The sequence below is a fragment of the Larimichthys crocea genome, chromosome XXII, assembly GCF_000972845.2.
Source record: "Larimichthys crocea isolate SSNF chromosome XXII, L_crocea_2.0, whole genome shotgun sequence".
Classification (NCBI taxonomy): Eukaryota; Metazoa; Chordata; class Actinopteri; family Sciaenidae; genus Larimichthys; species Larimichthys crocea.
In genome coordinates, this window is record NC_040032.1 from 12,469,186 (window position 1) to 12,613,364 (window position 144,179).

General features: G+C 42.1%; 5 protein-coding genes across 5 annotated transcripts; 1 reads left to right on the plus strand and 4 right to left on the minus strand.

Moving 5' to 3' along the window:
• Positions 1-1,842: 1,842 nt before the first annotated feature.
• Positions 1,843-83,132, minus strand: uvrag (UV radiation resistance associated gene). Its single transcript, XM_010746872.3, has 15 exons — positions 82,812-83,132; positions 79,123-79,240; positions 78,630-78,664; positions 77,345-77,506; positions 75,594-75,668; positions 75,379-75,464; positions 69,034-69,139; positions 65,419-65,545; positions 57,834-57,918; positions 54,773-54,860; positions 54,269-54,329; positions 49,361-49,526; positions 36,034-36,109; positions 12,101-12,192; positions 1,843-4,447 (listed from the first exon to the last, which is right to left on the minus strand). The coding sequence occupies exons 1-15, from the start codon at positions 82,914-82,916 to the stop codon at positions 3,607-3,609; spliced, it is 2,223 nt and encodes a 740-aa protein (XP_010745174.2). The 5' UTR covers positions 82,917-83,132; the 3' UTR covers positions 1,843-3,606.
• A 2,826-nt stretch (positions 83,133-85,958) lies between these two features.
• dgat2 (diacylglycerol O-acyltransferase 2) lies at positions 85,959-95,576 on the minus strand. Its single transcript, XM_019255019.2, has 8 exons — positions 95,274-95,576; positions 93,402-93,530; positions 93,030-93,137; positions 92,264-92,334; positions 89,512-89,716; positions 88,807-88,981; positions 87,639-87,841; positions 85,959-87,508 (listed from the first exon to the last, which is right to left on the minus strand). Exons 1-8 carry the CDS (start codon positions 95,311-95,313, stop codon positions 87,354-87,356), a joined length of 1,086 nt encoding a protein of 361 aa, XP_019110564.2. The 5' UTR covers positions 95,314-95,576; the 3' UTR covers positions 85,959-87,353.
• A 2,075-nt stretch (positions 95,577-97,651) lies between these two features.
• On the minus strand, positions 97,652-107,994 carry mogat2 (monoacylglycerol O-acyltransferase 2). The gene is made up of 6 exons (XM_010746875.3): positions 107,660-107,994; positions 105,983-106,161; positions 100,203-100,407; positions 99,917-100,091; positions 99,449-99,648; positions 97,652-99,067 (listed from the first exon to the last, which is right to left on the minus strand). The coding sequence occupies exons 1-6, from the start codon at positions 107,751-107,753 to the stop codon at positions 98,913-98,915; spliced, it is 1,008 nt and encodes a 335-aa protein (XP_010745177.3). The 5' UTR covers positions 107,754-107,994; the 3' UTR covers positions 97,652-98,912.
• On the plus strand, positions 107,800-128,231 carry map6a (microtubule-associated protein 6a). Its single transcript, XM_027273587.1, has 7 exons — positions 107,800-107,818; positions 109,499-109,615; positions 109,708-110,551; positions 122,686-122,899; positions 123,058-123,272; positions 126,455-126,565; positions 127,746-128,231. The coding sequence occupies exons 3-7, from the start codon at positions 109,851-109,853 to the stop codon at positions 127,885-127,887; spliced, it is 1,383 nt and encodes a 460-aa protein (XP_027129388.1). The 5' UTR covers positions 107,800-107,818; positions 109,499-109,615; positions 109,708-109,850; the 3' UTR covers positions 127,888-128,231.
• Positions 128,232-131,772: 3,541 nt separating this feature from the next.
• On the minus strand, positions 131,773-142,698 carry umodl1 (uromodulin-like 1). Its single transcript, XM_019255025.2, has 17 exons — positions 142,503-142,698; positions 142,002-142,241; positions 141,573-141,731; positions 140,566-140,693; positions 140,208-140,391; positions 139,453-139,593; positions 137,915-138,178; positions 137,234-137,491; positions 136,660-136,772; positions 136,349-136,562; positions 135,920-136,057; positions 134,951-135,828; positions 134,705-134,865; positions 134,103-134,339; positions 133,302-133,458; positions 133,133-133,220; positions 131,773-132,638 (listed from the first exon to the last, which is right to left on the minus strand). Exons 1-17 carry the CDS (start codon positions 142,576-142,578, stop codon positions 132,451-132,453), a joined length of 3,624 nt encoding a protein of 1,207 aa, XP_019110570.2. The 5' UTR covers positions 142,579-142,698; the 3' UTR covers positions 131,773-132,450.
• Between the last annotated feature and the right edge of the window lie 1,481 nt (positions 142,699-144,179).

Sequence of the window (144,179 nt, forward strand, 5' to 3'; positions counted from 1 at the left end):
AAAGGTTGGATTTTACTCAGTTAAGTGTATAATGAAGTAAAGGAATGCAGAAGGGCTTATTTCATTACTTCAAGTGCTGTGAAGGCGCTGTAAGGTTAGTCACATGTATGAGCACATGCGTACATGTATGTCAGGAGTGTGGTGCTCAGTGTCGGGGCGAATAAAGAGGAAGATCTTTAAGTGGTTAAAGTCGCCGTAATTAGTTCAAAACGGAATTAAATCAGATTCTCTGCGAGTATTCGTCGAGTCAAAAAACACCACAGATGTTGCCGAGCATATAAATTCACAAAGAGGAGTAAAACAAGGCTTAATATGTTATGTACCGAGCTTTTTAAGTCAGAACGGTATTTCATTTTTATTCCCTCTGTAATAAGAAGCAGGGATGCAAGGTGCAGCGTGTCTCTAAAACCTAAATAAAAAAAAAAAGCCCAGTAAAGAACAAAAGGCTTTCGATCTGATTAAATTAAACTGAGCTGCGAGTAAAATATTTCAGATGGAAAACTTTCCAGACAGATGAAAAACATATAAAACCGTTAAAGATTAATACCTGCCAGATTAATGCGTTTCAGGCAGGTCAAAGATGGGATGCACCTGGAGTCCTACCCATGTCCCGAGATGACTGATGAAATAGTGCCTAATAACCCATAAACACATCAGCTATGGTAAAGACGAACATATCTGCTGTTTATGCGCAATCACAAGTACATGAGTTGTAACCATGCAGGTGTTCTCCTGAGTTTTATCTGTTTGGCTTTTTGTCAAGACCGAACTGTCCAGGAGACATTTTTCACTTGACATGGCAAGAAAAAGCAGTAAAAGGTGTAATTAATGATGCATTCATTAACATTAATAAAGGCTGCTTTCCATTCAGGTGTGAGCCCTTGTTTGGTGGTTACTGTGACACCCAAATGGAACAGAGCCATCTTTAATGTTAAGAGTTAAAACCAGAGAGAAGATAACTCTCCGACTGTGTTGATAATTTGTTAAAAAAGGGGTTAGACGGGTCCAGCGTCTCATTTTTCTGCTTCTCTTTGTCCTGTAAGACATTAAACTGGACGTATATGGGCTACATTACTTTCAGATTTATCTAAAGCAACTTATTAAAAAAAGGGAAACCTTATTGCACTCACCTAGAATTAAAGAGGCAGTCCGGTGTCCACACATGTCCAGTTGTTGGTCGTGCTTGGAGAGAAGAGCTGGGTCTTCAGGTTTTTTGAGGAACTGGTAGGATGTTCCATGAGAAAAGTTTGGATTGCCCTGCAGAGCCAGGTGGTTGTTCATTGGAGGAACGCAATGTATGTGTAATGGCATTTGAGTAGGGTAAGTACTTCTTCTTTGAGAGGAGTTAAATCTGGAGCAACTGGACTTGGACTGAAGATCCATGAAGATGTTTCACCTCGACTTGGTTCATTAGTGCTCCTTGTTGTTCTGACTGGTTATCAATCCCTGGGTTTTCCCACCGGTCAGTCATAACTGAAGAAGTTCTCTTGGATGAGAGGTGAAACGTCTTCACGGATCTTCAACTAAGTCCAGCTGCTCCAGAGTTAACCCTTCTAAAAGAAAGATGACCTGATGATGACGGAGAACCTTCACAGAGACCGAGCAGTTGTTCAAGATGATGGTCCAGGTGGATGAAGTCATCCAGCTGGGCCTCGTCTACCCAAACCCTGTCGTACCTTTGTGCCAATGCACTAAAGTAGGACAGTAAACATGGCAAACACTGTAACTTCTTAGTATCAGCATGTTAGAAACATCATGACATCATACATCATCATGTCACTGCCGCACAGCACAACCACGCAAATACAAACATAGGCAGAAAACTTAAAGGGGGCTACGTACATCCATGCCATTGGACTGCAAGTCTTTAATAACAAAAACAAAACCCTCCATACAAAAAGTATATGTACATGGTCGCTTGCTGCAGTTTATGGAAATGATCTAACATTGGTTCATCTTTAAGTTTTTAAATACGACGACACTTGTCAGCGACCACAGCGTTGGATCCGAAACACGAAGCGCGCCGCTTGGGTGGAGAGTCCATCTTTGTCACGGGCAGGCGATGCAAAGCAGCTGTCCTCGTCAGGACCCAGACACTGGTTATGATATCAGTCGAACATGTGACAATAATAATAATAATAATATTATTAATAATAATGATGAGCGACAACCCATGTGAGAGGGGAAAATAAAACAATTGATATTGATTTCATTGAAAAAAAAAAAAAAAGCACACACATTTGTCGAGACATAAATAAATGCAATAATTGAATACCAGTGCAAGAAAGCGTTCAGAACGTGGCGACACGGGACAAAATCACAGACGATGGGATCGAGACGTTTGCTATTAACAATTCCAGTAGAGCCTGAGTGAGACATTCCAACAAAACACAGACACAGAATTAAATTTTCCGTCTTACTGAATATGAAAATCAGTCGACTTATCATTAACATCGATGTTAATATTTGATGGGATACATTAAAATTGAAAAAAAAAAACTAAAGAGGACATGGAGATGGACAGAAAAACAATTGCACCGTATCCCTGCCATGTGCTGTAAGCTCCAACCTGCCACTCATGTGATCCACAATCTTAAGACCTGAAGGAGAAACTCAGCGACCCTCTCCCCCACCGCGGAGCCTGACGGGCGGGTGGAGCGGGTCGCGCTGGAGGAGACGCCGCGTGTCACAGTTTTAGGGAGTCTGTGATCGGCCTTGCTGGCTCCCACCTCGCTTTATGGTCTGCTATGTTGGAGAGGTCATTGGTGGGATCGCCGGATTGCGGGACTGTGGTTACATGCTAATGTGATGCCCCCGACACACAAACACACACGCACACACACACACACACACACACACACAGACGCACACGCACACGCACACACACTTGTCATGCACCCTGAATGAAGGCTCGGGAAGCGTCTAAACATTTGTTTGTACAGTCAAATGTGGAAGTGCTGGGACAGCGGGCTCTGTGATAGAAGATGATTCAGTCTCTGTGTTCTATTTATATTCATGACTTAATAAATTTATATTAATGATTCTATAATTGATAAATGTCCAAAGCAAACAGAGCATTCTCAGCTCGAGGTGAAACTTGAGGTACAGTGCTTAAAGAAAACAATCTGGAGGTGCTGCGTTGAAACACTTTTTACAGCCTGACACGTCGAGGCTGCACTCTGGGATGTGGATGAATGCAAATTTTTTATGTTTAATACAAGAAATTAAGGGCCTGTTATTGCAGTAAGGGTTTGAAAACAAAGTGTAAGTGTGTCATGTGTTATGGAACAACAGATGGCACACGTTGGTTAAGTTTTGTGAATAAAAATGTCTGAATAATGGTTCATTGTCCCTGTTTGTTGTTAAAAAATATATTAATCCAAAATAAAAGTAAAGCTTACTGTCCCAATACTTGACTTTGAACTGTTTCATTTAAAAGATTACTATGGAAATGTTTACAATAAGTGCAAATTGGTCATTGTTCCAGAAAAGCTCCTATGATTTCTGATGCTGCGAACACCCTTGTTCATGTCCCTGCCTTGTATTCGTCCAAACCCCCTGTGCAAGTTTTTTCATGCCTCCCCCTCTCTCTTTAGTTCCTCCGCCTCACTTATCAGAGCTCTTGCGCGGCCTGCGGAAGCTGGACGTGTTCTCGTTTAGTGCATAGATGCGCCTGGAGAACTCCTCAAAGCCGGCGGCGTCCAGCTCGCCCAGCACCTGTTCGTCACACTCCACAGCTACTGCGTGGTCCACGGGGATGCAGCGGTAGTCGTCCAGCCGGGCCTCGTCTGTTAGCCCTAAACCCAAACCTAACCCCAACCCCAGGCCTAAACTGGTGGCTTCTGTGCCCATAATCTCCTCGGCTTGCTCCACAGAGCAGCGCATCTCTGGGACCAGGCTAACAGGCGCCTGTCCTGGTACCAAAGAGCCATTCATGGCACCTGTGTGCTGACTAGTGCCCACCGTTTCCTCGCCAGTGTCCTGCACTGTAGAAGAGTTTGGTGCAACTGTGCTACCGGCTGGTTGCTCTTCAGTCTCTTCTTTATCTACTTCACTCTCTCTGTCGATACTACTGCTTCTCTCCGCCTCCTCTGCCGTCTCTCCACCCTCCTCCTTGTCTTCCTTCTGCTCGCCCTCCTTGTTGGCGTCCGTCGACTTGGCCAGGTTAAGCGTTGCCATGCCGGCGTCAAGTGAGGAGGACAGATGTTTGGCTGAAGGCGACGGCGGTGCCAGGCTGACTGAGGGCTGCTCTTCACCCATCACTGTGTCGTAGCTGGGTGGAGGAGTTGGCTTGTATTTGGGCTTATCTGCCTCGGAGCTCGCCCTTTTCCTCAGGCCTCTGTCTGGGGAGTTGGCGTGGCAGGTGTAGCCTATATCCGAGGCGGCAGACACAGCGAGCTGAGACTTTGTCGGCACCGGGATGGAGCTGGAGACGTGGTGCCTGTCACTGTGAGGAGCAGAGGAAAGACACTGTAAGCAAAGATATGAATGAAAGCGAACTACGTCAACATGTTCTGGTGTTTTTTTGATAAAGTGAGTTACAGCTTGTAGGTCTACAGCCAACTGAAAAGTCATCCTTGGAGGTCAAAGACACCCAGGTTGTATTTGGCTTTGGTTCTACATTGATCACATTAGCATCCCTCCACCCCAAAGCACCCTCACTCCTTTTCCCCTGATCCAGGAGTGAGAGAGAGAGACAGCTGCAGCACTTTGTAAATCACTCCACCTTACAACATTCAGAAAACATTTATGCAGCCTGTGAGAATACGCTCACGTTCTGCTGACTGGAAGCACACAGCAGGCGTCCACCCAAGTATGTCAGCCATTTTCCTCCATAACAGATAACAGACTCAGGATCTGGGACACCCCACCCAACTCCAGTTCTGCAGCCATAAATTCACTTAAATGGGGGCCTCCACTGCCTCTTCCGATAGCCAAGGCCAAGATCACCGGACTACTTAGCAGCCTACTTAACGTGACCATTCCGCAATCTCAGGAGCCGGCGCTGTGTACTGTCAGGGTCAAAGGTGAAGCACGGGGGCCTCCCGGCGCTCTCTGGAGATTCACCTGTGCTGGTTAAAGGGCCGAGGACAAATCTCTTGCCTGTTGAGTTGGACGTGCAGCCGTAATTGATGTCCTTGTAAATTTTCTCCTGTCGCTTGCTACTTGGCACTAATACCCTCGTCACATCGTTGTCGGGGGGGGGGGGCACCGGTTGATGTATGCATTTATTGTGTCGTGGCTGTCGCCGTCTGATGGACAGTTTCACCATTAAACACATGACAGCTTGTAAAAAAACCCAAAAAAACCCTGACCTCGACCCCATGCCGGCACACTGTCGAGGTGGTCTGTGTCTGTGGACAAGGTTCACAGGCGGGACACTAGTCGAGAGCACTGTCTAGTTTTAAGGGAAACTTGTCAGACTTCAAAGTGGCTGCGATACAGTAAATGAGAACCATCCATCGTCTAAAGGTACAGTGTGCCTTTGGTAACAACTTGTACATGGCTAACATTTAAAGCTAATTGGAGGCATGCAGATGTAAATGTTAAATGGCCCCCGCCAAGGTCAGGGTTAAGAAAATAAAAGCACAGGGTAATGACTTGACCCTGTGAGGGTGTTTCTCTTTACTTGGCGGCACACGTCCATCAAAACACATCATTTAATACAACTAGCTTTCGCTTGTCCCCGTTAACGAGCATGTTTAATTCAGCAGAAAAGTATTTTTAGGGGCGAGATGGAAACAATGCGCTCTTTAACACCTAATTTTCTTGGATGCCTGAAGTTGAATGGTATGCCATCTCAAACACATATCTGTTTTATTTTTTTTTTATAAATGAAACCATCATGTGCTCCTTGGAAGCCAGTCCAAAAAATTTCAGATTCAGTAGAGAGGAATAAAGACAGATGTCATGAGAAGTCAATTATCATTTAAGTAAGTGGAAAATGTGGTTCAGACTCTTTGAAACACAAACGCAGGTTTGAGAACATGAGACGACTGGTACTGAGCGAAAAAGTTTAAAGTTTCCATGCATCATCTATAACGAGCTAGTAAGTGACTACCACGTCTTTTAGCTTGACTGAGCGATGTCCTGAACCATCGCGGCTGATTAGATGACTTTGATTTTAATTATCGTCCATCGGCATTTTCTTCCATTCCTCCCTCCAGCTGGCTCTCTCTCGTCTAATCCATTTGGCTTGAATTTAGCTGTTCATCTATGCCACAAACAAATGTATTATTGACACTGGCATAAAATCACATGGTCACCACACAAGTCTTTTCTTATAATGAGGAATTTCGTATTTGGACCGTGGTATTTTGTTCCACTTGGTTTCTGGGTTAGGTCTTAACATTTGTGTCAAACTGTGCGGCAGTTGTATGAGTAACAGAGCAGACTGGGTGTGTCACAGTGACGACTTCAGCCAAGCAAACCTCGGGGCAGTCATAACATTTTTTTTCTTGCAACATTTTAACTGTTATACTGATGACATGTTTTTTAAATGTGGGCAATTAGGCTACACATGTATGGCCACTGTGAGTGCCGATTAAGGGCGGTGGGAGGACAGGGCTGCTGAAAAACACTTCCTAAAGTTGTTTGAGAAAAAGCTGGAACTCATACAGCGTTCTTCTTACGGAATAAGGCCAAATACTGAGCTAACTTCATGGCAGTGTCTTGTTCACATTCTTTGTACACGGCAGGAGATTTTTCATATTCTTCATAAACATTTATGTCATCGCCGTTACGAATTGTTCTTATCCTTGCATCAATCATTCTAACAAGTAGTTCTTGGAAATAGGTGGAACGAAACTCTTTAGTCAGATACAAGAGCTCTCCGGCTATTGTCGTTATATTTGAGACATATATTCGTGGTCCCCAGAGGATGAACCCTACTAATTTCTAATCACCCTGACTGATTTTTTCTAGCAGGAACAGCATTTACTGTTCTAGGGAACAACAAGTACAATCTGTCTACAGATAAGATTCGTAAAAACATGATGTTCATGGTCCCAGAGGATAAACCCTAAAGACTGGTAATCCCCTGATTTTTTTCTCAAGCGTCATCATGTAGTACACAATTTTTGTGAACTGATCTCAACAACTATTGGATGCATTGCCATGAAATTTTCTAAACATATTCATGCCCCCATCAGGATAAATTGCTACTACTTTGGTGATTCCTCTAGGATCATAACCAGTTTAAAACTTAACTAAAAATGTTGAACGTTATACCTGCTTGGCATCAGCATGGTAACATTTTGTGGCTATTTTACCAGCTGGCATTTAGTACAACAGTGTAGCTGTAGACTCTCTTAGTTTTGTTAGAAACAAAACAAAACATTTAAACATTTGGTTTAAATATTCTTGATTTGTTTGCCAGGCATCTCTGAGTCATGACACATACATTAATTGATGCCTGCCCTGTTAGATGATGTGGTTCTCTAGAAGTTGTTATTGTGCATGTAATGGTGTAATTGGGCACATCGTTGGCATTCCTCATCCTAAGTATATTTACTTTAACTTTCTGCTGAAATGGCTGGAGCTTTGGCAAATGTTGCTGACAATTACTACTGATACTAATAACAGTATTAACAATAATAAATATTCTATTGATCCATGTGAGGAAATTATTCCATTACATACAATATTAATGAGGTTGGGACTTATATAGAGGGCTGAGATCTTGGACTTCCTGTGTAGGCTGGGTTTGCTTCAGGCATTCATGATGAGCAAAGTGAATTCACGATAGCAGCTCGACATACCATACTGATGGGAAAAAGGTCTGTTGCTCATCCCTAATGTATGATACACAGATGTGTAGTGATGGGTTCCCTCCACTGGCAGCTCGAGCTACCTGCCGGTTGCGTGTTTTTAGGTTTCACTGGGCCCCAGTCTCTCTTGCATTATCCTGACAACATCTTCACTGCACACTGTAAATGCTGCTACAGTACGAGGCCTCTGTCTAAATCATCAAGCAGAAAAGTTGACATGCCGAGCCAGAAATAGTCTTCACTCCTCCAAGGCTTTTTTTGGAGGAGTGAAGCTTGCTCTCTTCCTTTCCACTGCTGATGTAAAACCTGGCATATTTCAGGCCGACTCAGGAATTCAGTAAGCCAGACCTTTCCACTGTCTAATCCCCCGACAGGCTTCGCAACATGCCCCTGTTCATATCCAAATCCTGCTAAGGAGCCACGATTTCGGGGCCAAAACAAACAACGGCAGATAAGGTTTGGTCGTTTGATGTGGTTTAGGGAAATCCCTGTGAAACTACAAGAGCAAACATTACTAAAAATTTGATATGTGCTGTGCGGTGGAAGCTAAGTTTTCTTTTTGCTTTAACAGGGTAGGACTTATTGACTGTCTGGCCTTTGAAGCCAGGGACTTCACCACAGCGCAGCATGTGCAACACGATCAACAAGCTGATGATATAAACACTCTCACAGCGCTCAGTGATGCGTTCTCTGACATATTACATCTATTACACGGTTAATACTTTTGTTCCTGCGACAAAAAAATGCTAAAATGATATGTGAATTAAAATCAAATGTTCGTTTGTAACAGCAGTTATTTTGAGCAAAACATGGAGCTGCTGTTCTGTGATAGTTTATTTTAGGATTATAATAATATATCAGCATTCACTTAACATTTTGCCTTGGCTACAAGGTAATCTACTACAGCTTTGACAGTTTTCATTGAAAGAAAACGAATGAATGGCATTTTAGGAAATTCACCCGCTCGCTTCAGTTTGGATGAGAAGATCGATACCACTGTAATGTAATAAACATACAAGATTATACATGATTCAGCTCCTCCTCCATTCAGACACTTTGTCAGCATAAACTGGGTATCAATTACGACAAGTGTAGCAGGAGGGGAACGTATTATCCCACTGCTCCTCGGCCTGTCTGTGCTGTCCGCACTCACCTATCGCCATCTTGCTCGTCTGTCTCTATGTACCTGCATGCAAGTCCTGCCATCGTGCCTGGGTGATTCGTGGATTTTACATCCGTGCTTTTATTTCTTTGAATGAGTGTCTACAAATGCAGCACAATGCTCTTATTTCAATGCTTTTCATGTGTTGTATGTTGTTTTTTTCTTTTATTAAACTAATACGATTATTCTTATCTCATTTTATTATTGCCCTGTAAATGTACAATGTCCCTAAAATAAACCAATAAACAAATACTTTTAGCATAATGATGGGGGAATGGTAATAAAATCCAACTGCTCCTCATGTCATTGGCTCTATGATCGTTGCTGGAGCGCCATGACTGCTCCTCACTGACAGATATCAACTAAAACATATGGATGAACACATGTTTTAGTTTTTAGTCAAGTAGCCTTAACTGAGTTTTCTTATATCCACCATGAATGTGAAAACATGAGCCCTGTGGTGAACAGTAGTAAAAAAGCAGGGGTATTGTTTATTCCTTCAAACTGTCACGATGGGCACCGTAACAAATTACTTTAACGTGGACGGACACATTGATGATGTATGAATGTGTCCTGCCATGAAATTCATTCAGACTACTGCTGCTACTGAACAGATAAAAAAAGTACTGTACTCTGTAAGTTCCTACAATTTTAGATGATTTAAAAGTTACATTTAAAAAAAATAAAAGCTCTTATTTTATAGTAATGTCCTTTCTTAGAATAACGCTTTAAAGAGGGAGAGAAAATGGGATGGGGATGACATTATTATACCCAGAGGTTAAGGAGGAATTGGTATTTGGAGAACCAGTGTACCTCCACAGAATATAACATGAATGGGGAAAAAAAGAAATATTCTTGATTTATCCTTCTAAATTGTTATAAATATAGTAATTCTATGAGACAACTGTCAATGTAGCTTGCAAAATGCTTATTTACGGCATATAAATTTGAGACGATGTGCTTTTATCTTTCACTGACAAGCCTGCAGCTGTCTAAATATCGCGGCCCTCTGCGTGCATCATGTAACACAAGAGGGACCAACGTGATTTTGCTAACTTTTCACTAACTATGGGGGTCTTCAGGGAGGTTCACATCCTCCAGCTGCAGTGTTGAATCTGCCTGGCCAGGCGCTCTGCCACACCTTGCCTTCTCTCTCTCTCCCACCCCCCAGTGTACGTAGCCCCCTGCTTCCAGGCACTGGAGTGGGATTAAGGGCCTGTGAACCTCTGCCAGGCCCTCAGCGGATGTGGAGCGGCAAATGGGAGCATGTTGAATGCGTTTGCTTTGATCTCGGCAGACTGTACAGTTTACAAAGAGTTGGTTTCTGGTACTGTCTCTGTCTGCCTCTTGGTAATAGATTCACCATTTTTCCGCTGTTTCTTATCCTTCAGCAAGATTAAAAAAACCTATACTGCCCATTTTTCACCGGAGCTGGACTGTATATATTATGACATGTTATGATGTGTTTCTGAGACAGTGCTGTTTGGAGACGTATAAAGATATGATCATCGGCACGCCAGACGAGCATCGTATCTGTGCAGAAATGTCATGCCGTGTCATACACTCCTATATTCCTACATGCACTCTGCTTTTCCTCAGTTATCCCATCCAGTCTGTAGAAAAATGTCCAACATGAACCCGCTATGCTCCCATTGTGTTAGTGTTGGCACTTTGGGAAAGGTTCTCCCTGCAGACTGGAAGCACGCTGAATTAGTTCTACATGGAGGGAGGAACTATTTCCAAATCTGTTCTGGAAACGGAGCCCTCAGTCATATCCTTCATCACATCATCCCTGTTTGGATGCGTGGAAGGAAGAAAGAGGTGGCAAGGAAGGATAGAGGAAACAGATTAGGCTTTTACACGCCGGCCTATAAGGGTAATTACCTGCAGCTGCCATTTTTACACGTCCAAATTTCAAAAAGGTGCATCGCAGCGCTGGAAACTGTGTGTGAAAGGAAGACTGGAACTAATATCGGAAAGAAATCAATGCATATCCTCCTTATTAAAAGGGAATTATGAAGCAGTCATCCTCATCGTTGAAAAGATATGCTGAAGGTGCATTATGCACGCTCTTATGATGTGGAGGGCAAGTTTAACCACTGTAACACTGTGATTTTAGCGTACTTTTATATATACTGCACGGTATACGGACAGAGCCCCAAGCAATCTGTTCCCCCTGCTTCCAGTCGTTCTGCTATTTATGTACAGAAATGAGAGCAGTATGCATTTCCCTTAAATGTTGAACTACTCCCTTAAGGTGTTGCTAAATATAGAAGAGCTCTATATCATGTAACTGCACATGAATGATCTCTGTGTATGCTTTTCAAAGCTCAGCGCTCCTCGAGCTGATGAGAAAGGCAGCGTTCTCGATTCTCAGCTGATGATTTCGGAGTCAGCTCAGTTCTGCAGGACAGCTTTTGTTCCCGTCCCTGCGGTCTCGTTGTTGTACAGGAGTGTGGCTGTGGCGAGCCACTGTAGAGCTGCAACGCTCCCACCTCCACTTCTTTAAAAAACTTCCACGCATGTGCACACACACACACACACACACACACACACATAGCTTCAGGGTTAGCAGTCCTATGCTTTCATCTCATCTATCTTTGGGCCCTTCCACTTCCCATTAAGGAGGGGAGGGAGGTAGAGGGCTGATTTGAGAGCTCGGGCTTTTCATGGCTTCTTTCCTTTCAAAACAAAAGATTATTCAATTAATGTGTGTAATACACATTTTCCCCTTTGCTGACCCTGGGAGAGGAGTGGAGATCAAAGACAGCTTTCTCTTTTATAGGGCAGTGGAGCTGCAGTCTGACACAGACCGACTCGTAGGTTTTAGAGAAGGGTTACTTAAAGGCCATAAGACCGTTGAGGAGAGAGAGATCTAAGCATTCCACCTCGCTGGGACTAAGTGGCTTCTGCAAATCTCATCAAACACTATTTTTGTTAAAGCGCAGAGGTGCTGATGATGTTTAGAGGTGATACATCATCACAAAGGGCCTTGTCAGAAGAGTAATTTGTCTGTCAGAAGAAGAAGAGATACAAAAACAGATACACACAACTATGAGAACAATCTGAAAGAGATCTAATATCTACTAGTTGCGGGATACCTCAAAGAACCTGTCGAGGACCTTTGATATATTATTATTTACTCCTTCCTTTTTCTTTTATTTCTTACCATCGGACCAGCAGTCCATGTTCCAGGAAGTTTTTCAAGTTGGGTAGCGTCTGTTGCAGGTCCGGGGTGGTCAAGCCATGTTGATATCTCAGCTGCAAGAAAAAGGAAACACACACTGTATCATTAACCTCAGACAACCTACCACATCTTATATCCTGCAGCCCTGCATATGGTGTGCGGTGGGACAGCGCTACAGCAAATCACTTAGACACGTATGCACATTCTCCATGTTTGGATGTCGTTTAGAGAAGAAAAGAAATACCACCTACAGGAGAGGTCTGAAGTCTACATTCTTTCACCGTGACACATTTCTACTCTCCCCATCGGACTATTACTCATCTGGACACACAATGGGCATCCTTCCCTGATAACAGGCGTGTGTGCTAATATGTAAGGTGTGTGGAAAGACAGGGGATGAGATGCGGGTGGCAGGAAAAAATCAAACTCGCTGTTTAAAACATCTGGACAAACTGGGGCACAGAAAGCACATGAGAGACCCCTTTTTACATTCTCCCATGATCTCTCCCTCTCCTGTCAGTAGACCTACTACTAAATTTGGCCTTGAGTGTTCCCTCCCTTGTACCACAGCGCTTTATTTCATGATGATAGAATAAAATCCAATGAAACCCCAACAAGGCCACCTTGAAACTGCAGCTCTGGTGCCAGAAATGTCTCCTCTAACAGTTGAGGGATGTCACAGCAAGCCAAGTCCAGTCCCGGAGAGTTTATTTAACCTATATTAGTGAACAGCAGAGGAGCATCATGCCGCACGTCCAGCCTATCTCCTCTGAGGCCCCTCTGTCACACACACTAGCTGCACCAGCTGACATCTGTTTTGTTTCCACTCGGGTGCCACGGCAACCACTCAGATTTTTTACACACACACACACACACACACACACACACTTCAGGCTAAGAGATGAAGCGCACATGACTTTGACACGCCACTAACTCAGGATAACGCATTGCTTCTTCATACAAGAGCACATAATGGATGAGTGACATGACAATAAAGGAATTACAGAGAGGGAAAAAAAGTTCAAGCCTCCGAGGGCAAAAGGTCACATTTGCTTTTGAGAGTTTTGTTTAACAATTTATGAGGAGAGAAATAGTTTTCAGGCTATCTGCAACCCTCAAAACACTTGTTTTCTTGTGGTAAATGTTGTAATATTCATTCAAACACCCCGCTGTGGTACATAGTGGCTCTTGTACTGACAGATTAATGGCATACGACAAGTAAAGACAAGCCAAAATGTGCGTGTGTGTGTCAATTTTCTACTCAACATAAAATAGCAGAACACTAGATTAGACTGCTGCCAGAATAATGAGTAAACTGTATGATATGAACAGTACGGTATGTGCGTGACATGCACCAAAGTGCTCACAGGTCTGCATCAATGTTCCAGTTGTGTTTGCGCATGTGTGTGTCCTGGCCTCAGATGGTTTTTGTGTCTGTTAGGGGATCCATTCAAACAACAGTAATGACATTATCAGAGGAGGGCTTTTATCAAAAGAAGCTCAGATTGAGGGAGTTGGACAAGGGAGGCGGGGGGGGGGGGGGGGGGTGTCGCCTCCAAACCCAGCTGGTGATGGAACGGTCCAAAAACCTACGAGAACAACATAGAGATCCATTCATGGCTCAGAGTAAACCTCAGGGTCTGACCGAGTGACGGCGCTACGCTGTCCACAGGGCCGGCTGAACGGAATTGGGTTTGAAACAGTAGGCCAAGATCAATAACACCACCAGTTTAGAAACAGAAAGAGCATAGCAACATCGGGCAGGGGGGGGGGGTGCTTGTTCTGTGGCCAGATACTAAAAAAAAAAAAAAAAAAAAAGGAAAATCGCAATCGCATGTAAATCTCAAGGTTACGGACTACAAAGTATGAATCAGAAATCGTAAATCAGATACAAGCAAAGAATAAATATTATGCCTTCAGCAAAAGTAAACAGTGTTTGTTGGATACACTGCACGCTTTCTTTCTAACAAAATGCTATCGTTATGTCCCATTACTAGGCCTGAGCTCTGAAGTGTGCGTAATAACCACACTGCGTGTCTGAAAGGAGCCCTATGTCAAATTACACGCCTGTATGTCGGAGAGTGTGTGGGAGAGAGTGAGAGCATGAGTGTGCATTAGTGTATGCGCCTCCCATTGTTTTCCTTATGTTAGGAGATTTTACCAAGCGTGCAGCGCGCAGAAACTGGATATGGGTGAAGACAAGAGAGTGATGGGTGACATCACTTGCTTGCTCCAGGCGTGCTTCGCTACTACTGAGCTTGTTGTGCAGGATTAAAAAATAAAAAAATACCGGGAAGCTCATGTGTTGATGATTAATATTCCTGCGTGGAATGTGGTTGGCCCACCGTTATCCATAATATATGCTTCCGAGAAGCCAACACGGGAGAATTCATAGCTCTACCTGCGTTTACTGTATGCTCGCGTGGGCTTTTGCCAAATCTCTGCCAGTGGGCACCAACAACACTTTAGCTTAAGTGTCTGGTTGGCAGCAGCGCAGAGCCACCAGCGCTGAGTGACTGCTGCTTCACGCTGTCCATGTAACGAGATGTGTTAAACACATTCAGACAGTTTAGAAAGCCTGAATACTGCAGCCCTACAGCTGACCCAGCACTCAGCCAGCCAGACTCTATCAATATTCATAAACTGGTCTGGCCCTCCCTGGTGGAAGCTGCATTAGGTTTCTTCTCAGAGTGTACTGTATGTGTGCTGCTCGTGGCCTTCGTCCTGGGAAGGCATATATCCTGGAAGCTGGCTGTCAAATATGCAACCATCAACCCCCCTCCCTTCTTCACTACTCGCTAGAGACAAGCAGAAAAACATTAGTGACCCGGCGGTGTCATCTGGAGGAAAAAGGGGGGAAGAGAGAATGTTGTAAAAGAGGAAGAAATGTGTGAGGCGGGCTTAATGATACGAGGCTGGGTTTCCAATTGTCGGTGCCATGAAAGCTTTCATTGTAGGATGGAAACAAACTGAGCGGGAAAGGTTTAGATTCTGGTCTGTAAATCCAAACCTGTCTTCGGAAATGTGCTGTAAATGATATGAGGCAAATGTGTTGTAATTGACACGCCAAACAGATTTCTCTTTGCACACAACCAGGAATGAAAATTTGTGCCCGATTTAGAGTCCGCAACCCAGGAAAATGAGTATCTTTTAAACAAAAACAATCTCTGAGTGTTTCTATGTCAACAGCTCCAGACCAGATGATACAAATTGCTCAGAATCAGTCCACTTGAGACAGCTTGTCATTTCCAGTTTCCCTTTCATACATCTTTGTGATGAATGTTGCTGGAGTCCTTTGCGTGCTTGCGCGTATGTGTATGGAAGAGCGCTTTCAAGCTGGCCACGGGGTTCTTTGTAATGGGGCTAACCAGATCGTGGTGAGAAATTCCCAGGGCCCATTGAGGACGGCTGAAAGGCGAGAGGAGTCGGATGGGAGGGGAGGAGGGGTGGAGTGGAGTGGGGGCACCCACCGGGGCTCTTTCACATGATGACATACTGAAACAGATCCGGCCAGGTCGCCTCGTCGCTGCTCACACCTTTGTGTCTGGACACTCCCTTTTTTCCCCTGTTTACCTATTCAACAAAAACCCGCTGAGGCCTTTTTTTTTTGGGAGGCTCCACAGCATATGTAATCAGTTGGTATGACTGCAAGGTTTGGTATGAGTGCGTGTGAGAGTTTAGAGGTTGGGCGCAACTGACCCGTCACATTTGAGAATTTGGGGACTCATCCTCATCAATCTCAAAAGATAAAGCTCAACAACAGCCCAAAGAATGTGGCAGTGTATACAGCTCCAGCCTGCCAATCCACTGGAGCCATGACCACACATAAACACTCAAACTGACTAGAGCCGGCGGGAACCAGTCAGTTTACAGTACATGCCACCCATCATTTGGCAAAACCTGCTTGTTTGGCCTGAGCTCTGTACAGCGGCTAAACAAACACAGCCTGGCTTATGCCACGTATTACTGTTTCCCTGAGTTTGTCAGTACTAATCACCGTCAGATCAAACCGCGAATGTGGGCGGGCTGCGGAGAATTTTGAGGTTGATTGCTGATGATGTGGTGTGGGAGGCTGCCCCAGGTAACAAAGCACAAAACACACCTCCTCCCCCTTCATCCGAGCCTTTTATGAGGTCACCGCTGCTTGTCAACGCCGACATCCGAACAGTTCAACTGGTGCACCGTTTGACAAGTGGTCTTCCATCGTCATTGGAGATGGCCAGCGGAGGAAATCTGGGACGCAGGATATTTTCGTCAGGAGAGTTGCGTTTCATGTATCAGGAGGTTAAAAGTCTCCAAAATCAAACTCTGGAGTATCTCGTGCATGTCTGACCTGCATCACAGACAATTACCCTGTGATTTATAATCAGCAGGCTTTTGTCCGTTGGGGTAAAAATAGAAACGGTTATTTTACAGAGTACATCGGTTTTACATACTCCCTTGGGAAGATAATCAGGGAGCTCATTAGGTCCTATGACAGCTTGTTACAGAGGGGCTAACCAGGTGTTCCTCCCTCTGACATGCCTCTGGTCAAACTGTGGACTGGATACTTCAGCAGAGACCCTGAGGTTGATCCAGACATTAGTCTCCATGCGTAGACTTCATGTGTAGAGATCCGGAGCTGTGGGACATAACCTGCCACTGACAATTTCAAGGTCGTGCTTCTTCTCGTTAAGATGACGAACTCGTGAACAGGGAATAAAAAAAATAAGCTGTAAAAACAATGTTATAAAGAGGTGAATGACGCAAAATATCCTGCAATAAATTCGGCACATTAATCCGGACTAATTTATTACGCAAACAGTTCCTGTCACTTCTATCATTGCCTGGACGCTGTGATGTTAATTATTAAGCCAGAGCTAACAGTGTCCGATTGTGCTGCACATGAACAAAGCGTTCAGTCAAGCGGCACAGTCGACTCACCAGTTTTTTTTTTTTAGAAATTGCGTTATTATAATGAGCATAAAAACTGTGATAGGCTTTAATGTGCTGCTCTGATTGTAATGATACGGGTGGTACTGTACACGAGCCATTCAAAAAGATTCCAAGTGACTCATGCAATAAAATGGTCAATAACCCAACAGTGAATTGGCTTTTGAGAGCAGCGTTTGGGCATAGGCAGTGTCCTCTGGAGCCGTTTGGCTGGTGCATGAAAACCACATGTTCCGCATGAAGTTCATGTTTTGTTCACCACCAAGGAGCTATCAACCGCTGCCACAGATTTGCATGCCCACTGCACACATTCCCTCACACTAGACTTGCAAAGCACCAAAGTTTTTTCCCTCATGGCAGCAGGTGAAGTTTTGGTCCTCTCATTATAGTGAGTCATACAATGTGTGTATGCATGTTCTTTCTTTCCAGTAATCCTCTCATTATGGCTCTTTGTTTTCATACCACCCGCTCACACAGTGGCACGTCGATCCAATTACTTTTAGTTTTTGTTTACAGCTCCGAGAGCCTCACATAAGCTCAAGGCCTTTTGATCGACGTATTCTTTTCCCCGTTTGAGACAGATTTGTTGTCGTCTTCGAAAGGCTCCGGCTTTAAGGGAAATAAACAACGTGTTCACCTCACTAGGCTGATACGGTGCAAACGTTAGGACATTGTATTTACATAAACGGAGATTTCCGTCTGATCTACTGTTTTGACATTTCAATAAACAGTTTGACTCGTCCAGCATTGGCGTTATCATTGGTGGCCAAGCTGCAAAGCCAGACCTCATTAGTTTTTGTGTTATGCAGTATATTTATTTTAACCCCAAACCTACAACATAACACAGCTAAGCTTCACTATTACTTTGAACATTGGGAAGAAATTTGTTGACTTGCAGCTGACCTGGAAAGTGAAAACCAGATAGTGACCACAGCAACTGCTGTTTAAACATGAACTTCCCTTTTGCCGCGCCTGTAGCTACGAGCAACCATCCATCCATTTTCTGTAACCGCTTATCCTCATCAGGGTCGCTGGGGTCAGCTGACTTAGGGCGAGACGTGAGGTACAGCCTGGACAAGTCGCCAGTTCACCACCGGATAAACAGAGACAAACAACCGTTCAAACGCATGTCTGGATGTCTTTGGACTGTGGGAGGAAGCCGAAGCCAACTCAAAGGTTCAAACCAGGATCATTCTTGCTATGAGACCACTGCACCGCCGTGCCAGCCAGCTATGAGCAACAGACCAAGAAAATAAGAAATAAAACAAACAAATAATTACAAAAATATGCACACAATTCTTCCACATCTCCTACCTCAAACAGACCACAGGCCAGCTGCCCCAAAATTAACAGCATTGGTCATCACCAAAATCGTTTCTTATCGTTTATTAAAACGTCAAATTATAGTTTTTTTTATTTTATTTTAGTGGTTGAATGTTATGCTTGATTCATTTCTGACTAACTTCTCAGAGAAGCCGGCAGTGAGTCGGCTCAAATTTGGGTATAAAAAGTTTGAATCCAAAAAGATAAAGAGTCAAGAGCTCACTGAAAATGACACATGGTATAATATATTTGTTAAGCTTGGACTGAAAACTAATCAGTGTCATTGAGAAATTCAGTTGTTCTCTCCAAACAGTCTGCTTAACTTGGAATAAAACAGCATGAGAACAAACCGACAGCCATATTTTGAACCATGTCTTCCTCTGGCAACTTTACGAAAATCCCAGGATTGCGGTTGCATTCCTTAAAACGAGGGTTGAAGACGTACACATACATACTGAAACATTTACCAAGGCCAGAACAGTAATGTGTATATATATTGTGTGTGAGATTAAAGTTGCTGTTCTTATCAACATTTTCTTCCGTGTATTTTTTCTTCTCCTTGTTTTGCAGAGCTTCATCTGATTTATAATACACAGGATCGCCCCCCCTCTTCTGCAGAGCTCTTTCTAGCTCACTGGTGGATTCGAAATGGTTGATTATGTTTGCTACAGTGCGGTGCGTCTATGATTCCGCCCATCTGTCTTATCGTGGGCGCACAATGAAACTCACTGAGCAGCCTTCACTCATCCACTAAATAAATTACAGCGAGATGTTGACCCGGGATGCATACAAAATGGCTGCAGATGGACGCTGTGTGATGAAGTGAAGGAGTGATTGCAAAGATGTTTTACGAGAGAATAATTTGATAATTCTTGTTTGTGTTCCTTCCTGTTTACATTTGGTGTTATTTAGAGCCGTTATTGGTTGTTATTGGCTAGTCAGTTTCATGCTGGACAGTGAGAGGTAAAACCCCTCGGGGCTCAAAACCTCAAAACATCATGTGGTACAGCGTGAAATATGAAATCCAACTTGATTAATGACTGGAGCCTTTCATGTGTCTCAATAAATATACAAAGCGGGGCTGAAAAGTTGTTTGAGTCTGGCTAGAGTCATATAATTCATTCACAGCAGAAACTCACTTCCCTTAAACTCTTGAGCAGTTTTCTGGCCTTGTATACGCGCCACAGTCATCATCGTGCAGCCAAACTGGGAATCTGGATTCATAAACACCACACGCGTTTGCTTACAGCAGAAAATATCTTCCCACATATTTAGTGTGAGAAGAATCCCTGCTGTCTTATATGTGACTCGCACAAGGTTTTTCTATAGTTTCCATGATCAATTTTGAGATACGGTTATTAGTAGCGCTTATAATTAAATCATTGGCATACTGAAATGTTGATACTTCAACATTGTGGCTCGGGCAGTGGCCTAATGGTTAGAATAATTATTGTTCATCCAAATGGCGTGGCTTCAAACGCTCCAAAGGGCAAACAGAAAGAGAAAAGACAGATCAACAAAGTATCACATTAGTTTATTTTCATAAAAATGTTCAGAGGAAGCAAACCTCCAACACAAGCAGCTGTATGGGAACTCACAAGCAGCGATGAAGTAATTTCAAATCAAAATTCTCAGACAAACACGAAGCCGCGGAGTCCACCGGTGACGCGGGGTTTCCACTGAACCAGCAGCGATCGGACAGAAGTCGGATCGAGCCTTTCGAAGTCATTATCAGATTTCGTGTCACTGTTCAGTGTTGACCGGTTGATAAACCGCGGCCGTCAACTCCAGAAATGTGTCAACACGAGCGATAAATAAGAATAACTCATGTGAGCCGGGGCGAAAATTAATTACAGTTAGATTTCACTCTAAATAAGACTCTCGATAAAACAAACACCGGCTCCAGATTGTTTATGATGGATTTCAAATTCAAACAGGAATATTTTCAGATACGAGCTTTTAGCGGTCGTAGGAAAACAAGATAAAGAACACTTTCAGGTTGTAGCGATCAAAGCTCATTCTTCTGCCGAGCAGCACTCAGTGTAAACGAGGAAGTGTACAGAGCAACAGTAAGGGACGTTCAAAGGGACCAGCACGACTGAAGAGGAGCTAACTGTTAACAGTTGTCTGAAGGGATGTAACAGGACTGTGTCTGTGTCGGATGAAAGTCACGGGTTAATAATTTACCGCTTTTATCGGCCTCTATCATCTTTAAGAGGCCTGGAATTAATCTCCCGGCACATAAAATCTAATATTCACAATTAGGCATGTGAGCGAGATAATTAGAGCAACGCTAAAATTATATGAGGGGTAGAAAAGGTTTCATTAAAGCCTGAAACTTGTCATTTAGAGTCTCAGAGGCCTAGAAGTTGTTCACTTTCATAAACATATCCACACCTCTAAGACGATTAGATAGCAGATAGTGGAGCAGTATGCTTAAGATTATGGTGTTTGACTAAGTTATTGACTTTAGCAGAGGCCTTATCACTATAAGATGTTTAAGAACCCAAGTTAACCCAACACTCACGTGTCCATGGGAACTGTCTGACTGCGTACTTCATACTATATGTTAAAGCACTTCCTCGACAGGTGAAATATAATATTCTTTGTACATCCTGTCTCTGTTGCCATTTCAAACAAGCGTGTAATAAAACAGTTTTTAATATCGCATACTCCAAAAGTTCTTCCACTTCATTTAACATCCTTTAACGCCGGCTCTTACTGACTCTTTCTCCCTGCGCTCCCCTCCCTTCTGTCTCCTCCACACTGCGGTAATGTAATACAGGTGTGGTGTATTCACTGTGCATGGGTCCGATTCAAATGCAGCCCCCCTTAATTCAAACCAGATTCTTCCGTCGCATTACTTGTTGTTACACTTTGCTTGAGTATCGTGTTGCCGCCAAATCCAGTCAACAGATTTACATAATTACGGGAAAGGCTGTGTGAGATGAATAGGAAATTCAGTTAGGGAGACCACCGGTGACAAGAGACCAATGTTGTTCTCCTCTGACCCCTCAAATCACTGCAGGGAGGGTCGGACGTTGGTGCTACCATGCCTACAGTCTTAATGAGATCCCTTCATGATGCGGTTATTTAGTCTGCATGTGGACTGGTCAGCAGAGGAGGCCAACGAGTGTTGTGTGTGCTACAGTGACACCTATTGGAAGAGATGCAATCCCTGGTCCTCAGGGCAAATGACCCCTCGCCACTGTAACACCGGAGCCGAGCTATTTGGGTGAAGTAACCCAAAACCCACACGTGCTGACCCTGTTTGTGAAGTCACAACACCGAGGTCAACTTCCTGTTAGCAGCATTGGCATGCTAGACCATCATCAATCCTCCATGGCAGGTTTTTTTATTTTTACAAAGAGTCCTGGAGTCTGGATGAGGCACACCTAGGAGGATATGCTAATTCACCTCTTTGTAGGTTGAAATCCAAAGCATACGGAGCTTGTTCTTGAGGGAAGCCACAAACGTTTGTGGTCTGAATGTCAAATGGTGCCAAACAGCAAAAACGGCACAAGAAGTGTGATGAGTGACTGGAAGGAAACGGAGGATAGCCTGAACTCGACACAGATCTAATGTCTTCTCCTCAGCGTGGAAAGATGCAATAAAAGGAGGAGAGCAAACTTTGCCCCAGTTGTACAGCATGCCTTTTAAATAAAGCTGCCAAATACAGTCATTAAAACATAATTTTAATTTTAGCCAGTCTGATCACACTCATTTTATTATTTGGAATAAAAGTGTTGTGGTATTTTACAAGGGAAATCTTTTTTTATACGTGTGTTGTGTTTCCACAAGGCCCCTAGGAAAATACTCGGCCAGAGAGGACGATGAATATATGGTTTGTGGGCAGGTGCCTATCCTGGCTTGGTGCTGCCCGCAATTTCTCTCCCTTCCACTGCTTGTGAATGGGCATATTATTTTCCTTTCGTTTCCTCTTTATTTTGTGGATGGCTTTTACGACTGAGATTTTCTATTAGCGTTACCACTGGATCGGGGGGTCACGGGGAGAGCCTGGGCTTGCAAACGTGCGTACATTCCTTTTCATCTGTCTGAGTTACTAACGTTCAGATGTATTGCTTTCAAAGTCATGCCAGTTGAGAGCTACTTATCCGACTGTTTGCTTATTTTAGCTGTCTATTTTAACAAGTCAAAAGTGTGAGTGAGTTGCAACAAGAGGGGTAAAAAATGAGGAATGAATAATAGCTTCAGGTTTTTCTTTTTTTTTTGTTTCTCACTTTTCCTTCACGACATAAAAATAGCAAACATTTGCCTCTGGCAAATAACATCGCAGAATAAACCTCCTTCAGCTTACTTTATAGAAGCCGTTTGTCAAGTATGAATACAACCTTGATGACAGTAAAATGATCAGGTCTGGCCTACAGTGCAACTCACCAGCCAACTACATGCCCTATCAAAACAGTAACCAGAGAGGCTGAGATTAAAGTGCAGACTTCCAATATTTCACAGAGTTCAAAGGGATTTCCAGCCAGATCCCGCTGCTATTCTACCAGGATAAAATATGCAGCATCAAACTGCTCTGCGGAGGAATTTGGGCTGCTGAGGATGAAAAAAGTATAAATGGGAAAAGTCTTTCATATTTCCACATGGTGGAGCATTTAGATACATCTATCACATGCGATATATACATTTGTTTATTGACTGTGCGCTTATGCACACCGAGCATGCTCCACATTTTGCTTTTTGTGCGTATCTGTTTAAGTGTTTATGCGTGAGCCAGATATAGCCATCAGGATAAGATTATGAACATATTACGTATTAACAGGCATCCTAGTCGTGAGCCGACAGATCAACTTATGCCCCGGCTCTTCAGATCTGAGATTGCGGTCAGCTTCCCAAGAGCCACCGGCAAAGAGGAAATCCACATTACGCTTCAGGAGGAAGTCTCGTATGAGAATATTAGACAGAAAAAAAAAAAAAAGCTTGTGTGAAATATGGAATAAAACATAATTTCATGTTAGTCTGAGACACACTTGATTGTTTGAAAAGAGCAATTATGACCGCGTACTCTGCCAGCAAAAAGGAAACATAACAGCCACAATTAAGTAAACAAATTATGCAGCAAAATCTAACGCATGTGTTCAGCAATTTCAGTAGTGATGAAAATAATTTCTTGAGATAGGGATACAAAAATTTAAAAGCAGCTTAATGATATAATAAACAAAACGAAGAGAGAAACTCTTAGCTTTCTTTCCCATTTGTTCCAAGTCTCAAATTGAAACCTGCCACACTATGGGAAGAGTATAGGCCATGTCCGGTTTACTTTGGAGAGCCTGGAGCATTCTCTGGTCATCTGGGTTTGTTCAACTGTGACCCTGCATAGTGTTAAGGATGTTAAAACGTTCTTTTTTTTTTTTTTTTTGCACTGCCAATGGGCTGCAGGGTCTGAAATTGAAACAGTCATAACCCAATATAGAAAGATTTTCTCATAATGAGTGGCTGATCAGAATCAGCGATCCACGGTGGACTGCGGCGGCTGTACGTAATATTTGATATTTCCTAAAAAGCCCTGCTCATAACTAGCGACCAAACTCCCATGTGGAGCTTTATTTGTTTTTAAAAATCAAGATCAAGAGGCGTAATCTGTGATTAGAGTCGCAGATTCAGGCTCATAATGTCAGATGTGCAGAGCTCAACGCTCACAGCCGCCCATGATACAAAGGATTAAATTCATTTGCTACATTTCCTCCGCAGCTGCAGCTCCGTGCGCTACAGCCGGACAGAAAAATGTACTGCATTATATTTAATATAATAAACATAACACACAACATATCGTCCCATTTAAATGTGCACAAAAATCCATGTGCAGTCAAATGAAAACAACAGCCATTAATATTGCTTTTTTTTTTCCTAAAAAGGGTTGTGTGTCTTACTCCTCTCAGAAATAATAAAAAAAATAGGAAATAAAAAAAACAGCTGCAGAGGTTTGCATGATAAATGAATAAGTACATGAATGGCTACATGCAATTTTGAAAAAATGTGGCCCAGTTCTCAAGGAACTGAATCCGATTAGGACTTGAAGAGAGAGAGGCAGAGACATAATGATGAACAAGAAACAAATAGCTATTGTGTGGTCAAGTTTTTTTCCCCCCTCCACACATTTGGTGGCCAACTATGTGGATTGTTCCATTAATTCAGCATGAGGGAAAGAGTGTGAGGTTGAATGTGTGGTTTCTAGCTCTCTAATGAGCTGGAGGAAGGCCACCGCTGAATTGAATTGAAGGTTAAAGTGAAACACGGGTCAATCCAGCTCTACTAAAAAACAGCCAATTCATATAAACCAAATGCTTGCGGCTTGAGAAAAATTAGCTGTGGAACATTATATCATCTGTCATCACATCTGTAACATAAAAAAAAAAAAAAAAATCTAGAATAAAATAATAAAATTTGACAAAACGAAGCAAAAAGTCAAGTGAGAACTGGCTAAAATAAATCCAACAACTGTTCACACACGCCTCTAATCAGCCGGATTTATCAATCATAACTCTGTGGAGAAAGCCATGTCGACGGGGACGAGGAAAATGAGTTACGACAGCGCTGCTGACAGGTAAATTTCTCTGCTTGCTCGGTTCTCACAGTCACGGTTAAAAGCAACACTCTCCTCCTCGCAAGAATAACTCCAAATGTGCTCCAAACTGATTCAGTCTGACTGTCGTAACGGGGTTGTGAGGCTAAAGGCTCCAAACACATAAAAGCCAAACACATGCGCTGACATAATTTAATTACAGCATGTGCATTTGTGTTTATATTTGTAGTTGGGTACATACTTAGGTAAAGCCAGGGTGCAGTTTGTGTGGACAGGCTCCTAATTGCTCTGAAATTCACGAGCCAACAACTTGGCCGGGGACATGTTTTAACTTATTTTTTTAAAAAAGGGTCCCGTTACTATGGGGACGACAACAGTATTGGCAATAATTCGTCCACTAAAACTTTAGTGATGCCCGTTTGGCGTCATAACGTGCGCGTAACAACCTGGAGAGCATGTCAACAAACAAAACAGTTGAGATGCAATCAAACCGAAACCTAAATGTATGAAATAAGCTCACGCGTAACTGGAATGAACCTCTCCCTGTGAATGGTTTCTGTAAAATCCGAGGCAATTAACTACCATCTCATTAAAACGTCACTTATTTCCTCAAATAATTAGAATAATTCCTCTGCTAGTGCTGGAACTAAATGAGCATGTGAAGATTTATCGTCTATTCTTGCGCTCTATAGTGAATCTAGTATGTTTGTGTACCATATATACACACAGTCTTCATACAGCTAATATCTTATATATAACAAAGTATTGAACTGGCAGCCAGTGCGGGGTGAACCCGGCCTCTTGGGATTAGCTCTCGCCCCCACGTGACCCTGCGAAGGATAAGCAGTTAGGAGATGATGGATGGACGCATGGATAAAAATAAAAAAAAAGAAAAAGGTTACGCAGATTCAGAGAAAACAGCTTACACTAATTATTTTCAAAGGCAAAGAAAGAAAGAGGAAAAAACCCCGAAAGAACCCCCTCACAGCTTCCTTTTTAAACTCGAGCTGGTGTTTATTTAACAGCTGCTTTCATGAGCCACTTAGCCCCTTTTCTGCAATAACTGTAAAACGATTATTTGGCCTCTGGGACAACAAGGCCCGGGCTCATCACAGACGCTTCATTAATAAGCTGTGGCTGGATGGCACGGATGATGACTTGACGGCGAGGACGACCCACCCCATATCCTCTCCCCTTCCTTGGCAGTAAGGAGTAATGGAGGCTGACATCAGGGATGACAGAGAGACACAACCCTAATGAGGTGAGACTTTATTTGATGGAGAGAGAGAAGTGTTGGGGAGACTGACATCCAGAGAAAAAGACTAATGCCGGGATTAACTTGACAACACCAAATTAGGGGAAAGAGACATCGACCCTCTTAACTCAATGATGAGTGCCACTGAAAGAAGTCTGTGGTCCAGAGCCGCTGTGTTAATTCAGATGAAAAGCTGCCGATTGGCCGGAGTCAGGGAGCTGTAATGAAATCCACATGGAGGAAGGAACGGCACTGAATAGGAGGACTAACACACAAGAGCCAGGACGGCTGCTATTTTTTCAAATACTGACCAGATGGGGCCAGCATTGTTTTATTCTAAGAGCTGTTTAATGTCATTGAGCTGCAGTAAAGCCTGCGCTCATGATTGAATACCTCTACTCCCAAACACCCATATGACAGCACACAGGGTTTGATGAATTAACAAGAAAAACAAGTTTTTCTAAACTCGCTGACATAAAATATACTTGGTCTCTGCCCTCTCTATTCTCATGACAAGTCGGTGGGGGCCCCAGGAGCTAAGCTTGGCCGGCCACAAAAAGTCCACAAGCAAGAGAGAATTCTTTTGTTTGTGTGCCTTGGTCCAGTTACCCTCTAACTTTACCAAGAGAAAAACAGATTGGCTCCATAAACCGCAGATGTTTTAACACACAATGACATAACTGCGATCAAAGGAAGAGATATAACCCCCAGTGAAGGAGTGTCTGGTGAGGGATTTTCTACTGAGCATTATGTCTCCTTCTTAACCTAAGCCAACATTTTAAGGTATTACCATAGAAACACATATCTGTAAGTGAAGGGACTTTACAGAGGCCTTAGTGCAGCTGAAGCAGCATGTAGCGAGACAACAGGAGTGCAGTCTCCAAACAATCAGGCCTCAGCTACAAATTCCAACCAGCTGGAAACTGCAGACGCACTATTAAGTAAATGATGGTGCAGAGCAGCCAACACTTTCCAAACACCCACAATCACAGCAAACCCCCCCCCCTCCTTCTCTCTCTCGTTTTTCGGGACCTTTTGCCAGCAAAAATCCACAGTCCGACCTGTGGAACGAAGCTATCCCGAGATGATGATCTTAACACGATTACGGTGATTGATGATAAAAAGGCAAAACGCATAAAAGGTACACGATGTGTCATTTCTTCACCCATTCATTTTGATGTGATGAAATAAAATATACCATCGATACGGGTCCTTCTCTGCCCCGTGACATCTTTGCCGTCATCAATCTCTGCAAATAACATAACATTGTGGCTCGACTTGACTGCCTAGAGATACCAAACATTGGTCAAGGCTTAAAAAATACTTTGGTGTGTAGGAATACTCTCTCTTTCTCTGACACACACACCCTCATGCACACAGACACAGGATTAACGTTTACTTTTACCCTTATATTTAGTGGAACTAGCTCCTCTGGTACCTCTTTGCGGTGATGGACAAACCTGGAACTACCAACCACGAAATGTGGAAATTCAATTAGACGAATTTAAGTGTTTCATAAACTCATAGGTGGCTGTCCAGAGGAATTCCCATAAAACCCTGGGGCTCAGGCATAATCGCGGGCACACTGACGGCCTCGTTACGTATATATACACACCCAAAGCTAGAAACCGCACAAGAGTGACATACACTTACAACTGCGGCCTGAGACCTGCTTGTAAATCGTAACTTCTGGCCCGACGGCAAGCTGGCAGACTACAAAGACCTACTCTCTCTCTCTCTCTCTGCATTGTACCGCGCAGGACTGGAGTGTCAATTACTTCCACACTTCGTTCTTATCAAAAGCAGAACCTGCGAGGCTGTTGAGGCTTTGCGAGCACAGCACCTTAGACGCCGTTTCACCCTCTGATGCAGCAGTATGTGGTATATATCCGTTTACGGGAAAAAAAAGGGTGCTCCTACTTCTTGTTGTCCCACCAACAACAACTCAATCTGGCCGATAAGTTGCGCTGGATTCAAGCTGTAGCTACCAACAAAAGTTTGTGATGGAAAACAGGGACCACACAGTAAGACTATGAAAACCAACAGGCATATAGAGGTGTATGTTAAAGCCTGGGTTTGGTTAATAGATAGCTTGAACAAGGAGTTTCAGGGAACCACTTAACCACTAGGAGCTTTTTTTTTCCCCTTTTTTCCTACGGGCTGTTTCTACAGAGCAGAAAAACAGCTCTTATCTAAATGTAATTTCTCAGTAGCGATTATTCCTGTAGCAGTATAGGAAGCTGGTTTCTCCTCACACATCACTTGCTCGGCCTCGGCCAAGACACATAAACCGCAGGTTACTCCCAATTCGGGTTTCAAAACATTGATCAGGTCGGTTTTAGGCCTGGCAGCTTTAATCTATCGCTACTTCTGTGAGGTTATGCATGTGCGCACGCGATTACATTTGAGGATAATTCACCTGTAATCTGTATTATTTAATGTAAACAAACACCCGTGTTATCATAATCACGTTCAGATAGTGTCCGTCCAATACATACAGCGATAACGGAGCAACTGTCTGCTTCACACTACAACCTTTTGACAGATCTAATCTTAAGTCCAGCACCATGAAAACAGCGACTTCCCCTCGTCTCTCCTCCCTCTTTGCATCAATCACCAGAGGGGGAGAGCAGACCGCCTTCTACTACTACTACTGTCTCTGCTCCTGTCAGGCTGTTAACAATCTCACAATACAACTCTGAATTTAATCCACCTGCCAAAAATAATTTCTTGCTTGAAATGGGATAAATAAAGTACACTAATGAAGTGCTTTTTACTGTCAGCAAAGTGCAGAAATCTTGTTAAAAGTGGCACCTTAATAGCATTCAAATGCAAAACACATTGTCAGACACAGGGTCTATAACTTATCCTCTATTAGATGTAAGGGGGTGATTATCCAACATTTGTACAGCATGTGGCCATGTGGGAAATGACGCTCGGAGCATACCGATTCAGGCTACTCTTCAGCCGGCTAAAGCAAAAACAGACGCGCTCAAGGCTCGGTCTAAACTTCCCTCGGTGCCTCGTTTCTTCTTTCCTCTCCTTCCTGTTAAGGGTGAACGTGAGGTACGTTAACGTTGACTTGGCGCTACATTTTCTGGTGCCTGTCCTGCCCATTATGTGTTTTATCATATCAATCCCTGTAAAATGGAAAACGGATGTGGCTGTTATGGTAGGATGGAGACAATGAGTGGCAGCAAGCGGTTGAAACGGCCTGATTACTTCCAGGCTCTGTCTGTCTTAGGAGAGATGGTGGCAAAGCCCAGGGAACCGTGGTCCTGGGTTCAGGTAAACAAACAAGCGTATAGTGGGCTGCATTATGATTTCTGAACATTGAAGAGTCTGTTTGTTGAGATGAGGTTTCTGCAGAGGCGGCTGGACAGAAGAATGGCTGCTGTTGTTCAAGGGGGGACAGTGGAGATGTAATCGACTGTTTTTCTTTCTCTTTTTTTTTTTTTTCTCTTCTGGAACGTTCTCTGGAACGCAGCGAGAAGTTAGTCACGAACCACAAGCCTCAGCTGGACAAGGAGAGAAAGACCAACAGGCTTCTGAGGGAAACCTGGAATAGTTCTGTCTAAAAGTGTTCGAATTCTCGGAAAGATCCTGCTGAGAAATAGGCTGAAGCTCCAGTTTCTGCTCTCATTGAAGGGGAAAATTCAAGGGAGTGAAAAAAAAAGGTGATAAATACTGCAGATATGACCAGATAAAGCTGGATTTTTCTCCTGGGAGCAATGCCTTGAAGATTAAATGATGGATGGATGTCAGCTCTGATCCTTTTTCTCCTATTCCTAAATAGATTCAGGACATGCAGCCTGAACATTGTAACTATTATTGCAATCTCATTCAACCCTGTTTGGTAACAACTGAGCAAAATGTGACAAAATATATAAAAGTTTGAGTCATGAGAATTTATATTGCATATTGTATCGCACCGGGAAGATGGAAGCACATCATTTTGACATCTTACATTTGACTATTACCCAATCGCACAGCAATTACTGGTTCAGTCTTGTGAACCGACAGAGAGTAAACACACAACTGCTTAGAGGAATGTCAACTGTGGAAAAAAACAAGTTCATGTGCAAATATTCTACGCCCATTGTTTCACTACACGGAGTCAAAACCCGGTCAAGACCGCGTGCCATCCCGTTAAAAGAAGAACGGACATAAAGTAAAAGGTGGAGAAAGTTTTCATTGGGGAATTTTAAACTTAACAAGTCGGTCCGAGGCGGAGGGAAGTTATGAGGTGGGAAGGGAGCTGTGTAATGTTCACTTTTTGTCTTTTGCTCGGGGTCATATGGTTTTTATCGAAGCACAATTACATCAGCTAATGGCCGCAAAGGGCTATGCGCCAAGACTACGTTGTATCTCTTTGACTGGGGTCATGAGCTTTGTCACACGGGTGAAAAGCCGAAGGAGGGGCCCCTCAGCTGTGGAATATGTGGAATTAACGGCGATAAAATGGATGAGAAAACAGAAAGGTGAACGGGTTTGCTCGCAGTCAACTCTCCAAACCTAATGATGCATACAGTATATTTCCACATTCCTTCCTCAAACTAGTAAACAGAGACTGCTCTCCAACCAGGTTCAGTTACACTTCGTCTTATTTTTGTTCATCCTCGGTTTCAGTGGTGTCAGTGGAGCCCAATTTCTCTTGTTATATTATATCCAAACAAACAAGGTCTTCCTTGTAAAGTTGAAGGTGAAAAATACATTTTTACACTTTGTACCCGGGGTTCATTGGTCTGTGGATCATATCATGCAACCACAACATGGTCCAAATCTGGCTTTTGCTCCATATAACCTTGCATTTCTTATTAGTTTGAGATGTTAAACAGTCCACATAGCCTGTATTTTCATTGGACTAATGCATGTCAATAATTCCAAACCACAGAGTAACAGCAACACCTTTCTAAATCCAAACCATCCTGTTGGACAGACTCTTGTATTATTCTCATTCTTGAGCAAAAGTTATCCTTGCTAGAGCACCTACAGCATTTCCAAACAGCTTCACCAAGAATACCTCCAGCCAACCAGCTCCTGTTCCACTTGCTGCCACCTCCACTAACCACTAAACACAGTAGGCTCCCCCATGACTCATAGCCGTGTTTTATGAAGCCACAGTTGCCATTCTTAATGGCAGCAGGCGCTCTGACGTAGGCTCCAGACCACCAGAATGGCACTCTGCCTGTATATCATGCTGTGAAACTGCCCAGAGACTTGGAAGGTGGGAGACTGCAGCCCAGACTTCTTCCCCCCCAGGAGACAGAAATAAAGGTAAACCCAGTGGTGACCTGGTTGGGCCACAACAGATTTGCTGTGTTTTAATTCCCAATTCTACGTTTCCTGCGCCTGAGGCCCACAAAATATGATACACCAAGCTTTAGTGACTGAGAACTAATTGTCGTGCCTGCCCCCTCCTCCTAAAAAAAACCTAGAGATTTTGTGTAGCATCAGTTGTCAACTAATCAGCCCCACATGCCTGTTTCACAACAACCTGGCCTAGTGGATAACACAGAGTAAGTAAATACAGCACATGGCATGCCTCCAGACAAAAGCTGCTGGTTTTCCTTTGGAGTCAGCCACACTAACGTGGCTAATTTGTCTGGGAACAGAGGAATGACAGGTTTTAACATTTGTGTGCCCTTGTGGATGGGCACTTCGGGCCTAGTTACATATCTCTGGCCAAAATATTCCAAAGAAAAGCAGCAGCCAGATGCCATTTATTCAACAACTAAGCTGAAAAAAAAAAATGTCACATGTCCATAAATCACGCCCATGTTTTTAGTGAGACCAAAGAGAAAATGCATGTTAGAAGAAATGGCACACATAAAAATGAGTGATTCACTCAGGCATAGCGGATTTTGCAATATTTACTGATTGCACAAGAAATAAGATGGGAGCTGGAGAGAGCGGCTGGGTTTCAGCCCAGAAATTCCTTGAAGCCTTTCTTAGCTTCTCTTTGTCAAACAAATTAACCTGAAGTGGCAACATGGGAGTGTGTTACCACCTGACATCCAGGGTGCTCTCCAAAGCAGCCTCCCCATGCCTTCCCCTGGCCTCATGACACAAGGCCTAATAAAAGCAAACTTCTCCCCCTGCCACATCAAAGCGGGGGTCGACCTGCTGTGGCCCTGATCCTTTGCCAGCTTCCCTGTATCACTTTCAAACACAGCCACGCGGGGCAATTTAATAAGAGATGGACAACTAATGTCTCCCACCCAGGCTCTAGTCGGTCAGAGAAGACAGTCGGCCTGGGTCTCCTGTGAAACCAGACCTCTGCTTTGTATCACAGAGCCAGACACTGAACAAGCTGTGCAACGGCTGCATAACACGTCTGGCTCAAACCAGAGAAGGCCAAAAATTCAAAAACCACAAACTAAATAATAACTAACTGCTGCGACTAAAATACCGTCTGTTGGTAAATCACATCAACAGTAGAATATCCGAGCCCAACGTGTAGGGGTCAGTAAAGCAATCATTACCTAATAAAAATCCCCCATTAATTAACAAGAACCAGGAGTGAAACAAAGTCCTGGTGATAAAAGAATGACAAGGTTAAGGAACCCAAATTAGATTTCAAAGGAGAATGTACATGAAGCGTGAAAGGAGTTCTGTTGCTTGGTGTTTTTTTTCCCAGCCTTTAACTTAAAAAACTTGAACATGTGTGATGAGAGATCCAAAGAAACTGAAAGATCAGAGTCACAGGAGTACACAGTTTAATGCGGTGTGCAGAAATCAAGCGAACTGGGATTGGGAAGCTCTGTTTGCGGTGGGTTCCATTTTATCAACTTTGACATGTTTACCACTTCTTTGGTTTTGAAACAATGGTCTATTATCACTATCACATGGAGCTGGACTACTCATGTGGCACTGTTATATTGTTTCGTAGTCAACCTGATAACTCATCCTTAGCGTGGACGTAGTCAGGCAACACATGGGCCGCATTAGACGGGACTTTGAATGTGAGCTGAAATTTCATCCTGTAAAAATACCGACGCTCCACCGAGCTGTTAAAAGCAAAGAACCTTCGCTTTGGTAAGAATATTTTTTAAAAAAAGAGCGTTTTCCTTTAGGTGACCTTACATCGAAAGGCCATCATAAGGTTCAACACCACGAACAACTTGTTTATTTCTGCGGGCATGCGTTACATTTAGTTTGCGGTGCACCGATTCAGTCCGTGAGATCCACCAAAGCCTCCACAGATGTTATATGCACATAAATAACGTAAAGAAGTACATCGTATGTCATCTATCAATTTATCATTCCTCAGATTGCCCTTACAAAGTTATCAACCGGCCCTTATGTGCCCACCTGTGTTACAGCTGATGTCGTACATCTGGTTCAGTTTGAATCTTTCGTTGCGTTGGTTTTTAAAAGACGCAGGTGAAACCTGCAGCTGTCTGGACCTCATTTTTCATCTCCAATGGTTCGGGGTCCGTTTGAAGTTCCATATATAGTCATTTTTATGATGACATAAAAATCCTGTGTCTTAAACAATATGTAGTACTCTCGAATACCATGAAAGACATCTCTACGTGTGCAACGCGGCGCCGTTTTTCATGCGTCAAATTCTGAAATATTACTCTAGGAGTTTATTGCCAGGAAGCTGGCTTGGATAAACAATCTCTCTCCGCGAGATACTTACATGTGCCTTCTATCAGTAGTCTAATTAAACTTTCAGCAAGAGTGAGCATGTGATGCCATCACAAGTGGAATCGCACATGGATAAGATTCGTGAAACCCAAATCTCAGAAAGCTTAGATCATGATGTGTGGCTTTGATAAAAAGGTTTATGGGTGGGTGTTATGCAAGTTGAAATGTAGGTCTATGCATAGACACGACTGCATGGCAAAAGTTATACATGTGAAAAAGATTATCTAATGTCCTGCACATTTAATCCTGTCCTTCACCCTCTCGTTCTGGTGCAACGGTGCAGTATAGTATGCTTATTTGAGTTCTAAAACAAAACATCTTACTTATATATTACATGACCACAATAAGCTATTTTCAGGTCAGGACCCATCAATCAAACTGAAAGGGGTGTGACCAGCGAGCAGAGGAGCGTCTAGCCTCGAGCAGACTGAGGCCTCGTTACAGACTTTGCTTTTGGACGAGTCAATCAGAGGAGGTTGTGAAACTCGACCAAAACAAGTCGATTTCTTTTGGTTTAACAGTTAGTCTATAGTAAGTTAGTCTTGTTGCCTCGCTAAAATCAGTTATTACGGTAATGCACGTGACATTTATTCTGTCCCTGGAGAGGGAACCCTCCTCTTCCTGAACTTCTTCCCATTAAATGTTCTTTTTCGAGTTTATCTGAATCAGATTTGAGGGTTTACTGCACAGATTGTAAATCTCCTTTAGGGTGAATTTGTGATTTGTGATATTGGACTATATAAATTAAATTAAAAAAACGATGGATTAAGTCTTGTGTTACGGTTTGACATCAGTCAACACTGTGCGCTAAGTACAATGTACATCACAGTGGTACGGCAAATTTGAATAATGGCTCCCCCATTTTAGATTCATTACACACATATCATTATTTAGACACATGACAAACTATATCCAGTGAGGCTCTTTTCAAAACAAAACAGGCCGCTCTGTCGTTCCCTCTGGTGGTTTCAGACGGCACTTAATTTCGCTTTGCGGTCTAAAATGTTTTCTTATCTGGCTTGTTTTCTTACTCTTGGACTCTTGGTGGGAAGATGGCAGACTTGGATACTGGCAAGCGGCTTGTGGTCTCGTATTAGAACTAAAACCTCCCAAAGTGCAGTGGCTTGAAGTCAGCCACCTGCTTGCCCTAATTGCCACGTATTATTTAGCGAAAGAGGCCCTTCGTTCCCGCCCGGACAAGGAGGAAACCAGGGAATGGAATGCAAATTGTTAAAAAAGTCAGTGCTAAGTGTCTGCGGGGTGAATGGAGGGAGTAACCCAGGGTCAACACATTAGGTGTACTTTAATAAGCACGGACAGGTCAAGAGCTCAACCCCTCTCCTGAGGTGTTTGTGTTGAGGACAGAGAGAGACCAATTTAGAGCATTAATTCAAGTTGTGTGCCAAATGTCACCCACGCAGACAGATACATTTCATGTTGTGACTATCTCTGCTGCTCCTACAAAGGCACTTTAAGAGGATAAGTCTGGTGATACGGCCAAATATTTGCCAATAGCAATAAACACAAAGTACAGCTGAGGCTGATGGGAATGTTTTTGCATGTATTTGATCGTAAATCAAAGTATCAGAGGATCCTGAAACTATTTCTGACCATGAATGTATGCATGATAGAAAGTTGCTTTTTTCAGTTGCAGATCAACTCACTAACAACCATACAACAACGCCACTAGCACGGCTAAACACACGTCGATGTTGTTAGGTGATGATCCTTCATGTCAATCCCAAATATATCGTCTCGCTGCTATAAAAAATACTCACGGTACTCACAAATCTGCAGCTGAATATAGCCCCAACAAATGCACCATTACTCCTATTTGGTTAACGTTTGCTAAGACAAACAGTGTCCAACGTTTTTTTTCTTCTAAATGAAAATATAAATTTATGACCCATTTTACGTCTTCAGGCGGGAACTTGGCCATTTTCATTATTGCTAACCTTTTAAAGTGACTCTGCGGGTTTTGAGAATACATGTGGAGTTCTGTGTGTGTGGAGGGCGGCAACTTGATGCAAGAAGCAGGAAAAGTGCTTTAGAACGACTCTATAACATTAGCTGTTGTTTCACCACCTCACTGCCTTATATTGTTGAATATATTGTTGCAAAACTCTTAAAATCAGTAGTGTAATTAACATTCTTTCTTGTATCTTTCATTCAGACAGCAGCAGTCCGTTTGTATATTACCTGGGCAATGTTCTTGTTGAGTAAGTAGACGCCATATTCGAAATGAAAGCGCTCTCCTCTGGGGTACAAAGGGAATCTGTGAAGAACAGGAGAAAGACAAACAGGGCGTTATATAGGAACAGGAACATATATTCCACTTGAGCCGAGTCTAGAGACAAAGGTATTTAAAGACACTTTCACAAGCCAACTCTGCACAGTAAAGCTTTATACACAGCATTATATCCATACTAACTATAGGTCTACGATGTGAAAATGCCAATAAAGGATGGTGGGATTAAAAGTGGATTTGTTTCTTATTCATTTAATTTTACGGGATTCAGACAACTGTTACTCTTTGGCTCTGCTGCAGGCGATGAATACTTCCCATCATTGAAAGTGGCCGTTCACGTAGCCAGCAGCGTTTATAGTGAGTAACACTTGCAGATGGTCGAAGACGCTGGGTCTGGGATCCGTGATCCCATCCCACAGACGCCACCTCCATACCTTGTTAAACTAAAATATCAAACAAGAGCGAAGGCGTCCAAACAGGCTGTCCATCCGCCTCTGCGCAGGAACAAAGAGAAACTTTTCCTTTCAGCATGGTGGGAAAGTCCCATCGGTGCCAGTCAGATGTCTTAGTTACTGTAGGACTGCACAAGTAGTGCTCATGAAGGATGGGGAAGGTTATCCCTGTGTGATGGGGTAGAGAGGGGAGTATGCTGACATTAAGAGTGGGAAAATTCTCTCTGCTACTGGGGCCTTAAGGCTGGACTCATCCCTTCCTGTCATTATGTGCTTATGTCTGCTGACCTCCCACCGAGGAGGATACAGTATTTCGCTCCATGGACTTGAGCACGGCTTTGGTCTGGCAAAACACACACACACCAGTTTGGATCAACACACTTGTGATGACCTTTATCTACATTCATATCTTCAGCTCCATCTGAACTCCATCTCTAAATGCTTCACCTTAACCTTCAGAGTAAATTTAACTTAATCCTATCTCTTAACCTCTCAACCCAAACACTGACATAGTGCCTTTTTTCCAGAAGGGAGGTGGAGAATGTCTTCATTTTAGAGGATTTTCACCACTCGTTGCTACACAAGAAATTGACATCTGGTCTTTATACTGTAGGAGCTCACACACGTGAGATGTTATCAAGGCCGAGTACTGTCACAGGCAAACACACACGGAGGGAATATCCATGCAGGTAGCATGACGCTTTCCTAGAAAATTCCACAAATGAAAATAAAATGTGTCGTCTCATTTAAAAAAGGGGGCAGGGTGCAGGATTTAGCTGCTGATTACAACCCCGTCGCCTCACCCTCTCTGAAACGTGAAAGGCCCTCATGTACAGCCAGGGTTAAGTTCGTCTTTTCTATTGAAACAGACTAAACTTGGCTGGACTTTGGACTTCTTCAAGCCAGGAGGGCTGTCGCACTAAGTTGGAAGATTATGGATGTGCCATCATTGAGGACGTGGATAAAGGAACTCGCTGCGGAAAGACTTTGTCAAGCTCTGGGAACATTACATGATCATTAAAAGATGGAAATGTCGGCTCTACCTGAAAGGAAACTGTAAATGATGCTGGGAAATATGCATTTTATTTGTATTCTACCTTAGTCTGTGTAATGTAAGTGTGTGTAGTCTGTTTTCCTGATGGGATGTTATATGAAAATGACAATAAACAATAAGTTTGTCTTTTCTGGGCGACTCCATGGAAGAGGACACACGGCATCTGTAGATATAAAAGTCTCATTTTAAGGTAACAAAAACATAATTATTGTTATTTTCTGGTGATTATACAATAGTAAAAACATAGTTATGAATATTATATTCAGTTTTTACCTTAAATGAATGATCTGTTGGTCTTTAATGTGATTGGACGGGCGAGATTTGAGGCTCTTTTTATCCTACGCGATCGGTTTCTGCTATAATAGGACAGCAGCAGATGCGTACTGATGTGTGTGTCCTGAACAGTATGTGCAGACATGTGTTGAATGCTTTACATGTGTGTACTGGTGGGTATGTGCATCCGGCCTTCCTCTGTGCGCCCCCCGGGGACCGGGTCATGGTCTTTTGTTAATCCTGTGTGAGAGCAGATATGGGGCTCTTCTTACTATGACCTATAGGTGCCTGAAGCAACGGGAGAATACACTTCCTCTGTGATGCCACCTCACTGGTCTCTACTGTCAGCCGAGATCATGCTCACATCTTGCGGCGTTTTGAAGGTCAGAAAAATCATCGATGACACCCCGTTTCTGCGTTTCAGCTGTAAAAGCATTCGCTCTTGATAACACCCGTCTCGCCCAAGGACTTTCAACATATTTCTTTTATTTGGCTTTAATCCATTTCTTGCAAGTTCGTTTCCTCCTACTCATATCTGAGCCTGTCTGAAGATCTCAGACAACATTCTTAGCGCTCAATGTAAACACCTCCTCACTCACAGTCCACTGCAACTCTGGGAAGATAAAGAAGTAAACCCTCAACAGATGGAGATCATTCGAGCCCGAGAAGGAATTCTAACAGGATGTTTCTACGAAGGCTGGCAAGTAAAAAGTGAGACGCTGTAGCCCGAGGGCCACACAACCAGCCACCTTTCGTTCCTCCATATCATCGACATGCAGTCATGGCTCCTTGGAGAAAGCGACATGCCAGAGCTCATATCTGAGCAATAGGAAATAACCAACAGAGAGAGGAAGAACAACAAAACACGCAAATCCCCTCGCACCGCTGGCATTTCCAATATCACTTCCACACGAACAGATAGGATTTGTTTGCTGATGAACACGCATGAGAAGGAAAACAGAACCACTTCCAACACACATATGCAAACACATGAGCGCACACACACACACACACACACGGCCTCCGTCACTGCAAAGTGATTAATGACCGCTGTCCACTGTGTCTGAAATCACACTGGAGAGACTCCGGTTCACCAAACACCAGGAATTCCTCCCGGGGACGTCTAGTAAAGTTAAATATATTATTACACACCAGCGGGGAGGATCGAGGGAGGAAGCTTGAGGGGAAGGGAGGAGGCACCGAAAGAGTACGTGATTCACTTAGCACGTTTTTTAAATTATTTTATATATTATCTGATCTGACCAGCTTCTTCCAAATGAGACCTTAACAAGACAGCGCTCAAAATCATAAGCTGCTATTATTTATGCTACAACAGTAAAAACATATGTGGCGTGTGTCTGCGAGACGAACAGCAGGAGTGCGAGAAGACTGAACGCCATTTTTAATTACTCAGCCAGCGGCGGTGACATAAACTAACACAGTTCTCTACACTAAACAGGATGAAATAAATTACAATCCTGGAGGAATACGCGGGCCAAAATCAGTACCCTGCCTGTCCATCAGGACGGGGGAGTCCAGAATAAACAGACACAAACCAGAAAGATTCACACACAGCCCGGGGAAGTTCTGTTTGTGGCACTTACTGCGCTTCCCCCATCGGTTCGTAACTATTTGTTTTTGTGTTGTTTCAAATGAGGTCATGCTTACTTCGACTTCTTGCACCTCATGCGTAATGCCGTCGGGTCTTTTGTTTAATTTTGTTGTACATGTGAATCAAATCAAATCATCTTTATCTCAGCAGTCCTCCTCGGATTTCTTCACTTGCCTCAATCAGGCCCGTTTTCTTCCATCAGCACATCCCTCTGCTGCTCCCCTCAGTGGCAGCTCCGTTGAAGGCTCATGTCCGCGAAACTAACACAGCAAACTCAATATGACAGACACCATAATCAACACACCCACTCACTTTTGCGTCCTTCTAAAGAGACTGATTACTCAAACATGAAATCTGCTTTCGTTTAGCTAATATTCAACTCTGTGTGCACTGGACGGAAAGATGAAAAAAAGGAATGACAGTGAGTTGAGAACTGAAATAAATCTGTCATTTTTTCTTTCGCCCCCACCTCATAAAGAAAAAATTGCCCTTCTCATCTAGCCTTTAGTGCGATCCCACCACACGACAGCAAATGTGTGTCGGCTGTTAAATGTGTTGGCTCTGTTTGTAGACACAAAAATATGTAATTAATAAGTGTGGAGCCACGACATTGTAAAAAGACAAAGCCTTGAATCTCACAGGAAAGTCCCTTTTTCTTTATAAGGGGGTAAATATGTGATGCGCCCGGCCTGCCAGCTCTTTAACTGCAGGGTCTAGACACAGACAACCTCAAAATATAAAGGAAGGACGCTTGTTAAAAGGAGGAAACAACCAATAAATATATAGCTACAATGATGCCATGAAGTAATAGGAAGCTCTTTTCTCTTTCTTCCTGTCCATTTCTTTTTTTAAAACACTCCTTGCCCCTCTTTTTATTCCCGTTGAGGGATCTTTTAATAGCAGGCTGAGTTATAATTGTTTCATCTCTGAGTGATCCCACCACGACCAGTATCTACACCGCCTGTGCCTGGACTGCACCCGGGGGCCTCCTAGCAGGTGTTAGCAGCACATGACGTCTTTTATAGCCTCCGGTAAAATACCCACATTTGTGCAAAAAGAGAAAAGGTGAGTTTACTCTGGGCCCCGAAGACTCCGGTTTAAAGCCTTGTGTATTGCATCTCGCTTTGTACATACAAGATGTTTTTCTGGAGATTTACAACACTGACAGAGCCAAAATGGAGGGCGTCGAGTCCATTCGGGCTCTGCTTTTTGAGTTAAAATGACAACCGCGCTCGTTTAAAGGCCACGAGATCGCCGAGCGCTTCTAGTAAAGAGAACACACGCTGTATATTTAAGCATGTTATAGTATATCGGACACCCCTCGCTTCCCTCTTGGGTGCATTGTATTAAACGTTAGGGAGAAAAAAGGAGGACACAGCTATGCAGGTGGGTGGTCGTGCTCGGCTTTCGCTGCGGTTCATGAGAATACGACGCAAAGACTCCTAGAGGCTGGCTGACCTGCTGTAATGTATACAAAAGCTGCGGTCTCCACATGTGTCGGCTTGCCTGTTTAGACATCCTAATTAATACTCCAAATGTGCAAAACAACAGTTCTGGCTCACATGATGGAGACGAGGCATGGCCAGTACTTACACTGCCCTGTTTTAATGTGTATGAGGGGTGAGAGAGGGAGGGGGGAGTCTCACAATGTCTTTAATGTGCAGTTTCAAACGGCGTGGGACCATAAATCATCTGGCCTTGCTTCTTAAAAAAACACCTGCCTTGCAACTGTCAAGGCTCTAATGGCGGTGGTTACTATATAAATCACGCTGAGCTGTAATTTTCAATATCTGACAAATGATTACACTGAGCATCTGTCAGTGAATGCTATTTTAATGACCACCGCTGCACTTAGGACCCCCGTATAACTTTTCCCGCCATCTTGGTCGACGCCGTTAAAGCATCTCCCGAGTGATGTGGCGGTTCCTCGCTCTGTCACACCGGGTTTTCATCGCGGCTCTTAAGAATATCCAGGGGTCCGCTGACCCCAGCTCCCACTGTGTTTTTTTCCTTCTTCCTTTTCGCTTTCCCCTTTTGTTTTCATCCATTGTTTTAATCACAAGCAGAGATGGAGAAAGCTCAAGCTCACCACCACCCTTAAGCCAAAGCAGACCATCACATCATCCTGAAGGAAGTCTTTAAAAAATGACATGCTATCCGACGATTATAACACTTATTTAGGACTAATATTCCAATATTCAATCCCTTACGGAGGCCTCTGGTCAACACCAATTTCCATGATCATAACAGTACTAACAAGACCCAAAGCTGTTCTGTGAGGCTGTACTTAGACACATGACAGTGCTAAGCAGGTGTAATATTTAACATACTTACCGTCCTTTTTCCGCATGTTAGTATGCAAGGTATTTAACAAAACTAAAGCATTCGACAAATTAATATTCTGGCCTGACGATGGTGCTAGATGAAAAGGTCACGGGATCACCAAAGTTATTACAATTCATCCCGGGGGAGGCATGAAACATGCGTGTAAAATCTGATGGCAAAGCCAGTCGGATTCGTCCTCTGGGCACCGTTAATGTCTGCGCAACATTCTGTGATGTGGCATCCTTCAGAAAGCCGTTCGGCACAGATGCTTCTTGTTATCTTTTTAATGAAGTATGGACAACGACGCAACAGCGGGGCTTCAAGATGAAGGGCTGCTCGTGCAACTAACCTGTCAACCTAGAAGAGACTCCTTGACTTCTTCAGAGCTTTAATAAACATACCGTTTCTACCACTGTCCTTGACTGATTTAGCAGAAAATCTCAGAAGACAAGTAAACATTCAGTCCTGTCCCGGGGCGCCTTTGTAGTTGACATACAGGCTTAAATAATGAGCCATTCGTTAGAATTTGATTCAAGCTCTCCAGGTCCCGATTTAATCACGTCCTTCATCTCGTCTATGAGGAATACAATAACTATGCAACTGAACCACAAACATGTGCAGACATAATATTAGTTATTCCATAAGTGCATACATGTGCAGTGTCTTAGAGAAACCCAGTCAATCATAAAACTTTCATTTTATATTGTGCTTAATACTCTTTTTAATACGACAGAGGAAATTAAAAATGTCTTCTCTTAAATCGTGAATGTCGTTTTTTAATACTTATTTCATCTGTACTGTAGAACGTTGATCACGTGGATGAAATTTCATTCTCCCACATTCAACAATATTAGTTTGGCAGGAGAAATGTCAGGACCAATATCTGTTTTATCATTATTATTAAAATATAACAATGCCAAACCACGTTCTGCATGTATGACAACAGCTAGACTGACTGATCTGCAGTCCCGACTTCTTACCTACCCGAAAATGTTTTGCTGCATCATGAAATGTTAAATACAAATGAAGGAGATCTCGAAATGTTGAGCAACTGAAATCCTACACTGATTGATTGGGAAAACATTAAGATTACGGAAGTTGGTCTCCTCGGTTCCCAGACGCTTGTTGAAAGAAGAGGCGGTGCAACGGAGACCTTGAAACGTCAAAATGGGGATTACAGTGATATTTCTCAACATCCGATAAGCTTGTGCTATTTTCAATCAAATATGTGCTTTCAGCCTTCTGCACGTCATCATATTTTGTTTCTTTTCTATTATCTTATTGACTTTATTTGCCTCATTGCAGGACTGAAATGTTTTGATCCTGTTCAACCATGTACAAGCAAGCACTTGGTAACTTCAGATAAGTGCTCTATAAATAAGCCTTGTTATTTATTATCATCCAATTTGGATGAACTCACCCTTAAACTACCGCTGCTTAATTTAGCTTAAGTGGATAACCAAAAAAAAAAAAAAAAGCTTTCCTCTTGTGTACGCGCACGCCTTCCTTATTATGTCTCTTAAACATCAGCAGGATGTTCAAGCTGCCCTGCAGCCTCACCATGCTTTTCCCCCCACCGTCACTGCTTTGCACGTACGGGGTAGTTTGGGTGAAGTTCGCCCACTCCTCCTGTGCACATGGTCCACGTTAAGAGACATGAAACTGCTGAAGCCCCGGAACAATAACCCCTTTTTCTTGGAGCTCACAGGTTGCTCTCGTCCTAAGCTGGCCTTCCTCCCCTGGTATTCACATTCACTACCTCCACCAGCAGTTTATTTTGTGTTTGAACCAAGCAGTGATGTGTAAATCCCACTTACATCCATTTTTCCTTTAGCCGGCGATAGAGAGAAAAGAGAAAAAAAAGGAAAATGATTTGCCTCAATACTTTGAGGCGAGCGACTATTTGAGGCAGTGCTTGCTTTTTAATGGCTGGGTTCTGTTCTCGATCAGACACCAGACATCTGGATCGCATCTCCCCCCCAGTTCTCCCCCATGCAATCAGAAACACTGGATCTGGGCTCTCCACAGGACAAAATGTGGGCGCAACATGTCGTTAGAGTCCACTGATTTCAGAGAACGTACTCTTGACAGGGAGGGAAGATGATGTTGTGACCAAAAAGCCAAATCACACAGCGTTGCCAAACAGACCAGTCATATTCCGCACCTTACTTCCAAACACTAACTGGGGCAGTTTCAAACTCCAGCCTGCGCCAAAGTGCTGCAGGGTAACGCAGTTCAGATCAACACGTCATGACGTGGTAAAATATCAGACTGTGTGAAATAAGGCAGTCGTTACTCTATCCTACAGCTGGAAAGGAACAAAGTGATATTACCCGCAAGAGGTGAAATACATTACTCCGTACTTATCACACTGCAAAGCTCACATGAGGGATTTCATATTGTACAGTAACGGGGGCAAAGACTTCAGCTACCAAAGTCTGGATCCGCGCTGCAGTGGAGCCACATAAACTTATTTTAAGAGTGCATGGAGTAATATTAAAAAAAGAGAGAGTTATGACAATTACCGTTTAACTTGGTCCCACAGCGCAACACACAACTAAAACAACAGACGGTTTTATATGTGCACGCCATTATAGCCGACTGACTGCATGCTAATCCTACCGCACTCGGGAGAAACTGATCCCATGCCACCTCACTTATCACCACCGGCTGCCTCTTTCCGACACTTTAATCACCCCTTTTTTGTACACTTTCAGAGCTCGGCTAGTTGCCTTCCGTCTCCTCACACATCATTTTTGCTGTGTGTCTGCAGCCCGCCGGGACCTCAGGGGTCATAAACACGTGGAGGAGGATGGGGAGGGCTGAAACGTTGGCCTCGCTCGGGGACACCTAAGGGCGATGCTTGATCGTTGTGTCTGTTTGACAGCCACGCGGGCTACAAGTTTATTTTTTGTTGCTGGATTCTGGTGTAAATATCCTGCGTGGTAGGACTGGTAATTGGTAAAGCGACTTCCCAGTGAGCCTCTCCAGCTGTTGCCGAGACATAATCACCAACACAGAGCGAGAGAGAGAGAGAGAGATGGCCTCCCGGTATTCTCTGTGATGTCTGATAATGTCTCTCACACACTTTCTCCCAGCTGTTTGTCTTCTTACGTATGACACATGGATGTGGAAGTGTCAACATTCCTTTGTGCATCTTCAAAGGATCAGTTTTTGAACTGAGAGTTCCAGCACAAAGAGACACAGGAGTTGTTGACCTCTTCTGTCTGGCAAGAGCAGCTAAGAATAAAAGCATTAAAAGGTGAGAAAAGAAACAAAAAAAGAAAAAAGAAAAGGCGAGCCCTTCTGGTCTGCAGTCTTATTATAATGACCCGATTTAACATCGCCATGTGGTCTGCATGTCTTCTCCAACCTATTTATATAATTCACAATAATGAGCCTACTTCAAATGTCAACTTGCTCCTTTAAAGCCACCTCAAAGACAGAGCAGACTCACACACACATTTCACACATACTAAGTCCGACCGATGTTTCCAAAAATTATTCAGATTCCCCGCGAGCCAAACAGAAAATGTGTGAAAAGTTTATAAACTATTCTTTCAAAATAAATTTAAAAAAGCTGAAATATTCGGCTGATATCAACGAGTTCATGTGCAGTAAAAGCAGAACGACGAGTGCGAGCGTGACTCTGGACTTTCATCTTCATCCTCGTCTTCTAGCTGCTTTGAACGAGTCGCTTTAACGCTGCTGATTATAGCATAATCTTCTTCATCGCTCCCCCCCTCTCACACTTATTGAAGGGGGTCTTACACGAGTGGAATGTCAATATGCAAGCATACCTCAGCACATATATCCCAAGCGTGTAATTACCGTAATGCAGCAGGGTTTTTCCTTTTTATTGCCACTTGATGCATAGTTACAAGAGCATAACATATACAAATAATAATTTCATTACAGCGGCCCGTAATCACAGTGCCTGTTCGACTCATGACTTACACAAACGGCCCTGACGAAGCCTCAGGCGAGCTTAGAGTCTCAGTTAATCATTTGCTTCTCTCTATGTCAACATAATATTTTCGATCATGAACAGTTCTTGATTCAACAGAAATGATATAATGCTGTGAAGATAGGAAGCAGAGTGGTTACAGCCTCGGGGTGCGAAAGAGAAGCTGGCACCCAACCGGCGCTGTGATTTACAGCCAGCTGGCAGATCATTCATTATTCACTATAGTTCATCTGAACACCTTAAAAAAAATGAAAAAAAGGGGGAATTTGTTACCATGGACGAAACAAAACAACACCTCCGATGGTGTGCTCTGCAGGTCGGTGGTGAAAATGGGGACAGATGTGTTTTTTTTCTGCAATGCGGTACGCCCAATCTGAGTATTTCATATTTTGATTTGTATCCAAATCCAGAAACCGAGCCCCAGCGAAACGATATCTCCTGCAGGCCGATGCATGGTCTGTTTGTTTCTGTGTGGTGTGTATCGATGTACTCGTTGGTGTGAAGCTCCAGACATCCAAAAAACCTTGAGTGTTGCAACTGCTGTCAGATAAATTAAATCAGACAAGCGATGAGAAAATTTGAATAATTGGTTTTGGGACGATCTTCAATTTTGGCTATCGCCCGTCTATCAAGTTATACAAGTTGGAGGTTTCGACATCACATGAGTGTGTTACAGAACAATAGCTCATCTCTAGTGGTAGGCCTCACTTCCCACATATCAGGGGCGACAGGTTCAGTGACCTTCAAGGACCTCAGAATTGTTTCCCCTTCAGAAACTTCAATTAAAAATAAAAGGAAGACCGAAGCGTCATACCTAATTATATCAATGAGTGAAGACCAGGTAGAAGATAGAAACGAGCATGCTTCTAAATAATAATAACCGTACGCCATGAAAGAAACGGACTGAGTGAACATCAGAGGGCTGTGATATTTTATCCAGTTCAATCCAAATCCTCATCATTTGCTCATAAATTTTCTTCCTCCCGTGGGGGATCAAAGGATTATCTTGTCTTACAGACAAAAAACTGCAGCTACCACCAGCTAATGGAAGACAGGCTACTGTAGCTGAGGGGTGTGCTGGAGACAAATATAATTCCTGCACTGCAGCATGAAGCAAACAGTTATTACTGCAGTCAGTCACTGGAACTTCCTTTAGTAAGAGACATGTGGATGTGATGATACAGGTGATGTATTGTGACACTTTTATTTCTTGTTTTTGTTATTTAGAAGTCGCATGGCAAGGTCGATCAACAGTCAGTCGTCATTTTTTTAGAAGAGAGAGTGACAATTTAGTCAAACCCGGCTGAAACATGCTGTTCACATTTATTTTTTACTAGCTTTTGATTACGATTCTTGACAATCTTGAGGCCGTCTCTGAAGATTTTAGAACTAAAAAGGATCTCAATGCAGATGATTTGACTTAAAACGCTTGTTAAGCAGTGCGAGCTTCTCTAAGCATCAGTTACAATTCTATACATAAATTCTCTGTATTAAATATGTGAATTTATAAACTATAAAAATCTTAAATATGGGGTTTCAAAGAGAATATCGGTGCGGGTAATTTATTGACAAAAATATCAGATCTTGGACGTTTTTAGATGTGGTGCTTTTGGTTTGATAGATTACTAAGAGTGTAAATAATGTGTAATAACTTTGGTGGAAATAAAAGAAGACTGCAATAATTAAAAAGTGATAAAAACATAAAATAAACATTCTAGGTTTTTCCGTATGTGCTCGTCATCGGTGTTAAAAATGTAACAAACACAGTCTGATCACACCCCTGTTAATCTAACAGTCATTCTTTTTCAGCGAGTATCTGAATTTGACACACAGTAGCCGCTCTGCATGTTACTAACGAGACACAGATTAAACAGATTAAAGAACTATATAATAGGCAGTAATACATATTAATTCCAACGAGAGCCAACAAGACAGACAGGACAGATGAGGAACATACTACCGAAGTCACACGAGGAACTCAGAGAGAATAAAGAAGAAAATTAACTCGCTTTAACTGCGAGTAAAGATTTGAAAACAAGCGGAGAGAAATTTATAAAGGCAGATTAGGTTTTGCTCGATTTTCGTTGAGATAATACAAATCAAATGAAATTAAATAAGACAAGAGCACAATGGTACGGGTTAAGATGATACGGAAAAAGTTTAAAAAACAGGAAATTAATTGCAAAATCTTGCCAATGGAAAAATAAGCCTTTATTTATCCAACATTTAAACAAATCATAATTTGATGATAACCTCGTGGTTAAAATGTGGGATGAATAAAATCATTTTCACGTGGGAACTGTGACTTGTTATTGAGACTAAAAGCCCAATTAGCGTGTCTCTATTTGATTTACACTGTGTGATATAAAGATGTCTACGATACAGGAAGAAATAAAAGTAAGTTGCAGTGTTTCACAGAAACTCAAAACGATCTTTTATAAATTAGTAAATGATATTTACGTGCAGTGTTGAATTTATGATGTCCACGTTCAAGCTGAAATCAGATGTTGAGTACTAAAGGAGTTTATGAAACAGTCTCTACATGAATCACATCAACAAACAACATCATCAGCAAGAAGATCGACAATTTTGTGTATTTGAGTTATTCTTGATTTCTGCCCTCGGGTTGGATGCGGTCGCATTCTCCTTGACATCAACAAAATGCGGTGGTGGAAACAATACTACATTGATCCACCGGTGCTTGCCAGAATCAACAGAAAACGAACGCTGTTGTAGCTGCTTTTATTTACATCCAATCAGACTCTGTTACCTCAAAATACAAGAATAAAACTACCACTGCCGGACACTGTCTGTTTACACCTTTGTATAAACTATCAGTTGCCCATAATAAACCTGTTTACATGACAGCAACATGGAGAAGAGTTTGTTTTCCAAAACAAATAACTTGTTTCATGACTCACCACGATCAAATCTAACCAAAATAATTACAGTCAGGACTATTGCTCCATCACTGGCCTAGGGTCACCTTTGCTGGAATTAAAGATGCGCTTGTACTTATTGTTATGCGTGCATTCCCATCGTGTATTTAGTTTGAGCTGTTATGATTTGGCGGTATAGAAAATAGAAAAGACAGAAAACCTATCCGTATAGAGCCGGCCTGGACCGTACTCTTTCTAGTATTATTTACAGAGACCCAACAATTGTGCCGAGAACACAGGCGCTGCTGTCACCAAATGAATGGGAAGGTTTGTTTTACGGTCTTCATGCCGTGGGGTCTTGGACCAGCCGTGAAAATGGAGCCTCATCTGGACGTCAGTACATGGGAGCCAAATATTTTTAGGTCAAGTGGAACGAATCGTACAGTCCACACGAGGCTGGGTTAGAGATATAGCTCAACATCGGCCACAAGAGAGTATCAGTTATTAGGAGGAATTAATTGTTACTGAGCCAGAAATTATTGTAAGCCTAGACTAAAAAAAAAAAACAAAGGATCAGAGTGAATTCACGTGAAGAAAGAAAAGAGGAACCTTAAATTTATCAGCATTTGTGATGCACACGAAAATTATCAAACTTATTCACAAATCACATGAGATGTTCTCTAATTTTTGGTGTTTTCCTTCCTAAGCGTACTTACTCTCTCTCCTTCTCAGTCAGTCTGTCGGTGATGGTGTCCTTGATGGAGGAGCGCGAACCCTTGTGGATCACCGGATACCTAAGAGGGACCTGCAGGAAGCACGAGATCATCAGGACCAGGTGCGATGTGTAACCCAGGGCGACTGCCACGCTCCCATCGTCCTTCGCTGCAGGACACAAAGTGAGAAAAAACAAACAAAAAAATCACACATTAGATATAGTTCTGTTGAGCAGACATGAAAAGATACTCATTAATCCATCAATGGGCTTTTAGGTAATCTACAACAACACACCAAAGCCAGATTAAATTCAAAACAGCAGCATTTAAACGCCCAAAAGTCTGAATTTTATCACATCGAGAGCTTCAAAGTAACGCTTGTTTTGTTTAGTGTACTTGCATTACATAGAAAAATAAATAGTATTCATATAAACCATATCCACATCTTTGAATGCGACCAAAATATGTATAAACATCCAACCAAAGATAGCTCGGTAACCGAGTATTCGCAGGAAGGAAGAACAGTTGCATTCATGTGGGAAATTGTTGTTTAAGTAATATACAATGTGGCACAACACACACACACACACACAGGACCAAACAATTGGATGCAGCGGGATGCCCAATTTTTTTCAGATATGTGCCTGAGAAAGCAAAAGAATCACGTATTCCCTTCTGAGCCCAAATAACTTTAAGGGTGGAAAACTGGATGCCTTTGTGAACATTTCTGACAGGGAAGAAACGGCAAACCATCTCGAGAAATGGTTTCAAGACAACACGCTAAGTGGTTTCACATTCTCAAACAGCAGCAGGACACCGCTTGAGGCACAAACTTAAAATCACCGTGGTTTTTATCTTCATGCTTTGAAATAATAGACTATGGCAATAGTGAGTGGTAGACTCCTTGGCTCATACTGTGTGTTTTTCAACTTAAGAGAGAACGCCTGCTTTTTATCAATACTCTTCCGGCATTTTTTTTTTTTGTTTCGTCGCGACAAAAGCAACTGCAACCAGCGGTAAAAACAGCTTTCGGGGGGTCGCGTTAACCAAATATTTATCGTTAAAGAATTATATCCAAACACCGTCCGTCACTTTGACAGATTCAAATCGAGGGCGATCTAATGTAACGTTAATGTGCCAATAACCACATGTAGACCATCTGCAGTAGGTTCAGCTGGCGCCAGTTGGTAGTTAGTTTTGTCTAATGGTCTCGTCTTTGCAGTGAGCTTGTTGTCTAGCCGTCACATCGGTGTCGCACATCTGCAATCCGAGGTCACGTGCAGCGTGGGAAGCTGAAATGTCGCACTGCTGCTCATATAAATGTAGGGAATTTAAAAATCATTGACTGCCTTTCGATTGATCAGTGACTGCTAAAAATATGGAGAGACATTGGGCTATATTTCAAGATTAAAACATTACTTATAACCCATTAGCTACCGTAGAAAAGCGTAAATCACCCGTTTACTGCCGCCAAGTGCTTCGACCAGACATTTGTGTTCGATCTAATCTGTATGTAAATTACACAGAAATATATGTTTCGACATAACGTGACTGATGAAATGTTACTTAGCTGGTTTGACTACATCCAGTGCGTTTTACTTCCAGGCTTAAATAAACGTGTCAAAGAGTGTGTGTTGATATTTCTGAGTTAATTCAGTTATTTGTGAGCTGGTTTTATGTGGCGTTGTCATGAAAAGTGACCCCCTTGGTTCACCTTTTGTCTCCATGCCCTTAAAGATACATGATCTGTAAGTTATGTTTAATGCTATTAAATAAGATATATATATATATATATATATATATGTATATTTGAATATGAATTTTTATGACCCAGCCTGTCGAAGTGACAGACAACAAGAACATCCAAAGTAAGTTCTGCTCCACACTAACTAGAAACATCATGTCAGCTGGAGGACATGCAACTACAAGTGACACCGTAGGGTGTAAGTGGAGACTGCTGATATCTTGTCAGGCTGAGCTGACATGGAAAGCTTAGTTAAATGTAAAGCAGTCAGCAGAGTGTCACCCTCTTCCACTTTGACCCCCGAAGTAGGATTAGGACTCCAACTAACCCTGACCCTGGTCTCTAATGTGGAACATCCTCCCCTGTGGGCCTGTTTAAACTGACTTCGACACACATCCAAACAGTTCTAGACTTGATTGGGGTTTTTTTTTTTCTTTCTTCTGTGGCAGACCTCACACAAATAAGAACAGGGGTCAGCTGTGGGGTAAAATGGGGGAGTAAAAAACGCATGCTAACGTCTCTACATGTTGCAAAGATGGTCTAATGGTCACAACAGTTATGTTAGAGGGTGAATATTAATAGATATTTGGATTGCATGACAGCTCTTGTCTACATCTCACAAACCACAAGCCATCCGACTACGAGGGAGGGTCTACAAGAAAAGGGTCGTTAGCAGCAAATGTAGTTAGCATGTTCTCTGTTAGGTCTTTCATCTCCCGTCACAGCACATGCTCAGTTGTTTACTCACTGCTAGGTGTCCACCTAGGCAGGACTGGGAGGCAGAAGCAGACACAGGCCTCCACCTTATGGGAACAAGTGATTGCTGCAAACACAAATGGCCCGCCTGTCACGACTGCGCACTTCACGGTGCCCTTTGAAAGATGTTAACAGGTGGAGTGTGACAGCAGGGAGCGGAGGAGATTGGGAGCGGTATTTTTGAATTATGGGTTCAGTGGGGCCTGCTGGGTCTCACCAGCTGTGAGGAAGAGAAGCTGGAGAATGTTGAGTGGACAGTGGCCAGTGTGTTCTCAGTATGAGACAAATGCTGCAGACCAAAGCTAACCATTCAATCCAAACCCCCCCACCCAAACACCACTCAATTCATCTGAGCTATTGAAAGGTCATGAAGTCATCAAGTTTCCCTTGCTGTGACAGCAAATCCCATTTATCACGACACATGCAGCGTGACCCTTACTCTAACCTAGAACACCAACATGATAACAAGGGCTTTGTGGCTGGAACCGCCTGCCGACTAAAGTTTTTTTCCCCCCGTTCACGGTATGTTGCCAAATACTGTGTCTTTGATATTAAACCATGTGGTTTCTGTGGCCGTTTCACTGCGGTGGTAAACCAGATACAAAAGCATCTTGTGACAAGATTCTAATGCCGAACAACTCCTCCATCAATAGCCAACAAGATTTCAGAAAAAAGAGAAGAACACAAACCGAACTGTCTGCCTTCTCTCCAGACTTTTTCCTTAGTGAAAAAAGACCCAGCAGGTCAGATTTAGGGCACTCTGTTTAAAGAATATGGCAGAAATAGAATATAATATCCATAACTATGTTTTCATTAGTGTATAATCACCTGACAGTAAGAGCTGGTGTGTTTTTGTTGCCTTAGAATGACACAGAATCTGCCCTGTTGAAGCACCATGTTTCTACAGCAGCCAAGAAGAGACAAACTAAACTCTGGCTCTACATTAGGTCCTTTCTGCTTCATGCTAGGAAGGAGAGGGTGAGGTGAGGAGGTTTCAAACGGCGACTACACTGCTCGATGCCACTAAACTGGATCTCAAAAAGAACCTAAGGAAACGGGCAAAAATGTCAATGTACGTCCACTAAAAGTGTTTTTGTCACCAACAAGGCTCAGCTTGTTACCGTGTCTGGCAACATTATGGACGACTGTAGATCAACAAAATGAGATGATGTGCAAAATATTAAAACCCCATATTTAAATGAATATAGCACACAGACAACGTATCAAATACTGAAACTGAGAAATGTTATTATTTTTGTAAATTTATATGCCCGTTTTGAATTTGATGCCAGTAATATGTTTCAAAGTTCACAGTTCACAGACGTCTACGTGTTATGCTTAACTGTTATTAAAAGAAGAGATAATGCAACAGAACAACAAACCAGTCTTAACTTTTTAGAAAAAAAAAAAAGAAATGTGTTGCTGGCATCAAATTCAAAATGGGCACATAAAAATTTTAATCTAAAATACATTTAAATCTAAAAATATCTTAGAAAATATTCAAATATTTATTTAAAATGGAAATATCTGGCGGTCGGTAGCATAGTGGGTTAAGCGGCCGCCCCATGTGTGGAGGCTATAGTCCTCGCTGCAGCTGGCCCTGGTTCGAATCCCGCATCGGACGGCTACTGCGTGTCACTCCCCCTCTCTCTGCTTCCTGTCTATCTTCAGCTGACCTATCATTAAAGGCCAAAAAAAATAATCTTTAAAAAAAAAAAAAAAAAAGGAAATATCTTCAGATAAATGTGGGATTCTGTGTTTTCGTCGCATTTTTGTTTCTGTTTACATTTTTCGCTTTAGTAACGGTCTTGTGTAACAGCAACATCTGCCAAAGGTTTATCCAGTAATCCTGTGTCTCTTTTTATTGCACGCAGAAGACATGAAGTTTTGCAAATGAAAAAGCGTGTCAGCAGGAGAGAAAAGAATAAAAGAAACCAAAACATGTCCAGGAAGTTTGTGCACATGTCTGTTCATTTCTCTTTTTGTTGCCGCAGGAGAGTGATTACACTGCCACTTAATCATCACAAAGGCAAAACATGTTATTATGTGTGAATATTGTGATTCTGATTGAATAGAACCAGCTACACTTGATGTTGATGATAATACAATTATGTCTTTTTATATTTTATGGTTTCAAATCAGCATATCAGTAATTACAAAATTATGTGGTTAATGCACGTTACAGACGATAACATCAGTAGCACAGACTTGTCAAATTGCCACCTATAGTTTTGTTTGATATCACAGACACACAGTATCTATGAGATCATCAATGTTAAATTGCTCTGCCTAAACAAATATCGACATGTAACCGCACACACTGAAGCTAAGGCATTTATCCAGCATGCCGTAGCACAGCGTATCCTCCTGTAACCCTGAAACACACGCAGGCAGGCAACATCATAAATTACCTTGAAAGTCTTCAGAGTTTGGCAGCTTCACTCCGCAGATGACATAATCGGACTGATTAGCCTGTGGATTCAAATCAGAGGTTTCATATTAAAGACGACAATCAGACAGCCGAAACAGACCCGGACAAGATGCAACGCTGTGTGGGATGAAGCACCAGATCTGCCACTGGCAGAGGGACTTGCTTTAAATCATTCCATATTTATCTAGCGGTGTCAGCTATTAAAATATTTAGTTTGTATGGCAAATGTTTCCATAAAACAGAAATGATTCCAATATACATCAGAGAGGCGTGTTAAACACAAAGGTGATGACTCTGGATCATCTAAAAAAAAAATAAATAAAAAAACACACACACCGCCATTAAAATAACCGCTGAGCTGCTGCAGACAACTATCTGCACCATTTCTGCATTATCAAAGCCTTGTTTTTGTAACTAGATAATTTTTAGCAGTTGCTTCGTCAACAATGTGTTATGCATCAGTGTACCATTAGGTCTGACTCACCACATCAATAGGATAGATGTAGGAAAGCTCAGAGAGGAGCTGACGACAGCGGAAGGTGAGCTGGGCGTTGGACTTGAGGAACTGCTCTCTGGGGAGACAAACCAGACACAGGGACGACACAATTAGTGACCGGCTGGCAGGAGGAGACAAAAGCTGCAGTTAAGAGCACAGGACGTGAGGAGTGCTAGGGCAAAGGAGGGACTAGAGAAAGAGCAGGGATGAGTGTCGCTGGAAGGGATGAGAGGGAAGTGGAAATGAGCCGGAGAAGTCATCCAGGCTAGTTACAGCTCCGCAGGGACCCAACTGTGAAGCGTAAAAGTAATTAAAGTTAGTGAAAATATAAAAGATTAACGACGAGCAGAGTTTATTTATACAACATAAAAGATGTGTGAGAGGAGGTTAGGAGGAGATTAGGCCTAGGCCTTTTTATGAATGAAAACTTTGAGTCATCTGTTCAGTTCAACCATAAAAGTTATATATTATTAATATCCATAACAGGACGATCATTGTTAGTTGCGACCCCAGTTTGTCACAATGTCAGAACAGACTGGAGGACACATGCCAAGACTCTAACAAATATTCATAAAACTTAATAAATTCTTTAACAATGACAGTATAAAGAAAAGACAGAGCATGAGCGACGTCACCCACAGCTTACCGAAGTGCCGTCTGAAGCCGAAGATATGTGAAGGCACCGCTTCTTACGCCTCCCAGCTAATCTAAATATAACTGGATCATCAGTGGACCTAACGGCCTGGGTGGCCACACCGTTAATTATGTGCAAATTTAAGCGTTAATATCATTTGAACGGATGACTTCTATAAAGATTCACTCTCAGTACAGTTGTCATGAACGGGGAAATTAGCTATAGAGACCAAAACTGTTTTTTGTACCAGGCTGTAAACATGTTTATTTCTGCTGTGAAGTTGTGACATTTTAACATGGGGACTTATGGAGATTGACTCACTTCTTTAGCCAGCCTCAAGGAATTACAGCTTTTAGCACTTGGCTTCACTTTTCAGCCACAGAGGTTGCCACTTGTCCTTGAATAAATGTTCAGATTTGCTTCATTTAAACTCTCAAAATGAATTAATGAATCACAATCCTTCTTCTTGTTCATGTAAAAAAAGTGGAGACAGATATGTATATTTTGTATATGTGCGGGAAAACCCATGCCCTGTTGGACGACCCCTCCATATCCAACAGCAACATCACTGCAGAGCCGATGTGGTGAGTGCAGATGATGCACGCTGCAGCTGGAAAAAAAAGCCCCCATGTTTTAGAGTAAATATAAGATGACTGTTTCAGGATATGCCCAGTTATTCCTGTGACTGCTTATGTATGAGTAACACACGATTGGCTGCGTTGTATGTGTATGTGTGTGTGTATGTGTATGTGTGTCTGTCTCGTTGGGTGTCCTCTACAATACTTACAGCACTATTTATGTGTAACCGCCCATCATTTCATGTAGATGAAAAGGGATTTCAGGGGGAAAATGATTATTGGAAGTGATGGACCCTCCCATCCACGTTTCTCATTTTTCACTTGAGTTTCCTATTTGGCTTTTCCTGTGGTTAGAGGTCTCTTATCGTTTCCTTTTTCCAGCGTGCGGCTGCTTTTGTACACGTGAAAGAGGAGACAGATCGGTGTGTAACGGCTGTTTGATCTGAAATCACTCATCTGTCTAGCAGGCTCTGCCTCTTCAAATTGGTTAAGCCTGAGATGCAAGCCCTTCACAAACCCTTTGAATAAAACATGCAAACTCGTGTTTCCGGTGCGCGGTGTAGCTTTGGCAAAGAAATTCAAACTCAGAGAGGTAATAAAATATTATTAATAGGGTAATAAGATAAACTCAAACATTGATATAAGTGATGTAACCTTGTGATGAACCGGTGTTGGGATTGGCTCCAGCCTTTCACGGTCCTGATAAGATAAGCAGTTGTGGAAAATGAACGAATGATGAATGAATGAAGGATATATTTTCACAATTGAATAAACAAGCATTCGCCACAGAGAGAAATAAAGTCTCTGAAGCTGTAATAACTCAAAAAAATATCCTGCAAATATAAACAAGTCTCTTCTTCTCCCCCAAACTATTTATTGCACCTTTAATTCTCACAAATAAAATAATCTGTGTTAATCTACATTTATTATCTACTCGATTACAGTTGTTATCAGCAAAATATACTGAAATAGTTTGGAGAAATATGCTTTTACTACTCCTGGCAGAGATTAGCACCTAAGAAATGAGGTACGCAGATTTTGTGACTATTTGTCAGAGCCGGGCGAGCGGTTTCCCCTCGTTTCCAGTGTGTGTATACTAAGCTAAACTAACCAGCTGTTGGCCGTAGCCTTATTTTGATTAACAGACATGTATGAGTGGTATCGATCTTCTCATCTAACGCTCTCAGCGTGCAGATAACTAGACACCCTGACTGGTGCCTTTTTAGCTCCAATTTTGTAAGATAAGCTGTTCAACAGGAATGGGGAAAGGTTTAAAAAAAAATAAAAAAAGGTTCATGGTCAGTATAACCTTCCCCTAGCTAATAGTAACAAAAGAAGTTAAATAAAAAGAGACATTTCCATGAAAAAACATCAAAGACACAGATATTTCCAAGCTATGGATGTTAGGCAGATGTACAAGTGTCGACGTTAATTTCCTGTTTGCTGGGTCTCTTGGCCCATACTGGCCTTCCTGGGCCTCTGGTTTACCCTCTGTGACTGCCAGGTACTTCTCAGACAAACAAAACTGTATCCAGGGTCGGCACCCGCCGCACATGTCTCGCCGCAGGCCAAGGCAAACACGGGGCAAATAGGCTTTTTAGCACAATGTGCAAACGCTCCGCTGAAAAATACATAAATAGGCAGCGCCGGCCGCGAAAACATCCCCTTGTTTTTGAAAGAGCACGGTGGGAGGCAGGGAGCAGGGTGTAGTCTCATCACAATTCACGTTGAGTCACATCATTCAGTGGGCTCTGGGTAACGTCTCGCTGAAACGGATTTGAAAAGTGTGTTTTCTATGCAGATATAAAGCAATAGCTAATTACAGGTTCACACATACCTCTTGGCAGTGCATTCCTTCTGCAGCTTGGTTAAGGATTCTTTCTCTTCCTTCAGACTCTCGTGCTGAGCGGAGAATGCTTCCTCTGTCGGAGACAGATAGAGAAAAAAAAACAACACAGTAAATTATCAGGTGTATGTGTGTGTGTGTGTGTGTTCAGCCCTGCTACATCTTAACAGCCAGGTGGGCTCGTGTTTGGTCGGCTGCCATCCACTGTTAAGTGAGATCAAACGGCTCTTTTGATCAGGCCAAAAAACCATTTCCTTTTGACACCACATAAAACCAAACAGCATGTGTATGCAAATTACAGGATTTGTCAGACTGTAAATACAGAGCTGAGCAAATAAATAAAAATCAGGCAGATAAGGGACGGTGATGATACAGCTTGTGGAAGTTGTATAACTGCAACGTTGGCAGGCTCACAATACCTCAGTGTAGCAGAAAACCGGATAGAGGCAAAGTTTAATTCGAGGGTTGTGACTATAATATAGAATATTACAGCCCTGTAATCTGTCTACATGCAGCATCACATGTGGCAGAACTGCAAGCAGCAGAATCATGACTCTGGGTTTTTAACAAAAGAAGAGGTTCGATGATTAAAAACGCAAAAAGAACAAACAAACATCTGTATTAAAACTCTTTTGTGATTTCATCTTCAGTGATTTGTTTTTTAAAATATCTGATGGGTTCTGTTCGGCAGCAATTATTAAATTGGATCATCATTGCAGATAAAGCAGCGATTCAGAATAACCAAACCACATGTTTGCTTTCTTTTGCATCATCATACACACACACACACACACACAGAATAAACAGGAGAACGTGTTTGCTTATTTAGTATTCTATCTTTGTTTGAAGCTGAAAATGGAAAAGGCATATGGACAGCTGTGTGTGTGTGTGTGTGTGTGTGTGTGCCACGTGATAATTACTAAAACATCTGTTATCTTAATTAAGAGCTTAAGGATCTCAAAGGATTGCAAGACTGACCAACACCTAGAAGGACTGTGGCTGTTGTGTCAGGCCGTGGTGAAGAGAGAGCAGAGCCACAAAGCAAAGCTCTTTATGCCAAAAATCACATACTGAACGCTTTTGCTCCGACTGTGAATATAAACATCGGTAATGAGGTTTCTCCCCGAGGTGGCAGGCCTCACAAGAGAAAGAGCTCAGCCACGTTTGGAGGACCTCGGTGTCAAGTCATCGCCCCTCCGCAGCCAGGTGAACCACGAGAGGTGGTTTGGTCGAAGATAAGGTTACTTTTAACGCGGCTCAGGAAGAAGTTAAAGAGGAAATGCACAGATTTTACAGTTCCAGTCAAGAGCTGCACGAAGTCTGATAAACTGCCTCGAGTGATGTCAGCGTTGTTTTGTGTCAAATGGGAATATTTTCTGGTTTCTTTGGTTTCTCTTTGACAGTAAACTGAATATCTTTAAATTGTGGAACAAACAAAGTGTTTGAGGATGTCACTTGGGGCGATTCTTGTCAGCAAAATATACTGTCAATCATTTTTATCCAATGCAGAGATCAATTACGTAAGACAAAGCAGAGCTTTAACGATTCCGGCAGATGGAAAACCGCACAAAAGCAAAAGTTTTGTGGATTTCTAGACGCTCTTTCGAGGCCTAGCTCAAATTTGCAATCAGTTCCGATCCGCATACTTCTCATGAATGATTTTGTTTGTCCAATTTCTTGTACACGAAAATCTTCCACAACGTCTGTGGAGTGTTCCCTGACTATGAGTCAACACTTTGATGGTTCAAGTTCTAATCGAGCCTTTCGATCTGCCCTGACTCAAGTGGGATAACAGCAGCTGGCAGAAAAAGTGCATTTTGAGTAATTAAGATCAAATCTAAAGTGTGATCGGTTGTCCTGTTGTCACGGGAACTGCTTTTTATCACATACTTGAACTCACATCCACGTTGCTCCAAACTGACATCATAAGGGCTGAAGTAGAGATACCTTGACAGAGACAGACAGAGACAGAGGCAGAACATAAAGGTACTCCGTAGTATCTCCATCAGATTAGCTGGGAGGACAGATAGTGCGAGGCAGAGATCAGACGTCCGTTGTAAGTGATGACATGACAACATATTTTGTCACCGACTGCGTAGGTTTGTACCGCACGCCTGCTTTCATGTAGTGCCCAGCTCTGTCTGTATCTGTTCAGAGCGGCAACTTTCGTGACTGTGAAGTGGAGCCAAGGCAGAAGTGCCAAAAAACTGCAGTTCCTTGAGCGGTCACTCAGTCTCCATGAACCCCCGGGTTACAATGTCCAACTTCACAGCAGAAACAAACACAGCCTGACACAAGAAAAAAGGATTTTGTCTCTAAAGCTAATTCTCTGGAAACTGTACCGAGGGTGATTCTTTTTAAATAACTGATGTAAAAATGATGCAGAAGAGAGAGTGGCTACTTTGACTGACCGCTGGGTGCCGTCCACCCATGCTCCAAATCTTTGCCCATTTTTAGATTAATGAGGAGCAGGACTGCCGAGGTGGTGACAACCAGAGCCAACAACATCACAGATACTACGTCCAAGTTTTATACAGTCTATTGTTCTCTCCATCCATCTTCTGATCCTTTCATGCCTTTGACTGGCTGCAGTTTTTACTATCTATAACAGACAATTTAAATTATGATCTGACAATAAATTAGTAATTTTAGACAGTATGACAGTGTAGAGTAGCATCCCTACTACAGCAGACAGCAGATTTTTTTTTTTTTGGCATTGTGAAGCTGCAAAATGGACAACCACTCTTCTAGTTTAACGATTTGTTCGGACTGATTTATGTGTAAGAATTGGCGTGTTGTAACAGTTTCTAAGGACTTGAGAGTGAGACTCTGATCTATATGAGAGTTATTGGCACTCGCAATGACACAAAACATAATTTAACGTCAGCTTTTCATATAAACAGCAACAACGCTGGAGGTTTTAGCACACAGGAAAGACTGCTTTGACTTCCCGCTCTTTTTAGAGTACAGGTCTTGTTACATGTATTACAAAAAGGTGCAAAAGCTCAAGAGAGATGACTGCTTTCTTATCAAAATGTTTGTTTCCCTCTGTGTTTCCTTTAATCAGTAACAGTAAGAATCCTAATTGGAGAAAATACGACTGATCACTGATCACAGCAAAATGTTTATGATATATACAGAAAAGGAATCTGATTCATATTAGACCCTGTAAATGATCTTACAGTTTATTAAAAAGTGACGAGATGTGAAGTTTTCCTTTGATCATTATCGAGTGACTGCACTCAACAGGGCTGTGTGAAAACACTGAAAATAAAAATGACTATAATAAAAGAGTGAGCAACAGAGCATTCCTCCACGACCACAACTAGTCAAATGAGCCGAAGAGCTGATACTGTTTAAAAAAGAAACAAACTATACTAGTGTCTGGGGAGAGGAGTGTTGTAAAAGTTCAATAATTATGAAGATGTTAGGGAGACCACAGTGGTTGATGCATGCTGGGAAACAACTGCGAGGAACATGTGTTTGTGTCAAACTGAAAAAAATAATCCATCACACAAAACAGTTTTGTTTTTAAACCGACACTCCATCATAGACGAGGCTGTGGCACAAAGACAGTCATACTAGATATTTTTATATAACGGAGAGTGTCGGCGCGCAGTACCTGTCAGCTCGTATCCTCAGTCAAAATGGCAGCCAACTTCAGGATGTAAATGTGTGGAGCTGAGCTGCTGCTGCCAAAGGGAGCTTTAATGATGATAGCTTCAATATGAGACCTTCACTCTGAGGTGACAAATACCTCCACACACACATACACACACCGTACATTCAAAAAACTGTGTTCCTTACACTTAAGAAACCTAACCACTGACATTTATTGGTCAGGAGCCCTGGCTGTGTTACAGAGCGTGAGAATAACTACCGTTACTAAGTACAATAAACGCCGTTCACGGGCCTGATTTATGTCGCCTGCTCGAGGTGGAAAGAGGGAAATTAGACAGGAAATTGTGACAGGAGTGTGACCCTAGCAAAATCATACCCATTAATTCTGCTGGAAGCAAAAAAAATAAAAGACTTTTATTCTGAATTTGCAGCTGTAAAGAAGAAGGAGGGGGGAAAAAAAAAAGAAAAGCTATGGCCATGCTCATATGTCCTCTGTTATGAACTGTGTGAAAGACGTGCGTGCATTTGCAGCAGAGGTGAAAAACAACAGCTTTACTCAAGACTGCGCTCCTGCCATTTCACTGCCAGTCCTGTAAATCAGCGCGCATCGAACAGCTAGTCGTTAACCTGTCATCAGGATGGTACCGGTGCTGATGTTTTTCTGAGCAAAGAGGGAACACATGCACTGAGATGAGTCCGCCGACACCCAAATCTTCATCTCATCTTTATCTGCTAGCCCAATACACACATACACACACCTGCAGGACCTCGACTGTATGTTTGGGGTTTTCAGGGCCTCCGTGTTTTGAAAGAGGCCCTGGCTTCCCTGGGAATAACAGGTTGATAAGAGTTATTTGCTAATGGGCCTTATGACTGTGCGAGAGATGGGAAGACCACACGGCACGAAGAATAAGGATTAACAGCCCATACGGGATGCCCCGAGGGGATATATTGCATAGCGATGTACTTACAAACATACTGTTAAACTTCCAGTAAAAGGTTACAGGAGAAACCTGCATCTAATAAGCACAGGAATGTGTGAAAACTCGACAAATTGCACACAAATTAAAATCAGTATTGACATTATATGACTGTGTAAATCATTAGTCTTTACCAACTTGTCTAACGTGTGATCGAACAGGTCTAATTTTTGCGTCCAAAGAAGTTTGACAGACAAGCCAACAGAGTCTCAAGACGGAAATTTCTTTTTTTTATTATTATTTTTTTGCCTTTTCAAGCTTTATTTGATAGAGACAGCCGAAGAGTGACAGGAACTCGGGGAGAAAGAGACGGGGGGTGACATGCGGGAAAGGTCAGATTCAAACCGAACAGCAAGGACTGAGCCACACTTGGGGCGGCTGAGCTAAACGCCATCCGAGGCCGGAAATTTCAAAATGAAATCGAGGCGCCGACTGATAAAATCACATGTCTCTATGAACATCATATGTGTCTCCGTGAAAGACGAGTTCAGATGAAACAAACACGTCGCGGTGCCAATCTAAATATAATCAGACACAAAATCAGCTGCCGTATGAAATACTGTAAACACCTGTCTCAGAGAGTATCCTGTCTGTAATTAATGCAGGGTTTTTTCCGATAGTCTGCGGGGGAAAAAAATGAATATGTGCAGGCTGATTAGAAGAGTTAAACAACAAGCTGGAAGTACGGCGGTGCTCGGCAACATATGGCTTTTGGCTTTTTGAGTTATGAGTCTGGGAAAAAACAACAAGATTTTCAGCACGGCCCTATTCAGCTACAGCATTTCAATTTATCCTAAAATACCTTTTCCCCCCTTTTTAAACCAGCTGAAGGAATTTTTTCTTCTGTTTCTTAATAAGCACTTGTCCAGTCTGGAAAAAAGCCATCAATGAGCTGTAGAGAAAGAGAGCAGCGGGTTCTTTTGGCTGTAGACAGAGTGGTGACAGGTAAAGAGGCAGAGGATTAACTACCTTTTTTCTTTCTTTTTTTTTTAAAGATCGCAGCACAAAGGAAAATTCTCCGTGAACCCCTCTTAGTGCTCTTAGTGTGTGTACGTCTGCATGCATGTGCAGACTTACATGCTAATCATTTCCAATCCCTCCACCGTAGGATTGTGGGCTCGGTGAGGTGCTCTGCCCTTTTGGCCAAACAGCAAGCTTTCACAAACACGTGGTTCATATGAAGAGAGAGAGCGAGCTCCTGGCCTACTTTAGGACAACCAGTGCTGATAAGAGTAGAACAGAGATATATCTAGTCAGTGCATGTGGGAAAGCTGCACAGGTTCAGCCTCCAACATGCAGCGAAATGAACTACGAACTGTCGATTGTACAAAAGGTACTTCGGATGCAGTGAAGCCAACTACAGATTTACTGTAGGACAAGTAAACCTCAGTTTTTAGATAGATCTTTTCAAGCTTTATTGGATAGAGGTAGCTGAAGAGTGACAGGAAAGTGTGGATAGAGAAGGGGAATGACACACAGCAAAGGGCTGCAGATCGGATTCAAACCCTGGACCGAGCCTCTGTAGATGGGGGGTACACACTACCACGTTACCGGCGCCCCTAAATGCTATTAAACGTGCATTTTTAACAAGCACCATAAGAAACAGAGTTTATGTGCTGCAGCCACCCAGAAACACACTGATATTACAACGTGCAACATGTGGGGTACATGCAATCATAAGAAAGTAATTAGTATTTAATATTAAGCATGCACCTGCATGTGTGTTTGTGTACATCTGTGCTTCACTGGCACTGCCTTTTATTTCCCTATGAACAGTATACAGGCCGCAGTAAAACCGTCCTCAGCTCTCAGACATCAGAGTGAGTGTGCAGACTTCACAGGGTTAACTAAATGACACCCACTGCACAAACACAGCCTGGCACAGGCTGCAAAAACCACAGGAATGGCTCTATATACTGTACGTTATGTGTGTACATATGTGTGTGTGTTGAGTGACTCCCAATCCTCTGACTGGGAGCGTGACAGAGGTTTCCTGTACGTGACAACACTCTCCACTGTGCTCCGAGATGAACAGGTAATACACGGGGAGCACGGAGTCTACCTGCTGCTGTCAAAACTTGTGAGTTTCCTGCACAGAAAATATGGTATATCTTGAAAATTTCAGACATATTATAAACAGTATTTCAATAACTGAATTTAGAGCCTGATGTGTGCAGTCAGAATCCATCAACGGTGCGAATGAACTTGTCTTTAACTGGATTTTTTCGATACCTAATGCCACAAAAACATGGAAAACATGGAAGAAATAACAAGAAAGAAAAATAAGCCAAAGGGTATAATGAAAAGGAATCTGGCAAATCTATTTAGAAGTTATTTTCAAGGGGATTTCCTGTATAATTCTAACTAAAACATGAAAAATATCCCAGTTAGGCCTGTATTTTCTGTAATATAGAGAGCATCATGGTCAAACTGTGTCATAACAACATTCTCTATTCTTTATATAATTAGTAGCTGCAATAGAGCCTTGTTGTTAATCATAAAGGGATTGGGGATTTTGGCGGAATTCGTTACATGTGTTTATATTAAGTCTGCTTACACAAGCTTTTTGAGATTTGACAACACAAGGACTGACTCATCATCATGTGATACTTTGTGCCCTTCACTGCCATTACCGCCAAACTACTGGCAGTAATTCGAGGGGTAAAAAAAACGCTGATCCAGCGTACTGAACACACACATCGATATGTGCTCTTATGTGTATTCTGTGCTCACGGTGTTGGCGAAGTTGCTTGCGGTTGCTTTAGGTTAGAATAGAAGAGAGTGTTCATTCCTGGAGGCGGCTAAATGACACTCGGAGGCCTGAAATAACTGATGACAACAACTTTTCTGTGTCAATCTACTGAAAAAAAATGAAAAAGCCATCAGCATCGTTTGTGCAAAAGATGAACAAAGCAATTAACAATAAAACCTGTGGTGTTTTACATTAGTAAGTGTACCTGTTGTGTGCGCTTTACCTTTCTTCTGAAGCTGTGACCTCTCTTTCTGCCGCAGGTCGATCTCCCTGCCAAGAGCCTTCCTCTGCCGCTGCAGTTCGCTCCGCAGCACAGCTATCCTCAGCTGCATGCACTCGCGTTCTTTCTTCTGTTCGGAGGAGAACGGTGTGGAGAGAAAACAGAGGAAGACGATGGACAGATAAATATATATAACGTGTGGTCGGAGCAATTTCTAGTGTTTCTTAAAACCCCCCTAAATTCCTCCGAGCTTCCCTCAAAAACAAGCTGTGTTTCTTTTTTTGTAAGCTGATCTCCAGTTGCATTGATATAATGTACGACTACTAATGAGGAAAGAAATCAGTGCGACAGGCGAAATTGGCTGGCAGACAGTTGTGGCTATTAGCACGTGATCAGCTGCTCTGACAAGCCGTATTTTTGTAGTGGTGTAACAACTAAATGCAAGTCATGCTCCAACCCACAGAGCCCATGGTGCACAGGTCAGGCACAAAAAAAGCAAAAAGGTTCATTTAAATCTTCTGTAGGACGGCAAGAAAAAAAACAAAATACTTGGAACAAATGTGCAGCAATCAGGGGATACTGAAATATAATAAACCATTTTAATTAAACACTCCCCCAACCAGCAGATGTGTTTAAATCGCTGTCTGCATTCATCTATGAATGAAAGCGCATCGCTGATTCGCACTGCATGAAAACTGTAAAGGACGCATATGCTGTTAAATCTGCACCCTTTGATTTGAGAGGTGGCGTACGAGTTATTTAGGTGTTCACCTTCATTACACTGTGAGGTAGACTCCTGTACACACCTCAGACTGGTCTAATCTGGTATCCTTTTCAACAAAAGCTGCGTTTCATTTTGTATGTTTGCATGTCGTACTGTCCTTAAAACTTTTTATACCATACTTAAAACTTTTCTTTACTTGTGGGATTTTCTACAAAATAAAACGTCAAATGGAACTGCGTGCTGACCAGAAAAAAAAACAGCAAAACATGTTTTATATTTCAGATTCTTCAAAGTAACCATGTTTGTCTCGCTGACAACACGCATCGTCAACATTTTGAATATAAAAAAAGCGTGTGTGTGCGCTTGAGCGTGTAAGTGGTAATATGTTCCTGCCTGTTCCCTCTCTTTTAACAAAACAATATACCAAACCTGTTCTGGTTATTTTCCTACTGGTTTTATTGTCGATGATGCGACAACAACTCCATCTCATGCAGGGCTTAAAAAGGCCGACTCGACTCCCCGGATCCACCCACACAGGTGTGCGCTTCCCTCATTCATGTGTTCATGTTGTTGCAACTTACACCGATACAGGCACAGCACTGAAATGTGTAATTAATAAAAATTCATGACTGTATATATGTACTTTCAGCTCTGGTTTTCAGGCAAACTCGAGCGTGCCCAGTCGCCCAACATCCAGCACGCAGAAAGCGAAGGCACATGCAAATGTGTGGATGTACGAGCCCACAATAAAGCCCATCGACTCCAGATGAGTGTCTGTCTATGCCTCTGTACCCGCAACTCCCGGCTGGCGTCTCTCTCACCACATGCTCCCTGACCGGCAGCAGCAGCATCAGAGCGCAGGTCATTAGTCAACATGTTGCCCCTCTCTATAGGGCGTCCCTTCATCAGGCTTCACGTCTCTATCTGGTAGAGAGTGAGCCTGCAGTGGGGCTAACCATCTAATGAGGAACAGCACTGGAGATTCATGGACTGATGGATGTGGATGTGGTATACAGTAGATGAAGGATAGAGATTGGACTTTAACAGAAACACTGAATGAATAATGATAAGTCGGGATGAACCGATGGGGCAACTTCAAAACATGCGAGACATTTAAGAGGCGATGTTTAGGGACTGCAGATGATGACTTAGAAATGTACGTGTAATATGAGTTGGAGGAGAAAAACATGGAGAGAGAACAGAGGCTGACATGGATAATGGAGAGCTGAGAGGGAGTGAGCTCGCTGGCGGGATGACAGACGTTCGGCCTTGTTATTCATCCTGCAGTACGCGAGCCGCTGTGGCATCTCACACGCTCCTACACACACACATGCTTAGATAGTGATCGTAGCCTGGATCAGAGGAAACGCAGATATGCCTCTTCTTGAAGACTTCTGAGGGCTTTGTGGCAAAAACAGAGAGGGAGGACTGATAGAGCCTCCATCTCTCTCCAAAGTGTCGCACCCTGATGCTTGCATGTTAACCGCCACTGGCTTTGGCACGAACCGTAAGCCTCCTACACTTTCACTGAGCGGCATAGTTGACAAGTGGGTCACAGCCATGTCAGTGTGTGTGTGTGAGAGAGAGACTGTAACCCACCACCAGGGCCTGTCTGACTCCTACTGAACATCAAACAGCAGTGGGTCAGCTGAGTAAATAAGCAGCAGGCGTGGGGGGGCATGTTATAACCCAGCAGATTAATGGCAGGGTGTGGGTGAGAGGGTGAAAGGGCCATGCGCTGAGGTTGGTGGCCTCCACTCGGTCCCGCTTTGATCCGCGCTCTCTATGACACTCACACAGAAGGATAGCACAGAGCTCTCCAAAGGCAGAGAGGGGGAAACCCTTAGAAGAGCCACACAATGCTCCACTCACTACAAGTTGCAGGGCTTTACAGAAAGGTAGAGGACGAGGATTATGTGATTTATTAGCTGATGTGAGCTCTGAAAAGGTTTTTTAAAAGGAATGTTTCACTGAGGGGGAAATATCAGAGACGAGCTCTTGAAAGGGATCCTTTGTAGCGGAAGAATGGAGCCTCAATGCTTTTGTGGGAAACCTTGAGAAGGCTGTAGTGGAGCTGCTTTAAGAGGAAAGGGTGAAGGTCTGGGGGAAGGAACGAAAAAAAAAATAAGAAAAGAGCCATATCCAAAGGCAATGGAGAGAATGAAGGAAAGCAGCAGCTGTAACAGCTGTCTAAAGAGGAGCTCCAAACCTTTAAATAAGGCATCTGGGCACAAAACAAAAACACATACACCGGGGTGGACACAAAAATATCTGCCTGGAGTGAATTTCGGCATGTAAGGTATGTAATCCTGCGACCAGAGAGGCGAGTCTACCTGGAGGATAAAAACATCAAAGTGTCACTGACTCAGCACGAGAGAGGAGGGGATGCTTTTGAAGCGAGTGTTTACAATAAACACAATGTCAAACCGGGAGATCACAGCGCAGTTTTCACAGCTGTGTGGCTGCCAATTCCAAAAATGTTAAATATGCTTCCTTGCTTTTTTCGCCGTGGATCCCGGCCGAGGATATGACAAGAGGTGGAAACACAAACAAGAGGATTTATGGTCAAAGCGTGATCACTCAGGTGGGATATTGATCTTTCTCCGTGCTTTCCGTGGAGTCAGCAAAACAAGATGATACAACAGATGCCCGTAGGATATAATTACATCTCATATTAGTTTACGTTACAATTACAGTGAGGATTTGGGCATTACGCGCTCTTAAATCCTGTTTTAGCACAATACAGTCTGCTGAAGTTTATTATCAGTGTTATGTTATCGCTGATCACAGCTAGAACTGCTCTTCGTCGCACCTCATCTTAAAATATTTTTACTTTTTAACTGAAAATAATCAAAAGAATTGGAAAAATGCTGCTGACGGGCGAGTGCGCTCACCCGCTCAGTGCAGGTCGCCGTCGTCCTGAGCTTCTCCTCGATCTCCTTCCCGATCTTCTGCACCGTCACTTGGGTCTGCTTGATGGCTCTCTGGGCTGTGTGAAGCCTGCAAGAAGGAGAAGGAGGAAAAGGAGGAGAAGAACGCACAGTCACCATCCAGATCATTGTTCGTAACCACGCACGGGACCACAAAAACAACCCCCAACGTTGAAACTTAGTGTTTCCAAAAAAGGCCACGAAAAATCGACCGGCTATGACTACGCCAGAATTCATTTCATTTAGCTTGTATGTTTACACTGACTGTTTGGCGAACATGATTAATTTTGATTGTCCCCATGTGGAAGAGTCATTGTGCGGTGTGTTTGTTGTGCCTCCTTGTTTCTTTTTCTCATTTACTGGGGTTGATCTTCATTGTTCAGTGTCCTAAGCTATAAAAAAGGTTACCGTCGAGTTTTGACATTAAACAACGAAACAAGAAGAGTCAGAAGTCGACAGTTCATTAGACCAGACTGCTCTTAAATACCACAAATATCACAACAGACATGTAATCTATTTATTTTCTAATAGTCTAACCACGACAGGAGATCAAAGCCTGCGTGATAGACCTGAACTAGAAACAGCCCCAGAAAGCAAAGTCAACCGCCAAGGCGAGCTAATTAATTGAAACCACAAAGATGGATGCCATGTTCCACATACCGTGTCACTGTCAACACTGAAATAGGGAACAGCAACATCAGTACACAAATGACAAGCCAGTGCATTATTTAGACCATAAATAACAAGGGTAATTAACTTCCAAGTATGCTTTCTTCGAGTCCAGAGATCGTAAAAAAAGAGACAAGCCCCCCCTCGACACAACCCATGAGACACCCAACAACCCATCTACAGACAATCCCACATGGTGGGAATAAGTTACAGAGGACAGACAAACAGGGGAACATTCAGCAATCATACTGTCAAACTTGTGCTAGATCATACACTTCTCACTAAACGTCTCAATGCCATCCACGAGAGTTGGAATTGCCCAGTAACCTTTTCTTTCTTGGTGGGTTCAGAATGCTTCAACTGTCTGAGCCTCCGGGTTAAAATGTAATTCTTGTTAGCATATTTCTTTGACTCCCCTGTGGTGTGGGTCATAAGGGTGATGTGCATAGAGTTTTCTTTAGGTATGCACTTGCTTTCAGTTTTCAAGAAACTGCCTATCGAGCGGCTTTAGTGGAAGAGGTTCTTTTTCCAGGTCTGTGGGGTCATTTTACAAATCCTCACAGTCACCTCTGGATATTATTGCCTCTTTCTATGACGATGTAAACAGAGCTTCGGGGAGGCGTCCTACGGGAAAATAATTTCATATTTTCTGCCCACATTTTTTAAATCTGTCTGAGGTGACAGCGATTGCAGTCGGAGATAGTCCTTCGGAGCATCAGGGCAAATCTGTTTTGACAGCTTCATCTGTTTAGGTGATTGCGATGGAAGAATCTGATATGGCCTTTTCCCCCCAGGTGAAAACAGTTATCTCCCCTCTCCTTTTCACGCATGTCTGCCCCCTTATCAACCAACGAGAGGGCGGGGGTGGGGACCACGCACCCTCATTGGGGCATCACTTTAATTGTTGGGCAACTGTCCAGCGAACACCTTCTCACGAGCCGCGACGACTTTCCTTTTTCCCGAGGCACGAGAGGTAACTTACAGCTCCGTCACGAGGGACTTGCAGGAAGTTATGACTGAGCTTGTGTGCTCAACCCTTTATGGCGATAAACATCAGAAAAACAATACCGTTTCTCCTTTGACCGAGGTACTAGATCCTGCAGGGGTGTCAGATGAAGCTTTTGAAGGATAGAGATTTTTTGATAGACAGAAGGCATCTTGTAGAAAATGGTGAATAGGGGCTTTTAGAGTCGAGTAAAAATACAAAGTTTCAATTTAAAATTTTACAAATCAAGCAAATGCAAATGACGACCGTCCTGTCTTTTCTCTTTTCTAAAATACCTTCAGCACAGCAGACCTGGCAGCCTCTCTGGTCTCCTGTTTTCTGTTCATTTACATTAACTGATTATCTTAAAATAAATATTTGCCACAGTTGCCGTGTTGTGATCCAGAATCCACAATTTTGCAATCAGGGCTGAGAAGTAATCAGCAAATGCAGATGTGTCATCTGGCTCACAAAAGATAAGCCAGAGAAAGAGGCCTGGGATCGGAAGAAGACACCAGGGACCACATTGTTGTTCTTCTGGGAGAAACCAAGAGGGAAACTCTAAGTGGGTCACCTTTAAAGCCTCGTGTAAGGCCTTCTGTTTGAATGACGAGATGCCAATTTACGTTACGATGCCACAGGAAACTGTTTCAAACTAATTCAATGGCTGCTTCCACTGTACCAAGGCATTATTTTAGATGTATTGACCTGCATGTGGCCTGGACAGTCTTTCGTGCACAATTCAATTGCATGAATAGCACACCAACCAGAGTCAGAGGAAACGAGCCCAAGGACTAATGACTGTTCTGAATTCATTTGCAGCTAACCAAAACCCAACAGCACAGGGTGAACAGAGCAGCCCATTAAAAGGCATTCAAAAGAAGCTTTGAGACATTCTGTGACGACAAATTTGAGGATAATGTCCCACTGTCACACCTCTGCCGGGGACAAAACAGGAGGAGAAGCACGGGAGGAAAATCACAACAAACAACACCTCTAAATCCGGTCTGCATCTCACTCCCGAAGAATGTCAACACTTTTAACCACTTGTTATTCACCTCACTTCACCATTGTCTCCAACTTCATGGAATGGAAGATAAGAGTTTCTTTGACAAACCTGCATACGCACCTCGACTGCTCCAGGCTCATGCTGTTTTTTTGTGAGGATCTGTTGAGTTGCTATAAGTCCTATTTACATGAAAACTACAACGGAGATGCCGGGAAGACAAAGAGATCCTGAGAAAAGATATCTTTGGTTTCAATAGGGTCAAAAGAGGTTCATGAACTCTGTGGATAATTATAGAAGTTTTTGGTTCTCAAGCATGAGCGTAAGCTCTTATACTCAAAATCTCAAACTGTTAGTCATGGTTACTTAGGTTGCCTGGTGTAGTAAGCCAAATAACAAACAATGAAAAGGCTTAGCTACAAAGTCGTGTTTTATGTACACAGTAAACTTATATTAAGTTCTATTAGTCGAAGACTACTGTCTTTTGTTAGACAAGCCAGAAAACACATGGCACAAGAGAGGCTTAGCAGTTTTAAGATGGAGTATAATTTCAGCTGTGGGAGGAACGAATCATTCATCAACAAGCTGAGATAATAACCAACAGCACGCTAAAGAAGCTTTAGCTTTAGCTGGAGACGCTAGGGGGAAAATAAGAGAACAGGAAAGAATTGAGCAGGTAGTGAGAATGAAGGGAAAAATACATGCCTGAGGTCTTAGCCTTGAGAGAATCTAATGTGATTGGAAAAATGTGTAGCGGGCCGAGTGCCTACACTGAAAAAAAAACAATCTTCTCCTCTCAAATGATGTAAGCTTTAAATTCTGCTACGCCAGTCCACTCCAGAGGTGTGGAACGAAAACAAGAGCATCCACATCTATACCTCCACGGTGATTTAAAGCCTTGGTTTGTGTCTGGCTGCTGCTGCTGGTTGAGACCTCGAGGTCAGCCGTAGACTCTGATGCAGCTGCCGGGTTAATGCAGTAACACAACAACATCCCGTAGGATGAGAGCTGAGAGCGGCAAGCGTACAAACCAGCAGGTGAGCGAACCTCAGGGGTTACCTGCAGGAACGCATTATCACCTCGACGGCCTCCGGAGCATGAAAGACCCCCCACAGAGCTCCACCGTCACCGCGCGCTGCTTCTGTTCACACGTTTTGTACGTGCGCAATCCGGAAACACGGGCAACATATGGCCTCTGATCCTGGGGGGAAAAGAAAGTTTCCCCTTCAGACTGCAGGAATTTGAGACCCGTTCATTCTGCAATGTCATACCGCTGATTTGTGAAACCTTTCGCAATGGGTTTGTTGTCATTTTATTTTGTGAAAGTGCCTAATTCTTTGCTTTTAGAGAGTTATGAGTACGAAATAATGGGCAGCTCCAGTGCTTCCTCTCACACACCACTTGAAGAGCACATAAAGCCATAAAATACAGCCTGTAACTATTATAAACTGGAACAGTACACCACTCTGTCAGTCCTCTGTCTCTCCTAGTCCAACACGCAGCTCAGTCATGTGATGACAGTAAAGCAGTCCTACCACCGATCCTGTCAGGTCTTCCTTCCTCTTTTACAGCTCACACATCAAACCTTTCCCTGGTAAGACAGACGAGCATCTATGGGAGGTTGAGGAACGTCTGAACCTGTATGAATAGTGTCTACAAAAGGAAAAAACAACTTTGTTGAACAGCTGGTTCATCTTCATCACTGTCTTCCTTGGCTTTCTTTTTGCCCAGACACAGTCCCAGCTGTACATAGGATGTGGCTAAGCTTCTATCTCAAGACTCTTTGGAAGAGGAGACAAGTCTTGAAGCTGATTGATGAGCTGTATTCTCCCTCTTCATCTCTCCATCTGAGACGTGTTGTGTTTGCTAGCCCACATCGCCATGCTACTCACACAGCGATGGGTGTTGTCGACCAGAGCCAGAGCTGCAAAGCAGACTGTGAATCTGCTGACAAATTGCTGTCATTAATCAAGAGCTCTGTGTTTCTGTGCAAAGCAGCTCTCATCCTTTTTCAGTAAAGCACTGCACTGGGCCAAGGCAGAGTGGGAGAGAGTTAGGTGAGAATATCTAACACTGTGGGTGTCCCCTGTGGACATGCATCATTATTCCTTAAGGGGGGGAGGGGGACATTTACCCTAAATCCTCTGGAAGAGGCGCAGCAAAATTTAGACAACTAAAGCAGAATTTTTTAACCAAAGTATACGATGCCAGCGCCATCTCGGATGCTATACATCATTCGTGAATGCATGCAACCAGATAAGTGAGCCAAGACACAAGCAGAGATTTCAACACAAGCAGCACTCCGCCTGAGTGCTTCAGAAAGTTAATACACTTTGAGAACGGCGGAGCTCTGCAGGTCAAAACACTGAGTGGTATATATGGTTATGTACCATGGGGGGTGGGAGGATAATCCCTGTTGGAGTGTACAATATCTGATGAATCATTCTACAGTGCATAATCATAAACTATGTGCATATGAGTGCACCGAGCCAAGGAAATACTCTGACAAGGGTGAGGAGCTGCAGGCAGAGAAGTGTGTGGGAAGAAAGGGGGGGGGGGGAATCAATGTAACTGTGTTAAACTCTGCAGAGTCCCACTGGACGTGGACAGAAGAAGAGGATGTGGAAGAAAGCTGCAATAATAGAGGACACAAGAGCAGAGGTCATAAAAGTTATGATTGAAACTGGGCTTTTTCTCCTGTGAGCTGCTGCTGCTGCTGCTGCAGTGTATCCACTCATACAAACATAAACCATGACCACTTCTTGATGAGGGAGCACTGGTTAAGTTCAGCCAGCTTTGGCGTTACTCCTTTTTCTTGACACAGCAAAGGCCTGTGACGCAGTTATGTCCCTGTATTTAATTCCTATAGTGGGATAATGTCAGCGGAAAGCTGCATAAAGCTCCTAATGACAGGATCTTTATCTTATTATAACCACCTAGATATACATTTATTCGGGGTAAAACTGGAAGTAATTACATCGTTATGTGATAAGGCTATGGTTAACGGTGGGTTTCCCTCGGGGGAAGCCCTGCTGACGCTGAAAGTAGCTTTTACATGCAACCGCATTTAAATATAAATGCAAAACAATGTTTGTCAACAGACGCCAGAGCTGCCTTGTGTCGTCTCAAGCTCTCAATTACTGTACCAGGGGTCCCCTTCTGACAAACAACACTCTCAGCCAATCTCTGTCTCCTTCTTGTGGTGCTCATTTGTATTGCGACCGTTTTTACAGTCGATATTCGGACTTAAATTCTAATTACAATCTAAAAAAAGATGTCTTTATTGGGATAGGCTGCTTAAAATGGTCCATATATTTATCCCATCATGTCCAAGAAATACAGTGGCTGGATATAAAAGCTGGAGGCCAGCAGAGCTTGCTTGTTAATGGGTCAAAATGTTGGCTTTCCTGTGGCACCATCTGCTGGAGTAAAAATGCCACAAGATACATGCGATACACACAATAACAGGAGGTCTGATCACATGACCAGTGAAAAAATAAATAAAAGAAGTATTTTTTTGTAAAAGTGATTAAATATTACTGTAAAAATATCTTCTCCATGAGAGAAAATATCAGTTATGTTGCTGCGTTGTGATCAACCTTGAGTCTTAATGATATGATAACATGATGCAATACAGCATGAATCTTACCTGAGCAGAGAGAACACACTGTAGGAGTTCCTGACTGAACTCTGGTCGACCTGAAGCAGACTGTTTTTCTTCCTCTCCGACTGATCCTGTAACAGCCACATGTCAGTGTTTGAGCGCAGAAGCCAAACAGGGTCCGACTAAAAACTAATGAGGTTAGAGACTGGCTATTCCATTATGATGCAAAAGGCCTGGAATATAAGACAAAAGGCCCGTACCTTATGATCAAAGTCAGCTGCATAGTAGCCATCATTCAATCCAAATATGATCTCATTTGGATTCCTGGATCGAATCTGTGGACAAAGAGGAGGCAGTAGAGGCTCATTGTATGGACTGAGACGGAGAGAACAAAGAACAGCGGGCATCTGGATATACATGAGACTGAGCTGTCTGTTTACACGCTTAGAAAATAGTCTCACTGTGAAAGAATGGCAATAACGTTGAGTTATTTCACTCTCGCTTTCGATTTTCCGATCGCTTTGGCTGATTTTTCAAAACTTTCAAATGTTCGATCGTCACACTTTGAATGACTGAATGTACAAGTGATTGAAACAGGGAAACTCTGTGGTCACAATCATCAGTTTCCCTTGTAAGAATGTAAGGCGTTCTACAGTGTATAGTCTGACGGGAAACTGCATCATATCACAGTTAAACAGTACGTTCAATGAACAACATAAAACTCATTCCTACGGCACATTTTTGAGCTCATCTCATTTGTACAACCTTCAGCAAATGAGTTACAGACTCGGTTTCGAGTTACTGTTTGACCGTAGTGTTTTTTTGTTTTTTTTGTGGACACAGAACAAATAAGACATTACATCATATCCAGTGAGATGACAAATAAGAAAGAAGCAAATACAAAAAAGGAGGCACAGGTACAAGTCATATATCCACCTTCTCTTTTTGTAGTCGAAGAGTGAAAGTCATTTTCTCCATTAAGTGAAAAGAGTTGATTATATTAATAAGGAGGGCAAAGGCAGGAGGATTCTTCTGGAGTTAGTATTTTGTATTTTTGTTACTCTTACTTGCAGCCATAAAAAGCTTTTGACTGGAGTGTTTTAATACTTATTTGATCCGGATTGAACAAAGGTTAATAATGTTGTGATGCTCTGAACTTACCGTGTCATGCATTACCTGATTTAACAGAGCTGTTTTCATTTTGAGATGCTATGTCAGATTTTGAGGTTAAAATCTAAGAGTACACTTTTTTGTGTGTGTTTAAAATGAGACAAGACATTTCATTTATATAAAATACTGTAAACACATGTCCATCCATCCATTTCCTGTACCCCGCTTATCCTTATCAGGGTCATGGGGGGCTGGAGAGTATCGCAGCTGACACTGGGCGAGAGGCCCTGGACAAATTCAAGTTCATCACAGGGCCAACACGTATAGACAAGCAACCATGCACACTACAATTTAGAGTCACCAGTTAACCTTTTAAACACATGTAAAGAACAGAAAAATATAACTTTAAAGTTACATTTTCAGGTCGTAAAGCAATTGCTTCGATTTTTAAATCAGCTGCTGCACATAGTGTACGAATGACAGCATGTACTGTATGTATGATGAGATATATGTAATGGTTAATCACTGACTATTTCCATAATCAGTTAATTAGAGAGATAAACAAAGTCCAAATGCTCTGATTCCAGCTTCACAACTGTGAATCTTTCCTGGTGAACTAAATATATTTGTTGTGGACAGAAGAAAACATTTAAGGGACGTCACCTTGGGACATTTTTTACTATTTTCTGATATTTTAGGGACCAAACATCTAATCGAAAATGATCGTTAATGAAAAAAATCATTAGTAGCAGTTGTTTTTTTGTTTCTCTCACCACATATATCTCCCCTTGTAGCCTGTGCACAGTTCCTGCCACACTGGGTTTTCCTATGACAAAACTATTTATTACACAAATCTAATATTATCATTGTCACGTGTGTGTTTGTGTGTGTGTTCGCTGACCTGCTGCCCCGTGTATCTGAGGCCATCCAGATTGACCTTCCATTCTATAAGGAGCTGATATTGTTCTTCCTGTCCTCCCCATATCCGTACCACGAAGCAAGACACTGAGGTGTCCAGAAGGTCCGGCAGCATGCCAAAGTCGAGGCTCCGCCAGGTCGGATTCTGGCACAAACACACACACATATGAGTGAATATTAGTGATGAGGATGATCAGGATATATGAAGAGTACAACAATATAGGACATAACAGTTGATCAGCACTGATGTATTACATTTAGTAGTAGTCTGTGTGGTACCTCTGTCGAATTTAAAGTCATAATGTGATCCCCATCCACTGTACTGTAATCGAATCATCCTGCCCTACATTAACCTTAAAGTCTGATCCTTGTCTAAGTTTGTTCTCCGTCCTTGAACTTCCAGACTGGCAGCACTGCAGCGCTGCTCCTACAAAGCTCTGCGGCCGTTTGCATCATTCAATTATGTGCCATTTCCCTCCATCGGACATGAAAATGTCCTGCTCTGGGGGTCACGTTCAAGGACAGGCAGGAAAAGCAGAAGCAGAAGAACAATCCACAGGGTTGGTGGAAAGAGGGTGGGGGCGGTGCAGAAAACAGAACTAGTGAGAGCCATTAGCGGAAGCGAAGGGGCATAGCTGTTAGAATGAAAACAGGAAGACCAACAGGAAACGTTTCCCTCGACAAATGACGGGAAGGAGACGAAATACTAGAGAACCGAATGTCAGCAAGGATGTTAAATTCAACAGGAGGAAGTTGGGCTGAGGGATGACAGGAGTCATGACTCCTGCGGCGCATTATAGAGTCTGTCTGCCCAGGGTACTCAATAGCACGCCTGGAAAGCAGCTTAGGTCAGCTCATGACTCGGCAGCAAGCCCTGAGAGTAATGGCTTGCTATCGTTGGCTGCTTCTGCAGAGCTGCATCTGCCACGCAAATAAGAGCAGGAAACAGCCAGGGAAGCACGTAATAATATACAGCTGGATCATTTATACAAGTGACGGACGCTAACAGCACATCATATTTAATTTACGCCGATGAAAGTCTGACGTTTTATTCAACAGAGCATGTTTCACGGCACGTCACGGTACCTTTGTTGTTAGAAAAACAGGTTAAGTCAGATCAGAGGTGATAAATGCTAAGCTTGGCTTTAGTAGTAGCTTCATCATTCTGTGTACTCACACACACTGCAACAATAACACAGGTAATAATAATAATAATAATAACATCCTGAATCTGTCAGACATGAAAAGGTTTAAGGAAGGATACTCACCAGTGAGTCTCGGATGACTTCACTCTTGTAAAAATCTAAAAAAAACAAAACAAAGAATGACGTTTAAAAAGGAGCTAGAAGAAGACACTCTCAGCTTTAATCTGCGAACACAAACAGGGGCTTTATTGGACTATGGGAGCTTTGTGATTCATAGCTGGGAGCCATACACTTAAACAAGCACTTGAGAGGACAACCTTCAAATAAATACTCCCACAGAGGCTGCAGAGTCACTGGGAAAGCATCCATGCTGTGGCTCTTTGGAGTGTAAACCAATGGCAATCTCGGCTTAGGGACAGATTTTGGATGTTTACATGGTATGTTTGATTTTAGGGTGGCTTGGGATGCTAAATGAACGATCGCAAACCACGCAAAGACCATTAAAGCAATCTGTTTGTCATATTTATCATGACCACCACCCCGCTACATGTTACCCCCACTCCTCTCAGGAGCTTGTGCAGATTGGGTGGGGAAGCTGTGTTGTGTGAACACTGACCTCTAGATATTCGGTCTCTTATACAGAGGTGGAGGGTGAAATAAGTGTCCAGCAGTGGTGAGCCATTCTTGTTGACAATGTTTCTGGCTGCGATGCTCCGGAGGTGACGCAATCGTCTCTGTTCGGCAGAGGGAAATATGGGAAAGAGATAAAGAGAGAGAGAGGGAGAACAAATAACACACATCAGAGAGGTTGTATTCAGTTCAGCAAGGATAGGTGAGAAGACGTGATAGAGATCAATGAAGTATCACGATGTCTACCCTATATATAACCAGCCTAAAATAGCAGTTACACTCGCCGTGGCCGTCAGCGGTCGGAATAATAAGAGCCATGACATCTTCGTGTTGGATTTACGCAGCCGGCTAACTCAGCAGACATGGTCGGTCATGACAGTCACATGAGAAATGTGACAACGTTTTAAAGGCTCTGAACTGATTTATCCACAAACCACAATGTAGACCGAGAAAAAGAAATAATTTATACAACGTGGGACTTTCCACACAAGCTGAAAAGTCAGTTTATCAGCTCGACACAGCGCTGATGCAGAGTTAAGACAAGTAAAGCCTTACTAGACAAGTAACGCCAGTTAAGACCTGCTTTGGTATTTTATCAAAATATCTTGATGTTAAATAAATGATGCATGGAAAAGGAGTGTGTGAACGTGTGTGTGTGTGTTGCATACATGCCGTTTGACATGTTCCCGCTTCAGACACAACCTCTCTTGGCCCCCCTGACCTCTCTCCTACAGCCATACCGAGACTAAATCTAAGTCATGGGATTCCCTATAAGATTAAGAGCCTCGGAAACAAAAACACTGATTGTTCTGTGCGGGTACTTTTAACCCACCCCTTAAAAAATGTCAGAGCATATTTCTGGTTGGCTAATGAGGACCACAGGCAGAGAGAAACGGTTGTGAGGACAACTCGTGTAGAATGAAACTACCTACTGTGCTGAGTCGGGCTTTACGGAGAACAAAGCTGGAACCACGATTAGTTAAAGTTAGTTTGATGGTGGTATGTGACTGATCACAAGCCCTCAGCAGAACATACAGACCTCCTGTTTCCTTAAAAACTGAATCAAAACTCTGGTTTACAACAAACTGATGAAGCTTTTGTTTAAAGTTAGAGCCGTCATATTCAAACTCATGTCCTCATTGTTTTAGCAAGCTGTAACTGGGTGCACATCGCTGCCATCGCCGCGCATAGTCTTAAATTATGTATATAGTCTCGGTGAAGAGCATCCAGACTGGGCAAATATAGCATGAACAAACTGTACACAGGCTTTCAGCAGCTCTGTGTGTCGCCTTAAGCAAACACACAACAGTAAAGAGCTTTACGTGGCCTTTCAGGTTAGAAATAAACTCATGATAGCAGTCAGCTACTGGGTTGTATAATCCCTCTATTATTACTGAGAGCTTGGCCAGCTGAGCTAATAATCATAAATATTGGGTTAGGGTCATAAATGTAACTTTTGGGAATAAAACAACACACGACTACTTTCGTTTTCAGCTGTAAATTAAACTTTATACACAAGTACGACATAATAAAAAGAAGTCATCTTTATGTTCATATTTTTTTTTTATTATTACAATTCCTGAGATTTCCTGTGAAACTAAGCAAGCTCAAGAGTTTCCCTCTGATACCTGCACCCTGGAGCAGAGAGGAGCTGGGTGATATACGAGTATGATACTGATATATCATTAATATGTTGTTATTATATTATACAAATGATTTGAGTTAACTACCACCGTCCCACAGTGCTTTGATGCTCACACACTAACGTATTTGTTCCACAAAGACGTGACGTTTGGTTTTGCCCACGTCACGCAGCCGGAGCACTTTCAATGCACGGTGTTATAGTAACGCGTTTTACTGAGAGCTGCTGCTGAAGCTTCCAGAAATATGTTTCAATGTTTCATTAGAGAGCCGGAGAGGAACACAATCAAACTGAATCAATTCAATCAGGAAAGATAGTTAGTAAAATAAGATCTAATGCTCATCACCGAAATGTAAATGCGACCAGTACATTACACACAGAGCCTTTGTGGCCCAATGATATCCACGTGGTCACAGATCAATGATGTAAGAGAGCACACATGACTACATAAAATAAGAGTTAACGGTTAAAAATGCTGTCAGATATTTCAAATTACAGGGTCATATTTTCATAGCAACAATGTCTCTGTTTTGTTTTTATCTGCTGGCGACATAATAAGACGAAATAAAACAAAAGAGAAATTGAATTTCGCCATAGATAATTCATCCAAAATGTACGTTTTCAACACAAAGGTCCATTCATATTTGGCATTTTTATTGAGGTGGCTGAACGAGAGAAACTATGTACAGTACGTGACCTGAAGACTTTTGTTTAAAAGTTAGAATTTGGGTATAAAAGGACGAAAGTTTAATCCGACAAGAAGAACGCTCACTCTGTCTATTGACAAATATCCATCTATAGTTAGACTTAACGGTGTTAGATCAAATTAAACTACATTCCCCAATATAACGTATCATTTCCCCCCCTCGATGTACAACTACTACACCGAGCAGGTCGCACTCAGCAGATGCTGCTGCCGGTCCGTTCGAAGGTTGAACTTTCTGCTGCGTCAGTGACACCCACATTATGCAAAGACCCAGAGACATGTTGCAGGTTGTGCTGATTTTAATGTCATTTACTAATTTGGAGATCAGTTGCACATGTAGTTTCACAGTTACTGCACATTTCTCCTTTCTTACTTTGCACCAAATCAACACTGCCAATTTGCTGCATATACTTTTGTACAATATATTTTATTTACTTTTGCTATTTTGATATTTTATTATGTATAGTTTGTTCTTTATATTGTTATTCTTATGTTGTCTGTTGTCACTGTGTGTAATGCTGCTGCTGCACTGTAATTTCCCAGCTTGGGATAAATAAAGTATCTATCTATCTATCTATCTATCTATCTATCTATCTATCTATCTATCTATCTATTATGAATGTGGAGCGACATGCTGCAGACACTTTGAGTCTGTGTGTAGTTTTAATGCAGCTCAAACACAGCCAGTGTTTCACTTTAAAGGCTGCACACAACATGCATGCATCATCTAATGTATGAACTGTCATCTGCTCACTTTGACATGACTCCAAATGAATGAATGAATGAATGAATGGATGGAGGTGACTCTGTAAAGCCTTCAAACAACCCTCAGGGCTTAAATAAGCATGAGTATATATGTTTAAAGAGTTAGACGTAGTTAAATTTACATTAAAATGTCTGTATGAGACGATATAACAGCACAGTAAGGTCATAAAAGCTGTGTGTGTGTGTGTGTGTGTGTGTGTCACCTGAGTGCTGACATACCGTTAAGGATAAGTTACCATTAGCAGGAGCTTCATACACACTTAAAACTGCATAAATAACACGTGTATTCGTCTAAATAGGGTGATAGGGTGGAAGAAGCCGGGTTCAAACTTGCCTAAAGTCAGCCTCGCTGGTGTTAGTTTGTCCGTTTGTGTTTTTATTTATATTAATTCACCAACTAACTGCAAGCTAAGCTACCTAGCAGGCCTGTGGTGGATCCTCGGGGTTGCGTTTGTAACTGACGCCGTGAACTTGCACACCGAGGCGGCCTTCCACCCTGTCAAGCCCCCCCTCTTCCCCAGCTTCGCTGTCAGGTGTATTTTATTTATTTTTTTGTATTTACCTGCTGGGACGTGAGCTCCACATGTAAGGCTCGAGAGGACGAAGCTCCAGAGTTGGTGACAGAGGCGGCGGGGATGGCGAGAACCCGACCGGTGATGGGGTTCATCCTCCCGTCGGCATCCGGAGCGGCCGCCCGGTCATTCAACAAAACATCCAGGACATCCAGAGGACACTCTGTGCAAAGTTTACGGAGCACCGAAAGATGCACGCAGACCCACGGAGGGGTTTATGTGCGTGCAACAACAGCTGTCAGCGAACCCGACGGGACGTAAACAAAGTACGAGCTATGTCTGCTGTGCACTTTGGAAATCCGTCTCCGGGAAGGAAGGAAGGGGGGAAAAAGGAGGCTTCTGATTGGCTGGAACGAACGTCAGTCACGCAAAGGCGCGTTCCTATTGGCTGTTTTGTCTGTTTATCTTCGAGTGGGGGCGGGGCGGGTGAAATCTGTCAAAGCTGCAAAATATCAGGAAGTTGCAGAGCACACGGCGTGACATGCGGGTGACAGTTAAACGGTGATGTGCACGCGCACGCACACACACACACACACACACACACGCACACAAACACACACGCACGCACACACAAACACAAACACACGCACACAAACACACACACAAACACGCACACAAACAAACACACACACACGCACACAAACACACACACACACAAACACACACACACACACACACACACACACACACACACACACACACACACACACACACAGGCCGTTTCTCACTCCCTGTCTCCATTAGAGGCAGCACACAAAAAGTGAGATGTATACTGTATTATACAGGCTTTCCCAGGGGGTTCACATCAACTACAGGTCTCTGATCTGCAAGTACACAAACAATAGGCAATGACCAAATGTTGCACACAAGAGTGAGAATAATCTGGTTGATGTTGTATATTTGCAACGAATTTGTGCACACACAGGCCGTTTCTCACTCCCTGTCTCCATCAGAGGCAACTTCAACTTTATTTATTTATTTCTATAGCACCTTTCATGCAGAATTGTAGCCCAAAGTGCTTCACAGAGCAGAGTAAAAACAGAAATAGACAAAAAACTAAGGTAAGAGAGCAGTTGCATGAAAAACTAGAGATTAGAAGAAGAGTAAAAAGCATAAAACTACAACAACGAAACAAATAAGAAGTAAAATTAAGACCTATAGGGTAAAAAACATATTTTAAGAACAGTTGCAGCTGCAACAGTGAATAAGCACCAGAGATAAAAGTAACAGGGAGTGATCAGGACATAAAAACTCAGCATGGCCAGGCAAAAGTCAGGCTAAAGAGATATAAGTTGTTTTTTAAAAATGTCTACAGAGGTGCAGTCCCTCAGATCCATAGGCAGGCTCTGGGCAGCGAAAAAGTGACGGAAACAACTCAGATGTATATTATACGGGCATTCCCAGGGGTTCACATCAACTATAGGTCACTGATCTGCAAGTACACAAACAATAGGCAATGACCAAAGGTTGCACACAAGGCTCATTGTGAATAATCTGGTTAATATTGTTGTATATTTACAACAAATGTGTGCACACCAGAGCACAGTAACATTAGGGGGAGGAAAAAGATCTCACGAGGCCGCTAGTTCCCACTTTCACTTAAATAAAAGTAACGTTTCCACAGTGTCAAAATACTCCATTACAAGTAATGCATTATAATAGTATACTGTATTATATATTATAAAAGTACAGAAGTGTTATCAGCAAAATGTACCTAAAGTATACAAAAATAAAAGTACTACACATGTATTGGGTAATATCATATTATTGTATTACTATTATTATTGGTGTATTAACTTATAAACAGCATTGTAATGTTGTTGGAGTTATTGTTGCAGAAGCAACCCGCTATGTCTAATCATAAACTGATCATATGTTTTGTAAGTAAGATGTGAATCTGCAGTGTGACATGTAAATACACAAGTACAATCAAAATCGTATGCAATGTAGTTACAAAAATTATACATACGTTCAGTACTTGATTCAATATATTTTATGCCTTACCACTGCTGGATCCTCATCCTCTCTACATCTGAGCAGCAGTGGGTTTACTCCACACATTACTGATTTCTGTGAGCCTTCATCACCCTGAATTCAGAATATTAGGCGACCATGAGGGGGCAGCACCAGCCAACTACTGTAGAGGAGTTGTGGTCACAGGGTCATTGCAGAGTAATGATTGCAGGAATTTCCTGTTATGTGCATTAGAAACAGCCCCTACATGTTTTGGCAAAAGACTTGTTAATGGACAAAATAAGCTTTTTATTGACTTTCAGTCACTGGTTACTGGTTGCAGATTAAGATTTAACAACCAAAACATCAAATTCAACATCAAATGTAATGAATTGTTGTAGATTACATAATGATATAATAATACTATAATATAAAAACATATAATATTCTGAAAGGTGCCATTCTGCTAGTGAACTCTTTTACCTTTAATACATTTTATTCATAACGTTACCGTTCTTTTAACTGAAATTTTCAGTGTTGGACTTTTCACATTTTTACACTGAAAGAAAAATCCAGTTACAGTTTCAGTCCTGTTAATGTCAAACTTTGATCACCCACTGATGAGTCAGTTAAATGTTTTGCAGCCAAAAATTGTTCCCAAAAAAACCCATAAAACTAGATAAATAGATACCAAAAGTGGAACTATATGCAATTCTTCTGTTTGATGGAGTCATAAAACAATGTGATGCATCACATACTATAACCTCAATGCTAAATACACACGTTTTATAAATGATCAGTGTAGGGAGACAGGTGGAGACATGTCACCAGTAGGTAAGCATGGAGCTGAATGTTTGTGAGGTGGGTGAGTATATAGATCTCTCATGTTGTCAGATACTATAGTATCCTGAGATTGCTAATATTTGGAATTACCCTAGAGGGAGCTCTGGGGGATTAAGTTGTGTGTGCCTGAAGTGTTTGAGTAAAGCCATAAAGAAATTTAGCACCCTTAGATAAATGCTGAGGTTAAAATGTTGTAGATACTGTGGTATACAATTGTTTTAACAGCCTGACAGGTCTTGGCTTAATCTTGACAATGAAGTACACATTGTTGAGTAAGCTTGAACATTTTTGGTCGTAGAAAATAAAAACGTGTCCTAAAACAAGACACAAAAACACACATCTCCTTCTGAAAACATACAAAAGTTTAATTTAAATATTGGCAGACAGATGATGCCGTTCATTCCTTGCAAATTTATTGCACATGGATTACACAGCTCTTTATAAGACGTCACCACGGTGAAACCATTGCTCTTCAAATGACAATCTTATAATTTAACGCCCATCAACATCACACTTTGCTTACTTATTTTGATGATTCCCGGGATATATTCTCTACTTACATACTCTTATTTCTCAAAAGTACTAGTAACACTCTCAGACATGACATAATACCAGCAATAAACCCGGTATAATCCCTTCCTTTTCAATTATCACCCATGGCATAGTTACAAAAGAGATCAGCGGTATACTGGAATCATCATCAAGATTTTCACCCACAAAAAACTTCTTTCCGTCAACTGCAGCTCAAAACTTTTCAACATGCTTGAAGATACAACACAATCCCTGTAGACAAAACCCATCCAGACATAGACGCCAGCAGGACATGAGAGGGAAATCAAAACAAGCAGCACAATGACTGTCCGGGGGGAGATTCTCATATCAGAGACATTATACTTGAGACAAAAACCTCAGAAGAAAATCAGCAATACAAAAAGTGCATCAGAAATATTCATCGAGGGGACAGGCACTTAAAAAAAAAAAAAAAAAAAAAAAGGCTCTTTCCTCTCTATAGAATACATTTAATACTTTATGGCACTCTATAATCACAGGCACACGCGTGTTGTGCGTCCACAATATAAATCCACCCTGTAGAATTCTTTCGGATTTCATACAGTAGAAATACATGCGACTGTGGGAACAATATAGGTTTTTTTTGGCTCAATTAATCTTTGGGCTTATCATCCCAATAATAAAGTGGTAGCTTCCATTTGCATTGTTTGTGCATTTAGCATATAATATTATCCTAAACCACTTAGGGAGAATTATATGGATGAACATTGGCACTTCATTTAAATCCTGCATGTTTACCTTCCAGCTCCATCTAGTGGAACTTACCCTCCTCTGCACTGATAAGACCAAGTCCAAACTCTTAAGGTCTTAAGTGAGAAATGGAAACAACAAAAAGGCACACTTTCTCTGTGTGTGTATGACTTGGTGTAACTTTGTCCAAGCGAGAACTATTTAACCTGATGGCAGCGGCAGGAAGAGGTGGCTACTCTCAAACCTGCTATTTTCCTGAGAAGGAACTATGCTTATGTTTGCATGTGTGTGTGTGTTTAACGATGCAGAGAGCAAAGGTTTCTGTAGCAAATGTGCTAACGTGTAGAGTTTTCACTCCAAAACCAGGCACCAAGACTTGGACGGGGACAGGGGACAGGGTGGGGAAGGGGGCAGCGGAGGCGTCTGAAGATTCTGCCACAATTCAGAGCTTCATCGGGGGCACCCCCCTCGTCCTTTCAGTTGATGTACAAGCTGTCGGTTTCTTTCAGGCCAAACCGGGTCTTGTACTTGTCAAAAAGGCACTGGAGGGACGTGATGTACATTTCATGGTACATATCCACGATCTCGTCAGTTGGATCCTCAATTTTTGGCACAGTGATCGGCTCCCCAACTATAATAGAACAGAAGAGGGGTTAAAACAAAGATCTAGAACCATCTGTTAACCATTAATACACTCTTGAAGTTGGACAAAACATATTCAGACTACGTCAATTTGCTGACAATGAAGTAGACAAACTTGCCTATGGTCGTGATAGGCTTGCTATAAGGCACGATGCCCCAGGAGTTGCCAAAGAAGAGGCCACGTCCATGGAAAAGGCACGGAGCAAAGCCTAAGATCTTCTGGAACTTCTTTTGGAGCGATCTCCAGTAGGTCCCTTCCTCGAAGATCACCTGCTTGTAGGCCTCGTTTTCTCCAAAGGAATAAACTGGAACCAGGTCAGACCTGAGGGAAACATAAAGGAGGAAACTTTAACAACAAAAGCATTGCCACTACAGAGAAATCTAACAAACAGATTTCTAAAAAAGAAGTCTGCAACAACATGAATAAATAAGCAAGCAAAATATATAATTTATAAAAAGACGTGTCTGGTGGTTGAGATCTAATACATTTAAAATAAAAAGGTTATTTTATATTACACTAAACATCACAGACATGTTATATCATTATTTATTTGACCAAAAGTTCATGTCTGCATATTCTTATTATTATATTATAGTCATATTATAATGGCTACCCTGGCAACTATCACACAGAAGTGAATGATTTATATCTAAAGTATGTCTCTACACAAGTACAACTTAAAAGGACTGGAGAGAGACAGAGGAGATGACATCAAGCTAAGGGCCTGGACTCAGCTTTGATACGTCGGTATGTGCTCTACCAGATGACTACCAGACAACTTGTTGACCTGAATTCACAGTCTAGGCTTAGTTCAGCTGGAATGCTGACCTAGTTATTATGATTTAAGTTAATAACTGCATGTGTTTTCTAGGAAGGTCTAAGCTTTTCTGGACAAAGTTCACCCAGGGAGACCCACAGCTATATTTGAGAGAGGATCAGACTTGTGTGGGTTAGCAAGACAAAAAGGTGATATGGTGATTAATGCATGGCTGAGTGCAGCCCAGTGCCTGCTCACACAAGCTGAGGAAAAAACAAAAACAAAGGTACTGCAGGCCATAAAGAGATGAAGGACAACACTGCACTTGCAGAGAGCTTAAAATGACCTCACATGGTGCATTACCAAATATTTTATGGCCGTAATAATCTAAAGTTTATTAATTCCAGTGAGCAACAACAGCCCTTATAATGATACGTCCGTCTTAACAACAAATTCAGTCAAGGCTGTGTTTAGTCGCCGAAACTGCACGCGTCCTTGTGTCTGAATGCTGTGCAAGCCAGCAGCTCACCCTTTCTGTAAGGCCAGCTTCACGAAACCTTTACGGTTCTTCAGGGTGACAGAATTCATGCCCGGAGCACACTGCAGAGACTCCGCTGCTCCTCCGACAACGATGACGACAGCATTTCCCGTCCCGTTACGCGTCAGCAGGTAGTCGATGGAGTTCCTGTTCACTGGACAGATCCCTGACAGGGGAAAAAAAAGATGTTGAAAGTTATTAGAATGCAGTAAAGAAACAGTGTACAAGCAGGAAATACACTGATCTGCTCAAATTCTGGGTGCATATATTGTAATTCTTAGTCTTCACATTGATTTGTTAATTTATACAGAATATTTTGACGTTTTCCTACTAGACCTGCTCAAATCCTGGGTGCTTTTCAGACTCTACTTTATTGTAGGAAAGATTTATAAATAACATTCTGAACTACTGCAGGTGCAAAACATTTTTTTAGATATTTTGCAGAGAAGATTGACCAAAAAAGGTCACAAAGAAAGTCCTATGAGGGCTGTTATAGTAACCTATAATAACCTGAGTATGTATGTACGTACAGTATCTATGGGGCCTGAACAGCAAACAGCCGTTCAGAACAGAACGGCTCTAAAAATCTGCAGAATCAGCAGATGTAAACAGTAGCGGCAGGACAAAGGTCCGTTCTCCTACAGATATACTTATCAGACGTTACAAGACTCCGTGCCTGCTCTCAGATCATCTCACCTCCAGACATCAGGTAGTCCCGAAGGATGGGGAAGCGGAAGTTTCCTGCCAGGGTCGCAAGAGACGGCTTGATGCCTGGAAATTTCTTAGAGAACCCCGTGGCCTCTGTCCCGAAGTTGCAGAAAGCACCGAAACAGAAAATGCCGTGGGGATGGTAGCCAAAAATGTAGTTTCGACTGGGCAGCAGGTTGTGGGTTTTAATTAGCTGGGGAACAATAGCACAAAGAGGACCAGTGTGAGGCTGATTTCCACGTCAGGAGCACACACGCAAACTGGGATCATCCGAATCTGGATAACACTCAAAATTTGGGATTTTTTTTATTGTTTTCGGCATACAATGATTAAAACAATGAATGCATTTAGTTAAACTTCTTCATCTATAATATCACTAGGTTTAGCACGGTGTTCTTTATCACATACATCTAATAACACATTTTATATCCATACATGCATACTGCAGCCACCCCTTTAACTATGAGTATTAGTTTTGTTACTTTTTCTCTACTTAGAATTATTATATGCAAAGTTGAGCCTGAGTTTATGTTTTAGTAAAATTAGGACATCCTTATCAGTTCAAACCCAACGTGACTCTCCTGTCTGCTCATGTTCCGTCGTAAAATAATGATCCAGTATCCATGTTAGGCACAAAACTTTAAACGTTCAGCATTATTTTAGCCTCTCGGGTTCATGTTGAAGCCTCAACACGGATCTACAGAATCTCGTAGAAACTTTCACCGCGCTCCGCTCTGCACTGTAGACTTAGATCCATCACAATGTGTACACAAACTCCCTTGGTATAAGCTAGTCAAACACAACAGTTGCATAACCACATTATCAAAAGGAGATCACATTCAAGATCCCCGTAGCACCACAGGACTCCACCTGGCTGGTGGCAAGAGAGACGTACACAGTGCTTAACACCTCCTACATATAGTCAGAGGAGACGGACAATAAAGACATGGAGCTTCTATTGACTTGCAAAGACGTCCATAAACTGACCTCACACTCCTTAAAGTCCTCACTTTCATTTTAAGGTCAGACTTTGGCCACGCTTCCAACTCACATGAACATTAGTCATGAGCTCATGAACACACATACCATATGTTTTGGTTATTCAAGGACAGTAAAGTGTCACTTAACGGTTCAGTTTGTAAGATTTAGGGGGGGGGATTTATTAGCAGAAATGTAATTCAATATCTAGAATTTTGTTTTGTCTTTTGGGGTATGATCACCTGAATATCAGAATCGATGAAACCTTTTATATCTACAGAGAGAAGAGGGTCTTCTTCCATGGAGTCTGCTATGTTGCAACTTCATTACCCCAGAAAAAACAAACCAAACACTGACTCTAGAAAAAGCATTTTACATCGAACTGGCAGCCACTTTAAGTTCTCCCACATGTTTGAAAAGAGAGGAGCCAGTAGAGGTGTATTCACCTGATTGCATCATATACAGTGATCCTTTAATGCACCTTTAACTGACTTAAACTTACTGATTAAACTCTGTTAGGAGATAACAGAAAGCGAAAACAGCATTATCTTGTCTTGCAGCAATATTAATAATATAATGAGAAATGTGAGAGTCTGCTGATATCAAGCATCTGGGGGACAAAAGAATGATCGCATCAACCTCCTGAGACAAACAAACAGCTCCATAGTACACACAGTACAGATCAATGTGATGAACAAAGGTCAGCTGCAGAGAGTAGGACTTGAAATTCTCCCCCCTGACGTGATTTTATGCACTTAAACACAGTCAGCCGTTAAGGTTTTCTTTGATATCAAAAGGTAACAGGTTAAGTAAAGAGATGGTGGAATCAAACTGTATGAAAGCCTGAGCTAAAGATACCTCAGCGACTGAGATTATCAACTTTTACGTGACAGAGCGAGAGAGCGATATTGCAAGGATAGGGTCTGTTTGAAGTAGGCCCACAGCTAATAATTAAAAATCAGTCATAAAATGCCACAAAATATTGAAAAATATCCATCATATTATGTGTGTGTCTTAGTCGACATCATCAAATCCTACAAATATTCAACTTAAAATGATGCAAAGCAAAGAAAAGCAGCAACTCCTCTTATTGGAGTAGCAGGAATTATAAAATAATTAACTTATTATCGAAAGACTTGTTGATTATTCGTCGATTAATCGTTTTAGCTCTAGTCTGTACAAAGGTGACGATTCAATTAAATCCTATGACTGCTCACTGAATCATACATCTCATCTCATATCCTTCCACTCCAATCTTGACTTTTGGCCTGGTCGCTGACAGGTCAGCCACGTACCGTGACTGTACAGTTCCAGTTTGCGATAACACTTTCTCCTACACCCTGGAGCAGGGTTGTCCTCTCATTTAAATATGCAGCGGACAACAAGCTTAGCAATGCTCCTTAGCCTATCAGGTAGGACAAAGTCTAAAACTCCACACCAACGTCAAACCCTCATCATAATCAACATGGGACAAGGAACAGCTTGGAGACAAGCTGATACCCGATCCACCTCTGATAAGCTTATCTATAATGTCAAACCTGTGCACGTCTGGAAATCAATAGTCAAATCATACAGTACTGACTGTGCCAAGCAAGAGTTATAAGAAGTAAGAACATTTTGTGTGACGGTAAAAAGATGCACGGTGCATTTCTACTGGCGTCAACCTCGACATCTTCATTCCTCCACTGTCCTCATGAGGTTTAATGGCTGAGGTTGGATAAATCACCAAAAGGTACATCAATAAACTGACAAAGTTACCTACCCTGATGGGAAAGTAGTCTCGGAAATATGTCCACACCGTCCAGTTCCTCACCCAAGATGACCTCCTCCCACCTAACACGAACATTAAGGATTAGAAATCACTTTATGACGACAAAACCTGAGCTGCAGCTAATAACTAATTTTCATTAGCAATTAATAATGTAGGAAGGCCATCCAGACCCCAGTGAACTCAAACTGCTGAGTTTCCATTAATTGGAAGTTTAACACTAATCCTCACATTTAAGCAGCTGGAACTAATGAATTTTTGGTTAATCAATTACTTAAACTAATACTCCATCCTTTAATACCAAATATTGTGCCAATCCATTCAGCCAATGTTAAAAGTTCAATTAGAAATGCGAGAACTTGACCACTGAGGAAAACATAAGGGGATCACAGCCGGATTCAACCTCTGGAAACCATGCATAACAATCCAGTCAGCAGTTGTTGAGGTATTTCAGTTAAGTAATAGACGGGCGACGTTGCGTTTCATAAAAAACAGCCCGTTACATGAGTCAGTACTTTTTTTTCCCCCAGTTATGATCCATTTAAGAGCTTAACATAATGCGATCATTGTTTGTGCTAATCATTGCATAAACGATTCTTTGGTAATACAAAGGTTAAGTCTAAGTTTATTCATTATTCATCTGCTGCCGCACCATTTGAACATTTTAATCAGTAATTATTGATCAGCGGAACAGTTTCAAACCCAAAAATGAATTATTCATTTTAAAAAACTCAAATATTAGGCATCTTTAATGTCTTGCCTTGCTTTGGGGTGTTCCAGTCAACGATGAGCCACGCGATGTACATGGCAGCAATAACCCAGCAGTCAGTGCAGAACATGTAGAGCAGCAGCAAAGTGCAGGCAGCACCTACAAAGAGAGGAGAGAAGAGACAATACAATCAAGTTTTAGAAACAGAATTACTTAATTCGGAGAAAGGCTAAAATATTCTGTTCAATGCAAGGTGAGTAATTAGTAGTGAGCAACAAGTGTGTGTCTGCAGCTCGCAGAACTGATCTTGTTATGAGACTAATGAGACTACAAGCTAATTCTTCTAAGTTTCTTAGCTTTCTTACAGATTAAGTGAAATGCACAGGAGCACCCACACACACACACACAAACTCACTCACTCACCCAAGGCTAAGAAGCTGATGACCCACTGCAGCACCGAAATGACCTGCAGATGTTTTTCCATCTTGGATCTGCAGGGCCAGAACGCCGAGGGCAGGTCCTGCAGGGCAGAGAGGATGCTAGAGCCGGTGCCTGGAGCAGAGGGGGGAAAGACGAAAAAACAGAGCATAAAAAAAAGAGTTAAAGGTTAGTTCAAGCTTAAATAGATGAAGAAGAGTCACATCTGACCATAAAACAAACTAAAGGTGGATGTCAAACAACACAGAGATTAATGATTTCCTAGAGCTCAGTGAAATAATGCAAACAAATGGCCCTGCATCAATATTTCAGCAGCACAGCGTCCGCTACTCACCGGCTCTTTTCAGTCAACGGTCCATAAATGTGAAGCTACGCTGCGACATGTGAGGAAACCGTGTGCGAAGAGGGAGCGTAAACTAACAGACACATTAAGACAGACTAAAGCTGGTCAAGCTTATACCACTGAGAACCAATAAGAAGGAAGATCCCTCGCTCCTTGAAAAACACTGTCGTCTAATCCCATGGGAGTACACTGAAAATAACCCAGCGCCAGGCTGCTGGTGGTATTACCTGTAAACTGTGATGCTATGACCTCTTAAAAAGGTGCCAGAGACTGAGGGAAAGAGAATTGGATAAGATACAACTGGTGATTGCCAATTCTGCCCACTTACAGTATGAGCTCCCACTGAGAGCCAGATCAAACTGGTCCCTAGACAGAGAGGGTACACAAACATTATCAGGTCCTGCAGATGATGAAGCAACCAGGCCGACCATGTGCATGCCAAAACTTTCTAGTTTCTGGCTGATATGTTGTATAAGGAAATTATACCAACGGATTTTGTAAGTGCCCTAATGAATCAGCTTGACTCAGCTGCAGATGACTTAAAGGATAAGCACAAAAAATGTGCCACTGCAGAATATCAACGGGCTCCTGAGCTTTCACCAGTATCAATTCATAGACACTTCTTTTATTAAAAGTCCTAATTTCTGACCCAACACAGCAAAAGAGTGTCATCAAGGACTTTATCAACAAAGCATACAGTACTTTCTCTACCTTTCCACTTAAAAGTTCATCCATTTTCCAAGAATCAATTCATATTTCGGAAGTTTTAGTCAACTTCAACTGCAGAAAAAAAAATGTAAAAGGTTGCATGTTTGAGGCATTTTTGTTGGTCTGAACCGTGCACGCGCAGATCTTTGGCGTCCGTGCAGGATCCCTCTCTGATGCTCATCTTGAGATTTCATCCATTTGTCGCCACATTTTAAAAAAAATTTACTTTTTTAGTTTTTCCACATCTGAATTGATGGTCTCAGGACATTGTGTGGTGTAAAGAACACTGAGGTGAATTGTGATTTGTGATATTGGGCTATATAAATCAAACTGACCAACTTGTTAAACTTGATAAAAACAGCGACAGAGCACAAATCAAACACTGTAATCATAATGATCAGTAATATTCAGTAGAAACTCCCTGACTTGATTATAAAGCATCTTATTTAGTGTCATCTGCAGCATGCAGTGTCTTTAAAAAAATGACGGGAATCATATGACTTGAAGATTTTTTTAGATTTTAGAAAATAAGATTTTAAAATAAGTTTTTTCTGGAGTTTTTCTGCTGCATTCCTCTAAACAGATGCCTGTTATAATGATAATTATCATACTTTTATATGAAAGTTGTGTTTATGGACAACATGTTACTTTACACAGAATAAAACAAATGAAAATGAGCTGTGCTGTGTGTCTGTCATGTGTCAGATTTGTTTATCCACCTCTGTTACTTTGTTTGCTTGCTGTCGCTCCTGTTAACATTTTTCAAACCAAAAAAAAACATCATTTAAAAAATATCAAGGTCTTACCTTTAAGAACGCCCGAGTATGCAGCAAGAATGGTCTTCATGACTGGAGCTTCTTGGATAATCAGGGTGCTCAGATGTTTGCCTCCCTGCTGTCAGAATGACTGGAGTCCCGGGCTCTACAGCTCCTCTGTCAACACTGCAACACTACAACTGCAGCAGACTCACAAGCCGAGCGGGCATTTAATCAGTGCGGGGAGGAGCCACAAACACGGGTTAGTTTGGAAGAGAGGCGTCCTCGCTGTTCAAGCAACGCGGAGGTCTGCAGGTGGGAGACCGGGATCAGTCTGAGTGCCGCCGCTGCGCCTCTCTCTGTGTATTTATGGGTGAAGTCACGTGAGTCAGCTGAGAAAAACATGCATTGAGCACCAACTCTGCCTCACCTGTTTACAGGTGTGGGTGACCCCAAATCTTTGGCTTGGAAAAATATTTTTACAATCAGATCTTGGTTATTTGGATTACTGGTAGTCGTTTTTTTAATATTGTGATGATGTCAACTGTACAAAGTACATTTAGTTATTTTTATTTTGTATAATATGCTTTAAAAAGTAATTCTTACATGTATATCGCTCATGGTTTGTTCTCATTTGCCAGGTATAAATACAATTACAGCCTTGTAATCCAATCAGTCAGTCAATCAATCAATCAATTAGACTTTATTTGTGCTTCACCCAATAAAACAGCAGCCCCAACACATTTACAATAATACTGAGCTTATATTGACTTCTCTTACTTGGTTTAATTATAGTGGTGTCACTTTATTTTTTCTAGAAAAGTAACTGAACTTTCCTATCAGTTGCCGTAGGGAATATTCTGTGATATCTGAATTTTTACAGCACGAACAGAAGGCAGTATTTGTAGCCTTACATAATACAAACCACAGCTGCCCACCTGATGGACTCATTAAGCTTCGTCTTACATGTTCAGTGCCACTGCAACAAGATACATTTTCTTCTGTATTGGGGTGGCTGCTGTACTGTAGATCAGGGCAATGTTATGTGACTGATACAAAAAGCATGCAATGCATTCTTGCATTTCCCTTATTTGACATTTAAACATGCCACTCATGCCCTCATGACTTCAGAGTGTGGGCAGCTGTGTATGGGGTGCATCGCTAAGTCTACAGAAGCTGCCATCTGGTCAAGTTTCCAGTTAAGTCCTGGTCTCTGTGGCTTCTGCCAGAGACAGAGTATGCCAGCAGACACTCGCCAAGCCAGGACATGCTGGAGGTGGACAGTTTAAAATCTGTCTGACCTGATCTGTAAATCTATTTTATTCAAAATCAGTCACATTTAATGAGAATGTCAGTGTCAGGAGGGTTGTAGCATGATTTTTTGGAAAAACGTACTGTAACATTTAGACTGGGACATTATTGATCCATCCTTTCCAACATAACTGTCAGCTTGGCAGCCACTAACCAGCTGTTTTGTGAGTGTCATCTGCAGACATTTGCAGTTCTAGATCATCACAATGCTGAAGGAGATTATTAATATCTAGGCTAAAAATTAGAGGACCCAGTATTGAACCTTGTGGAACACCTGTTGTACGCTACCAAACTTTAATGCAATACCTCAGGTAATCAAAGTTATTTACACAGGTTTGTTACATGTTATATAATTCATGTTGTGTACAACCTACTGTATCTGTACAGTAGATAACAAATCTACAGATATGACTTGTTATCATACAAGCTTCCTTTCTGTGTTTGTTTCACCATAAATAAATAAAAACAGAGTTTAAAGCATATGACTTCTTGTTGAATAGAAGTCATATGCTTTATGCTCTATCTGAAATTCACTTTTTACTTGTTTAAACTCTGTGATTCATTTGAATAAACACATGTTGTCACATGTGTTTGAAACGACTTGGTTTGTTTCCTTTTCAAGATAAGATATGACCCAAAGGATTCAATGAACACAGGACCTCGATTCTTTTGTACTTTGACCACCGTCTTCAAAAATACATCAATAATGTGATTACCTTGACCTCATTGTCACACACAACAGAGAGGAATCCGAGACCAAACAATTATCAGCTGTGAGCAGCTTTATCCATGCAGGAAATGTGACAATAATCAGCAGTCTCTAAGACATGATGACTGGCTGATGATCAATTTTGTCATGTCAGGATTTCGGCCCTGCAGTACATGAATGAGTAAGTTGTGACCATGCATGTTTACTCCATGAATGTTGTGATGTATGTGAACAAATGGCTGTTGTTCACATACATCACTGGTTCACAGGTGACTGGTTTCAGCTGGTTTGTGACACTTAAAGGTCATCTGGGTGGAGATGCACATTCACTGTCTGTCAAGCTTTTAGTGCTTTTTAAATATAATATTTTCCCAATTATTTCTCTCTTTTTTTTTGCATCATATTTCTGCTGTAAGTTTTTCTTTTAGTCAGCATTTTCGTCAGCCCAATACACACAGCTCTTGTCCAGATTGTGTTGAAATGATCAGGGCATTGGACAATGCCCTGATCATTTGGAAATATCAGAAGCCCTGCCATCTGAGGTAACAAAAAAAAAAAAAAAAAGTGTCACCAAAGTTCACAGACAGTCTTATCATGTGGGAACCTGATCGAAAACCAGACACCCGACCTTTAATGTGGAATTTAGAACTAATAAATCTATAAAAGTAATCTTGACACGTAACCATTGAGCGTGTTTAATCAACCACCAAAACCACCATTAAACCTGAGTGAGTTCATGTCCAACAGACTTATTTCATATCAGGTTTGATGCGAATCACATCTTTCATTTGGGTAATTTAAACATCAGGTATAGTTCCACATTTTGGAAAATTACTGAACAGCTGAAACAAAGATGATGCTTCGGAGAGATGGTCTGGGAATCTATCAGATACTGTCTGACCATAATATAACCTCTAACTACAACTAATGTTTCTGGGCTTCTAGTGCAGCTTTTAAAAAGCTGATACAAAAGCTAAATCATCATGATTGGTTCTGAGACTGCTTTTCATGCAATCCTGACTGTTGGAACCAAAGCCTGCTTAAATATGATTATTCAATACCATCAGACTTCAAACTAAAGCCAGAACACTCCTGGGGCCAAAATCATGTTGCCTTGATTCTAAATTAATGTACAGGTATCTGTTTATATATGATTTGTAGATGGTTACAATAAAAACTGGTCTTGTCTTTTATATTATAGAAGCAAAAGAAAGAAAGTTCAGTTGAGTGGCGTATGTAAGATCTTTATTTTCTCTGTTTGTCACAAAGACACTGAACCCTGAATATATTTTATATTTTTACGACAGCGTCTCCAAAAAGTTGTTGTAATCTAAATTCGACCTATGACTCTGTTTAAGAGGGAGAGTGAAGTGTCAGGTCTTGCACAAACCCCAGACAGATGCCACAACAGATTGGCAGATTAAGTGAGGAAAAACTTGACTTGTGTCATCAGTGTTCCCTCTGAACAGTGACAAGTAAGTGGATATGTGGATTTCCATTCTGGTTGAATCCTAACTTTTATAAAACAAATGTCAAATGACTGTGTGTCTTGTTGCAGAACCGATAACAGTTTGGATTGGGAGGAAAGTCGGGCGTACAGAGTCAATCAAAAAGTACGATTATGTGAGCTTTACAAATAAATAGGCATTCAAATCCATCACCAGTCCAGCTTAGACAAAATTCAGGTGTGTGTCCTTGTCTATCCCATAGTTGCCTTTGTGCTCATCAAACAGATTGCTGAGCTCATCCATGTACAGCTGGTGAAGTGCATCCAGCTCTTCGGCCGTTGGCTTCTCTTTCCTCTCCACCCGTATTGGCCGGCCAACTGCAGAGACAAGGTGAAGGACAACACGCTCAGAGCTGGTGTATATTTTAATGCAATATGAGGTCTATTGATCTAAAACATGATAATATCTGGGCTGACGTGCGTGTCTGAGTGGTTGCATCAGAGAGGGCGATATCTCTGGCTATGTTTGACTTCATATTACTTGTGTGCACTGAGATTTTCTTTGCCAACTGTAGATTGATTAGATGCTTTTGCCATAAAATAGCAGCTGGTTGGGATCTACATGAGCATAGATCTTTGATTTCATATATACTGCAGGTGATAATCGACCCAATTGCACAGAATCAAAAGACTAATTCAGTCCAGAGTCAAGGTAACTGCATACTGCACCCTCATAGATGGACAAAGCTGTTCACTCACCTACTGTATTGATGGGTTTTCTGTAAGGCATGAGACCAAAGGAGTACTGGAAGATGCCACGAGCGTGGAAGAGAGGCAGGGAGATACCCATGACGCTCTGCAGCCGTTCCTGTGTAGATCGAAGCCAGGTTCCTCTCGGGTTTCCCACTTGATCGTACACTTCATTCTCTCCGAAGGAGAAGACTGGCACCAGGTGAGCGCTACGAAAAGACGAAAAAGGGTGTTTGACTATTTGTTAATACATTTGAAATATTTGCACCGTTTTTAAATTGATCTCGTAACGAAGTCGGCCGACGTGCTTTCCCCGAAAATTCCATGTCAGGCACTTGAATAAGCCTCTGTTTCAAAAGGCCACGCTGAAACTAACAGATTGACATGATCCTTTCAAGCAGCCACAAGACCTCGGCAAATTAGCTGAATAAAAAGAAAACCTTCTGCTGCAGGGCTCTCTCCCTCTCTTGCTCTTACCCGTGCTCCATTGCCATTTTGATGAAGCCTTTCTTATTGGCCAAGAGTACATCGTAGCCCCCTGGGTGGGCATCAAGGGCCTCTGGAGCCCCACCGACTGCTATCACAACAGCGTTACCACCACCTCTTTTTCGGAGGTGATAGCTGGCGCTCTTTTTATCTGAAGGAATCAGACCTGCAGTGTAACAGAAAATAATCAAATAATACCTTAAATTATACTATATTTGGACTAGAACAAAGAATTGGCAAGCTGATCGAGTTTGATTCAAATGTCTCTGGCCCAAACCTGCGCACATGATGTAGTCTCTGAAGAATGGGGCTCTGAACCAAAGGGGCAACATGAGCAGACAGGTGGTGAGGCCAGGAAATAGCTGTTTGAAGCCCGTAGAATAGGTGCAGAAGTTAGTAAAGGCTCCTGCCACCAGCACACCGTGGGGATGGAAACCCATGACGTAGTTATGCCTGGGATCCAGGTCGGCTGTCTTCACCAACTAGGAGAAAGAAAAGACAAGAACGATGTGCAAATCATTGAACGTCTGCACATTTCTGTGTTGGTTAATCGCGCGGAATAATTTTATTTCAGATCATCTGATTCTCCCTAACAGGACAGTGAGATATTACAGTGGCCCAGCTGGCTGCAAGCCCAAACATGTCCCTCGATATTCCAGTTTCAACACTGTCTTTGACCCTCTGAACCCTCTATCATCTCTCCTCTATGTGGCCTGTGCAAACTGTCCAAAACCGTTTGGAGCCAGCCAGCCTACTGTAAGATACGCTTCCCCTCAGTAACTCGCGTTCACTGTGTTTAACTACAATTCTGAAGTACTTGAATATCTTTCATTTAGCATCTCAATCGATATTTTTGGACTCAGCATGGTCAGTTTTTTCCATCTTCGGGGTCGTGGTAGTTCAGTCCACAGGACTTGGCTTGGGAACTGAAGTGTGTGCTGGTTGAAGGTCAGCACAGGCCACAGTATGGAGCAAGAACTGGTAGCTGGAGAGCTGCCAGTTCACCTCATGGGCCCTCGAGGAAACTACCGAACGTAACTACGTTACGTGGCTGCCCATCACTTCACAATCCCTCAACATTTGCATGTCTATAAGCCTTTAGTGGTTGTATTTTGAGACTATAAATGTTCCATTGGGGGGGATCAATGAAGTTAATCTTCTTGTCAAAACCAAACCTGGTACCTACCTGTAACCTTGAACCTCTAACCTCAAGATGAGATGAGGGACGTTTTATAACCTTGATGTGATTATATCTGTTGTTTGTTGTCAGCATTTAGATTAGTTTCAGCTGCTATTTAAGTTATTTTAGGTTGTTACACAGGTTGTTTTTTAGCATATTTTGTACTACCAGTTGTGTATTGACAGTCTTTAACGCATCATTATTGCTGCCTGTCTTGGCTACGACTAGGGCTGCACAATTAATTAGAAATATTATAGCCAAATCACAAAAACTGCAATTTTTTGGGTAAAATTTGCAACAAAGCAACATTATAAAGTACCGTAGCGCTGCAGAGATGCCACTGCCCACAAATCTTGTTCTCGAGTTGTAATCATGATTTTAATTGTTTTTTCATCATTCACAGTTATTGTAAATCCTTTTATAATCCTAATATCTGTCAAAAGAATCACAGTCTGTTTGTTTTTTTACCATATCGTGCAGCCCTAGTTAGGACACTTTGGTTAAACTGTTATACAAATTGGTGTGAGGCTGATATTTACTGAGGGACGAGCTACAGAGAGGTCTGGTATGGTCACTTCTTTCTAACTCCACATCCCACCTTTTTTAATTTTCAAACTTGTTGTCTTCAGCCCCAGCGAACACTGACTCGAGTGACATCACTTAAGGACATTTATCGGATTTCACACAGCGCCATCTAGAGACAGGCTTTGTTCAACTGTTATCACAGATGACGCAGCACTCCCTAACACCTGGAAACAGATCTTAACGTCTAAAATCAATGTGAGTTTCCCTTAAGAACTTTACATATTAGTTTGTAGTATTGTGATTGAGCAGGTACTGATTGATTTGAGAGTCCTTAGATCACTTACAGAGGTGATAAATTTATCTAAAATTCAAGATAAACTTTGAGGACTGGTGTTGACTCACTCGTACTCCATTTGTTTGTCACTGGGCAGGAGCTCAGAGAAGAGATGCTTTAATGTTTGCACTTAACTCGGATTATTCTTCTCTTTGCCAGGTGAAGCGATTTCAGTGTTAGACAAACTATTTGACATGTGTTCAATTCCTTGAAAAATGTATCCTCGGAAATAATTGTTATGGATTAGATAACATATCTCTCCCGTGGAGCGTTGCCTCTACCCGCCCGGAGCGGAGGAGATAGCGAGAGGCCCCAAAGTTTATTGTCAAGAGTAAAGAGTCGCTTGCCATGTGCTGTAGTTTGTTTTGCAGCCTATAGCCGAGTATTGTGGACCAAATCTGCTCCCTTCACTGTTTGTATCGCTGTGCGAGATTAGTATCTCAAGGCCTCGCAGCTCTGAGGGCAACATCACGCCCACATTAGCCATGCTATCTTTCTCAGGGACAAACAGGCAGCTTCATTTCATCCACTTTGATTCTATTTTTACTCTGACTTTGACTTTTTGTGACTAAATTCCCCCAACACTGATGCAGCAACCTTCTTAGAGCTTCGGTTAAATATTCTCTTGCAGCTGATTTCTTGTTTTAAAAAAAACTCAGTCTGAACTGGTTTATACTGGAGGAGCTTCCCTGACCTTCACAGAGGTGGTATGTTATTTTGTGTCCACTCTATTTGTACTGTGGGTACCTGCTGCTGGTGCCCCTTAGTTCACAGTTAATGATTGGCTCCAGTTCCCCTAATGAGGACTGTTTATAAACAAAATCTCCACTGACGACCTTCTCCTATAGTCCTACTGCAAGGTCATGACCACCCAATTATCTCTACTGCTTTTGTCCTTGTCCAAGTTTTTTTAGGTTTAGTCAATAAAGTTGTGTTATTTTGGTGTGATTCCAGTGTAGACTGTAGGCAGAGGTAAAGCACTTACATACATATATATATAAATAACATCAAATCATGACAAAAGTTATCCCATAAATTCAAATTGACTGGGCCTTGGTGCTCCTGCTGGAGGGAGTGTGGACGTGTCCTCATACAGTATTAAACCTTTCTGGAAAGAAGTGAGCCTTCTATTTTACCTTGACGTTCCTGGGATACTTGAAAATCATTTCACAGTTACAGATAAACCCTCTTACCATCACCCCTCTCATTAGTGCAATTAACTCTATTCAGAGGTTATCGTGGAGACAATGAGTTTCACTTTTCAAATTCAAAAAGAGATGGGGGGATGAATACTGGGAAAATTTAATTGTTAGAACTATTTAGACCATCGACCATTGTACGCTGTTTGTTTGATTCCTCATAACAGGGTGTATAGTACCAGTCTGGGTAGTTGTGGATCCCACAACACCAGAAACTGTCTCTGGGCATTGCTGTTGGTCGAACAGTTACACAGTTCACAGTGGGTTATGTGCTATGACTATTGCTTGGCCAGGCTGGAGCCAGACTAGCTGTTTCCAATCCCTTAATGCTAATTCAGCAGCTTTAGTAAGTGGACAATGACAAAGTGGTCATGAGTGTGACTCGCTTGACATTTTGTATATTTCTTTCTTGTGTAAATCGTCACTGAATGGATTTATTTGTTTCATAAAGTGTCGAAACTTGTAGAGGATTGTGCGGCCTTGGCAGAGTCTAGTCTAGTTTAGTTTGACGTTGCACCATCATCATCGTCCTGTCGAAGTGTGTCAGGAACACACGCATCAGCTGCTGAGATTTTAGTCTGAGCTGATGATGCCGTGATTAGAGACGGTGGGGAAAAGACACACCAATGAAACTAATTGGGCTCTTTAGAGGACACTGCTCCTCTTTAGCCCTAAACTGAGTCTTTGTTTCAGTCTTAACGTGGCATTTAGTCAGATGATACTGAAAATGATTCACTGTGTTTGCATAACGATATGTGTGATCAGAGAAAAACCAGGGAAGTTTAGAGGTTTTTGTTCTTGGAAATGACTTAAATTGTTTTCATCTTCACAGAAATGAAACATTTCTAGTCTGCTATTTGTGTCTGCATCAGCTCTTGAATAACTTTAATACTTTTTATTGTTTTATTGTTATTTAAAACAGTCTAATTATTATTCAGTTTGTTCACTTGTCACTGTTATTGTCGTCTTATTGCTTCGGTACCGGTCTTCTCCTGGCTTTTATTTTTATATGGTTCTGTTTTTATGGTGCTCACTGCTGTAACCGCCTTATCGCACTTGGTCTTGGGACACTTGGTAACTCCTTCAGATTACATTACATTGCCTGCAGCATATATTGAATTATTATGGACCATTTTTTTTTGGTTTTATAGCTCATATATTTCTTAGAGCTGGCTATAAAGCCATTATTTAAATGTGCATAAAGTATGATGATGATGATAGTAGCAGCAGTCAGATTCATATTTCTGTATTTTAATATTCAACAACATTTCTACGTCTCAAAATGGTGTTTTCTAATCTTAAAATAATGTGTAAAATGCATATAGATTACTAGATTACTTCATATAGTTCAATTTAACAGGCCAATATGGACTACTGTGTTATTATTTATGGCTATAATGGCTTTAATGGAGACATGACTTACTTAATGCGCAAAGAAACAACAAATTTTCTTTAAAAAAACATATTTAAACTCAGTTTTCCTGCTCCCAAATGTTGCTTTCTATTGAAAAAGGGAGCTTGTGTGCGTGACAAGCTTTTATATATACACACCATCATCATAAAATAGATTATGTAATATATGTACAAAAATGTTTTTGCAGCTATCTTTAAAGTATTGCATGCAGATCTATTTTTAAAACGCTGTTGAACCTGTTGTTTTATCAGCACAGTCCAAAGTATGAGTCTTGCTCGGGGGCAGGATGTATGTCCATGTAATGTGGTGGATGTTTGTCAACAGGGGAACTCTTTGGAAGATGTTCTCTCCTATTTTTCATGGGGGGAAAATGGCAACATCAAACACTGCTGTTGACTTTGATATGAAATATTACGCTTTCCGTGATCAAAGTGTGTGATCAAATTGACCTCAGGTCATGTATGCACTGTTCAGGCATGACCACAAGAGGGACGCCGTGAGCTGCAAGAGACAAGCTTGTACTGAAGAGACAGATTTTTACATTTAAATCACTGATAACTAAAAGTTGTCTACCCTAGATCACTGGATAAAGTCATCCTCATGTTTGAAACTGCAATGGGTGGTGAGTCCATGGTTTGCAGACATGCCTAACAAACTGGTTATCAATAACATCCATCCTCCAGCCTCTGAACACTGACATATCTCTGGTTAGCAGTAGGGGAAATGATCTGTGAGGAGATTAAAGAAGAGTTTGACATTTTGGGAAATGCCCTTTCTTGCAGAGCGTTAGATGAGATCAAGATGAATCTTTTCTCTAAACATGAAGCTGGAACGAGGAGGTTGATGCCTTAAACTGGAAGCAGGAGGAAAACAAAATCTTCCCACCAGCACCTCTGAAGTCTGCTAATGAACACATTATATTTAAAAAATTGCTTGATCTGGACAAAAATCAAAATGAGTTGTGGTTTCACACGCCACTGTGCACCTTGTGTCACCTTGTCGTGACCCTGATGTTGCAACTGTAGGAAAGTCCAGCTTCATATTTAACTGACTGATATGGGAGTGGTAGTGTAGTATTTCGGAGTCCATAAGTCAAGTATTGATGCTTGTGTCGTCTGTAGTACTGTGTTTAATCAGACAACAACAAGGTTTGCTGTAGGATCTGGGGAGCCTATGTGTATATATATAAAGTACATGACCATATGGAACATAGGGAAGTCCATCCATCAGTGGAATTTCTGCTGCCAAGGACAGAGATAAGATGTATGTAGCTGGAGGTCAAAGATTAGCTATAAAGAACATGCAGATGTTTTGATGCCCTGTGCTCTGACCTGCACACCTCACCTCACATCTGGCTGCTGTTTAATGGCTGCGATGTACGGTATCACCATCTAAAAGCTCTCACCTTGACCGGGAAGTAATCCCGCATGTAATCCCAAAGTTTGAGGCCACACAAGAAAGGCACCCGGCGGCCTCCGCGGGAAGGAGTGTCATAGTCAAAGAACCACCAGACAGCGTACAGCACGCTGATCAGCCAGAAGCGTGTGAAGAGCAGATAAAAAAACAGGAGGATGCAGGTGGGTGCTGAGGAGAGAGAGGGGGAAAAAATCACATGCAGCAGCTTCAGGGCAGCGGGGCACATACTGTAAATAAGTGCGTTACATAACCATCCATAACAAAAACGCATGACATGTTATATGAATGCTTACGAGGAAATCATGTGTGTGTTTAGCCAGTTTATGAATAGGGGATGTCTGCTCTGCATCAGGGGCATCCTGTCCTCCTGGACTTGACATCATAAGTGGTTTTGGTGGTTACTGATAGCAGAGCGATGCTGTGGGAGAATGCGCTTGTTTGATGTCAATACAATTTAATATTTCACTACGACGGACAAAGAGTTCTTATGTGCACTCTCCCTCTGCTGTGGATGTGAATCACTGGTGTTCTCTCTTCTGGCTGCTGATGTTTTGGAGTGTTTTATAACCTTGATGTGATTATATCTTTGTTGTTTGTTGTCAGCATTTAGATTGTTTCAGCTGCTATTTAAGTTATTTTAGGTTGTTACACACGTTGTTTTTTAGCATATTTTGTACTCCCAGTTGTGTATTGACAGTCTTTAACGCATCATTATTGCTGCCTGTCTTGGCTATGACTAGGGCTGCACAATTAATTCGAAATATTATAGCCAAATCACAAAAGCTGCTATTTTTTTTTTGATGAGGTAAAACGTACAACAAAGCAACACTATAAAGTACCGTAGCGCTGCAGAGATACCACTGCACACAAATCTTGTTCTCGAGTTGTAAGAAAACAAATCATCATGATTTTAATTGTTTTTTCATCATTCACAGTTATTGTAAATCCTTTTATAATCCTAATATCTGTCAAAAGAATCACAGTTTGTTTTTTACCATATCGTGCAGCCCTAGTTAAAACACTTTGGTTAAACTGTTATACAAATTGGTGTGAGGCTGATATTTACTGTCACAATCATCAATCAGCTACCAACTAACGACAAGCTGACTACACAGGACACACCCCCCAACACCTCGAGCTTCGCTGTAACACCTGAACACCTGCTGAGACTGAGAGTCTGTGATAAGCAGCTGGTAAGCAAGCACCGAGGTCGAATGAGGAGACATTTAAAAGCCTCAAGTGGTGCTCGTACAAACAACAACTAGAACTCACTGAAAAATAGAACGTGAGCATGAAAAAGTCATCTAACAATATGCACTTTTATATATAATTCATAGTGTTAAATACATCCAGTTTGGAACATGGCAGAGCTGTAGGGTTTGATTTAATGTCATCAACCATTCATATATAACATTTTTCTTTCAGAGCTTAATCAACGCACGCTATACTCAGGCCATGTTTGACTTGGCTCCCCCTTCTGACTATCCAGCTGTTCATGTCACTTGTGACAACTCTTCTCTACCTTTAAATTCACTGAGACTTTACCCAAGAACAGCTAAGCCAACTTGTGTGAACACTAAGAAGCAAAGAATAACTGTAGGTTTGTTCTTCGTGAAGATCAACACTCTGTCATTTCCATTGGAGACATAAGAACATGCTTTCTTACCCAGGCCAAGGAAGGAGAAGACCCACTGCAGCACCGCCGCCGTCTGCAGCCTCCTGTGCAACGGCGTTTGCAGTGGGGCAAAATCGATCTTCATGTTTTCCACAAGAAGAAAAAGGGAGACAAAACCGATCTGCTGCAGCCGGTGGCTGAAGAAGAAGAGTGAGTAAAATGGGTCCAAAGTCTGTCTGTCATCTCCTCTCCACCGTGACCTCCTATTCACAGTCTTATCTCAGAAACTCAATATCGGGTTTGATTTGGCAATCCGTATCTGCCACATCTGACTTTTGACCTGCAGGGAAGTGTAGCAGGGCATTCGAATGTGAGCAATAAGCATAAGTTATAGGAAGAGGGGACTTTTTATGTTCATTTTAATATTTAACTTTAACTTCTTGCACAGCATGAATCAGTAGTTTGCTGTCTGTGTTAGCTGGCTGTATGATATTTTACCCTAAAATGTTGTAAATGCAGCCCTGTCTGGTTAAGCAATCACTTAAGTGCATCTCAGGGTGACACAGGTACTGATAAAGGTCGTTTGTCGGCACATTTCTTACCACATACCCTCTTAATCAGTGCTGTATGACATGATTTGAATACTGTTTTAAGTTTAATGTAATAGTTTGCAGCAGAGTCCATCATTTAGGTGTGCATATAACACATTAAAGGAGAAGTCACAGGAGATAGTGGAGCATCAGTCATCACATATCACCAACACAGATAATCTCTGGCTTCTTTATATTTGTCTTTGAATCTGTTTTCCTCATTATCTTCTGTTAGACTGACGTTTGTTCAGCCCTTTTGATTACATCTTCATAAATTATTAATTCATTCTGGGATTATCCACCTTAATCACATCATTAAGTCTTTGATCTTATGTCAGTCAGCCGGTGAATGTTTTACTCGCACACAATGCCAGAACGGTAAATGCAATCACAGAATATAATCCTGGTAATAATGAGACACGGTGCTTTAAAACATAAGACGGATTAGTGCTTTTTTTAAAAATGAGCCGTCAGCCTACATTATTAAAACCTCTTTCTGAATCATGTGTTTGTCTTTCAGATGTCCGATGTGAAACAGGCCCTCGGGGTGCAGTGTGATGAGTTGGCATTATTCATATAATCAACTATTGTCTGGCACAGTCTGCAAATATTGGATAATCATTGTCACAAAGGCAAATCATGGAGCCTTTTATGGTTTTAATAAGTTAGATTTTACATCATTTAAATAAGACTGCTGTTTTACTTAAACATATTTCTTATGTACATAACCCTTTGTTAATTCTGTTGAGTCCAATAGTGAATAGAAATGTTGTCCTACTTAATATTTTCTTCTTATAATCACTTCATCTTGCAGGTCTATCACCATATTCCTTTATCCATCACTTTATATAATCTTCCCAAATGTATTTATTTTACTTTTATTTAGTTTAGGTGAAGGTTATTTCCTGATTTGAAACCACCAAACGTTAACAAACGTCAAAAATGTTGAGATAAACAGATTGGACCAAACGTCCCTCCTCTTGTACCACTACGCAGTGCGCGTAAAAACAAAACATGTCCTCCGTGCGTCAGGTTCGCCGCGTTTACGCCAGAAATTGATGTTGAGATTTCAAAATAAAAGCCAAAGACTTCTCTGAGTGTTCATTGCTACAGATATGCGAGGTGAAGATGATTTGCCAGCCTATAATAAACATCATTTTTGATGTGTTTTATTATTTTTTTTTATTTATTTAATACAAATTATATTTGTTCACTAGTGTTTTTAAGTGTGCCGGTTAAAGCGGAAATCTTTCATATTCTCTCTGACTTGACTTTTATTTTCCTCCTCCGTTGGCTCCAGTTTTGTGTCTCCGGGATGCTGAGCAGCAGGCGGGCGGGGCCGTTTTTCCTTGCAGTGCCCTGCCGTGGAGTGATGTAGCAAGAGGACAGAGCAGGCACAGAGGCGAGCACAGCAGACGTCAGTGCGCTTTTATCTTGAATGAACTCGTTAAATTCTCCAAGATTCTTAGAAGCATGATGGGTTTATTTGACCTTATCTAACGTCAACAGTATTTGGAGCCATCCGTGCAGCCTGACGCACGGACATCTTGTTTCTCTCACATCAGGACACAGGAGTGCACAGAGAGGGGTTTATTTTCTTCATCTTGGACCCGGTGCCGGTTGTATTGTAGTGGAGCTCCATAAAGCCCACCATGGCGTGGCCCTGTATCAGCAGGGCGTGCTGCATGGCCCGCTTCTGGAACCAGCTGGACAAGGCTGACATTGCGGTGCCTTTGGTGTTCACCAAGTACACGGACGTCTCTGAGATGCAGCACATCCAGCTGCAGCCGCCTCTCCATCCTCCCCAGGCCCGGGTCGCCATAGAAACGCAGCCGTCTCGTGCAGAATCCCGCACCACGACAGCGGCGACACGCGCGCCTCGGAGGTGCGTCTCCGAGGAGCGCGTGTGCAGCTCGGTGATGCGCGAGGACTTTAAGCACTGGAAAGTGCGACCCGAACCGAGCTGTAAACCCAAGAACGAGTACCACGGACCCGAAACACCGTTCAACAGCGAGACCCAGTACCAGAAGGACTACAAGCCGTGGCCCATCCCGAAAAGGTACGACCATCCCTGGATACCCAAACCGACTCCTGACGACCGGGCACCGGACAGGTCAAGGCACGCGAAACAGCTGCCAGATGCGGACAGCGGCGTGGAGAAGAGCGCTATCGCCGACAAGGTGCAGGAGAAAGACATCCTCCAGGGCCAGGAGAGGAAAAAGAAGTCCAGCAAACAGGACGGGGTGAAGAAAGTTGTCGTGAAGGTGGAGGGAGAGGGCAAAGGGAGGGCGGCGGCGGATGCTGTGAACAGGCAGATCAAGGAGGAGATCGCGGGAGGCAGCTCCTCGTACAAGTGAGTTCACACACGGGGAGGTCACCAAGATGGAGGTGCAGAGGGGTCATAGGGGTCAGAGGTGTTATTGGACTGTAGAAATACATATTCATGCGTATAAAAGAGATTTACACACTATGCATGCATACATGCACGATACAGAATTAATCTGTTGTCAGGTAAGAAAGGTTTAGGGACTGTATGAAAATTATTTCAGTGGGGAGGTGGATGAGCTTTATTTTTCATTCTCCAGCATTATTAATATTCTCTTTGGACCCTTTCCTTGACTGCAGCTAAATGAAGTAATATCTAATATATTTATGCAACTCATTTTCCATTTATAAACAAACTGCAGTTCCTCAAAACATCCACTTGAGGCTGGCTCCAGAAGTGAGTCAGTCTCCATAAGTCCCTATGTTTCACAGCAGAAATAAACATGTTTACAGCCTGGTACAAAAAACAATTTTGGTCTCTGTAGCTAATTTCCCTGTTCATGACAACTGTACTGAGGGTGAATTTATATACAACTCACCTGTTCACATTATATTAAGAACTAAGAGCGTTGTTGCTTTAAATGACAGGTGGGTGCCGTTACAGGTTTGTTTGTTGGCTGCATTCAGCCCGCCCCTGGTCCACTGAGGTCCATGTTTCATACAGTCTATCTTTATGCTCATTTGTTAATGGAATAAAAGTTTTTACATAACTACTAATCGGCATAATAACAGTGGAATTGTGGCAAACTTAACACAATGATGCATCCTGAGTATCAGATATTTCAGTCATTTCTTTATTTTTGAGCCCAAAGCAGTAACTGTTACATGTTTTTCTTGTACTGTACCCATAAAGGGAAAAATATCTCACCCTAGTCATTTTCTGAAGCCTCTCCCCAAATACTTTTCACACAGTCCCTTATTAATTGTAGGTCCCTGGTCAGACCTTTGCATGGGAGAAATGTGATTTTCTTTCATGCACAATAAAGGACTTAATTGGGGGTGCATAATTGTATCACTTAATCTCTGTTTCACAAACTAACTGAGGCTTGTTCTGTTGAAACAAACAGCTCAGAGGTACATGCAGCAGGTGTAAACATTACAGAGCAGTCCCCCTCACACAAATTAAACTGAAAGGTCAAGGTGGAGTTGCTGTTTGGATGTTTTACGTCCACGAGGCTAATCTCTGGCCTGTTGTGCAACCTTGCCGAGGATGATAGAGGCTGCCGGCCGGATGAGCAGAATGCCACAGTGACTGTGCGCATGTCTCACAAAGCTGTGCATTCATGTTATTGGTTGTATTTATGTTCTCGGAAGGCTGCTGGCTGTGAGAGTGTGAGGTGATATAGGAGATCCATTACACACTTGAGCCTTGATGATTGCGTATCTGCTTTTTTTTGTGGATTTTTATTCAACGTTTTATTCTTTATCTTATCCTAAAGAACCAAATCTGCACTCCGGTGTCGGAGTTGAATGGCGCTTTGTGAGATGAGTAAGTGAGTGTTACAGCTGTTTGGTGCCTTGTTGTCGTGCCTGTGTTGTTGAGGCAGTCAGCAGGGTGCAGCCCAGGGCGCTTCCCCTCCCACATGGCATGAAATGGCTGCACCGTGACAAGCAGAAGCCCAGTCAACTCTCTCTCTGTCTGTCTGTCTGTCTGTCTGTCTTCCTCTGCATGCAGAGACTCAAAGCAGGTCAGCTGCAGGTTAATGCAGCGAACAGACAGACACATGCATTAAAAGACATCTGTGTTAAAGCATGTTTTAACCTTGCATCACTGAATGATTATGCATAATTACATAGGCTGATCTCTCAGTTGGCTGTATATAACTTTCTTTTGCTTGTTTGTTTTGGATTTATTCATTTGGACAGCATCATTCTGTAAAATACATTAACATAGTATGATCGTATCATCATAATAAGAATGCAGTGAGAGACACTAAGTGACAATATTCAATTATTCCAGTTACACTGACATGATGAGCTAGAAGCATCGTAAAAACAGACCATTTATCACCAACATGTCATTTCCTAACTATGTTTTCAAGCCAATGTACCAAACATCACAACATTACAGTTACAATGGTGGTTTGCTACAGTAGGAGTAAGATCCTGATGTCTCGATGAGGAATCTTCAGCCTGGTTTAAGTTTATAACCTAGACACGACGTTAAAAAGCAGAAGACAGAACATTAAAATCCCTTGCCTCTGAGCTGTGGCCTCATACGTGTCGTTGTAGTTAGAGCTACAGTAGATTGATGAATCAGCTGATATGTTGGCCGATAGAGGCTGCTGTAGCTCAGGAGCCCCTAATCAGATGATCGGTGGTTCAATCCCTGCCTTTACCTTGCATGGTAGCCAATGCCATCAGTGTATAAATGATTGAAGGAGGTAGAGTAAAAGCACCTTGAGTGGTCAGAAGATATCTAAGCACAGTCCATTTACCATTTAGAAGCTCATTGACTTCTGTACTCCATTTTTTTGTTGAAGGCAAGTTGTATGCTGGTGTCTGTACAAGATGGGGTTTTTTTTTAGGAGAAGCACCACTTTGTGTCTTTTTACTGCTCGAAAACAACCAGCACAGTAGTAACTGTTCTTGCACATAAATTATGTATGTTTCAAACCGGCCAGGTCGGTAATCACTGAGCATGAATGACAGACAGCCGGTGCATACAGCTGTAGGAGTCTTACACTATAACCTGTCAAGATGATCATATCATCAGTATAAGCTCTGCAATGAGGCCTGTAGCGCAGTCTGTCCTGTCAGTCTGAGCAGTGAACGCCAGACGTCCTTTACCTGCCGTGTGTCATTGTTACCAGAACTGGCTGTCTTTGCAGCTGTTGTCACGTCACTTTGAATGTAATATAATATCTTAAAGTCTGTGTGAAATACATTAAATATGTTGCTGAAAACATAAAAGAATGACTACAAATAATGATATATTACTGAGGGATAAATAGCTTCTCACCAGTTTTCAGTCCAGGATTTATTCTTAAAGCGTGGCTCAATGACACAACTGAGTCCAGAGGAAAATACACCGGTTACATCAAATCATTCAAATTTGGCTGGGTGGTTAATAACACTTTCATCTTTGGACTGACAAACTCAGAACACATATTTATTATTACTTTGCACAGACTTTAAAGTATGGCGGTTCACTGGCACAATCGTTTTGCTTTAATCTGATAATATTCCAACAAGAAATGCAGTTTTAGCTTTAGTTTCTGGGCCAGTTGCTCCACGAGAGATTTAAAAATGAGACTGCTGCTGTTCAGCCAAATTCTCAGGAATTTAAAAGATTGAATCATTTCAGTTTGAGAACCAGTTTCAAGGTCAGGATGTGTGTCCTTGAGAATAAAACACATTTTATCGTGTGTTTACCAGCATTCAGCCCAAGCTTGAGATGACGTATTCTTAAATTTAAATCTGCATTGGCCTCAAAAATCCTGTCTCAGTTGGCGCTTTAGTTGCTGTAGAATGTGTATATATGTATATACACACAGAGTCTATATATAGAGTCTATTTATAGACCCTGTAGCAGGATGCAGCTTTCATTAGAGAGTCTACTCGAAGCCAGCCCTCGTTGCATTATGCTGATTTACAGCAGGCCAATTAAACGTGAAGTCTTGTTTCCCTCAGCTTTATTTTCTGATGAGAACACTTATAAACTTTTATTTATCCACAGAGAGCTTGCTGAACAAAAAAGCTCTTTTCTGCAATGCACCGGGGAAATGCTAAATGCAGCTATAGTTTTTTTTCTTTTTTTTCCTGCCAACCACTTTGTTAACAGTTTCTCTTCATGGTGCAGCATTTTTCAACCTAACAAGTCCCATCCAACCTTCACCTCGCTGCCGACTCGCTGCATTATGTTCAAAATGCCGTTTGTTTGCATGAGAATAAGTCTCAGACGGTCGCTGGTGGAGTATTTGTCGGTGTTTTTCTGCTGTAAAAAGACAAAAGGCCATTCTTCATCTTGTCAGCATCATTTGTTCCATCGTGCGATGCGTGGAGACGTTAAAAAAGAGCAGATTGCATAAAGAATTATCCAGAAAACGGCCCGAGAATGACAAACGAGAGCGGAGTTTCATCGCTGATGGCAGGGCAGGTGATGCAGGTTCATTGAGTTCAAAAAGAGAGACAGAGAGAAAGAGAGAGAGGCATGAATTTTTAATTTTAATTTGTGTCACGCATCGCAGCTCCACATTTATCACAGCGGCGTGATCTCTGGAGCTTCTTCATTTCACTTTCTTCCCCCGTGTTTCTCACCTGGCCACATAAAAATCAATCCTTGATGAATTTCAAAATGTCTTTTATGTCATGTTTACAGAGCATTGTGGCTGCTCGTGGTAGCAGACAGCACACTTGTAAAGAGGCCAATGGATTCTGGTGGATTTAAAAATGATCCTCTTAGAGAGCAAGCAAAGCCTCGTGTTCTTACTGACGAGCAGCGAATGCAGGAAAACCCCATTGTGCTCCGAGACAGAGGACAAATCAGGAAAAAAAAAAAATGTCCCGAGCTAACTCATCTGTAATAACAGTGCACTTTGTTTTTTTCCCCTGAAAATCGCCACTTTTGTTGAGTTTCTGTGAGATTTAGCTGCCAAAGGGTAATCCTAATATCTCATCTGATGTCCGGCGTTCATCTGTTGCATCCACTGTCAACTGTCTTATGTAACCAATCAGATTTTAACAGATCTGATTACAGTTAATTCACGAGGAAATCTCTTCATATGAATGAGTTATGTAAGATAATGTAGCCTAGTTAAACCTGCAGCTGTAACCGGACTCTGCCCTGTGTTAATAACTGAAAATCTGCACTTTGTGACGGGCTGAGAAAGACTCAGATTAAACAGTTATAAATCATCCCTTCACTAGAAGATTTGAACTGAGTTTGTTTGGTGGCTGCGGTTCTCCGAGCGTCTACCAAGAATGCTTGTAAAATCTGCACGGTAGCCATCATTTGTGACCCGATGAGCACCCCCCCCTGTAATACTGTTACAGCTCTCGGTGTAGCTGGTTCCAAACGAGCGGCTGCCTGAGAAGCTACAGAGAGGCTGAGATAGATAGAGATGAGGCCAACAGATCCCAGCGGAGGGAGGGAGTATTGACCCGGAGCCAGCCTCTGACACGCCAAGAAACACTGTTAGGAAGTGAAACTACGGTATTGTGCGTGGGCAGATTGATTCTCTGGCGTACTCTGGGAGAAGCGGGCCAGTCCTTTATCTCAGACCAGCAGTGGTGGGGAATTAGAGCCAGAATCGCTGTGGACAGTGATGGTGCACAGAAGTTTGTTTTTCATGCGCAGAGGAATTTATGTCCATTTTACACCCCATGCATCCATATGTAGAGAATCGAGATACAGCTATTGTTTTATTACTGATTATAATAATGAATTAATAACAGCTTCAGATGGCACACGTTCATGTTCGTCCAATAACTTCAGTTTACAACTAATTATCTACCTGCTTTTTGCCCTTATATGTGTTAATTAGTTAATGTTATCATCAGCGCATTAGCTTTTTTATAATTAGATTTTATCACTTATTTATATGATGATATCTATGTAGGGCATGTTCTCTCTCTTCTTCTCTCACAGTCCAAACACATGCAGGTTAATTGGTGACTCTAAATTGGTGTGAATGTGAGCATAAATGGCCGTGTTGGACAGTAATTGGCTGTATTTGACCATGTTTGATCGTACTTGACCGTAATAGTCTACACTTGACTGTACTTGGCAACATTTTACCATGTTTGACTATAATTGCTCTTAATTGTCAGTAATTCGCTGTATTTGACCGTACTTGACTGTAATTGATGGAATTGTCAGTGTCTGACTATAATTGATCTTATTCGACCGTACTTAACCGTATTCGACCAATTTGTCCGTGTAATTGACAGAATTTGACCTTGTTTGACCACGATTGACAATTTTTTGACCTTTGTTTGACTGTAATCGACCGTGTTTCACCGTAAAGTATGAATTTGTCTCTGTGTGTCAGCTCTACAAGCTGTAACTGTAAGCTTGGATTGGCTCCAGCTCCCCCGTGAAATGGATTAATATTATGGATTGATTCAGGATTTATTTGATTTAGATTTCCATGAGTGGATGTCGGAGACATACAGTACAATTTATATAGTAGTATAGTACTGTTGTAAAATTTATGGTGCTGCAAGGATTACCTATTACATATACATATTATTTTTATGTTTTCATGATGATGCTTGACAGTATGTTGATGTTGGTTGTCAGCTTGTTGATTCACAAAATTGATTTGGGCTTTTAAAACACAGTTTGATGGGAATCCTCCACTGACGTAAATTTGATTTGAGGTTTCTTACTCTCGTCCTGGCTGCTTTTCTGCAGCCTGCCAATAACCTGTCATCGTACTTATGCAGCTCGACACAGTTTGATCACGCAGAGCAGAAATTTGCAGACATTTATTTTTATTCTTTTTCTCTCATGACTCTCCTCTTGGTCCAGATTGTGCCACGTTAGAGGAGGGTTGCATGAAGCTCAGCAGAGGCGTACCCTGGCGTGGTTCCACCCCCTGTCAGTGCCAGTGTTCGCTTGTAGTGATGAGGCCTTGCTCTGCACATCCCCTCCACTGCAGCGGGTCAGCGGGGTCAGAAATCTGAAGACGTTTTAGTTACACAGCAAGAAATGTCTGAACATCTTCCAAAATAATAAAGCATCATTCAAAATGTGTTAAGAGACGAAAAACTTTAAATTGGGAATGTTTGTGATGTTGTAAATTATTGGAAATCTCATAGAAAGTATAGATATTTTAGACACAGTTAAAGTACTCAGATGAATCGTTCATTGCAGCCCCATACTGAATCATATTAAACATTTTATGCAAACATACAGTATGAGCTGAAAGTTTAGAAACAACAGCACTCAATGATTGTTTTCTAATGCAAACACGTGAACTGCAGACCATTTCTAAGTCCATCAAAATTAAAACATGTCACACAACTCTTCTCCAGTGCACCACGCTTTATTCACCCAACGTTTTCAGCTACTTTACCTCCAGCAGAGTGATGCTGGTTATCAGCTCTGGTTGTTTCTGGTTTCATTTTAGTTGGTGGACGTGTTATGAGATTCATTTTGAAAAATGAGTTTGAAAAAAGTTTGACAGATTACAAAACTGAGAAATTTAGATTCGACCTTTTTACCCGTGAATGCTGGAAGTTTGTATTTGTTGAATATTTTTCATGCAAAGATCGTAGCAAATATTGTATGTTGTCAATAGTAAAAGATGATTATTTTGTTATTCTAATTGGCTCGTAGAACATGTGTCAAGCTGGTTAAAAGAATAATTAATATCTCAGGATGTTTGCAGAGATTTGATTTTTACCCGGCATGTTCAGGGGTCCAGTGTCAGACGCACATACATAACTTCAGAGCTGTACAGTAAACTGCTTTCAGTGTTGCACAGTAAAACACTAATTTTATAAACAAGTACCAAGTACACACTGTCCACAGACACACAGGCTTTATTGTTAAACAGTCTTATGTCCATGAATAGTAGCAATGTTACAGTACAAACCGGTGTTTCACACTGTGAACCCTGTGTGTCCTCACAATCTGTCTCTTTCTCTGTCTTTCTCGCACACATACACACACCCTGTGGTGTCATGAGAGTGCTTTATACCCTTGGCCTTGGAGATTGTTGTGTAACCTGTCCTTGCATTGTGGCTTCTTGGCCCAGTCGAGCATTGAAAGTAGACTTCGGTCCTGTTACGTAATCGCTCTCTTGTGTGATTCGCACCTCGTCTCTGCACCACTGGAGGGATTTCTGCATGCAGGAGCCATGTCACTGTCACCAGCCTTTGTATATCTCACATAGTTTGGCTTTCACAGCGTGATAAACGAACATTTTACGCCTCAGTTTTGTTTAATACATGAACTGTAACGCCTGACGTTTAATTAAAGTTTAGATTAATGGCAACTAATTATATAATTATGAAGAACAGATGGTAAAAGTTAAAGCTTTTTGATTTTTAATTGAAAATCTGTTGTTGTCTTGTTAACAAAGGTTAGATTAAATACTTGAGCAGGTTCTACATCATATCATAAACTTCATATTTTATCCATGTTAGCAGCACGGCTCTAGTTTATGAATGAACTCCCTCTAGCACCATCATCAGGGCGACATTTTAATTTGTCCAATACTTTGATTTATGACCAAATACGTGCAAAACTGGACGCATTCCAATGATCTTCAGCTGTACTTTGAGTTTAGAGCTAATAAGCAGCCTCGTTACAGCCTCACAGAGCTGCTGACATGGCTGTAGTACCAACATGTGTGCGACTAAACAAGCACAAAACAAATTATACACCTCTGATAAAAAAAACATGCTTCATAATTCCTGTAAAACCAGCTTGTCACACAAGCTGTTGTTGTTTATCGTCTGACTCCCACATGCAGTCCCATGACAACCCACCTCAAGAACACAAGGTCAGAAAGCAGCGTTCACACTGTGACGCAAAGTCAGACGACTCGGCTATGACTGTCTCGTAACCAGGGAAGAATTGTTGGTACCGTGACACCAAGGACCTACAAGGCAATGCTGTGGAAACAACAGACACATATGTCAGCTGTTCTCATTGATAAATAGACCTGAATGAGCCGTGTAGTGTAATAATACATGCATACAATAACCATACGGTGCTATACTTTCAGCTTAAAATACAAGCCGCCACTCTGAAAGGTCTTTCCTCAACACCTCCGGTCTCACAGTGCTAATCCTCAGACAATATGACATTAAATTAAATCACATCTGATCACTTGGTTGCTTCTAATGTAATGTCTCGTAATATAAAACTAAAGTCATTAAATAGTATCAGACTGCTGTAGGTGGTTATTTAGAGGAGATTATTTCTTCTGGTGCTGCTGGCTGCTATTTGATTTTTCTCTCCAATCTGAACCATGCTGATAAGTTTAGCCTCCTAATACATCAAATACTGTATCGAGTGTTGTAGGCAAGGCCACCTGAACCAAGGCTAAGTCAAGACCAAGACCAAATAAACTTAATAACACCAAGCTAATATTTGCTGAATCTCTATCTTTTTTAAAGATTTTTTTTGGCCTTTTTATGCCTTTATTGATAATATAGCTGAAGATAGACTGGAAGCAGGGGTTGACATGCAGTAAATTAGCCGTTGCGGGATTCGAACCGGGGCCAGCTGCAGCGAGGACTATAGCCTCCACACACGGGGCGGCCGCTTAACCCACTACGCCAGCGGTCCCCAACCTTTTCTGCGCCACGGACCGGTCTCATTTAAGACAATATTTTCACGGACCGGCCTTCAAGGTGTGGGGGGTAAATACGACAAAATAAAATGATGCGACCGGCATAAAAACAAATATAAAGTGCATAAGAATACAACTCACCATTACGCTGAATTAGTGGGAGCCCTGAGCTTGTTTCTCCGCAACAAACCGGCCCCATCTAGGAGACAATGACACCCGAAGTGTGTTCCTTATGTCCAGTCTATCCATAATTTAGTTTTGGTCGCTGAAGAAGCTTTCCAAAGACGTTTGTTTTTTACTCATTTTTGCTAGCTTTGAGGGCTTAACTGGGGTAACGTATCACGTGACTGAGACGAGCGTCTTGACCTGTCTTAACGTGTGTCAAGAGGCACAGACGGATGTAATTGGGAAAGAATCCGGCCATTTTTTTAAATGAAACATCAATATATTATAATATATATTTCTGTGCGGCCCGGTACTAAATGACCCATGGACCGGTACCAGTCCGCGGCCCGGTGGTTGGGGACCACTGCACTACGCTACCGACCGCCCCGAATCTCTATCTTTTGGGTATGGCGTGGTCCCAGCCACCTCTGCGCGTGTGTTACAGGATGTACAGACTGTTCTGTGTTTTCGTAATGTATACATTGCCTGTCCCTGCCACATGTATTATATTAATAGGACCACATGGACTGTTTTCCATAGCTGCCTGTTATTGATTTCACGTCTTTCCATTTTACTTGGCCTTACAAATTGTTCTAACGAGGCTCTGGTACTGCGGCCCGACCTTGTCTACTATTTGTCTATCCAACGCGTAGTGATGATTTTGCCTCATATAGTGCTTTTTTACTTAGTCAGGGAACAGGGAATTTTCATTGAGTAGCTCTCGCTGAATTGTGCTGCATTGGTGGGTGGGTCGGAGAGTTTATGTGTTTGTGACTGCACTGGCGCCCACAAGGGACAACTGATAGGTGTCATCTGACTGACCTCAACCAGAGAGCTTAGCCACAGCATCAAGGCATCCTATTGCAGGAGAAGTGGAACAATATAAACAGTGCTTACCAAAAATGCCAAATGCTTTTCCACTGTGAGTTTTTGTGGCTTTTTTTGCTTTAGAAGATAAGATGATAACATAACATCTTTAGTCTTCAAGCGTTGGTTGAATGAAACAAGCAAACTGATCATCATCATCTCGGTGTAAAATGTATTTTCATGCATTTTAAGAGTCAGTTAATTGAGAAGTCAATTGAAATACCGTCGATGTTTCTGTATCTGTAGCATATGGTAGTTTGCTGCAGACGAATGAATGAGCTGCCGAGGGGAACGAGTTCACTGCAGAGAAAAATAGAAATTGTAAATGAGAGAGAGAGAGTGATGCAGTGGGATACACTCAGCGGCGTCGATATGCACCTGTTATCGAGCCGCTGTGGTTGTCCTCTGTGGTGCAGCTGTCCATCGGTCTTTAAATGTGAGTAGGCTTGATACAGAACATGCTGCGGGCCAGCCTGGCCTGCGTGAATGCCATACTGCTGACCTTCTTCTAGAAGTGCTGCGAGAGGACTACAGAATATCACACCACCAGACTGTGGTGCAGACCTCCTCCCACCACCTACACCTAACATTGCTCTGCTCTACAGTGATACTGCATCACTTCACTTCACATATTTCCTCCGGATGGGGATTACAAAATTGGTGTCATGCTACAAAAAAAAGCAACATACAAACCAAAGACAATGCAGACCGTCGCTGATTTAAGAAAACACAAACTGTATTCATAAAATGTAAGACTGAAAACTGGAAATGTAGAATGAATCAGCATAAATGTGATCGGGGAAAAAAGAAACAGATGAATCTTTATTGGTGTTGTGGAAACTGAAACTAAATATAAGCTGTTAGTTGGTAGGCTTAGCTTCGCATAAAGACTGAAAGCAGTTAGGGCTGGGTATCGTTTAAAAATCAGCTTTCATAATCAGATTTCAGCTTGATTCGATATTAATCATGTGAAAAGAAAGCAATCGGTTGCGTAAATGTCACCGGCATCTCGTCATGATAACCAGCCAACTCCACGCAGCTCGAACCCACTTTACCGCCATACAAACTATTGGTGGACCAATCACACGGCGCATTGAATCAAAGAACGCTTGTGGTGATTGGCTGCGAGTAAAACCATAGAAACAACTTTTTTCTTGATCTCGGTACAAAAAGAACCGAATGCAGGTATCGTCTGACAGGCGCAGTTTCGATACGACTTGGTACCAGGTTGTTTCGGTCGATACCTGAAAAGTATCGAGTACCGATACCCAGCCCTAGAAGCAGTGGGAAACAGCTAGCGTTAAAAACCAAGCGGCAACCTACGTGGCTGGGAAATGAAGCCAACACAGAAAGTGCCAAAAGCTGCAGTTCCTCAAACGTCCACTTGAGGCTGGCTCCAGAAGTGAGTCAGTCTCCATAAGTCCCCATGTTAAAAACTTCACAGCATAAATAAACATGTTTACAGCCTGGTACAAAAAACAGTTTTGGTCTCTGTAGCTAATTTCCCCGTTCATGACAACTGTACTGAGGGTGAATGTATATACAACTCACCTGTTCAGATGATATTAAGGCTGTTACATGTGGCTATTTTGAGCAACCAGGCATCATTACTGTCAGTGGTTAAAGTGTTAAAATGAGAAGTTGTCTTCTGGACTATTTCTTGGTCAGGCGCAGTGACTTCAGTGCCAGGCAACCAACAGAGAGTTCAGGGGAATTTCTTTTCTTGGACAGCCTGCTTTCAGTTTTTATGCTAAGCTAACCGTCTGCTGACTGTAACTTCATATTGAGTAGATATTTCAGTAAATAAGCATAATTCCCAAAACGTTAAACCTAGTATCCTACTTATAGATTCTTAACAATGACGTTTTTTTCCGCACAGAACCGAGTACAAGGCTTACAGAGATGTGAAGCCGGCAAAGATGATCCGGGCCAAGTCCCAGTACCTGCCACCAACTGAGAGGACCAGCCTAGAGACCAGCTACAGTGCCACCTATAAGGGGCAAGCCCCGCTGCAGTCTGCGGACAACAAAGCCCTGGAGAGGAGGAGGATACGCAGTCTGTACAGCGAGCCTTACATGGAACCCATCAAACAGGTGAGGACGCACATTTCATGACGTCGTAGCACGGTTTCAAATAAATGTACGGAGGGGAAAGAAGGAGTTTCTGTATTTCTGTGAAATTCTTGCCATGCTCATCTCATTTGCACAACTCAGGCTCAGGAAATCTCATTTCCACTGTCCGGCATCCTTAGGTTGACAGGTATAGTGCCACTCGCTCTAAACCCAAAAGGTCTGGAGCCACGGCGGCAGGCCAGGGCAAGCCAGTGAGGAAAGCCAAAGATAAGCAGAGCGCCGCACTGAGGGGCTCCAAGAAGATGACCTCGGAGAACCAGCCCGAGAACCGGACGGCGGTGGGGGACAAGGAGAAAAGTAAAGAGATGAACAACAAACTGGCTGAGGCAAAAGAGTAAAAATCATTTAGCACTACTTCTCTTTTTGTTTCTTTTTTTTTTTTTTTTTTTTTTGGTGGGGGGGCGGAACAAACACAGAGGCTGCAAAATTAATTCTCATCTTTTATTCTCATCTTTCTTTCCCTCTGTGTCCTCCTCCTCCTCCTCTCTCTATGTTCTCCTCCTCTTTGTTCTCCACTCCGTTCTTCTCCTCCTGTCCTCTTTCACTACCTCTTGGCTACGTTTGTACAATAACAATAATAAAATAAGATGTCGGGGAGGGCGGGGGGGGGTTTAGACATGACATGTCATCGCTCCTCCCACCTCACGCTATGTTCGATCTCTATAGTAACGAGTGGGCGGGAGCATCTGCCTACGCCGCCATTTGATGCCGCTACCCACCACCACCGCCACCACCACCACCCCCATCCCACCCCACTATGCTCACCTCCATCTCCGAGGTTGCCATGGCTACTGGCTGCCTGACTAGCCAATGGATGGCTCTTGCTGCATGGGCGCACTGACAAGCAAATCTGAAGAGTTGGCTTTGATCAACCGAGCAGATTGCTTTGTCGAGTTTATCAAGGATTTTTTTTTTTCTCCCCCCCTTTTTTTTTTTGAGATCAAATTTGCCGTTTGGATTTCGTTTCTACGCTTGCTAAATTAAAATGAAAAATCTTTGATAAATGTCCCGCTTGGTCGGTCATGAGTGTCTGATCCATGACTTGTTTTTGTACCTGCTCTGTCATCTTTTTGCTACTGTTCTCTGTTCATGGTTTGAGCTCACAGGGCTTAAAGTCTGTGTGTTGGCTTATATCATATAACACTTTGTTAAATGTGATTTTGTTATTTAATGTCTCATTTTTAAACTGTTTGTAACTGTTACCTTAAAGAGAAACGCCCTGTTCTCCCATTCAGCATTCATGTGGCGATACTTTTTAATTCACTCTATTTTGTAACACTCAATTTGTTGCCATCTAACCATCTGGGTCACACTTAAACTGATTATGCATTAAACACCAGTCATTTGCATAGCAGATGAGTACTCCGGGCTCAATTAGATGCCGTGCACTCGTAACGGCATTTAAAACATTTCTCAGAATCAGAGAGGTGGATGAGTTCAGCGGAGCCGGAAAAAATGTTTGTGTCGTCTGCCGAGCAGCATGAAGCGCTGTCAATATCAACAGCCGTACATCAGAGTAATCACCCCCGACGTAGTCTTTATTAACGAGACTGCGAAATCTTCACGACAGTTATGCAGTCGCAGTAGCATGCACTCAAACACACGTTTAGGTTTTTTTGTTTTTTATTTAATGCACTCTAATGCTAAGGGTGACCATAACAAATGTGATTAAACTGCCACTGGACGATGGCAGACGGCTCGTATTTCAGCTTAACGGCACTTTCCGCATCACCTTTAAAGAGGGAGCTGCACGGATTTATTCCAGAATAAAGCGTGAACAGTTCACTGCCGCGAGTGACATTTGTTTACAGGGATTAAAGACGTCTCTTTCTAGATAATAACTCACCTGTTAATGCCATATTTTTATTTTAATACACCACAATAAGGAGCACAGCGATGTTATAATAAGTGTAAATGCTTCTGTTGTTCATCACTCTCTGTTTCTGAAAGGTATGGTGTTGGTTTGAGGTTTTATATGTTTAAACTGTTTTGATTGAACGCTGATTTGCTTTGTCCGGCAAGTTCATCATGGTGGTGCCGCGGTTCAGAAGTTATCTATGGCAAAGCATACCAAAACAAGCTGTAAAAGACTCAGTGAGATGTGTTGAAGAAAAAAAAGGGAACATGAAGTAAGTTGTATTGTATCTGTTTATCTGTTCAAATTAATTATATCCTCCCTTGTGTATATATAGCTTATATCTGCTACACGTAAGCTGGGTCTGCACTCGATCCAAAGCATCCAGCTGCTTCAGCTCCAGCTGAGTCTTAGTATATATACAGTATATATATATTTAGAGAGAGAGAGAGACTTCTTTTTTAAGTCTTTGGATTAGAAGAGCACTGTACGGTTTTGTCACCCATCTTTGTTGCTCCACCCCCCTCTACATACACCTCACTGCTCTCATTAGCCACTCAGCTCTTCACTGTACTGTTTATTTTATGTGGTGTCTGAGACGGCGACCATCACCACCACCACCACCGCCGCCGCCGCCACCACCATCACCGGCCCCATCAGGGATGAGGGCCCGACTCATTAGCATTTTGCAGCCTTTGGTAGAGGGGCGGGCGAGGGGGGGGGCCCTTTGTCATGTAACACACAAGGGAGGGCGGGTGGGCTTGTAGGGGGGGCAGTAAATGTAAACGGTGCTTAGCACACCACACACCCTGTGCTATCGTTGTGATTATTAGGCAAATAAGGATAGAAAGTTTGGTAAAAAGAGAGTTATGTCTTGGGCAAAAAAACAAAAAACAAAACAAAAAAAATGACTGTGACGTGCTTGTGTTTCTATCTGCTTGCTCACGTTTAATGATGACAAATAAATGCATCTATCTGCTTGCTCACGTTTAATGATGACAAATAAATGCAAAAAAAAGCAGAAAAAGCAGTGTCTTCTTGCTTTTTTTTTTCTTTCTTTCTTGCTTTTTTATGGAGAGGAATGGTGAAAGATTAGCGGTTGCAGGTATCTGTCAGCATTTCTCCCTGTCCAAGTCTTTTGTCTTTGTGAGACAGACATCCCCGATAAAATAAATCCACATGGAAGAGAATTTTTTCCTTTTTTGCTCTCACAACAACTTCTTTCTGTGCTTATTTGAGACTGCGCCGCATTCTGGCATGAGCTCTGACATCCTTCTTCTGCAGGCCCTTTGCATGTTGCCCTCTCCCCCGTGAGAACTGAAGAATATATTATTCTTGCATCGTGTCTCTCTCTAATATATTCCAAGAACTCCTCCGACTTATAGAGCATATTTTGCATGTCAAAGGATGTCCAGAAACTTATACCAGAATAAGATGTCATGTGCTTCTTGGTAGGCTTCTAGTAAATGTATCAAAGATGCAACAACGACGACAAAAACACCCACAAATGTGTGATATTACATTTGCTGAGATCACATTGTTTGTTTTTCTTCTTCTCATACTTAGTCTGGTGTCATGGGTTATTTGAGGAAGTCACATTTTAGATGATGCTGTGTCCAATTTGTCGTGTGCTAATGAGTGACATTCTGATTCATTTGAAGGGTTGTGCTAAAACAGTACCACTACATACAACTCTGCCAGCCAATCCGAGATATTGGCTGGGTGCAGACTCTAAAGCAACACCTGTGGGGCTGTGCACTACCCAATCCCAGGTAATCAATCGCCAGAGCGACGAAAAAAGAAAATAGACCACGAGCCACAAATGCCACTCATTCCCATTCATACATACTTGTGATTTACTTTTGTTTTACAGTGGCACAGTTTTGTTTTTATACCGGTGAACCACCCACATTATCTCTGGTCTACTCCTCAGGTCATAGCCCCTCTGTATTTCTCTTCCATATGGACACTAAGTGTAAGGGGGGGGGTGGTAGGTTGACTGCCTGCTGTCACATCCTATATGTAAAGGTTCCTTAAGGTACCTTCTCTTAAGGAGGCCTCAGGTTTAGTCCAGTCATCTCCAACCATCGTTAAAATCTCTTGTCAGCTGCTGTAGTAATGCACCCACTCCTCATGGTTAAGCATGAATTATCCACCGAAAGGAGAGAGAGTGGAGATCACTCATGTAATCACGAACTGAAGCATTCTGCATCTTAGCTCGTTTGTCACCGGGTAAAAGTTTCATTGAGTCTGTAACGCATGCCTGCCACTGTTTTCTGTTGGACCTGCAATCTGATGTTATGTTTAATAATCTGGTCTAGAGATTCACTGCACTATGCCTAGAATATCTGAGTGTTAGCTTGGATATAAGATGAGGGGTAAGTATGAATGGAATGAGGGAAGCGGCTCTGCTTTGGAAAGAGAGACTGTTCAAAGGAAATTGTAAGTGCATGTTAATGATCTTTACTCTAACTTTATACTGCTGATTTAAATGCTGTGTATTGCATCTTGTAGCTATTCTTTCACAGAACACCCCGAGACCCTCATTGCACTATCGGCATCCTGTAGTCCTAATGTCACCGTGACTAATTGAACGGGTCAGTATCGATCCAAACCAATCGCCTGTATCGATCTAAACGCAATTACACATGTATTCCCACAACACAATCTGTTTTAAAGTCTTGTTGAGCTTTATATGTTGCATAAATTGTAAGTCACTTGATTCCCATGAGGCGTTTTTATGTAATGTTCGTGATAAACAGGCAAAGAAGCCCCCGCAGTGATGCTGTAAGCCTGATATTCTCCCTTGAAATGAGCGGTCACAGGGTGCTCAGCTCGACTCAACCCCAAAGACTTGTTGTTGTCGTCGCCTGAGAGAAATGCCTCATCGTGTGTCTCTTTCTGTCTCCTTCTTCTTCTTCTCTGTTATCTTAACCATCTGCTGCCTCCTAGAGATGCTGAGGACGAGCCTCTCCGACCCAGTCATCATCATTCCCAGGGTGCTACTGGAGGAGAGCCACTACTGGAGAGACCAGAACCTCGGAGGAGCGGCGGAGTCGTACGATTTGCCCTAGACGGGAACCAGACTGATTAGTTCTGCAGAGGCTGCAGATGTACCTTATACACACAGACTGCTGCTCTGTACTGTAAATATCTAGTATTTGCAACTAAGTTGGATTAGGAAAAGAGGCGAATCCCACAATCCCCGCTATTCAGAGGAAGCCCACATATTTGAAACATGCATGTTTGAAGCAGCGTCTGGCTCTTAAGGTCACAGCTGTTTGACCCATGGCATTATTGCAAAGGTGCTACATCATTTATTTTCTGGTTTCATGCAATTTATTTTCAAATTCTATGTCGAAATTATTAGAAATACCAAACCATAAAGTGCTTATACAACAATTACAACCAACTGTACTGTACATTGATCGGTTTTAGTGTAAATAAATAAGCATAACTTGCCATACTGTATTGTAGTTTTTGTTGTATGGTCAGTCACTTTCATATAGGGTTTTTTATGATGTGCCCCAGTATGTAGCTCTTAAATTTGGATGAGTTTTAAAGGGCTTGGCATCATTTTCACTACTAGTGCCACCGGGATACGTGTTTTTCTACAAAAACCTTTTTTTATTTAACGAAAAAAACTTTTTTTATTATTTAAAGTCCCCCTCCATTCAAAAAAAAGTTCCTTTACTGTGATGTTTGAGCATGGCTGATGTATTTATCATCTTACATTCATTAACTGAAGGTCAAACATTCAGTTGTGCTCGACTTGAATCTGAGTTTAACACCAGGATGTAGGAGCAGGAGCAAGTATGGAAGCCAATCACGGTCCAGTTTGTGTCTTACACACAGTGGGAGTGGACATTTCTTTAAACCATTAATTGTACACATCTCTTTACGAGTATTGGGGAGTATTATTGTATATTATATGAGATAAAAGTTATACAAAAACCAATTGTGGATCCAGAAAACAAAGTGATTGGGCGAAGTTTGAGCTAAGAAGTTACAAAGAAATGAGACCTTGGTAGCTCTGACCTAATCTCTGCTTCAGGCTACATTTGCTGCTTGTGCATAACACTGAAACACTGACCAGGTTGCATTGTACGTCATGCAGACACCAGGTTTTGACAAAGCATGTGTAGAACTAAAAAGACTTTAACACTGCACAGATTTTCATCCAGTTTCTGTTTTAAACAGTCCGAGCACTCTTTTAAAACCCATCTGGATGGGACCTTTAAATGTTGTCCACACTCAAGCAGCCGCTGACCTGAAATTAACGGTCAAAAAGCTCGCAGTTTCTGTTACATTTCCTGCCAGTACCAAAGAACATACTGAGATTCGATACCCAGCCCTCTCGAGTTTAATCCAACAAACAGCAAGCAGGGAAATATAGAGCTGGCTCATTGTCTCTGCTTGGTCACCCATATGACAGATTCAGTCCTAGTTCCTGTCCAGCAGGAGCTAGACCAAAAGTAGGACAGAACCTGTTACTGCACACACGCTGTCAGATGTCCAAGTCAGCAACAAAAAGGAAAGAGCGATGGGTTACCTACTTACCTGAAGCACAAGCAACATTTGGCAACCTTTCTGCTCCATAAGGCAGGTCCTCATACTTCATGTTGTATGACTTACAGTCCGGTGTATACAGGGAAAGAGAAGAAACAAGACTAGGCAGCTGGTTTGAGGTTTTGGCGAGCAGGCTCCTGTTTCCTTGTCACAGTTCATATTCCTCCTCATTAGACTGGCTTCCCTTCATTATGCTGTTAGCTCCTTAGCAAACTGTAAATGACAACACACAGTATATAATTATTCTCACATAATATCCCACAGCACAGTCGCGTTCGCAGCTTCGCATACAGTGTCTCATCACAAGTTGCAGTGGCGCAGAAGCAACACTCAGTCTGTCAGTTTTAATGTCGGCCGTCTTGATGGAATATTCACAAATTATTTAAAATCCAAAGATGTGTGTGCAAAAAAATCTATATTGCTATTTTCTGTCGCTGTTATTTTTGCTGTGACACATTTAATTCAGATGCAATGACACCGCCTATCACTTCTGAAAGATATAGACTTAAGATCTTACCTGCAAACAGCAAATACATCAGCGGTGAAGGAAGCTTTCATATTCTTTATAAGAAGATATACTACACTGTAAAAATACTTTATTGCAAATAAATGTATCAAAAATGTGACATTAATCAAAGTAAAAGAAGTTTATACAGATAAATAAACCCAGTGTCAGTGGCTGCTGATTACTGTCGTTGGTTTATACCTCTGTATCTTCCTGTAATTTCATAGCAAGGAAATGTTAGTGACTGCAGATTCATCTAAAGGTTCCCAGAAATGGACGCCCACGCAGTGTTTCACTTAATTAATCTTACAGACATCATTACAGTCATTAAGATTTTCGGTGTTCCTGTTTATAAACCCAACAGAGCAAGCTAAACACAAACGACTGCCTATAATTTACCAATAATTTGCGCTGAAAAAAAAAAGGGAAATTCGTATAAAAATGATTAAGAAATAAGGGGACCTGTAGGAAAAAACAACTTAATTCCAACTACTTTAAATGTTGTTGGATGCTTGAATCTTGGTAAGGTAACTAGTATATTTGTATATTTCTCTCTGAATAGTAGTGGAGTAGAAGTGTGAAGTGGCGTGAAATGTAAATACTCAAGTAAAGTACTTATGTTAAGCACATTAAGAAAATTGATTGACAAGCAGAAGCCACATAGCTGAAGACTGAGACAGTCCCAAGAAAGTGCAAGTGCACCGCTCCCATGTGAGGACTGCAGTCCATTACACTGTCCAGCTGAGGACCTGAGCTGCTCTATAAAGACACAATAAGGATGTTTAATTAGTAATGACCTGTGTGAGTCAAAGCCTTTGGGGATCTCTGTATATCCTACACACACACACACGGAGCATGTGATGAATGACTGTGTCTCAGAGTCCACTGCCCTGACCTGGATGATCGGAGCAAGACGGATGCATGGAAGAGGAGGCTGGTGGAAAGAGGAAGGACTGTGGAGATCATGTTGCAGCCATTATGAGGGATGTGGCTCTGCTGCTTTCCGGTATATAGACGTAGACAGTGGAAACACTAATGCACCACGTCCTCCCCTCCTCTAATCCCCCAATGCCTGACTTATGAATTCAGAAATCACTCCCTGGACACTTGTTCGTTCCGTGTATTTAACAATGAGGATTGGTACTAGTCATGGCCACTGTGCGTGTATGTGTGTGTGTGTGTGTGTGCATGCGTCAAGGTTATAAATTATCAAACACCTGCACAGTGCGTATTTCCAATCCAATACACTCCAAGGTCGTCAAAAAATAGATTTACAGTCTCGTTACAAGACATCATTTGCACCACAAAAACGGAATATATCAACATTAAAGGCACATTTCATCCAATTTCATGCTTTTAAACTGAAATCCCCTGCTCTCTCTCCCTCTCTCTCTCTCTCTCTCTGTTACTCTCGCTCCATCCATCATTCCCTCCATCCCTTGCACTGGACTGTTGCCATGGCGACGGGTTGCCAGGATCTCGAGGCTGAATGGGTTAATTAGGAGGCGGGGCATTTGCAGCCCTTCCAGATGGTTGTAAGCCCTCCTTCACCGCAGGTCTCCAGGGACCCTCCTCTCAAAGAGAAAGCCTCTCCTGTTTAGTATTCAGCCCCCTCACTGTCGATCCAGGAGCAGCATTTATGACCCCGTAGTCAACAATGTGGGATTATGGGGAAGTGTGGGGAAAAACATTCACCTCTTCAGCTTTGCTCGACTGAGAAAGACTCACTCAAGATCTCTCCTAAGCTTTGATCTGTCTAATTTATTCCCATAAGAGCAACTTTTTCTTGCATCATCTCTGTAAACAGTGTAAACATGTTACCTCTATGCTGGAAGCCATCTTGCCTTGTTTTTCTGTCTCCATAGACTGAAGAAACATGTAAGCAGCACCCCCAAGTGTTTGCATTCACACAGGACTTATTTATTGTCACACCACTTACAGCACAAAGAGTTTGTACAGGTGAGAACAGAGTGGATATTTCAGATAAGTAACAAACAGTACAAATACAAATTGTAGAAAAATAGCAGCTAAAAGAAAATAAAGTGTTTACTGTGCTTAACCATTATTGCAAAGTGTGTATTTTAAGCATATTTCACTGCATGATCAACAAAGCAATAGAAGCTTTAGTGCAAACTCATCACATTACGAATGTTTGATGTAAACAATGTTGTGAAATATCCTCCATACTCACTGGGTACCAAATATTATGATCTCCAGAGTTATCATGACTCAGCTAAAGACAAACTATAGCATAAAACTTTCAAGACAATAACATTCAACTTTTTAAACGTGTCGTAACTGATTATTATTTAATGTTACATATTCATGAAATATTTTTACCCTCTATATCTGACACCCCAGTGTGCAACTACTCATTTTAACATCTTAAATATATGTCGAGGTGGCAGGTGAAAAATAAATATAATCTGTAGCTCTACTTTATTCTTTAATGTGCAAAGATTTGCAATGTTTGGTGAGAACTAAAATGGTGAATGGCGCAACAGTGCCACTCAGTGGAAGCTGCACAGTAACAGCCTAAATAATGTTGATCTTCTCCAATTCTCGTGGGTGCTTGCTGCACCTCTAAGTGTTAAAAACAAGGTAGGTGAAGTTCTCCTGCTTAGGTTTGACGCTGAAGTTGTAGTGTCCAATGCGGTTCCTCTGGTAGTAGAAAAGACACACGAATCCGATGATGAAGAAGAGCGTCAGGCCGATTCCAAGACAGGAAAGTCCGATCAAGTAAAGGGTGTTATCTTCCTCCTCCGGGGGGACTGAAAATGAAAAGTCACTGCTTTAAGCAACTAAATGGTGACGAGATTACAACAAACTCTTTTGTTAAACACACTTTTTTTTTTAAAAAAGCTGCAATTTTCATTTCCACTCATGAGAAAAGAATAAATAATTCACTTCATAACTGAAGATACCTCAAATATATTTGACCAAGTTCAAGGCTTTTTCCATTAAGCTACTTAGAAAAGTGCCACTCCATCAGACTGATGATAGAGGCAGCAGCACTGCTGCCATAATTCAACATTTAGATGGCCTTTTTCAAATTTTGAAATGAAGAGACACTCATTTTTTTAATGGATAGTGAAGACTTTGATAGCTGTTCTACTTTTAAAGCTGGTCCGGTTCATCAGCTGCAGAGTGAAAAGCTGAAGTGTCATTGTTACCTCAGCTGGAATTAAATCCCATCACACAGGGGCGTGCAGCTGAAGAACATTTCTTTTCTGACAGATCCACACATATTGTTAATCTGTCTCACCTTCACCACCTGACTTCAGAATAGGCCCGAAAGAACCGAAAGCCGTTCCAATTGTCTTTGAAGTCCGAGCTGTTCTTTGTAGACAGTCCTACAACAAAACATATTCAAACGTGACAAAGGAGAAAGATTGCAATCTCTTTATCTCTTTTCTTTAATAGGATGTACTCACAGGCACACAGGTTTCTGAGCCGATCTGCGCACAGATCTGGACCTGGCAGTGCAGATAGAGCACGTCCAGGTTGATGAAGGAGAATAGCTTCACAGACACTTGAGATGTGCTGGAGTTCCCGTTCATCAACACGTTGGTGTATGTGTTGAGAGAACAGCTGTGGAGACAGAGGCAAAGAAGTGACAAACTGAAACAGCAAAGCAGTCTTTGCTTGCATCTGATATGGTTGTAAACTCTGTCTAAATGAAGTATTAACTCACAATCTCAAGCAATACTCAATGTCCATTTCATTGCTACAAACAGAGACAGCCGTCTGACTAAACTGCTGTGATTTCTTTGATACTGCAGAGTTGTACTTTAGTTTAAGTGACAATGTTGCCACATTTTCTCCCTATGCTGTAAGATTTGAGGGGCTCTGTTACAGAATGTGAGTGAATCTAAAATGTTTTCATTATTACCTGAAAATAATAACCGTTACCCGGACAAACTCTGGCTGTAGATAGGACAATTTGTGGTTTCACAAATAAGCTTCCTCTTCACTCAAAAATGTTGCGATCCACAACTACACCACTAGATGCTACTAAATCCAACAAACCTTTGGGGACAAGCTGGTTCAAATTTATATAACTGATTTGTACAATAGTGCATAAGGAAAATATAAATGAAAATTACTGGAAAAAGGTGCTTCCAGTTACAAAATACACCCCTAAATCATGTTAATGAATATGTTATATCCTGTTTGTTTAACGAAGCGTAAAAATGACACCATGTTACAGAGTTGACTGGCAGGTAGATGCTAACCCGTTCTCCAGGAAGACGTGGCTGTTGGACTCTGCAGGGTTTTGGGTGCGAGTGGCCCAGCATTTGTTGATAACTACTTTAATCTGTTCTGAGGAAGTGTTGAGGCTGACTTCCACCACCACAGCCTCGTCAGGGGACAAGCTGTAGTTTTGGGGTATAGGGATCGTCCCGTTCATCAGCCGCACTATCACCTGGAACGACCCGGTGCCTATGATCATGTTATTTATTATGTCATACCTGGAAATGAGGGAGAAAAAAATAGAGAGAGAGAGACATACATTCAACAGGAGCACAGTGCAAAATTGTTGTATATCTTGTTTGTTTGCTGACCCTAACTCTAAATCCAACCTGGCTGGGAGCAGCTGCAAGCCAACCAGCAAGATCTCAAGAAGTTACTGGTGAGCTACTGATAGTGAGCTTTAAAGGTCCAGCCTTTATGCTAAGCTAAGCTAACCATCTACTGGCTCCAGATGTGTATTTGCTATACAGATTCAACAGGTTAACATCAATCTTCTCATCTAACTCATCTAACTCTAGGTCAAACGTTTCAGCTGATTTGGCATTCTGAGTAACTAACCCTAACCCTAATGAATGAATCGTACCCCATGGAGTTGAAGTCAGTAGAGAGAATCAAGTCCTTCATGTGATGACACATGACGGGAACCGTCAGACGTATTTTGGGTTTCTCCTCTGTTCCACTCGGTGAGGTGTACGATTCCATGGAGTTGAACAGCGTTACAGATGCGGTGTAGTAGGTGTCATTCTAAAATACCAGATTTCACATGAGTTAACGCGCTTTATTTTTAGAGATCGTGGTAGAAAAAATGCAACGCTTTTTCAGAACTCACTTTCACGATTTGAGTGCCGCACTCATTCCAGGCAACGGTCAGCTGGGCATGGGTGGCATTACCTCCGTTGACGCCACATTCCGGCAAGCCCAGATACAGGGAACTCTCCCTGATTTTGTTGCTCTGAAGAAATTCCTTGGTAAGAGTCACAGTGATTGCAGCAATCCTGCACTCGAGTGAGATGGCCCCCGGAGGCATAGAGGTAGTGGTGACAGCTCTCTGGACAGTTGCAGTTGTAGTACTGGTGTTAGTTGGGCTGGTAACAACGGGTGTAGGGGTAGAAGTCATGGATGTCGTTGAAATAGTGGTGGTTGTAGGAGTACTGGTTGTTGTTGGGACAGTGGTGGTGGTTGTTGGTTCAGTAGAAGTGGTTGTTGGGGTGGTGGTGGTGGTTGTTGGGACAGTAGAAGTGGTTGTTGGGGTAGTGGTGGTGATTGTTGGGACAGTAGAAGTGGTTGTTGGGGTGGTTGTTGGGGCAGTAGTAGTGGTTGTTGGGATAGTGGTGGTGGTTGTTGTGGCAGTAGTAGTGGTTGTTAGGGTAGTGGTGGTTGTAGGGGTAGTTGTAGATGTAGGGACAGTGGTGGGTGTTGTTGTGACAGCAGTGGTTATAGGAGCTGTGGTGGTGGTTGGGGAAATAGTAGGAGTGGTTGTTGTGGAAGTGGTTGTTGTAGGGGCAATAGTGGTGGTTGTTGTAGGGGCAGTAGTGGTGGATGCTGGGACAGGAATGGTGGTAGCTTGTACAGTGGTTAAAGCCATTGGTTTCGTGACTGAAGTAGCTGAAATTGTTGTCGTTGATGGGACTGTAGTGGAAACCATTTCAGTAGAAGCGGTTCCGGGGATTGAAGTTGGATCACTGGTTGTGGATGGGGTAGCATTTGCTGAAGAAGACAAACCATTGTGGTTACTAAATGGAGAAATATAGTGTTATTATTAGTGTCATCCTCCCCCTACCACGCTGTGATGCTGTACCTTGACAGGCTCGTCCAGGCCTTCCTGGGTCGCTGTCTATAAATCCATCGTTGCAAGCACAAGTGTAGGATGTGTAGGTGTTTGTACATGTAGCCGAATGGGAACAGTCATTTTCCCCCGAGGAACATTCATCAGAATCTGCAAAAAGCAAGATAGATAAATGAAAATCAAACAATTCTACAATTCTTGCAGCAAATCTTGATAGCATCAGTTAGCTATACCCGCCATGCCTGGTATCTACATCCTTCAAATTCCACCCCACAGATGAATATTGGTTTCTTATCTCAGACTCTGTGAAGCTCCTTTCATTCACTTTGCTGAAAGTAACATTTTAAGACTATTCTTTCAAGCACTTCTTATGACTTTAATCCCTACCAGCCATAGTTTCATAAAACACATTGTTAGAAATAGAAATAGAAATAGACGTACCATTTACGCTTGTGTTGGTCACAGTGTATTTGGTGCTGTTCTTCAGGGAGCCCAGCAGAGCTGTAGACACATTACTGATGTCTTGGCTTTTACTGGGTGCAACTAAGATGATGAAGTTGACCACCACACTCCCCGGGGAGAAGCCTGTGATTTCAATTCTCACCTGGCCTGAATCAACCAAGGCCTTCATCTCTGGAGACAGAGATTGGTAGATCTGCCCCCCACAGATTATCAGAATATTAACTGATGAACTAATAAAACATATTAATTCATTGAAATGGATATGTTTACAGTATGTGAAACACATGTACCTCCTCTACAAAGCTCGCAGAGAGGTTTTTGTAGAGCTGGCTGCTGGTGTTCTGCAGATCAGCAGTGAAGTTGATGTTGGCAAGTCGTGCTGTGGCATCAAGAGTCTGAGCATCTACAAGGAGAAAAGCCTAATTTTGTACAATAATAACATATTTTCCAAAATAAAATGGTAGCTCCTTACTGGCCCATTTCCTGTTGCTTAAAAATTTAATCTTTTACACATTTTTATCACTTCCCAGGGGAAGTATTCAGTGTTGGGTGTTATAATATTTAAAAAAATCTGGGTAAGTCAGTGTAAAAACTCTGAAAAGTCAGTTAAAATAAATATTTCTAGCATTTTGTCAAGTTCAAATGAATCCAAAAATTTCAAAACTGATATTTACATAGAACAAAATATTTTTATATTTTTTATACTAACTGTTATTGTGTGTAAAAGTAACAATTTACTGTAAGTTATGAACTCCCATCAAACTGTATCTTCATCTACAGTAGTGTCTACTCTACGTGGCAAAAAAAGACATCCAGAAGCCAAAGATACTGGAATAATCAGCTTCCTTTTTGTGCACTTCTTACCAGTCCTGACTGATATCTGAAGGCCAGTTCCTTGGCGCCCACAGGCACAAGGTGTGACAGTGACATTGTGGAGCACCCCAGGCTGCAGGCCCGTCACTTCCAGCATGGTCTGATTGGTTTCCGAAGACGTGACCACTGACGTCACATTGCTTACAACAACCAGGTAAGTCTGGGTCATCTGAATATCGGTACGCCAGTAGACGCAGAAGGAGGTCCCGGTGACATTAGCTGACCTTAAGGTGATGATGTTTGGAGGAGCTGGAAGGTGGTGGGGGTGGAGGGAAAGGGACAGTGAATTGGGTTATCATTTGTTCATAGTATCTGAATTGTTTTCTATCAAAAGATTGTTAATAGTGCCATTTCAACGAGTGGTTTAACTCCCAGCAAGAAAGCAAAAAAACATATTCCCCAAGATGTTTAAGATATCTTCATCAGAGGATGAATTTCATCAAAAGATCCAGTTGCCCCAGATCAAACTCTTCTCAGAGAAAGATGACGACTGAGAGCCTTCACAGACTTAATCAAAAGATGTTAATGAATGACTTACGCTAAATTTAACTAAATGTCTTGAGAGCTCATCAGCACCTTTGAAATGAAATGCTTTTGATAAATATCAAACTATGCACTACTTTAGCTTGTAAAGGGATTTTAGGCAGATAAAAGATAAAAAATATTTCTCACAGCATGTGGTCGTTGGCAGAGTTGACTCTACAGTTGAGCTCATGCTGGTATAAAGTGCAGAACTAGTCCACTGGGGAACATGTGATGAATTATAAGTGACATGGCTTGTATTGCTCAGAGCTGTAGTCATGCTGGTCCCAGTGGAGTTGAATAAATCCATGGTGCTGCTGCCCTGAAGGTTCTGTGTGGTGCTGGAAGTCAGAGTGTAGGTTGTGTTCATGGGGGGTAGGTAGGTAAGAGGGGGTTCGGTGGTGGTCGACACAGCTGGGAAGAAAGAAGTTGAAATCAAAGCCTCTGATACAAAATATTAATGTTCAAAGTTGGATACTGCTACCTGTATGTGCAGCAAAGATGAAAATATAACTCTACTATGAGCTTAAAAACTCAGCTGAGAACACAGCTTGCTTCTCTACACTGACAAGTGAGGTTTTAGCAATTCTGCATCTAAAAATATGAGAAACCAAAGGTCACACAGCCCCCATGCGAGGTCTGTTGACAGAATGTTGTTCAATCTAACCACAGTTTCCTGGTTCAAGCAACTTCAAGTTGCTTGAGGAAGTACTTTGGCACCTGTTGTGCCCCCCCTATTGAGCGCCAACATTTTACAGGTCTGTTTGTGCCAAAGTCAAGGTTTGCATGGCTATATAAATTTCTATGATGAATAAAATCCAGAAAGTCTTGCTTGATCGTTCAGAAAATCAGACCTATTCACATTGCTGTGTCTGATTGCCTACATGCTTGAACAATAGATGTATATTATTATCTCACCTGTAGATGGAGTGCCTTGTTTTGTCTATAGTTCTTTGCACCATTTAAAGAAAGACCTCTTGTATTTTTTGTATTTTATTGTACTTTCACCTGCCTGACAAACGAGCACCTGTCCAATCAGCCAAAAAAGGACCAAGCAGCACTTCCTACTTCCATTATAAAGCACAGATAAGATGAAATAGATCTCACTCTGGGGAAATTCACTTGTCGCAACATTTCCTGTAATTTTTACACAACTGTCTGTGTCTGATGATTGTTTCCTGGCTGTGTTTTGAGTCTGGTTTCATAAATTTTAACCGTTAAGCAACATAGAGGGAATTTGAGGGCATTCCCCTGTGATGTGTCGCTGATAAGAATGTGAAAGTAAACCCAATTAAACATCATTTACTCACAAAGAGACTAACAGAAATATTTTTTCAAACCTTTTCTATATAGCCTAACATAATACCAATATTTATTAAAAGGTATCAGGTCTTTATCATGGAAACAATGGGTGATTCTGGGATTAGTGCATTACAAATGTGTATATGTGTGTGTAGGGTGTATACTGTTATTATGGAAAACATGATAAATTATCTATTCATCCATTTTCTGTAACCACTTCTATGATAAATCATATGATTTATTATAATTTAACTACTGACTCGATTGTTCTATCCATACTTTACCACATGGTAAAACAAAACCTAAATAACAAAATATATATATTTGCATGCACATGCAGACAGACACACACACACACACACACACTAAGGAATACACAGTCTAACCTGTACAATGAGCTCCAGGGTGTCTGGGGTCAACATCAACGTATCCTTGTCGGCAGGCACAACAATAGGAGCCCACTGTGTTATTGCAATCTGCAAAAAGGGAGCACTGACGGAGAGCCGGCTGTGCACACTCATCCACATCTGTAATTAGAAACACAGACATATGAAGAGGTTGCAGGGGAATTATAATTACATGTGCGTGCAGCTTTGTAAACACTGGAAGATGTAATGTGAAAATTGAAAATAACATTATCTGAAGTCACAAATTTAAAGTTTTGGGAGAATATTGTAAAGGTTTAAGGTAAGGATACTGTTGCTTCACATTTAAAGTGCACGTTAGAGTGCAGAGAAGGACATTTTGACTGCACCTTGAGTGTGCCTGCATTCGTGAGCTTGTTACCGTGTCTTTGGTGCACGTAACTGTAAATGTAACAAGTATGACTGATACATGATTAATATCTGTGTGTGTCGTGGGGGGGTTAGGAGGGGGGATATGCACTCGCTCTGGTGTTATTTTCCGCTATTGCAGGAAACATCCCACAGATGACTGTCACTCAAATAGAAGTGGTGGGAGAAGGAAACTGTGGTGCGGCTGAGTCATTTTTTCCTGAACACTGTGTTCTCTGCAACATGAATCATTCTCAAAACTCTACAAGAATGTCATTTCTCTGAAGGAGAGAAAAAGAAAAAAAGAAAAAGAAGTAGCTTCATTGTGAGATGAATGCGGCTTCACAGAACATCAGCGTCTACCTCACCTTCCACGGTTACAGATGACACCTCCTGTATGTGTTTGAGGAGGAGATGCAGCTTTGATGTGACATTTTGCAGTGAGACAGTAAAGTTGCAGTCAATCAGCAGTGAGGTGGCGGTTCTGTAGGGGTGCACAGGCCACGAGCTGAGATAATAAACCGAAACATCAGAATCTAGAGCTCCGATCACCTAGATAGAGATACACAAAAAATAATTGGTGTGAAATTTATGGAAAAAAGCCCAACATATCAGAACAAATATTGGTAGCTGGCAAGTGGTCTTGGCAGCAGAGTCTTATTATATAAAAAGCAGAGGGCTTAATAGCTGTAGTAGGAGCAGTATTGGTGTTAGCAGTAGTATTACCATTGCTTGTAGCAGTCTTGTGTGGTTCAGATGTCCTTTGTCCGCGGACATCATCTGCTCGTAATCTGCCTTCACCGTCACTGTGGCATTAAAACGGTACCCTCCATTCTCAGAGTAATATGATGATCCTGAAAATGAAGTTCAAGGGTTAGTTCAGCCAAATCACAAAGAAAACTCTCACCTACTGCTAGTGGAAACTAAGGGGCTGTATGGAAATCGTTGTGGTGGGGAGGTCATCTGAAAAAGATATAGTGATGTATCATAAAAAGTTGAGATGCATAAAGGATCCACCATTTTTCCGTACAGTCCCCAACAAATGGCATTGTTTTGACCTTAAAAGTATGGAAAATGACATTTCGAAGAATCCGTTAAGAAACTTTCCGGTTCATAAACCACAAAGTTTACTCTCGACAGTTTTCACTGGGACTATTTCTACAGCAGAAAATTGTTACAGTGAAATCGGTGCACAGTGGATTATCCCAAATAACGTTTCTAAAGAGACTTCAGTTGTTAAAGAGAGGCGACATTTCAGAAAGAAAGAAACACATCCCTCATGAATGCAATACACTCATGCATTTTGCAGCCAAAGCCTTACTTGTTCTATTATGAACAGGAGCTTGTGCTTTTCTTTGTATGAGCTAATATTAGCGAACTTTAGATAGATTTTGTTGTGGTTCTGAGTCAGATCACTAATTTTGATGACTCTTCTCTACTTGTACTACAGTTACATCATGTTTTATCATGAGTTATTACCCTATAATTGTCACTTGTAGCCATAGTTACACAGAAACAGTTATATATGCTCACTTCAAATGTAATGTTTCAGTACTTTGAACATGACACACCTTCTTTTCACCTTCTTCTGTTATACTAGATTTTACCATACACCACTGAGAAAGTGAAATTAACGGTTCTTTTTTATGAGCTCTCGGGTGAAGCCACGTGTTCTTATAAAAACACGTGACCGTACTAGTCGCATGCTTAAAAACAAACCGATGTATACTAACTTGCAGGATCACAGCAGAGAGAGCGATTGGAACTCTGGCAGCATTTTTGCCAGCCTGGGCAGTCCATGTCCCACTCACAGTCCTTAGATCCAGGATATAATCCATCTTCAGTTGGACAGGATCCTGGCTTGGCAGTGTACTCCCCACTCCTGTTTACAGCTTTGTTCAAAGGAAATAACACGTTACAGGCCATATATTAGCAGCAAGATATTTGTAGCTGTGCGGTTTCTATGCTTCCATCTGGTGTCTTGCACACAGTACCACACACTGAAAGGTCATGCTGATGACTTGTCTGTCTGCAGCACGTGATGCCGTATCATCAGATTTTATAAAAACACTTGTGCAAGACGCCAACAACAAGCAGAACTATTTGTGCTCTTCTATAATTTCCTAAGCCAGTGAAGGAGAAATGATGTGCGGCACACTCACGCAGGGCACAGTAATGACCGACTTGGACGTAGCCATTGCAGCATCTGGTCACCTCCTCCATCACTGTCTTGTACTCAGTCTGATATTCAATCCTGTACAGTGTGACTGTACATGTCGTCCAGAGAAGCCAGCCGCAAGGCTTTGTCACGGTGTAGGGGACCTTATGCACCCCCTGGAAACTCAGAGTCCTTGTCTCATTGCGAATACATAGATGGTAGCCAGATGGAGAGAGGCTGTTCCCTGGAATAAAATACATGTTTACTGTTGGTTAAGTTTCCTTGGTAGTTAGTCTGTTGCTAGCGTCATCATCAGATGCCAGGCATAAACAATGCTCCTTCATTTTGACATAAAGCATTACATAATGCACATCAACCATCTGCTAAAGATGTTGAAAACAAATTAAAGCAGGCAAAGAAAGAAGAGCAAATCCTCATAAACGCCATATTCTGTTGTGGCAATACATCGATTTCATATTAAAGCGTCATCTGCGTACAGGCCTACCTTCATGCACAGTGTTTTCTCCTCTACAGAGAGCCAGCAGGGCTGCAGCCACCCAGATGGAGAGCATCCAACTCATTTTTCACAGATCAAAATCTCAACCACACATTTAACGACCACATTGTACGTGCATGTTTCTCTTTGAGATGATGATAACTGACTGTTCAGGGTGTGCTCAAAGAATAAAATCCTCTGTGGCTCTCTGTCTTCCTCCTCCCCTCGTTGCACCATCAGTCCCTGATGGACCACAAAATCATGGCAGCTAGCAGGTGCTCTACATGTTAGATATATGTGAATATTTTGGATTTACAGATGTCAATGTGGTGAAATTATATTTGTTTTTTAAGAGGTAATCTTTTATTGATCCCCCAGAGGGGGAGTTCAGGAGTACAAGGACAAAATACGTACAGATAAATCAAATAAACAATTAGAAGAAAATAGAAATTACAAGAGGCTATAAGGGCAATATTGGTACACATACAGTACTCACAACTAGTGTTGTATTTAAACTAATAGCACAAAGAATATCTTGCAAAAATATTACAATATTTAGTCAATTTGATCTCATGCATTGCCATGACGAATGGCAGCATGACAAGCTGGTGACTCAGTATGTCACGAAAAGAAATTGGTTAACATGATTTTCATAAAGGAAGCTGTGGGCCTTTCATTCTGGTTTGAATTGTCATTGCACTCATTGTCTGTCAGAGTCTGGGTCAGTAAACATGTTTATGATGTGGAGGAGAAAGTAGATGATGTGCGATGGGAGGAGTCGAAGTCCCCGATGACTTTGGTTTCCACACAGGTAACCATGGCAGTGCTCGCTATGCTGCTGGCATTAACAGGCTGTGTCAGCCATTAGTGTCAAGTAAGGAGGAGTGAGAACTTCCCTGCCATTTCCCCCACACGCCTTCATTGCCATTATATGAAGGACCAGTGGGATACTTTGACTATGAAGGAAATGAAAAGACCCCATCAAGATCCTGCTGTCACTTTGATGAATGTGAACATGTATTCATGTTTGATGAAAGAAAATTCTTCAGGTTCTTTATATTCTTTTAAATCATTTCCTGTAAATGTAGTAATTAATGTAATGGCGTTTCTTTTATAGTAATGAGGTGTGAAAGTATGCCCGATTAAACCCGCTGTCATTAAGCGATAATGATTGGTTACATGCTGACGCGCTGGAGTAGATGGATGTGGGGAGGTGCAGGCTAAAGCATGAGTCAACTGAGGTTACTATACTTTAAACACAGTCACACCACACAATAAAATCCAATGTTTTTAAGTTGTATTTCATGCTTTTGATGGTGCCACACCTGAGTGAGGAGGCTGTTGTCAGGTACTGTAGCTGACAAGGTATTCCAGGAAGAGGCCCCTAGGCCAAATCAGCATAGCAACAAGTCCCCACTGGATGCCAGTAATGACACAAACCAACTGCTATGCTATAGTGACTTCCATTCAGTCACAGACATAATTAGTTTCAATGGGGCTAACAGAGACAAACTCCTTTGGGACTGGATACAAGAAATAGATTTTAAAATCACTACAGTCACAATCAGAATTGGTTTTATTGATCAGGTATGTGTACACACATGAGGAATTTGATTCCAGTTATACGTTTACATACAAATATAGACAATCGTACAGCTAGGATATATGTGAAAAAAATGTACAGTG

Bases quoted from the DNA above. Each gene is read 5' to 3' on its own strand.
- umodl1 (XM_019255025.2), bottom strand. From the start codon at position 142,578: ATGAGTTGGATGCTCTCCATCTGGGTGGCTGCAGCCCTGCTGGCTCTC. The intron at 142,242-142,502 runs GTAGGCCTGTAC...ATTTTATTCCAG, and splicing joins AGAAAACACTGTGCATGAAG to GGAACAGCCTCTCTCCATCT. The intron at 141,732-142,001 runs GTGAGTGTGCCG...CTTTGAACAAAG, and splicing joins CGGTCATTACTGTGCCCTGC to CTGTAAACAGGAGTGGGGAG.
- dgat2 (XM_019255019.2), bottom strand. From the start codon at position 95,313: ATGAAGACCATTCTTGCTGCATACTCGGGCGTTCTTAAAG. The intron at 92,335-93,029 runs GCAAGACATTAA...TGTTCGTGTTAG, and splicing joins CTGGAACACCCCAAAGCAAG to GTGGGAGGAGGTCATCTTGG. The intron at 89,717-92,263 runs GTAGGTAACTTT...ATTGTTCCCCAG, and splicing joins GAGACTACTTTCCCATCAGG to CTAATTAAAACCCACAACCT.
- mogat2 (XM_010746875.3), bottom strand. From the start codon at position 107,753: ATGAAGATCGATTTTGCCCCACTGCAAACGCCGTTGCACAGGAGGCTG. The intron at 99,649-99,916 runs GTAAGAGCAAGA...GTCTTTTCGTAG, and splicing joins AAAATGGCAATGGAGCACGG to CGCTCACCTGGTGCCAGTCT. The intron at 99,068-99,448 runs GTGAGTGAACAG...TTGTCTCTGCAG, and splicing joins AAAACCCATCAATACAGTAG to TTGGCCGGCCAATACGGGTG.
- map6a (XM_027273587.1), top strand. From the start codon at position 109,851: ATGGCGTGGCCCTGTATCAGCAGGGCGTGCTGCATGGCCCGCTTCTGG. The intron at 110,552-122,685 runs GTGAGTTCACAC...TTTTCCGCACAG, and splicing joins GGAGGCAGCTCCTCGTACAA to AACCGAGTACAAGGCTTACA. The intron at 122,900-123,057 runs GTGAGGACGCAC...CGGCATCCTTAG, and splicing joins ACATGGAACCCATCAAACAG to GTTGACAGGTATAGTGCCAC.
- uvrag (XM_010746872.3), bottom strand. From the start codon at position 82,916: ATGAACCCCATCACCGGTCGGGTTCTCGCCATCCCCGCCGCCTCTGTC. The intron at 79,241-82,811 runs GTAAATACAAAA...TCTGCCGAACAG, and splicing joins TGGAGCTCACGTCCCAGCAG to AGACGATTGCGTCACCTCCG. The intron at 69,140-75,378 runs GTAAGATTCATG...TCCTTCTTGCAG, and splicing joins AGTGTGTTCTCTCTGCTCAG to GCTTCACACAGCCCAGAGAG.